The sequence below is a fragment of the Prunus dulcis genome, chromosome 6 (assembly GCF_902201215.1).
Source record: "Prunus dulcis chromosome 6, ALMONDv2, whole genome shotgun sequence".
Lineage (NCBI taxonomy): Eukaryota > Viridiplantae > Streptophyta > Magnoliopsida > Rosales > Rosaceae > Prunus > Prunus dulcis.
Window position 1 is genome coordinate 3393896 of NC_047655.1, and position 139799 is coordinate 3533694.

At 38.3% G+C, this 139799-nt stretch overlaps 20 protein-coding genes and 2 pseudogenes across 26 annotated transcripts in view; 12 read left to right on the forward strand and 10 right to left on the reverse strand.

Annotated features, from left to right (window-relative positions):
• Positions 1-1497: 1497 nt before the first annotated feature.
• On the reverse strand, positions 1498-3546 carry LOC117632007. Its single transcript, XM_034365367.1, has 4 exons — positions 3396-3546; positions 3056-3194; positions 2623-2756; positions 1498-2518 (listed from the first exon to the last, which is right to left on the reverse strand). Exons 1-4 carry the CDS (start codon positions 3533-3535, stop codon positions 1693-1695), a joined length of 1239 nt encoding a protein of 412 aa, XP_034221258.1. The 5' UTR covers positions 3536-3546; the 3' UTR covers positions 1498-1692.
• A 1843-nt stretch (positions 3547-5389) lies between these two features.
• LOC117632966 (E3 ubiquitin-protein ligase listerin) lies at positions 5390-20531 on the forward strand. Of its 2 annotated transcripts, XM_034366618.1 has the most exons (16): positions 5390-5659; positions 5759-5873; positions 10471-10533; positions 10632-10709; positions 10828-10919; positions 11525-11627; positions 11955-12107; positions 12253-12911; positions 13067-13556; positions 14079-14596; positions 14905-15652; positions 16428-17124; positions 17414-18447; positions 18571-19029; positions 19178-19408; positions 19826-20531. In XM_034366618.1, the coding sequence occupies exons 1-16, from the start codon at positions 5604-5606 to the stop codon at positions 20051-20053; spliced, it is 5724 nt and encodes a 1907-aa protein (XP_034222509.1). In that variant the 5' UTR covers positions 5390-5603; the 3' UTR covers positions 20054-20531. The 2 variants fall into 2 exon arrangements, with proteins under 2 accessions (XP_034222509.1, XP_034222510.1); XM_034366619.1 differs by lacking the exons at positions 5390-5659; positions 5759-5873; positions 10471-10533; positions 10632-10709 and having other exon boundaries at positions 10828-10914; positions 19826-20423.
• A 216-nt stretch (positions 20532-20747) lies between these two features.
• On the reverse strand, positions 20748-24033 carry LOC117632968 (28S ribosomal protein S29, mitochondrial). The gene is made up of 7 exons (XM_034366620.1): positions 23639-24033; positions 23394-23560; positions 22827-23038; positions 22239-22496; positions 22037-22123; positions 21634-21806; positions 20748-21215 (listed from the first exon to the last, which is right to left on the reverse strand). The coding sequence occupies exons 1-7, from the start codon at positions 23977-23979 to the stop codon at positions 21080-21082; spliced, it is 1374 nt and encodes a 457-aa protein (XP_034222511.1). The 5' UTR covers positions 23980-24033; the 3' UTR covers positions 20748-21079.
• Positions 24034-28709: 4676 nt separating this feature from the next.
• LOC117629725 (wound-induced protein 1-like) lies at positions 28710-29243 on the reverse strand. Its single transcript, XM_034362304.1, has one exon. It carries the CDS (start codon positions 29241-29243, stop codon positions 28746-28748), a length of 498 nt encoding a protein of 165 aa, XP_034218195.1. The 3' UTR covers positions 28710-28745.
• A 1480-nt stretch (positions 29244-30723) lies between these two features.
• On the reverse strand, positions 30724-39859 carry LOC117632308 (F-box/LRR-repeat protein 3-like). 4 transcript variants are annotated; one of them, XR_004586454.1, is made up of 9 exons: positions 39081-39859; positions 37975-38100; positions 37568-37672; positions 37089-37482; positions 36855-36984; positions 36075-36369; positions 35741-35992; positions 35101-35278; positions 30724-31567 (listed from the first exon to the last, which is right to left on the reverse strand). XR_004586454.1 is itself a non-coding variant. In XM_034365748.1 (8 exons), the coding sequence occupies exons 1-8, from the start codon at positions 39720-39722 to the stop codon at positions 35219-35221; spliced, it is 2004 nt and encodes a 667-aa protein (XP_034221639.1). In that variant the 5' UTR covers positions 39723-39859; the 3' UTR covers positions 34963-35218. The 4 variants fall into 4 exon arrangements, 1 of the variants encoding a protein (XP_034221639.1); XR_004586456.1 differs by lacking the exon at positions 30724-31567 and adding an exon at positions 34140-34785; XR_004586455.1 differs by lacking the exon at positions 30724-31567 and adding an exon at positions 34140-34830.
• On the reverse strand, positions 30727-31787 carry LOC117629729 (annotated as a pseudogene).
• LOC117629730 lies at positions 34262-34789 on the forward strand (annotated as a pseudogene).
• A 1091-nt stretch (positions 39860-40950) lies between the features above and the next one.
• Positions 40951-44129, reverse strand: LOC117631156 (U2 small nuclear ribonucleoprotein B'' 2-like). 2 transcript variants are annotated; one of them, XM_034364146.1, is made up of 5 exons: positions 43977-44129; positions 42825-42997; positions 42247-42340; positions 41557-41636; positions 40951-41388 (listed from the first exon to the last, which is right to left on the reverse strand). In XM_034364146.1, the coding sequence occupies exons 1-5, from the start codon at positions 44047-44049 to the stop codon at positions 41110-41112; spliced, it is 699 nt and encodes a 232-aa protein (XP_034220037.1). In that variant the 5' UTR covers positions 44050-44129; the 3' UTR covers positions 40951-41109. The 2 variants fall into 2 exon arrangements, with proteins under 2 accessions (XP_034220037.1, XP_034220036.1); XM_034364145.1 differs by having other exon boundaries at positions 40951-41391; positions 43977-44128.
• A 2695-nt stretch (positions 44130-46824) lies between these two features.
• Positions 46825-48902, reverse strand: LOC117632427 (phenylalanine N-monooxygenase CYP79D16). The gene is made up of 2 exons (XM_034365895.1): positions 47770-48902; positions 46825-47621 (listed from the first exon to the last, which is right to left on the reverse strand). The coding sequence occupies exons 1-2, from the start codon at positions 48742-48744 to the stop codon at positions 46992-46994; spliced, it is 1605 nt and encodes a 534-aa protein (XP_034221786.1). The 5' UTR covers positions 48745-48902; the 3' UTR covers positions 46825-46991.
• Positions 48903-59903: 11001 nt separating this feature from the next.
• LOC117630791 (WRKY transcription factor WRKY24-like) lies at positions 59904-62987 on the forward strand. The gene is made up of 5 exons (XM_034363570.1): positions 59904-60339; positions 60654-60839; positions 60931-61574; positions 61699-61860; positions 62251-62987. The coding sequence occupies exons 1-5, from the start codon at positions 59998-60000 to the stop codon at positions 62687-62689; spliced, it is 1773 nt and encodes a 590-aa protein (XP_034219461.1). The 5' UTR covers positions 59904-59997; the 3' UTR covers positions 62690-62987.
• Positions 62988-65010: 2023 nt separating this feature from the next.
• LOC117631608 lies at positions 65011-66717 on the forward strand. The gene has a single exon (XM_034364859.1). It carries the CDS (start codon positions 65047-65049, stop codon positions 66520-66522), a length of 1476 nt encoding a protein of 491 aa, XP_034220750.1. The 5' UTR covers positions 65011-65046; the 3' UTR covers positions 66523-66717.
• A 251-nt stretch (positions 66718-66968) lies between these two features.
• LOC117631678 (cation/H(+) antiporter 14-like) lies at positions 66969-70907 on the forward strand. The gene is made up of 3 exons (XM_034364956.1): positions 66969-67586; positions 68421-69425; positions 69546-70907. Exons 1-3 carry the CDS (start codon positions 67368-67370, stop codon positions 70776-70778), a joined length of 2457 nt encoding a protein of 818 aa, XP_034220847.1. The 5' UTR covers positions 66969-67367; the 3' UTR covers positions 70779-70907.
• A 1288-nt stretch (positions 70908-72195) lies between these two features.
• LOC117629732 lies at positions 72196-85997 on the forward strand. Its single transcript, XM_034362308.1, has 5 exons — positions 72196-72339; positions 72616-73632; positions 73798-74901; positions 83565-84581; positions 84879-85997. Exons 1-5 carry the CDS (start codon positions 72196-72198, stop codon positions 85995-85997), a joined length of 4401 nt encoding a protein of 1466 aa, XP_034218199.1.
• Positions 85998-88122: 2125 nt separating this feature from the next.
• Positions 88123-88668, forward strand: LOC117629733. Its single transcript, XM_034362309.1, has one exon. It carries the CDS (start codon positions 88123-88125, stop codon positions 88666-88668), a length of 546 nt encoding a protein of 181 aa, XP_034218200.1.
• Positions 88669-93221: 4553 nt separating this feature from the next.
• Positions 93222-96317, forward strand: LOC117629738 (cation/H(+) antiporter 4-like). Its single transcript, XM_034362329.1, has 3 exons — positions 93222-93365; positions 93615-94631; positions 95205-96317. The coding sequence occupies exons 1-3, from the start codon at positions 93222-93224 to the stop codon at positions 96315-96317; spliced, it is 2274 nt and encodes a 757-aa protein (XP_034218220.1).
• Positions 96318-104176: 7859 nt separating this feature from the next.
• LOC117632178 (cation/H(+) antiporter 15-like) lies at positions 104177-107286 on the forward strand. The gene is made up of 3 exons (XM_034365601.1): positions 104177-104470; positions 104831-105835; positions 105951-107286. Exons 1-3 carry the CDS (start codon positions 104258-104260, stop codon positions 107175-107177), a joined length of 2445 nt encoding a protein of 814 aa, XP_034221492.1. The 5' UTR covers positions 104177-104257; the 3' UTR covers positions 107178-107286.
• Positions 107287-110643: 3357 nt separating this feature from the next.
• LOC117632409 lies at positions 110644-111526 on the reverse strand. The gene has a single exon (XM_034365872.1). It carries the CDS (start codon positions 111437-111439, stop codon positions 110987-110989), a length of 453 nt encoding a protein of 150 aa, XP_034221763.1. The 5' UTR covers positions 111440-111526; the 3' UTR covers positions 110644-110986.
• Positions 111527-118331: 6805 nt separating this feature from the next.
• LOC117632252 (GDSL esterase/lipase At2g30310-like) lies at positions 118332-120033 on the forward strand. Its single transcript, XM_034365689.1, is given in 4 exon segments — positions 118332-118613; positions 118615-119067; positions 119326-119587; positions 119667-120033. Coding segments are annotated over 4 exon segments (1143 nt in total). The 5' UTR covers positions 118332-118433; the 3' UTR covers positions 119915-120033.
• Positions 120034-120958: 925 nt separating this feature from the next.
• On the reverse strand, positions 120959-123615 carry LOC117630993 (exocyst complex component EXO70B1-like). Its single transcript, XM_034363891.1, has one exon. It carries the CDS (start codon positions 123124-123126, stop codon positions 121222-121224), a length of 1905 nt encoding a protein of 634 aa, XP_034219782.1. The 5' UTR covers positions 123127-123615; the 3' UTR covers positions 120959-121221.
• Positions 123616-126529: 2914 nt separating this feature from the next.
• LOC117631311 (PRA1 family protein B1-like) lies at positions 126530-127527 on the forward strand. The gene has a single exon (XM_034364392.1). The coding sequence runs from the start codon at positions 126642-126644 to the stop codon at positions 127287-127289; it is 648 nt and encodes a 215-aa protein (XP_034220283.1). The 5' UTR covers positions 126530-126641; the 3' UTR covers positions 127290-127527.
• A 1098-nt stretch (positions 127528-128625) lies between these two features.
• LOC117631071 (sorting nexin 2B-like) lies at positions 128626-133838 on the reverse strand. Its single transcript, XM_034364016.1, has 5 exons — positions 132259-133838; positions 131958-132167; positions 131516-131776; positions 130144-130230; positions 128626-129276 (listed from the first exon to the last, which is right to left on the reverse strand). Exons 1-5 carry the CDS (start codon positions 133351-133353, stop codon positions 129196-129198), a joined length of 1734 nt encoding a protein of 577 aa, XP_034219907.1. The 5' UTR covers positions 133354-133838; the 3' UTR covers positions 128626-129195.
• Positions 133839-134473: 635 nt separating this feature from the next.
• LOC117630975 (N-terminal acetyltransferase B complex auxiliary subunit NAA25) overlaps positions 134474-139799 on the forward strand; it is a 9683-nt gene continuing 4357 nt past the window's right edge. The window contains exons 1-11 of one of the 2 annotated variants that reach the window (XM_034363861.1): positions 134474-134900; positions 134999-135155; positions 135261-135379; positions 135482-135556; positions 135795-135888; positions 136009-136127; positions 136972-137042; positions 137458-137599; positions 137774-137949; positions 138249-138451; positions 139703-139799. The exon at positions 139703-139799 is cut by the window's right edge and continues 34 nt beyond it. In XM_034363861.1, coding sequence (XP_034219752.1) covers positions 134754-134900; positions 134999-135155; positions 135261-135379; positions 135482-135556; positions 135795-135888; positions 136009-136127; positions 136972-137042; positions 137458-137599; positions 137774-137949; positions 138249-138451; positions 139703-139799 — 1400 coding nt within the window. In that variant the 5' untranslated portion in view covers positions 134474-134753. Of the gene's footprint in view, positions 134901-134998; positions 135156-135260; positions 135380-135481; positions 135557-135794; positions 135889-136008; positions 136128-136971; positions 137043-137457; positions 137600-137773; positions 137950-138248; positions 138452-139702 lie in introns of those variants that run through there. The other variant, XM_034363863.1, reaches the window with a different exon arrangement.

Consider the following 139799-nt stretch of genomic DNA (forward strand, 5'->3'; position numbering starts at 1 on the left):
TTTGGGGGGACCGAACGGTATCTTACCTTGAGTAGTGTGTGATTTGATTGCCGATCAGAGACTTCGGAAATCACCCTGTATGCCGAGAACTGCTGTGAAAATCGCCTGGATTGCCGTTCACTCTCTTCGAAAATCGCCCGCACAGAGCTCTCGCGTCAACTCACAATTGCAAAGTGAGCTTTACGTCCGGAGCAACCTCTATTTATAGGGAGAGAGCTGCAACGGTACGCCTCGGGAGATTAAACGGCTCATTAATGCGCCGTCAGGCGTGCTTTTGCTGGCCACATGTCACCCGACGAATGGCGTCGCTGACTGCACGCCAGGCACGGAAGACGAAGCGTCTCTCTGCCCTCTCGCCTCTTAGCATCGACGACCCCTCGGGTCTCAGGCCAATCTCTCCCGAACGATATCTTCCGAAAGGATCGACACAGGCATCCTTTCCTCCCCCCAAACGAGCCTACCGAACGGCAGGGCAACCTCCGAACCGCCATGGAGAACTAAATTCCCTTCCGAAGGACTTTCGGAAGAGAACTTGGGGGACTACTGTTTATACCGAAAATAAACGGCCTATGACCACCGAACACGTGGACAGGATCGATATTTATCACAGACACCCTTCGGCATGTTGCCTACCGAAGCCGTCCATTTTGACCCTTTTACTACCGGACACGTGTCATGCTCACAATACGCGTCCACAGTCCCACATCGAAAATATGAGCAGTGTGCACACCTCCTAAGGCCTATATAAGAAGACTCCTATCCCCAAAAGGAAAAGAGAGAAACCAACGGTACGCTACCGCTTGATCTGTCAACTAATATTACTAAAACCGTACTTACTAAGGCATCGGAGAGCCTTCGGCCGGTACCACACCGGTACCCTAAGGTCTTACCGAACGTATCCTTTTTGCAGGTACTTACCCTTCCAAGGGCAGATACCTACCGAAGGCATAATATCACTAAGTTGGCGAACCACGTGTCGAACCACTTTTTCGCATCAACACGGGCAACCAATCATTAGCTGACAACAGCTAATGTAACTGATCCAATCGTTAATGGATGAGCTCATATCTGGTATATAAGACATTAATTCTACAAGTGATAGTTGTGGTTGTCTAATTTTCACTGTATGCAATGCAGAGAACTGGGTACTTGTACCACGATTTAGATCGGCCTTAGTTTCTTTAATTGTTTACCTTTTGAGTTACAAAGTGATTCATATCAATGAACTGATTCTATTTGTCCAGTAAATTTACTCTTAATTTGTTAATTTTGACCAAATATTAGAGCTGTTCTCTTGAATTATGCTTGTTAACTTTTTAAATGTTTGGACAAAAAAAAAAAAAAAAGTTCTTTCTAGCTAGTTGTAACTTAAAATCGGTCTAATTAACTTGGAAAGACCAGTATGTCAACAAAGAATTAGCAGCACAGCACATCTTCCAGTCTCATATATAATTCATAGATCAGATGAAATGTGATATACGATAACAGAATGAAATGTAGCGAGTAAAAAAGTTGTTTTATTTCATTCAAACTGTGAGACTTGAATTAGAAGGCCATTACTATTGTGATTACAATGTGCCATCTGGCAAAGATGACAATAAATTCCTCTAAATTATTCGACCAAACCATAAAATCATCAAACATATATAAACTTGTTTGATTGTTGTAGTATACATGTCCAAGTCCAACATTCTATAGTTGGATGAAATTGGGAGACTTAGTCAAGTCAATAATCTGAGGATAAACAGAAGCAACTCTACTCTTCTTGCCACATAAATGGCTTCTGCATAGGGGAGCTGGCGTTGTCAAATCTATTACCTCAGCTCCACAAGGCCGGAGATAGCTTCTGCTGGGCGATTGATCATCGTCTGCAACTATAGTTGTCAATTGTTCCAATTGTTCCATTGCAGGTCGGCCCAATTTAACACTAATGGCATCAGCAGATCCTGTATCTTTAGTTACTTCTGTGTCAAATGAGGTAGTGACATTTGAAGATGGCATTCTCATTGGCGATGCGATAAAACCAAATTGCTCTGTACAATCCTCTCCTACTTCTTGACTGCATCGATATGCTTTGTTAATTGTCTTGCCAGTATTATCCTGCTGATCATCTGCTGAACTTTGAACTATAAGATCTGATAATGTTTCTTCCTGTAACGTACCATCATTCACAGCTTCATCACATTCTCTTCCATTATACCACTCATCTCCTCCTACTTCTTTACTGCATACTTCATTAATTCTTTTGCCACTATCATTCTGCTGATCATCTGTTGAATTATGAGCCATGTGGTCCGACATTATTTCTTCGTGTAGTGTACTGGTATTCATATGTTCATCAAATTCCCTTTCATTACACCACTCATCTTCATTTTCAAAAAGGTCATCAGATATTTTGGTACAGGAAGGAAGCTCATCCATGGAGCAGACTTTGACCTTCATCTGTTCCGGCAGGCGTAGACAACCAGCAGAATGTTTGGTGTACTGGGTTGAAAAGAAGTTTACAGTGATGTTCAAGCTGATGATACATAGAAACAATATCACTTTCCATCAATAACAGCAAAAGCATATGTATATATATTCATCCATTCACAACTCACGAGGAAGAGAATAAGATGATACCTCTGCCAAGGAGGGAGGGTGAGCATGGTGTATGCAAGTTTGATCTTGCTGACAAGCCCTCCCAGGGATTTAAAGCTTGCAGCAGCCTGCCTAACTGCCTTTGATACAGTTGGGTTCTGCCAGGCCCATTCAAACTGCAAAGTTCCAAAGGGAATATTAGAAAGAAGGTCCCAAATTTCCAATTAATATCAATCCTAAAATAATAAACAAAACCTTCAATCCCAATTAATCAAATTTTAACCAGGTCCAAATTGATCCTAGAATTGGTGCCAACTCAAGATGGGTCCCAACCAAGTTGGAAATATCCTCAAATGATACATAATTCTCAAGAAATTTGTATCTAATTTGGTCACAATCAATCAAATTAAGAACATAGACAGATCATACAGAGCAATGCATAGACAAGTAATTGAAAAGAAAGAAATGAAGAGACCTGGAGAGCAGAAACATTAGTTGGGAAACCATAGATGCACAAGACCATCTCCCATGGACGCTTCCGCTTCGTTCTCCAAGCACCTTGAGCTATTTCACCATTGTGCTGTCTTATACGACGCCGTGGGTTCACTGTGAATCTGTATCAGCATCGCCCAAATAAGCACACAAAAAGACAGAGTTAAAATGGGTTCTCTTATTGATCCAAGCTCTAAAAGTAAGTCTCAAACTTTAAAGAAGTTCAGATCAACGATGTTCAAATCAAGATTGATCTGATTATTCTGAACAGATTGAGAACTTGAAAAAAAAAAAAAAAAAAATTGGGGGAAGATGGAAGGTACCCAATATAAGTGTGGCCTTTGTAGCGGGGGCTGCGAGAGCTCAACAGATAGCAGGCGAAGAATCGTCCTTCTTCTGATTCTTTCTCCTCCCCGATTAGGGTTTCTGGGATTTCTGATCCAATCTTTCTTCTCTGCCTCATCTCTCTCGACAGGCGTATCTTATTAAAATGGACTAATGGAGTGAATCCAATTCGACCGTTGGAATATATTAACCCTTATTTCACTGTTTGAACTCTACGCCTCAGATTCCGTTTTCTACGGTCAGGATCTTGCGGTGGTACTTAGAGAGTGACCAATTTTTGCCACGTGGCCGATTGTTTCTTCATCAACCAAGTTTGTGCCACTTAAATATTATTCATTTTCGTTTCATTATTGATTTTATGTTAAGGATTTTTTTTTAATTTTAGTCATCAGATTTATTTGACTTTAGAAACATTTTTAATAGATGACTGAGATTAGAACTCTTAACAAAAATTCTTACTAGAAAAACACCCTATTGATCTATTGTGATGGATCATTTTTATTTATTTATCATAAATATAAGTTAAACATCTATTTAGAAATTGAATGTCAGTGATACTTGGCGGATGGACTACTTAGGCACGTGTCAACAATTTTGTGTCCAACCCGTGGCCAAATGGAGATTGACCATCATACCAAAGTCTACCTTATATTTTCTCTATCATTTTTTCGTTTTGTTCTTTTCACGATTCATTTTCTTGATTACGACCCATTGCCAGCCCTAGTTAATACGCATGACAATTTTTAACTGGAGATGCATGCGGATCCCATTGTCGATTCGTCGAAATCCAACCAATCCATAGCAACTCAGCAAAGCATTCAAGACAAAGTGAGTTACTATAGTCTAATGAGATAATTATAAGGATACAATATCTAGAAAGCACTTGAATTCCATATACATGGATTGTTGCCCACTAAGCCTACTCTTGCAATGTAAATACAAACATCAATATCATGTCAATTATGAGTTTAATGCAACGTCAGAATATAACTTCAATTTGATCATTAGCATTAGGATTTACAGAAACAGAAATCCACGTAAACCAAACCATACCACACTTAGAGCAACTCCACCGAGAAGTCCAAGGGAAAAATCCAATTTCAACGGGTCATTTTTGCCCGGGCTGGATGTGGGATCCACGAAGACAGGCTAGCCCGACGGCAAGTCTTGCCCGACCTACAGCCCGAGGGGGGAGATGATGTCAGCGTGCGCTGATGTTAGCCCTACGCTCCACCAACAGCTAGAAGACATGTGTCGACGTCTGGGTGCTCCAATCGCCTGTTCTCCTCCAATCCAACGATTGGGCTTTTTTTTTTTTTTTGGTTATAAAATTATGAAAAAAATACCAAAAAATTCTAGAACTTTTTTTTTTTTTTTCTATAAATACCTACCAATACTTTTCACTTTCAACACTAAATCCTCATACATTTTCTTCTACTTCTACTATTATTTACTTTTTACTCAACATTTTATTCAATTTTAAATTGTATTTTTATTTATCATCTTATCCAAAAAATTTATCTGATTGAGATATAAATTTTATAATAAATATTGACACATACGAACCCAAAAATCTTATTCAAAAATATTATCAAAATTAATTGTTTAAGTAAATAAATTTGTGAAAAAACACAAAAAAAAAAAAAAAATATTTGTCTTTTGCCATGACAATGGGTGGAAACACACGTTATTTTTTATAAGGACAGCTATCATTCACATGAATAGTAACTGTCCTACCTAATCCCTCTTGCCATGGCAAAGAACAAATTGGTGGAGTAACTCTTATAATAACTGCCAAACTAACCTCAGACTTCAAGTTTGTTTTGTAAAAATTTGTCCGAGATACGACAACGTTTCGACTTCTCCTCCGATTTTTCAGTGCCACGTAGGAGACAGACCGGTCAACCGGTTAAGGGGTTCACAATTGACAAAAGTACGCCCATTTCTACTAGGAATACTATTAGTCCAACAACTCTATTTATTCTATACCTTTCCGTACACGATCTCGAGAATCCTCCCCCTTCCCCTCCACTGATACAGAAATTACAATCACACAAACGACGGTCTTCCTACCCGCGAAGCCACCAGTAAACAGCTCCAAAGCGGCGTCTTTTCATTTCGCTCAATCTATATATATTTTGACCGCACGCCGTCGTTTCAGCTTTGTCATCAAGAAGTGAACAGGAATGGGGAAACAGAAGGGAGAAGCCGCTAGGAGCAAGGCACGCCCTTCAAGTAGCAGGTAATTTTTGTTGTTGAAAATTCTCAAAATTTTAAAGCTTTTTGAATTTTGTATTAATATTCTCATGTGCCCAACTTTTGATTGTATCAATTTTGATAGTCTGGCGGCGTCGCTGGTGCCGTCGGGTTCTACTGTCTCGGTGGGCTTCGGCGGCTATGTTGGCGGTTCTCGCCTCGAGGCTTCTCTTGCAACTGAAGATTCAAAGCCCTATTTGGTGCGTTTTCCAAATTATTGGAAAATTTTCTTTTCGCTTTTTGGTTTAGTTCATGTTTTTATGGTTAGTGCATTTTTTTTAAAAATAGAAACTTAAATATTCAAAAGAGAAACAAGAATAAAACAAGTGGATAAGGAATCCACAAAGAAAGACAAAGGATGCAAATGCATCCACAATAAACAAGCCTAAAAAGAAAACACAGCCAAGAAGAAACAAGCCTAAAAGGAAAACAAAGCCAAGAAGAAACAAGCAATAAAGTCAGAACAAGAGAACATAGGAGCCCATCACTTCACTGCCGCACGCAAATCACGCCCTATAGAAGAGGCAGTCAAATCCTTAAAAACATTAATAACAGACGCCCATAAAGGTGCCCAAAGTTTCACTCTATCCCACAGCTCATCCACCCCCACACCCTTATAGTCCTCAAAGATTCTTCTGTTACTCTCCATCCATAAGTTCCAGAAAATTGCCTGTACTACACAGCCCCAGAGAACTTTAGTCTTCTTCCCCTTACCCAGTGCAGCAAAATTGGAAGAAAGCAGCTGAAAACATCCTTTAGGGGTAACCCAAACGGCTTCAGCTTCCCTCAGCAGTAACCACCACACCTTGATTGAATAAGGGCAATGGATGAACATATGATTCACACTCTCCCCATCCAAATTACAAAACACACACCAATGAGGGGATAAACACATAAAAGGGCGATGCCGCTGCATAAGATCACAAGTTTTAACTTTCCCAATAGCAACTTGCCATACAAGAATTTTAACCTTTGGGGGAGTCTTGCTTTTCCAAATCTGATTGTATGGTGGGATTCCTCCACAGAACCATTATCCTGAATGAAGGAATAGAAAGAATGGCATGTGAACATACCTGGTTGATCTAGCTTCCATCTTCTGTAGTCCATCCTAGAGGGATTAAGTCTAACTTCATCCAGGATATCCAGTAGCCTAGTCACCTCATCAATTTCCCCCACTGTGAGGTTCCTTCTAAACCCAAAATCCCAATTGTGAGGAAACACTCAATTACTCACAATTGAAGAAATGTTGGAATTCTGTTTGCTGGACAGATTGAAAAGTCTAGGAAAAACCTCTTTTCCCCCCAAAAAAAAAAACCAATTGTCCTCCCAAAATCTCACCCTCTCCCCGCCTCCCACCATAAAATTACTCCCAAGAAGAAACACAGGATATCCACTAGAAATATTATTCCATGGATTACGACAAGAACCATGCAACGGATTCCATCCATTGGCGCTCTCTCCATAAATACTACTTATCACCTGTGCCAAAGATAATCGGGTTCTTTGGAGAACTGCCACGGCCATTTGGTACACAAAGCCCTGTTCCTTGATTTTAAAGACCCCACCCCTAAGCCACCATTGCTTTTTGATCTTCCAACAACCTCCCACTTAACCAAATGAGAATTCGTCCCGCTGTCCATACCCTCCCACAAGAAATCTCTCATCAGCTTCTCAACGTACTTCGTGATACAAATTGGCATTTTGAAGAGAGACATGTAATAAATGGGAATACTACTCAAGACGGCCTGAATCAAAGTGAGCCTACAACCTTTGGATAAACAAACCTTCTTCCATTTTGCAGCCTTTTCTTAACCTTCTCCACAACCGGAACCCCAAAACTGAGGACTCTAGGGTTCACACCAAAGGGAAGGGCCACCTACAATATAGGCCAGACTCCCGGCTTGCAGCCCCAAGCCCCAGCCAACCCAGACAGATCTCCTTCGTTGTAGTTGATGCCTACTAACAAACATTTCGCCTTATTAATTCTCATGCCTGAAACGAAACAGAATAAATCAAGCATCGCAAGCAGGTTATGCCAATACTCCGGCTTGTCCCTGATGAAGAACATCGTGTCATCAGCAAATTGGAGGTGGGAGACCTCCACCCGATCATGTCCAACAACAAGACCATGAAACACATGCATTTCCTGAGCTTTCTCAAGAATACGACTCAGCACGTCAATCACCAATGTGCAAAGAAAAGGAGAAAGAGGGTCTCCTTGTCTCAACCCTCTGGATGCCTTAAATTTGCCTCTAGGCCTGCCGTTGATCATAATACAGAAATTTGCTGAATCGAGACAACCTCAAATCCAACTTCTCCACCCGCCCCCAAACCCTTTTCTGACCATAACATCATCCACAAAGTGCCACTCCACATGATCATAAACTGTCTCAAAGTCAATTTTGAAAGCCAATCAAGCTTTATTATGTCTCCTACTCGCCTCCACCACCTCATTAGCGATCAAGGCAGCATCCAATGTCTGCCTATCTCTCACGAAAGCTCCCTGGGAAAGGGAGATAGTGTTCCCATCACCTCCCTCAGTCTCGAAGCTAAAATTTTAGATACCACCTTATACAAGCTTGTCACAAGACTAATAGGCCCAAAATCACTCGCTTTTACGCACTCCCTCTTTTTGGGGACAAGGAAAATAAACGTTTCATTGGTGACAATGTTGATAATACCACTGTAGTAAAACTCCTCCATAACCTTCAAGAGTTCAAATTTCATAGTTTCCCAACAAGATTGGAAAAGAAGCATAGAGAAACCATCAAGCCCGGGAGATTTATCTCTCCCACAATCGAATACAGCCCTTTTGACCTCCTCCTCTTCAAAGGGTCTCTCGAGCCACACCGCTCATCATTACTGATTCGATTCCAATTTAAACCCTCCAAGCCCCAACCTGCCTCTTCATTACTACTATAAAGAATTTTGAAGAAGTTAATAACTTCAAACTCAATCTCGGCTTCATTAACAATCACCCTTGATCCCTCCACCTCCAACCTCTCAATGAACTCTTCCCCCTTCCATTGGCCATTCGGTGGAAGAACTTTGTGTTCCCATCACCATCTCTAGCCCACTCCACTTTTCTCCTTTGTCTCCATCTTATCTCTTCTTTAAGAACCATATCTCCGATCAAGAAAGTGATCAATCCCCAAGATTCCTCTAATTTTAATCGAAGCCGAAAACTCTCCAATTTCTGAATCAGATACCGATATAAACTGAGCGTTCCAAATAATCACAATACCACCAGACCTGCCTGTTGAAGGCACACAGACCCAATCCCTGAATCTAGAACCCCACACACTAGCCACCAATCTCCTGTCAATTGCTTGTTTCTTAGTCTCTTGCAAAATTACGATTTCCGGCCTAAGCCACACCAACTGTTCCTTCAAAACCAGCCTCTTTCTTCTGCTTCCCAGACCTCTTATATTCCAAGAGATAATCTTCATTGATTAAACTGCCTTTGTAACAACTTCTGCTCCAAGCTGTCCACTTCCAACTCTGGAGCATACGAATATCCTTTCCCCTTCTTGCCATGATCACTGCTCGATCTCGATTTGCTTGTTCTGTTGAAACTATCGATGATTAAGTTCTTCTTAATAGGAACAATAGACAGATTCAGCTTTGATAAGATTCGAGCTTTTTTGCCTTTATCCTGCCAGGGACCTTTGCCACGACCTTTTTTTTCCCCCCCCTTCTAAAATGCTTTAAGATCAGACTCTGCTCAGAACTTGCATCCCCAACAATGACCCCAGCCCCTTCCTCTTCAATCCTGACCTCATTTGTAATAGGGATAGATGGTGCCAAACTGCCACTCTTGACCACTAGATGACTTACCCCCACCCCACCTTTGAGCCCATCTCCCAAATCAGCCTCTCCAACAAGAATTGGGACTGAATCGTTAGTTGCAACTCCGTCCAGCGCAGCAGTGTTGAAAATGTCAACACTGTCATGCGCGACCTGGAACTTAGCCCCCCTTTTGATTGCTCGGTCTGGCTTTGTCGGAACAGCTGGCACTCCACAGTCTTCGAGAAGCCCAGCAATGGATTCGTCGTTGCATTCAATGACATCAACCACTTCCTCCGACTCAGAATTAAGATCTCCATCCTTCGAATCCTCTGAACAAATCGATAACCCCTCGAAAGAGTTGCAGGATTCCCCCTCCGAAGCGTCCTTCGATTTATGGGCTTCACCCGTTATGTCGTTTCCTTTCTTTCTTCGCGAAGCAGATCCCCTTCCTTCAGATTTTCCAAACTTAGAGTAAAAGTTGGAATGAGAAAATTCAGACCTGGCACAATCCTCTCTGGGTTGAATAATTGGCCTAGCATCGCTGTTGCATTTTGATCCATTTATTTCTTCAATTGGCCTAGCATCGCTGTTTTTATGGTTAGTGCATTGAGAAGTAGAATAGGAGGACCAAAATTGGATCTTAAATCGTGTACTTAATTTATTTATTTATTCTTAATGCTAAATGCATTGATAGTTTATTTAACTTTCACACTTACAAACTGTGGTCGAATTCAATTTGAAGTTTTTTTTTTCTTACTTTGATTTAGAAATTCTTACAAGAAGCTGTGATAATATCCTTATGTGAAATTCATTTGGTTAATTAGTGAACCCACATGTCACTAATGAGACAAAAGTTCCCATTTTTGTTTAAGGTTTATAAGTAATGGGCCCTACATGAAGGAATTCATTAGTTCAATACTTTTGTTTTTTAATAAGGGAGTTTATGTGCAATTTCATTTCAAGAGTAGTTTCTTCATCTGGTTCCGTGTTGTTTTTTTGGTCATGCAGGATGTAGATAGTGAATTGGCTCTACACTTGAAGAGGCTTGCAAGGAAAGATCCCACCACCAAGGTAAAGCTTGTTCACCTGTGTGTCTTTTTAACCCTCAAGGATTTGATCTCTATTCATGTATGATGATAAGAATTTATTTGACTTGTGCTCTTAAATAGCTTAAAGCTTTGGCATCTCTATCCACGCTGCTCAAGGAAAAGTCCACGAAGGACATAATACCGATCATTCCACAATGGGTATGGTTTCTCATCTCTTCATAATAACATTAGAGTCACTGGAAAGGATATATCTTCCATTTTGGTTTTGAAAACCGTTTTCATAATTTTTAGACTTACGCAGCTCTTTCTTATGTAGGCATTTGAATACAAAAGGCTTGTGGTGGACTACAATAGAGAAGTTCGGCGAGCAACTCATGATACTATGAACAATCTTGTTACTGCTGTTGGGTTTGAACTCTTTTGCGTACTTTTACCTTTTGTGTTTTTTTCCTGCCTTTTGGTTCTGTATAAAACATGCCTTTTGGAAATCTATAAAGTTAAAGAAGAATTATGTGTTGTGCTTTACATCTTGTTGGTTATGTCTTGGAAAATCCATTGCATTGGTTTGCTTATGTTTTGGTTGATTGTAAGCATTTTTTAGCTTGATGGATAAGCTTCTATTGAGGTCAGCAGTGGTTTCGAAAACAGCAGAATAATTTGATTAATCCGCACACTGTGATTAGTTTTATAAACGCAAATTTTGTTCACATAACTACATTGTGACCATATTCATAATTGTACATTGCTCTCTCTCTCTCTCTCTCTCTCTCTCTCTCTCCCCCTCTCTGCCCATATTCCCTCCCCTCTTTATTGCATTCTCAAATTGTCTCCACATCGAACTATTTGTTAAGTTATTACACCCCTTTGTTTTGGATTTCCTTTAATGTTTATGCATAGTGGTTGCTTGTTAAGCTCATCGTATACTGACTATGAGCTTCCACATAGTTGTCTAGAACGTTGGTTATCCTGATTTTTCATAAATGCACTGAGACACTAATGGTTGTTTGTTTTAGGAGAGACTTAGCTCCACAGCTGAAGTCTCTGATGGGACCATGGTGGTTTTCTCAATTTGACCCAGTTTCTGAAGTTTCTCAAGTTGCAAAGCGTTCGTTACAGGTTCTTTTTCCAAGTTTGTCATTTATTGGGGTTTTACATTGCTTAATATACGATACTGTCCCAAAAATGCTAGAGTTTGCATCAATAACAGCATTGAATTTCTACTTGAAATGAAGAATGAAAATCAGTGTTGTGGTTTAGAGATTTGTGATTTCTATCCCTTTCTCAACGAAAAAAAGAAATTTAAGGTTGGGTCTGGTATACAAAATTCAGAATGTATCAAGTATATTGATGGTCCTATGAATTGAAATTCTGTTTGCAGCTTTTGCATTTCATATGTGACTGGTTTGACTTTTGACCTGACTGTCTAATTGTTGCGCACAACAGGGAGCTTTTCCAGCTCAGGAAAAGAGATTAGATGCTTTAATTTTATGCACAGCAGAGGTTTTTATCTATTTGGAAGAAAATCTGAGACTTACACCTCAAAGTATGTCTGATAAAGCAACTGCTTTGGATGAATTAGAAGAGATGCATCAGCAGGTATGCATTCAGAAAATATTTTCTGCATCATAATTGGTAAATTGTCGAGATGGACGCATTAAAAATGTGCATATGTCTTATTAGAAGACTTGAAAGAAGAAAAAATACTTTCAGATTTAATGTCTCCTATCCTGTTGGATTGCAGGTGATATCTTCATCACTTCTGGCATTGGCTACACTTCTTGATGTATTGGTTAGCTTACAAGCAGCAAGACCAGGCACTGAAAACATAACTGCTCAACCAAAACATGCTTTGAAGGCTAGGGAAACTGCTATTTCTTTTGCTGAGAAGTTGTTCACTGCTCATAAATATTTTCTAGACTTCTTGAAATCTCCAATTTCTGCTATCCGTTCAGCCACATATTCTGTATTAAGTAGTTTCATTAGAAACATTCCTCAGGCCTTTAACGAAGGAAATATGAAAGCTCTTGCTGCTGCAATATTTGGTGCATTTCAGGAGAAGGATCCTGCTTGTCATTCATCAATGTGGGATGCAGTTTTGCTATTTTCTAAAAGGTTTCCTGACAGTTGGACTTCCATAAATGTACAGAAAATTGTACTTAATCGATTTTGGAATTTTCTTAGAAATGGTTGCTTTGGATCTCCGAAGATTTCTTATCCAGCCTTGGTTCCATTCTTAGACACTGTGCCATCTAACGCAGTAGTGGGAGATACCTTTTTGCTTGAATTTTTCCAGAACCTATGGGCAGGAAGGAATACATCCCACTCCTCAAATGCAGATAGACTAGCATTTTTTGGGGCATTTAAGGACTGCTTTCTGTGGGGATTGCGTAACGCATCAAGGTGAGTTTTTCCTTATGACACTCTACAATTTTTTTAAATCTGTTTGGTTTTGTTCCTGTGGATTTTCAGTTTATATATTTTTCTTTTTATTTTTTCTTTTAACTTTGATATTTTCTTATATTTTGGATTTTTAATCGTTTTTCTTTTGCTTCCAGATATTGTGATAAGGTGGATTCCGTCTCTCATTTTCAAGTAACTCTTGTTAAAAATGTTCTGGTAAAGCTTTTGTGGCATGACTACCTTTTCTCTAGTAGCTCAAAACTTAAGGAGAAAACCTTCTCCAGTTTATCAGCAGATTCATGTGAAAGTGGCTTAACTTGCTACAAGAAGACAGTTGAAACAATGAATATTATGTACCCAATGAGCTACTTGCAAGAGTTGGGGAACTGCATTGTTGGGATTCTTTCAGGCATTTATTTGCTCGAGCATGATCTGCTCACAGCTTTCTCTGCAGAATTTCAGGAGAGTTGTGTGGGTTTGTTTCATAATGCTGGTAACTTGGAAACAGAAAGTGAGTGTGCTGAACGGGTTAATCAATTTATATCATTACTTGGAGAATTTGCAATGCAGAAAGGTAGAAGTTGGCCCTTGTTTTGTCTAGTTGGACCAATGTTGGCTAAGTCCTTCCCATTGATGAGATCACATGTAAGTAGCTATTGCACAACCCCTCTGATGGTTGAGACATTTATTTTAAGAACTAGATTTATTCTTCTTCTGTGGATAGTGATATCTGGACAGATTAAACTTTGTTCTGGGGTAACGGTGAACATCTGTGGTCCCTTGCCTGGATTTTTATTGGATGACATTAGAGTGGTACCTATGCCTACATGCTAACTTGTTTTTCTCTGAATTGGAGCTTGCGGAGTAGAAAAGTTCAGTGCATCTTTCATGTTTTAGAAAACTCAACCTTTCGTGCCTTTCCATTAAGTCTTTCCCCTGCCTTCCAATTCTAGTCTTGCTGGAAATCTTTCGGTTTAGTAATCTTTTTGAGAATAAAGAAAAGGTCAAAGATAAAGATTGTTCTGGTAATGGACATAAAGAGGAGCAGTGAATTCACCGAATTGAATTATGTTATGCTGAGAATAGATGTAACATAGTTTACATATTATGTTTAATTGTTATGTTCTTTAACTTTTGATATTCGCTCTTCTATCTTCTTGATATCAGGATTCACCAAGTTGTGTGAAGATTCTATCAGTTGCTGTTTCTGTATTTGGATCGCGCAAGATAGTCCAGCAGCTTCTTATCCAACATAATCTTTCTTCTTGTAGTCATTCGACTGATGGGGGGGATAAAGAAATCGAGGCAGATCTATTCATGCAGATGTTCAAGGAAAGTATTGTTCCTTGGTGTTTGCGTGGGAATAGTTGCTCCTTAAGTGCTCGACTTGATATGTTACTTGCATTGCTCGATGATGAATATTTCTCTGAACAGTGGGATACTGTTATCAGATATGCTACTAACGTGGAACACTCTGGATCTGCAACTTCCTCTTTAGACTCTGACCGCATAACCATATTGGCAATGCTCTTAGAGAAAGCAAGAGATAAAATTGCAAACAGGAAGGAAGGAGACGTATCCATGGGCAACCCAGACCACTGGCATCATGAGCTTCTAGAATCAGCTGCTGTTGCCGTTGCTTGTTCCCCTCCTGCTTTCGGAACTTCTAATTCTCAATTTGTGTGGTATGTGTGTAGTATTTGTTCCAACTGATTTTCTTAAGATGGGAATAGCTCTGGATTTTCAGTCCTTGCTTTCCTTGGGTTGACTAATTTTCTATTTCAAGGGAAAGCTATCGATCATCTGAAAATAACGTTTCTGAACTTGATTTCTATATATCTGTGGCTGATATTGTAATTTGAAAATGACCATATGGATCAGTGAAAATGGGAAAGGCTGTTTACTTTTTCATCCCTATAATAGAACAGAATCTGATTATAATTTGAATGTTTTGTTTCACTTTCATGGCCTAAACTTTTTTACTTGCCTGCAGTACTGTTGTTGGTGGTTCAACAAAAGACAATCAAACATCTTTTGTGTCGAGAGATGCATTGGTCCTGATATTTGAGGAGGTTTTCAAGAAGTTGCTTTCTTTTATTCTGGCTTCCTCCTTTACTTGGGTCAGGAATGCAGGTCCTATTTTGAGTCCCAATCTATTGACTTCTGGGGCGAACAATATTGGGCCGGAATTTGAAAGCTCTGTCACGATGTTTGAGATGGCTCAGTTTGCTCTTGAAGTACTTGATGGCACCTTATTTTCCTTGAAGACACTTGGTGAAGAAAGTGGGCTGGTTTCAGTTATCTTGTCTGCAATTTTTTTAATTGATTGGGAGTTTTTGGTATTAGTAACTATAAGAGATGATTCCCCTGATGATGAATCAAAGGAAAAATTGAAGTCCAGGCTGGTATTTAGTGAATTGTTTCATGCTTTTCGATGTAAGATAAGTAATCAGTTTTGGAAAAGCCTCAGCTTACACAATCGGCAGGCATTGGGGAGTAGTTTGATTCAGTGTATGAGATCTGCAATCTTCAATGAAGATAAACTAGACACAGAAAAATTCACATCTTTGTGCTGCTTGTGGATGCTTGAAGTTCTTGATTGTCTCTCTCAGGATCAGTATGAGGAACAAAATCTGTTAGACCAGCTTCTTTGCCAGGGTGAAAGATGGCCTTTGTGGATTGTTCCCGATTTTAGTAGCCCAGAGAGATTAGTTGCAAAAAACTTCTCTGCTGATGTGCATGTGAGTGGGAATTATTAATTTGTACATGTGTTATTGATTCTTCTTGTTAAATTTTTTTTTTACGTGTTACAAATATAATGAGAACTGTTGCACACCTCTCCACTGGTGCAAACTGTTGCACCTATATCTCTTATAAAGCACAATACTCTTTGAAGTTCCATTGTGAGATTGGAAACTTGAAATACAATAGTACCTAGAATGACTTTTCCAGCCCTCAGATGCCCTTGGTGTTACTGATATATTGGTCGCAAATTCTTTTCTGTTAAACATGTGCTCTTGATTGCTCACCTTGTTGAGTTGTAGTATGTTAGCTGGATATCTATTGTCGTTCTTTATTGGTTACATTATCATTTCATCATCCCCCAAACTGTCAGGTTCGCAATAGGTGCTTAGAAAAGAGGAAATATAATTCTACCCCCAAAATAGTATGTATCAATGTATTGAAGTCATTGAGGATTGTTGTAGAGCTTTCTGCACTTCCTCAATCAATTCAGTACCGAATGACAAACTTCAATTAGAACTGTGTTAAATATAATGATCCATCAGCTAAGTTCAAAACAGAATTCACTCAATAACTATGCCAATGATGCTAGTTTATGGTTTTTCTCTCAGAGTAGTAATAGAGCGGGGAACCTGTTTCATCCTGTTTCTACTTGTGCTCATGAAATAGTTTACTTGATTTTATTTTTGGATTTTACTTTTTGTTAAATTGCTTTTGCCGTCCTTTATTGTATGGGATGTAGAGACTTAGATTTTAAATATATGACAAATGCAGGACTTTGGCCATCGAAAGTTTGTTTCATTTATTGTCAAGATCATCTCAGAACTTGGGATTGATAGAGTTGTTGCTGGTTATGTAAAACATAGTCGCCCTCCCTCCCAGGAAACAGCAAATGAAGAGCGTACTCGATCCTGGCTTGCTGCCGAAATATTGTGTACTTGGAAATGGCCAGGAGGATGTGCTGTTGGTTCGTTCTTACCTTCATTGAGTGCATATGCGAAGAGTAGAAATTACTCTTCCCAGGAGAGCTTGTTAGATTTTGTTTTCAACATTTTACTTGACGGTGCACTTATTCATGGAGGATGTGGTGCACAGAATTTTGTCTATCTGGGGCCTGCTTCAAGTGAAGAAGTGGAGGATATTGAAGAACCTTTCTTGAGAGCTCTTGTAGCTTTTCTTTTAACTTTGTTCAAAGATAATATATGGGAAACAGAAAAGGCTATGATGCTATTTGAACTGCTAGTAAATAAAATTTTTGTTGGTGAAGCTATAAATACGAACTGCATGAGGATTCTTCCCCTGATTGTTAATGTTCTTATTCGACCATTAAGTCAAAGAAGCATCAGATCTCATGGCTCTAGTAGAGATACCCAACCTGATTCTTGGGAAAATCGTGTACCTGATATTATTGCAGGCTGGCTCCAGAAAGCTATATCATTTCCGCCTCTGATCACATGGCAAACAGGACAAGGTAAATGCATTTAATTTTCTATAAGTCAATACAAATATTTTTAGTCATTTCAGTTTCAGAATGCAAGTATATAATCATACAGTGTGCTTGAGAGTAAGAATAGATACTATTTGGATTTCATGCATAGAGAATGCCCCACTTCGGAGCATCAAGTGGTGGGCCCTTCCTCCCTCGTCTCTCACTTGTAATGAAGGGCCATGATTGATGGTGCTTGCAGTTCATTTTGTTGATTTACAGTATAATCTGCTAAGAAATGGTATTAATGCCTCATTTTGATTTCTTCTTGTAGATATGGAAGATTGGTTTCAGTTGGTTATATCTTGTTATCCTTTTAGTACACTAGGGGGCTTAGAAACCCCGACCCTGGAGAGAAATATCAGCTCTTATGAGAGCACACTCCTACTTGAATTATTTCGGAAGCAGAGGGGTCCTGGTACATCAACTGTAATCAATCAGCTTCCAGTTGTGCAGACTTTGCTTTCAAGGCTAATCGTTGTTTCAGTTGGTTATTGTTGGAAGGAATTTGATGAAGATGACTGGGAGTTTGTGTTATATCAGTTAAGGCGCTGGATTCAGTCGGCTGTTGTAATGATGGAGGAAATTGCTGAAAATGTTAATGACACCATCACTAGCAGTTTTACTTCTCATAACCTGGATTCTATCCTTAATAAGCTTGGGACAGTTCTTTATATTTCAGATCCCTTTCCTATAAACATTGCCAAGAATGCCCTTTTATCATTTTCTCTGTCTTGTGGACCTTTTGGTCTCCGACAAGCAGAAGATGCAGATAACATAAACCCCTTGAGAATGGAAAGATGGGACCCCATCAAAGATCGAATTTTAGAAGGTATACTTAGGTTGTTCTTCTGCACCGGCATTGCAGAGGCCATTGCAAGTTCCTGTTGTGATGAGGCTGCATCTCTAATTTCGTTGTCTCGATTTGAACATTCTCAGTTTTGGGAATTGGTGGCCTCAAGTGTTGTCAACTCGTCAACAAATGCTAGAGATAGGGCAGTGAAGTCAGTAGAATTTTGGGGGCTGAGCAAAGGACCCATTAGCTCTTTGTATGCAATTCTCTTTTCTTTGAAAACCATTCCTTTGTTGCAGTTCGCCGCTTATTCTATTATTTCTTCAGAACCTGTTTTACACTTGGCAATTGTTGAAGACAAAACTTATTTGGATGGTGTCACTAACAGTGAAGAAGATTCATCCCCTCATAATATGTCGACAGAAACAAGCATCCATTTGAAAGAGGAAATATCTTGCATGATTGAAAAGTTACCGCATCAGGTTCTTGAAATGGATTTGGTGGCAGAGCAAAGGGTAAATGTGCTTTCACTAGTAACCAAATCAATCCTCTGGCCTGTGTTCTATCATTATATCTCTAGTTACTTAGTAATTACTAGCTCTCTTTGTGATGGCATTTTGATTTTTTCAAATTTGCAGGTACATGTCTTCCTTGCATGGTCTTTGTTGCTATCGCATTTGTGGTCGTTACCATCGTCATCACCTGCAAGGGAGAGACTGGTCCAGTATATTCAAGATTCTGCTGATTCAGTGATATTAGATTGCCTTTTCCAGCATATCCCTCTAGGACTGGGCATGGCACATGTTATTAAGAAGAAAGATATAGAGCTTCCTGCTGGTATAGCAGAAGCTGCAGCTGCAGCAACACGTGCCATAACTACTGGTTCATTATTGTTTTCTGTACAATCTCTGTGGCCTGTTGAACCAGTGAAAATGGCTTCGCTTTCTGGAGCAATGTTTGGTTTGATGCTTCGCATTCTTCCTGCTTATGTAAGACAGTGGTTCAGTGATTTACGTGACCGTTCTACATTATTTGGAATTGAATCCTTTACAAGAGCATGGTGCAGTCCACCACTCATTGCAAACGAATTAAGCCTGGTATGTATAGCTTGAGAGAGATTGGTTAATTCTGTATTGCTTAGGACATTTGGATATCTTGACCAAAAATTATATTTCTGTGCTGCTTATGTTTGCACTGTTATTACTGATTACGATTATGTAACTCTGAATTTAAATTCTCATGCAGATTAAAAAGAATGATCTTGCTGATGAGAATTTTTCCATTAGCGTAAGCAAATCAGCAAATGAGGTTGTTGCTACCTATACAAAGGATGAGACTGGAATGGATCTAGTTATCCATCTTCCTTCATCTTACCCATTACGGCCCGTTGATGTTGATTGTATGAGGAGCCTAGGCATTAGTGAAGTGAAGCAGAGAAAGTGGTTAATGTCTATGTCGTCGTTCGTTCGTAATCAGGTAAATTGAATTAATTAACCTTGCCATTTATTGGTGAATTCCATTTCCCACCTAGTAGCAGAAGGTTGAAGACCGAGAAATATTTTTCATGCTATTATGAAATTTGATTTGATCATGAGAATATATGTGGAAAAAGCAGCACACGCTGAAACTGGTTTTTTCTTTTCTTTTCTTTTTTAGGTAGATGAAACTAAGGTAATTTGATTCACTACAAGTTGTGTATTTTTGGCATTTCCTATGGAAGGGAATGTTTGGGAGGGAGGGAGGGGTAATCTCGTTCTATTATGGAGAACAGGTGTAGATCAATAATGAAATTAGGTGAGCGAGATGAAAGGGATGGCTCAAAATTACATGAATAGGTTGTAATAATATGGCAGATGGACCAAATGGATAATTTTCTTTACTTGTGTGATGTAGAATGGAGCTTTAGCAGAAGCTATCAAGATATGGAAGAGCAACTTTGACAAGGAATTTGAAGGCGTGGAGGAATGCCCTATCTGTTACAGTGTCATCCATACTACAAACCATGGCCTTCCTCGCCTTCCATGCAGGACCTGCAAGCACAAGTTCCATTCTGCCTGCCTCTATAAGTGGTTCTCAACTTCTCACAAGTCAACTTGCCCTTTGTGCCAGTCTCCGTTTTGAACTTGGACATCAATCTGAAGCTTGGTCTTTTGCGTATTTGCTAGTCTACTTACACAGAAGATCTTGATACAGTTGATTCTATATATTGAGCTCTCACTACCATGCCTCCATATCTAAGTGCAGACAAGTTATCAATTTTGGAATACTTCATCTTGATCGTGTACGTAAGATCTGTATCAAGGTGAAGGAGTTTGATGCTTGCAGTTTAGCAAAACATCTTCTAATGGGAAGTTCTGAGAAATTATCTCCAAAGTAACTTTATTTTTGAGGTATCTGACTGTTTGAGATTTTTCTTAACCAGATTTGGTCTTGAGATTGTGCTTAGGGCTTTTAGGTGAACATTAGCTATCAATAGTTTTGAATATTAATATTTGTCGAATCTTGCTTCACTTAGGATGCCAACAGTCTACACAAGTCTGTATATTCAAAGTAATCAAACAGTTCATTACACATGGTCCTTTCAGAGTTCTTCATTCAATCTGCCGTCCAGTTTCTTTTATATCTTTGCTGCACCATTTCAGTACTCAGTATACAAATTTGTGCGATAATATAACTCTTTCCGGCTCTCATTATGAATCTGTGCATAGTTTTGATTTTGAAAAGCCAAAAACTAAAAACGTAGCTAAATTCTTTATTTGTAAGCCATTTTCAACAGGTAGTGGAGAAGGACAGCGGTCTGGAGGTACAAGTGAAATTGGCTAAGCAAGAAAAACAAAAATCTTGCATATAAATAGAGTGGCTTTCAACATCAAAACTACAAAATGTGAACTGGTCTACATATGATACAATGTCTTCAGACGCTTATCTCATTTGCCAAAGAAAACTGATCCCACTAAAAGTTTCAGTGATAAAAAACAGGATATTTTGCTACAATCATGAATAATAACTCAATGAAAAACAGTAACATTATGATTGAATAATATCAAAATCAATGGGTAAGGAGGCAAAAGAGCAGTTCTTCCAATTTGTGTCTTCTGTAAATACTGTGATACAAATCTTCTCCCTGCTTTTCCCCGCATCAGAAAACTAACCATCTGCCCGCATACCATCTCCCCGCATCAAAGGAACTAACCATCTAATTTCTGCTCCATTTCCATTAGACAAATAGTATATTTTCTTCCAGTTCTCCTCCGTGAATGCTTCACGGCGTATAAGCCTCTGTCTGCCATATAAAACAGTAGGGAAGGCTGAGGATATAGAAGTTTGCAGGGAAAAAGCATCAGGAAAGCATTAGACATGAAAGAAAGCTCCTGTAGAATTTTAAGTTCTACAGAGCACTGGCTTAAAGACTCTAATGCATTATCATTATGCAGTTGTTGGCCTAACGTGATTCGTTTGAATTTTAAGGACACCATCCATGTCCGCCAACATTAAGAATTATTGCCTTAAGCTGAAAAGTACAGTAAATGATAGGTAATGTGTATTATGTTTTTACTAATTCTCCACCAACATTTGCACGAGACAAGGTAAAACAAATTAAATCAGTATTAATATAATACCCCAATCTAATATGCAAACATGCAATAAATATACAATCAGCAAGATTGCATTGCAAACTTGGCAGGCATTAACGAGCATACCTAAGGTAGTAATGGCAAACAGCTGCTGCTTCATCTAAAGTGTAGCGAGGAAAGTTCACGCGAGCATCTGTAGGCACTTCTGGCAAGTCTTGACGAAGCTTTCCTACTGCTGTTGAATGAGAAAACGCGCCAACCATCATGTCATCATGTCGCATAGATCTAAAAGCCTTCACCTGCAAGAATTTTCACATATGTGTGTGCACATCAGTCTCTGATATACTGCACATAGACCCAAACTTAATGCCCACTTGTACACCCAAATTTATAAGGACAACATCTCAAGGAGAATAAGATTATTTGAAGATGTAATACAAAGCCTAAAAAACATAATTGAATGGACATTCGTATGTTCCTTAGAATTACAAGTATAAACCACCATAATACTGAAGCAGAGGATACCTACCGTAGCAAGTTCTTTAGCATGTATTGGTCGAGTAGAACGAACAGTTACTGGCTCTTCATACTCACTGAACGTAAACCAGCTATTATACTGCAGACAAGGAACATAAAAATAAAGCGAACTATCAACACTTTACAACAAAGCTCTTGAAACACAATTCATTGAAAACAAGTAACGCAATACAATATCAAGTGATCATTCCCACCTGATCAATTGCAATAAGCACGGGGATATCTTTCACAAGAGATAACTCCTTCCTCAAACGAACTACCACTCCAACAGCTGCATGAGTGTGCTTGATTCCTGTATCAACCAGGTCATACAGAGTTGAACCGTCAGGCATTGCCATGGTATCAATTCCATCTTTCATCCATCCAACACCAGCACCCTCTCCCAGTGGAATAGGATCAAATATTTGGCAGAACAATTGTTTTAAACGGGATTCATTAAATTTCAGGAAGTCCTGGAATAAAATGACACAAAAGATGAATATAAGCCATGGAGATGATCAAGAGCATATAATCCAAAAACTCCATAATGGACAGAGGTTTATAGTTTAGATCACATTAATTCTAATACAACCCTGTAGAAAATCATCACTTTTAGGCATGATCACTGATTAGAAGAAGCCTTTGTTTTGGCCAAAATAGAAGAGGCTTATTGACTACTATTAATTAAAGCTACACAGATTACTGATCCCGTTTAAGTTAATAGCACATTGTATAAGTCTTGACATGAATTTTAGCTAATTGAAAAAAAAAAAAAAAAAAAAAAAAGTGGTTCGCAATCTTACCTTCAGAATATTTTCAGCCTGAACAGGTGTGTCCCAAAGATCTGTTTGTGGGTTTTTATAGAAAAAGCCTCCATAAGTCCAGTCCCTGCCTCTTGGGACATATAACACCAACCAACCTTCCCCGCGAGCCCATTGAACTAACATTGAAAGAGCAATACTCTTTCCACAACTTACAGGACCGTCCAACACAATCTGCTTTCTAACTTTTGTACCTGAAAAAACAATACAGGTATAAGGGCATCTTACACGTGATCCATCATTCATATGTTTCTACAATTTTGTTCCTCCAAAGCATGATGCACAAGATGTACAAGTAACTAAGTATGCCTTACAACATTGATTATCTACAAAGGATAATCCAGAAAAAGCTCAATTGAAGTTATCTAAGAATGAGTAACCAAAGAAATTAATACAATTTTTTATATATCAATCATAATAAGCTGAAACCAAAAATGATCATTTTCAAAAATGTGGCCAATGACAGAAATCTCAAACCTCACTAGCTCTGACCAAACAACAAACAAAGCATCAATTAATGTGAGAAACAATGGGACACAAAGCACACACCTTTGGTGGTAGAAGAGTGCAATGGAGGGTCCACAATCCATCGAAAATTATCTCGGAGATCAAGAAAACTCTGGCGAACTAGCACGGCGCTCTGCATTGCGTCCTCGAACTCCTTCACCATCCCCAACGGCAACCCCTCGGGCAACACATTGTTCAATTCCTCCATCCTGCAAATCAAAACAAGCACATCCCAATAAATACATATATACATCAATTTCGTCAGGGATTAGGGTTTAGGGTTTTACTTGAGCTTGAAGTAGGAGCAGGCGTCCTTGCGCGTGAGCTGAGAGAGTGTCGGAATGGCAGTGAACAGAGACCGGCCATTGGGCCCCACATCGAGCGACGGATCATTTTCATCGGCTTGTAGCCGGCGAGCACGAGCCTTTTCGTCGAAGAGAGCCGCGTCGACGTCCGAAACGGCGTCGTCGGCTGCGGCCGCAGGGTCGTTTTTGTCCTTGCCCTTCTTCGCCTTCTTCACCGTCGATTTATTGTCCTTGGACGAGTAGCTCCTCGTCGCCATGAGCCTCCACGGGTCATGCCTTGGGCAACCCGACCCCGTTGCCCGTCGAAGAAGGGTCCGCAACATTTCTCGTTCAAGGTTTTGCAAGGTTTTTGGGAGAAGAAAATGAAGCTGTGTGCTACCGGGAAATTAGCCGCACCAGGTGATGGGCAAATCTGTAATTTCAAAACAAATTGGGCAATATATGTGTTTGGGCTCGAAGCGGGCCTGATAGTCAGATTGTGGGCCCAATTGAATTGGGCTGGGTTTGGGTGTTTGATCCCAATAACGGAGAAGGATCATGCGTTATGATGTACGACGGTGAAGGTTTTTATTTTATTTTTGGTTATAGTGGTTAACCCAAAAAAAGTTTTAATTAATTAGGTTACCGTAATTTCAAACACAACCCAGGTTATAGTTTGTGGTCGAATAGTTTAAGATAATGTAAGATATTGAATAATTATCTCAAATTAAAAAGAATATAATAAAAAAAACTGACCTAAAATTGTTAGTTTCTCTCAATGTCTCATGTCAATTTACATTATTCGTGGATATGAACATAAAAAAAAGATGAATGTGGGGTAGGGGGAGGGGTAGTTGAGGACTACGAGACTCCACTACCATACTCCCTAATTACACTCCCTTGCTATCCATCTTTGCACTTTCGTAAAATGATATAAATAAGAGTCTTATCATTGTTGTTAACTATCATGTTACAATAAGCATACAAATACACATATTGTGAGAAGTTTCACAAATATAGTATGATTAATGGTGAAAGTTTGTGGCATGGACAATAAGAAACCCTCATAAGGTCACAGATTTTTGTGATCCACCTCAGAAGTCAAGTGATACGTCTTCAAATTTTTATATGTTGCTTAATTATTAGCCGAATAATCGTCACACTGAAAAATTTCTCACTAAACATACTCAGTCTTATTCCGAGCAATCGTGAAACTTACAAGAATCCCACAAATTTGAACACCTGGATTTCCAATGGATAATGTTGGATTTAAATAGGAAAATAGCTGTCTGAATGACATATGCGCATTGTCGAAGTGCATATATATATATATATATATATATATATATATATACATATATAGCAAATATTGCTACTGGTTTTTGGCGTTTTGGTGTGGCACCAATGGACGAAGATTAAGTTAGGTATTCGTTTGCATGCGAATTATTATTTAAATTGATCACGTAATTAAACACCCACTAGTGACTTTCAGGTAAATGCAGCAATTATTATCATTTTTTATTGCTAATGCAATTTTGGTGTTCAAAATGATTGCGAGTGTGTGGCCTAAACTTTAAGTTACTTTTAAAAATAAAATAAATATTTTTAAAAAAAAATCCCTTCATATATATGTGGAAGACCATGAAAATTGACAGAAAACAAATGGTGGATTAGAACTTAGAGTAATATTTTGGTTGGTCCATATGTATTATGAGTCATCGATGGTTATTGGTTACCTCTGTTAGATCTTAATTAAACTACTCATGATATAAGAGCCATCGTTATCACGAATGAGTAAGTACATTTTATGACTTTCGGTCTCACATCACATCCATAACCGACTATTAATCATAAATGGCAAAAAGCTGATTAATCTAAATCCATAAATTTTTGTTATTTGAGTTTATATAAGCATAAATAATATCTTCATGCTCTTCAAGGAATGAATTGAGATATCAACTAGTCGTAATTTAATGGTATTTTTTTTTTTTTTGGGTGTTGTTATTTGGACAATATTTACTGATCACATTGTTGACTATCTCTCTAATACAGGTGGATCTCACATACATTGGTGATGCCGATCTCTATTAGAGAGGTGGTCAATAAATGTGGTACTACAAATAGGATTATTGTTCTTTTTATTTCTTTTCATTTTCATTTAATCTAAACTACGGAGAAGGGAATTTGAACTTGGGTGCAAAGTTGTGAGCATATTCGCTCTAACTAACTTGACTAAGCTCATATCTGCCTAATGGTACTTCTTTACAATATAGGGAGAGGTCCAAATTCGAAAAACATGTTGCAGCAAACATTATCACTAATTTAACAAAAGAGATTGAAAATTTTGACACCAGAGAAACTGGCCTTTGGACCTAATGAAATTCTAATTAATGAGAGTTTAGTGGCTTGACCTTGCAGGCCCCAATTAATCCTACGTCGTTTTCCACAATTTTACTTCATGCAATGCAACCGTCCAACTCCCACTCACCAGCTTTTTTGCCCCTATATAATCACCAAATCCCATCGAACTTATTCAAAATTCAAATCCAACATTCCCAGGTGAAACGCACAGCTTCCAGATCCAGTCTCTAGACCTGGCAAACTTTCAACCATGTCTGCAGGAGGGAGAAGATGCAGAAGAAGCACGAAACAAAACGACCGTGAAGGCTCTCTACGGAGCCTTGACCTCCAACGACGTTGATGTCGTCCACCTCCTCCTCGCACCCTATCTCGAGTGGTGGTTCCATGGCCCACCAACCCACCAGCATTTGAACAGCCTGCTCACCGGTGCGTCACCATACGACCCGTCATTCAAGTTCGTCCCGCTCTCCATCGTCGCGTTCGGGTCAATGGTGCTGGTTGAAGGATTCGACGATTGTCGTTCGGTGTCGTGGGTGCATGCATGGACCGTGACGGACGGGATAATTACCCAGGTCAGGGAATATTACAACACGTCCGTCACAGTCACCCGGTTATCGTCACCCGAAATTAGGTCACAGTCAAGCAATTGCCAGAGTGTGTGGCAAAGTAAGTTAGCGGATAATGGGTCTGTGCCTGGCCTCGTTTTGGCACTGTAACTAGCAAAATGCTATAATTATGATCTAATAAGCTCTTTAAAATTTGCTTAAGAAAGAGTTTAAAAAGCCCAAGAACAATAAGTAATTAGCATGCAACAACGTTGGCTTAATTATCTGATGAATTATATGTGTTTTGTGGGTCTTGTCTGTCTAGTTCTTGGAACGTTATTATATGTGCTTGGGAACATTTGGAAAACACACGTATATATATATATATATTTATTATCGTGCGGACGTCATGTATTTTTAATTATCCTTCTATATTTTTTTCTCTGTTTATAATAGAATTCGCACGATAATAATGTTGACATCCAGATGAGAGAATAACTATATATATATATATGCGCGTATGTGAGATATATGTGAAATGATATGACTTAATTTATGTTTGTAAAATAAGTGTTGTGGCCTTTCTTCACTTTATTATTTAGTTTTGGTCTTCTTGGATGTCTCAACTTTGTATTGAATTGATGCACTTGTCTATTTCAAACCCCGAAAAAAATGGATGCACTTATATTTTATACTTGGTATTGAATTGATGCACTTGTCTATTCCAGTATAAAATACAAGTGCATCACTCCTATTCCTTGAATCTAAATCTGATCACCGAAAATATAAAATATAAAAAGAAAATATTTAGAATATTGTAATTAAAGATGACTGGTCATCATCTCATTCAAAAATTGGTCTTTATAACAGTTTAAATGGACAACTTTGAACAACTTTTGGGCTTATCATATATCAATAAAAAATTACAAATGAATAGTCATTTTAAAGCTTGAAGAATCAGCTTTACAAGCATGTAAAATTTGTTAAAAACCGAGTTCTGGAACGAAAGAAATCATGAATTAAAGTAACAGGTACGAGCAAGAAACTTTGCCCAAAATTTTACTCGAGTTTAACAATAGGCCATGTTCATATCTGACTTTAACCCCTCAAATCTCTCCATGAAAATTTTCTTATAAATAGTTGATTTAAAGCTTTTGAAAGCTTCTTCAATGTTGTGGAATTATTTTTCTAAAAGAAGCTTTGTAATGAAATAAAATTGAGTCGGAAGAGAGGTTAAAAAATCTGAAATCTGCACTATAAACCTGCAACTGAAATTCTGTTGATTTTCTTTAAAAACAGAGAATCAAATTGAAAACACAAAAATGATATGAGAAGGTTCTAATTTCAGATCAAAACATGATATAAACTATAAAGTATTGGAATTCAAGTTGAAAACTAAAGAATTTACTAAGGACACCCAAAACCATAAAAGCTCTTACTCTTAGGCCTTCCTTTTACAAAGCTCAAAACGTCTTTCTTTCTTCCTTTTCTCTTTCAGAATCATCCTCTCTCCCTCTCTTTCTTTCTACTTGTAAATTGAGCTAAAACTCATGAAAAATCCTTCTCAAACTCCAACTATTATAGGTGAAAAAATCATGATTAAAGCCTATTACTATGTCTTCCACCTCCTCCTTATGGCTGGGATTAGTCATCCGTATAGATTGCTAACAGAGCAATCTAAGTTCATCACCAACAACCATCTCCTTCTACAGACTCTCCACCTCTTGCCTAGCCTTTCCACCTCCTCCTTCAATCTTGCCGCCACCAACTTATATAGTCTTCACTAACAAGCACCGTAGAGTGCTTACAAAGTATGAAGATATATGTTTAAAAGAAACAAGAAAAGAGAGAAGGAAGAACGAAATAATTGGCTGCAGGATTTTTTAAAAAAGAGTTGATGTACTTCAACTTACATATCTGAATTTCTAAAATAAAAAGAATTCTTTCTGAAAAACAGTTATTTACAGGCAAATAGGCAAGACATATATATCATTCCATTCCAACATATGTCAATGAACTTAACTTAATAATATCCCTTCATAAATAATACAAATCCTAAATTAACATCAAGTTTGATTAGGAAATTTACTTAGTTGGATTCTAGTCCTCGCGCTTTTAACTAAAAAAGTATCATAGCTAAAGGTAAGAGAAATTTGAGTTCAAAGAGAAAATCTCAAATTTCCTAAAACGATTATTATATATGATCATATCGCTAGTACAATATCTGGCAATGAGCGTTGAGACCGCTCCCTAGGATCACTCTGCCACAGCTTCATCATCTCATCCTCAACTTCTGAATTCCCAACAATCACCGTCACCCACGTGTTGAAATACTCACGCAACTGAGTGATCATCCCTTCCTTGACGCTCCACACATGCGCCCAGTACGCCTTCGATCCTTCCCATCCCTCCGCCACCACTCGGTCACCAACGGGCGTGATGCTCCGAGGCCTGAACTTGAACTCCACGTGTCTCGATTCTCCGGTCAGCATCCTCATCATGTGCTGGCAATGCCGCGGTCCATGGAACCACCACTCAAGATCCGGAGCCACGAGCTTTGAGGTGGTACTAGTGTCTTTCAGTGCCAAGGCCTTGTAGAGCGCCTTGACAACTTTTCTGTGTCGGGATCCGATGTTTTCCGCCACTAATAATTCCCCGAGAGTCGTGGTTTCCGTGGAGATTTCATCCTGATCAATCCCCATTTTCAGGAATTTCAGGACGAACTAGGGAAGGCTATAGCTAGCTAAAAGTTGAAGTTTAGTGTTTGTTATATATTTTGGTTGGTGGTGTAACTTGAAGGAGTGCATGGGACATATTTATATATAGGAGCAGCTGGGGTGGGCACTTGGAGGGTTTTGGTACAACTTACACTATGGCCCAGCAATTCAAATAAAATTTGAAATCAAAATGTTTATTTTCATGACCTGGAGATCCAATAGTCTTGATGTTTCAAATATATATATTTATATATATATATATATATTATATAACTAGCTCAATCAGTCAGATACGCGGATGAGTTTGAATCGTTAATTGGTATCGCCGGCTAATTATGATTCTTACACTCATCAACGATTATAGTTAATCAGCTAATTCGCTAACGTTAACATTTCTCTATAAACAAGATGTGCATGAGGTCCTTAAATTAGTAGTTTTATCTAATTATATTGCTAAAGAATATGCTAATCTGGGGAGGTATGTATCTGGTGCCAAATACAAACAAAGCTCAAAATTGAGTTGCAATAGATGAAAAGTTTAATTAATTAATTTAATAAACAACCCTTCGGGAAAGCCAAGAATGCTAGTATGAAAGCAGATATAATTAAAAGAAATAATTCACGTTAGAAATTAGGTGGAATCAAAGGGGGGAAATTTTCTATATATTATTTGTAAAAGCGATTATGTTTTTTTATTATATATTATATATTTTAGCTGGCCCTAAACGAATCACGTGTATTTAGAAGAAAACGAAAGGAAAGTAACAAACAATATGCAAATGCATCATCCATGTTAGGTCAAAACTGATGCAAAATTGATCACAGTTACTAGCTGTGCAGTTAACACCTTGAAGCAAAACTAGTGTTCACAAACGTAATCAATTATGTCCCTAAGCTCATTTCTCATGACTTTAAGTGAAAATATTAGAGAGACGTGTCTTGTCAATTTATTTACTTTTGCGATGTGTCTTGTCAATTTATTTACTTTTGCGATGTGTCTTGTCAATTTATTTACTTTCTTCATAAATACATAAATAAATTTAACTTTCGGTTTATTATAATAATGCTGTAGTGATCGGTTACAATAAATAAAATAATGCTTGGAGAAATTATAGAATACTACGGTAGTATGGTTACATGGTATATTTTGTACACGTGTTATAATATGAGTGGAGAACATTGTTTATTTTCCTTTTTTTTTTAAGGAATAGTATCAATAAATATCTACTTATATTATAACACGTGTACCACGTCCGTTAAAGAAGAACGGCACCATGGCATGAGGCCATGAAGAGAAAGTAAAGAGACAACCAAGCGAACGTAGCATAACATAGACTATAAAGACATGAATCTATATAAAGGCAAGGACTCTTAACAATAAAAATTCATGGCATGTAAAGGTTCAATTGTTGCTTTCTTGTAATATCATATAAATTTCAAGCATTTACTTACAAATTTCAATCGAATATATCCAATTGATCGATCTTTACAAACCCACGCAATTCTTTGAGGTAGAATAACCACCATCTACAACAAGGTTATGACCACTCACATACTTTGATTCATCACTTGCAAGAAAAAGAGCAGCCTCGGCTATATCTTTAGCTTTTAGAGTAGCACCTTTTAGATTGGCCAGGCCTTTCACAAGCTCTTCTATCTTTTCCACATCTTCCTCACAAGGTGACGATCCAAAATCCATGCCTTCGCCATCTTCCTAGTGACCGCTCCGAGCATCGATTAGCATGGAAGTAGCTACCCCAAAAGGAGAAATACAACGAACTCGAATCCCATATTGACCAAGCTCAGAAGCCGTGTTCTTTGTTAGACCTACAATGGCATGCTTTGAGGCTGTATAAGCATGAGGTCCAAGGCCTCCCATGGCACCGGCTACACTAGCTGTGGATATGATGCACCCACTTCTTCTAGGCACCATGAATAGCTGCATGCTTCATCCCCAAGGCAGCTCCTCTAGTATTGACACGCATAATGTGATCAAATTCGCGGGCATCAAAGTTGGTGATGCTCTTGTTTTTCGATTGATTTCCAAGGACTCCGGCATTGTTGAAGAGAATGTCTAATCGGCCATAATGGGAGATGGTTTGTTGATCAAGTTTTTGATGTCGTCTTCTAAGCTTACATCGCAATGTACATATATCGCTGAAGTGTACAATTCGTTCGCTAAAATGGTACCACTTGTATCCTCAATATCTGCAATGGCTACCTTGGCTCCATTTTTTACGAAGAGCCTCACTGTTGCCTCTCCAATTCCTCTCGCACCGCCTGTTACAATTGCTACTTTTCCCTCCAACCTGTACAAGAATAAACCAATAAACATATAATCAAGATACAACACACTAAAGCAAGTTATCCGTGCACTTGAGGTATTGTGTTCGAATCTCCTATCTCTCATATCCCGGTGTCAAAAAAATAAAAAAAAAGATAACGCACTAAAAGTCTTCATCATAATTAGACTTACAGTTTGACAAATTTAAAACAAACATCGATTGCTATTGCCGTTCTGTTCCCCATTAACTAATAATAAATGTTCTATTACTCGGAAGAGCTAGCCAGCCTACATTAATATTTTAAGAGAATAAGAAAAGTTCAAAGACAAAAGGAATATAAGAAAAGAAAATGCGAGAGAAAGATAACCTTCGGTATCGATACATTGCTATGAATATGCTAAACTAAAACACAATTCTAAACATATGTATGTATTATAATTTGAATGTATCTGTAACAATTCATGCATCGCTTGTACACGTGATTATTGGTAAAAGCAAGTTGCAAGTAGGAGGTCTATATGATCATCTAATACCTTTTTTTAAATAAAATAAATAAATTTTATAACCCATATGCATCTTGAAAATTTTACATTTGCATATGAGGTCATGTTTCGCCCTCCAATATTGCTTGTATCACAACAAGATAAAAGAGCTTAATTAAAGTGCATGATTAGATAAAAATAGACCAGAGGAAGTTTTAATGTTCGTACAAGGCCATCGGATACCTTACAAAACCTCTCTAGCTAGCAGTAACAAAATAATAAGAACTTTTGACTGATCACGTGAAAAGATGTATGGTCAACTAAATTATTAACACACACATGTTTTTTTATCATGAAAAAACCAAATAGTCAACCTCAACCGACTCTTAGACAGTAACTGTATGCACCGTAACTAAAGTAAGTGGTTTAAAAAGTTACCAAAAAACCAAAGGTTACTACTTGCCAGTCCTTTTAGTACTTACTAGTAGGGTTTCTATACAAGTCTCAGAAAAACTTGGGTGATCAGCTTTGTTCTCTAAACCACAGTCAGTCGACCGAGGGGTTCACCTTTGTGGTGAGTCCCTCCCCCTTCCCCCCTTTGGTCATCTGTTCGAATCCCAGGATGAATGCCCCCTCTCCAATGCAATGTATCTATCGCTAATTCTCAACAACAACAACAACAACAAAAAAAGCAGAGTCAGTCATGGTTGCCATTGCCTTATTTCCCTCGAAGCTATTCTGCCTCCCCTTCTTGCTTCTTCTCATTACAATCGCCTTCACATATTTGATCAGACAATCCAGGCGTTAAGAAGTTCAAGCAACAGAACCATGTTTTCAGAGAAGTGGCGGTCCGAATCTTATCTGAACTGCGATAATAACTGACTAAGCCGTGCCATAAGGGTCATTCTCCAAACGGGACGGGGCCAAGCCTTTGAGGTTGTTTAAGTAGGTTGGGTGACAGATCGGCTGTGCGTTCGTTCATTCCCAACAACAGCAAAGACAATGTTTACATTTGTCTGTCAAGGATTTAGGAGATCGAAACACAGCCCCTGGGCTATGGGGAAAGATGTAGATCGATCGCCCTAGATAGACCACTACATAGAGGGTCTCTACGAGTCTATATATTCTTTGATTTCGTTCCCCCCGTAAGATCAATATCACATGCTTCCGCCTCGGAAATGTTCATGTATTCCCTGTCACTTGTCCGAAACTCAGCCGCAAGTTCTTGGAGAAACAAGATGCAACTTATGCCGGCCTGTTAGCATTTCCACTCTGCTCAAATACATCTATTCATTGTGTGCATCAGATTACATGCCGAGAGGGCTTGACCTGGGTGGCCATTAGAAGATAAAAAAGGAGGCCATTGAGATTACAAGGAAATACCATGACCCTCTAATTGAAGAGAGGGTTCAACAAGAGAAAGCTGGTTACGGGAAAAAGGACCCAGAGGACTCGCTTGACATTCTAGTCTCATTGAAAGATGCCAGTTCTGGGGAGCCACTACTGTCACTAGAAGAAAGAAGAAATCAAAGCTCAAGTAACGGTGACTCCCTCTCTCTCTCTCCCTCCCTCTAGAAAACAGGGTCTTTTGCCTCAAAATTTGTCACATAAAGCGAGAATCTGTGATGAAGTTTTTCTAATGTCACATATGATGAATCTCATTTTCGTTTCTTTACGATTTCTTTTTTCACCCCTAAAGCCTTAGGCTCCATGTGGATGGAATGATTTCAAATCCATTGATTGAGATGACATTATAATGTATAAACTTGCTTGTTTAGACTAGTACAATTCATACATGCCAAGTTTTGGACAAAAAATGAAGGAATAAGATAAATGAATTTCAAATGATTCCTAGCATGTAGTCATTTCAAATCTATTTCAAATATACTACATCTAGTGATTCTAAATACCTTCAATCTAATATGGTTCTTGTTTCTGTAGCAAATTTAGCTTTATTCTCAAATCCGAATCCCTTCTTTGAAATCCCTCCATCCAAATGGAGCATTGTTTCTTGTAGAGTTTGATTTTCAATATAGGTCAAACCTAATTAGTACCGAATTCTCAGATATATATTTTGAGATATTAGTGTAACATTCATGTGCATATAATTTAATCTCCAATGCGGATGTCCCGTTATATCTTGCTAATTATTGCGTGTGCATGGATTTCTTTTCTTTTTTTCTTTATCATATACGTAAATGAATTTAACAGAAATATTTTGCAACACAAGAATTGGATGGTGGTTGGCAGGGAAAGACTAGTCCAAGAGTCAGACTTGTCACAGCTCAACTATGTCAAGGCTTGTGCTAGAAAGGCCTTTCGCCTCCACCCCATTGCACCCTTTAATGTCCCCCACGTATCCATTCTCCAACACGACAGTTGCCAATTACTTCATCCCCAAGGGAAGCCATGTGCTGCTTAGCCACCCATGACTTGGCCGCAACACTAAAGCCTGGGATGAACCTCTCAAGTTTATGCCCGAACGCCATCACAAGGAAGATGATCGTCTGCGGTCTTGCTCACAGAGACAGAGCTCCGCTTCATATGATTCAGCACTGGAATGTGTGGCTGCGTAACGACTGCACTTGGCACTTCAAAGACTGTCATGTTATTTGCTAGGCTTCTTCATGGGTTTAGTTGGAATGTGCCACCCACTGAGTCCAGAATTGACCTCACCGAGTAAAAGAATGAGCTCAGCCTCGCTAAGCCTCTGCTTGCACTTGCAAAGCCTCATTTGCCTGCTCATGTGTACCCGGCAGACTGAAACAGTCTGCCATGTTATATCCAGTATCGATCTTCTCTTGTCTTGCATGCAAGATTGGATTAATAAAATAAAACTAATGGTGTCTTGTTGGCTCTAACATAAGACTAGATTAGCTAGATAATGTTCTATGTTTGATATGCAGCAGAACTGGAAAGAATAACAAATGCAAGATATAGTCAAGTTTAAGGCGGTCGGTTCATGCAGGTTACAGCATGAAGCCAGCATCTCTAATTGAACAAAACAAATACACATATACTTGTATTTTTGCAGCACCCCTTCAACGTGCCAAACAACAACAGAGGAATGCTAACCTGTTTTGGGGTATTGGGAGAATTGAGCAAATTGGAAGCGTCTTGATATGTCGTTAATGGTCATTGACTCATTGTTATAAGCACTATACATGTGTGGTTTTCACTTTTTCTTCCCAATCTACGCAGCTTCAGGAGACATTCCAGCATGCAGTTGCCATCCATTTGGATCTATTTCCTTCTGAAAACAAGACATAAAACGACAGTTTAACAAATTGGCGTAAGGGAAATCCCTACAATCTTCCAGGTGATCTACTGCCTATCAATCATGATTCTCTGGCAAGCTCAGTTATTCTACCACGTCCAACACAAGACACTTGATAATTACTAAGGAATCAATGCATCAATGACTTCAGCTGATTGCATGCTTTCACCTATCATTTAACCATCATTGATAATAACCAAAGCAGGAAGGGAACTATAAGGAAATCGATATGAGGAAAAACTTGTCAGAGGAAAGATTTCTAAAATTATGACCAGACTTGTTTTTACTTCCATTGTTATTATATATGTCATCCTTATTCAATGCATACCCTGGAAATCATGTGGGAGGCAAGTTTTATTTCTCGCCAACTAAATTTCATAATAATTGATATTAGCATGACATGATGAAGCTGCACTCGGATGGAAAGAATTAAAGTACCTGGAATGCTTTGTCTCTCCAATGAAACACACAACCACGGCCTTCCATGTACCCAAAGATATATTTTGGAAGCAATGGTTTCAAGGATGTGTGAAGCTTGACTTTTGTTAGGCCTCCACATGCCAATAGGGCAGCTGCAAGGCCGTTTGGGGTCAATCCCGTCAAGTGCAAAATAGTCATGTTCTGCAGGCGGTTGGTACTGGCAAGAGATAAGAGCCCAACATCCGTAACTGAACAATATGACAAGTTTATCTGCCACATGAAGAAATGAACCCCTGGTCTTAGTTTGGCATCAACTTTAATGATCCAGACGGAGAGTGGAAAGAGAAATTACCTGTCTGAGGTTTTGGCAAGATTGACCAAGTGCAAGCATTCCATTATCATTGATGTTGACGCACTTTTTTATGTCCAGAACTTCAAGTTGCCTACATGCCCCAGCAATAGCTGAAAGACCCACTGTTGAAACACTAGGACATCCTCTAATTTCAAGTATCTTTAACCTCAAACACTGTGACAATGATATTAATGAAGAATCTGTAATTTTATCATTATAAGCAATGTTAATCATCTCCATGGTAGGACATCCGCAAGCAATTTTTGCAATGCCCACATCAGTTATTCCCAAGCACCTGAAGGGAAAAAAGAGAGGAAAGAAAACCCAATAAGATTGTTATCAGAGGTGAAAGTTATAACAGGTACAATAAGGTTTGATGTAGCATTATTCTTTCAGAGAACTTAGCAGCAGATGCCAAAGTAATTTGGGAGAAACTACTAAACAAATGTAATTTCCACCCAATACTGGTGATATGTAGATCTGCAGCAACTTGCGGAATTGGAGGTGGGAAATAGATATTTGATAATGAGGCCAGCATGAGATCCAGTTTCCTTTTCTTTTAAGTATATCATTATACACTATCTTGTCTCAGAAATTATCAATGCAAGGCCATCCTCCACCCCCTACCTTTCTTTTTCTACATACAGGAATGTAATTTCTAGGTTCTTTAAGTGATCATTGAATTCAACAAATGATAGAACACCCCATACATGTGGCAGTCAATTGATTCAGATGTAAAAGAAATGAACAGAATATCTAGAGATCTCTAAAGCGACCAACCTGTACAAATCAAGCTCCTCAAGCTTTGGACAGCCACTTCCAATGTGGGTAAGTCCATCATCAGTAATATTCAAGCAAATCCCCAGTTTTAGACTACAAAGTTTGGAACATCCTGAGATAGACTTTAAGCCTAAACAAATGAAGGAATATCAATTATTAACAGATAGAAGATTACATGGGAAAAGAAAAGTTAGGTAAGTTACACACAAAAGAGAGGTTAGATTCAAGGTAAACCTTCATTGTTGATTTCGTTATCTGTGACATCCAATTCCTCCAAGAATTGGCAACGCTGTCCAATCAACAGAAAAGCATCTTCAGAAACCAGGCTACACGATTCCATCCTGAGGGAAGTGAGAAAGGTGCATGATTTTGTTATGCAATCTATAGAGGCAGAAGTTATTTTGCGACAGCAGGTGATGTCTAATTTCTGCAACTCTCTATGGGCTTGCACGAGGAAGGAGACACACTCATCTGTAACTCCCAAGCACTTACTTAAACTCAGCTCTCTCAGTGAGGCACACCAACTTCCAATGGATTTTGTCCCAGAACATGTAACTAAACAGCCATCTAAGCTAATCGATTTCAACCTCGAATAATTCAGTAGGCATTTTCCTAGGTCAGTGGTGACCTAAAACAAGATTAAGAGCATCAGAAAAGAGTGTAAGTATAGAGTTCATTGCTTGGGTTATTACGATACTGGGTTTCAGACTCACCAAAGGACCATATGCTAAGACAAGCTGCTTCAGGTGTTCAGCACCATTTGTCAGAGAAGACAAACCCACATGGCTAACATTCTGACATTTTGACAAATTAAGCATCTGCAGAAGAGGAAATTAGTAAAGACACATACGGTTGAAATGAGCCAGCGTCAGCTAAGATTTCTGAATTAGTGAATAACCAGCGGAGATAATTGGAATGTGGCTCTTATGATTTCTGATAGAATTTTGATAAAATATAAGAGTTTTATGAAATGGGCATTCACCATCAAGTCTGAGAAAATTGGGCATGGTGGAAAAATATGATTCCCTTTGGTCAAGTAAAACCCTCGTATATTGCTAAAAATAAGTGTCTTAAAGTTATGGGAACTTATGTAAAACATCAGGAAGCAAATGAAATGTACCTTGAGGGACTTGCAACTATGCTTAAGGGTCACAAGGCCTTCATCATCAATTCCAAGGCATCCTTCAAGAATTAAATCTTCAAGATGTTGTAATTGCAGGATATGTGGGAGGCATTTTTCTGTGATCTACAGAGAAAAGCATAGATTTAATTTCACGTTGATAAAAAAAGAAAAGTAAAATGGAACCGGAAAGAGGTTTGGAACATGTGAAATGCATTTCTACCTAGTTTTATTCATGCTTACATGGGTTAAATATGTCACCCTACACCAACAAATCAAATTCACCAACAAGACAGTGGTCAAGTAATTAGACAGCATAGCCAACAATGTTGACGAAAAGTATCTACAGTTGGTTTTTGTGTTAATGGGTTGGCCTTTCACTGCTAGCAACTTTTTGTTATTAATGATCCAGCAAGAAAATTTTACTCCTTTAAAGAATCATACACTCTCTGGAATATCATTGAAGAAACATATAAAGTTAATCTCAAGGAATGGAAGAAATATGTCATGAGACCTACATAAAAATTGTAATCACATTGTAGGTTGGGATAATGTTTCTTATATTACATAAAGCATCTGAGATGACTTTTCAGGAAACCATATTATGAATCTGATAACGAAAGTGCAAGCTGATACAAGAAAGCAAAACCCTTTACATCCCACCAAGCTATAAATAAATATTTAAAAAAAACACCATAGTGAACAGAACCAATGCACCAAACCAGAAAAACAATAACTTAACATCAACACCTAGAAGAACAGCACAGTTCAGATCACCAAATCCCAAACTTGAGCTTCAACGCCATATCATTTGGGTAGGCATACTGACCAGAGTTGAAAGTGAAAAATTGTAGCAAAAACAATATTAAAATCAAATTTACCCAACTGAAGTCTGGTCAATCAGCATTTAACAGACATAAATCCCAAAATGCTTGGAAAATGTAGGAAAGCACAAGACTTTTTTTTTCTTTTTTTTTTTTGAACCGTTCAATAATAACTAATTTTTAGTCAATCACTAGCTCAATGGAGCTATAAACATCATCAAATGCAAATGAAAATAGCTCCCAGAAAAATGCAGAGAGAGACAGAGACAAAGAAAAACCTACCCGCAAACAAGAGAGATCCAAACTCCGAAGTTCCTTGCATTTCATAGCGATCAACCCAACACCCAAATCAGTGACACGTAAGCACCACCTCAAGCAAAGCAATCTCAGCTTCTTACACCCAACAGCCACACACCCAATCCCAATATCCGTAATCAATTTACACCTCGCCAAAATCAGCCTCTCCAAGCTCTTAGCCTCTGCGATCGCTTTGGCCGCCGAGTCAGTCAACTCAGTGCCGTTGGACAAGTCAATCTCGACCAGAGAAGAGCAGTTGGTGGCCAATCGCAGCAACCCAATGCTGGTAAAGTCTCTGGAGCGCGAGAGATTGATCGAACGGAGCGTCGATTTCCATGAAACAGAGAGTGAGGTGAGTGATGGGTCGTCGACACTTGGACAGAGAGATAGGTCGAGGTGAGAAATTGAAGGGTAGCGATTGAGGGTTTTACATAGGAGCTCAGAGCGAAGGGGCTTGAGGGATTTGCGGTGAAGACGCTCGATGAAGTAGAAGGACTTGCAGACAAGAGAGAAGGACTTTTTGGCAAATGGGTCGTCGTTTAGATGGTCGAGGATGGTGTGGATGATCTCATTGGTGAAGATATCAAATGGGTTGGCCATGTTGCTGCAGTTGTTGAGCTTCTTCATGGATATGGTGGCTATGGTCTGGTGTCCCAAGTTTAGAAGAGTTTTGAGGTAGAGGTAACTAACTGTATAACAGAAAAACGGTGGATTTGGAGGGAGAGAGAGAGAGAGAGAGAGAGGGAAGAAGAGCTGCCTGCGAAATTACAATAGTAACCTCGTGGCACTATTGAATAATCAGTAAGTTCTTTTTTCTCTACAAGAGATAGTGGAAAGGGGGAAATCGAACCTAGGACCTTTGGTACATAGGTAAATATTTTTAACTACTTGGCCTACAATTTCGTTACGAATAATCAGCTTTTAGAAAAACGCATGCATGTTCTAATAATTTTCTCTTTTTTGAGTGTTTTGAAAGGATTAAGGATATGTTTGGAATTGATCATGGGAGAGGAGGGCTAAAATCACTTATGAGGAGAAGTAAAAATGATTATTAGTATATTTAAAATTACTCACAAACGAACCCTAAAAGTATTTCTTAATAACCAAAAGCGCTTCTGATATTATATGGCAAAAAAATGATTTTGAGTCACAAAAGCGTTTTAAGGAGAAGTACGTACTAGCAGCTAGTTGGATTTTCAGTAAAATTTTTGACGAACTTCTAATAAAAGCGCTTTTATAAACAGAAGTGCTTTTATATCTATATAACTTATAAGCACCCTCAAACATGTGGAGAGAAAGGAATGGCTGGGGTCATAGTTGGTACTACGATTCTACGAAATATAGACCGTCGGTTGCTAAATAATAGGTGGGGGCAGGGCAGCAGGGCAGAGTTCTTTTCATTCTTATTTGGGGAAGTAACATATGAGGGAGGGAGGGAGGGAGGACAGGACAGGACAGGGTGAAGTGCACATGGTACTTAACAGGACACATTTCACGCTCCCATGATGTCACATGCAACTGACGCTCCAGAAAGAAAAATGCAAGTGGAATTTGTTCATAGCTGTTGAACTGGTTGAGTCTGATGCATGATCTCAGCTTCAAGTGGCTCTGTGTTTCTTATTGAATGGAGAATATCAACACAACCCAATTTTTCGTCTATTTGGGGGATTTTTCCCGGTTAAATCAACGGGTTCACCGTTCTCTATATTTAACGGAATCACCAATCTCTATCAGGATATAGTGATATTTTCTCTACTAGGGTTGTGTTCGCATTAGACGCAAATTTGTACTGAAGATCACCCGGATTTGGGTTCAAGAGTTTGATTGCGTCTCTGCTCATTTGTTATTTTTCATATGAATCCAAACACATGATAAATTGATTCTGCATTCAGTTTCTTGAGGATCAACAAGAGTACAGTAAGATTATATGCTTTTACTATTACATATCCGCAACACAACGAAAGAAACAAAACAACACTTGACTACAAAAGATAGGAAGGTGAGTTTATTTCGGTTACTTCTTGGCAAAAGAGATGGCCATGGAGTTTTGAGGTGTGATTCTGAAGCCTTGAAGGGCAGTCATGGCCATTGATGAGTGAATGTCATCTTCAAACTCTACAAAGGCGATGCCTGGCTTTGCTTCAATCAACCGGACTTCCCTAAATCCTGGGTATTGTTTGAACAGCAATTCCAGCATAGCACTAGTGGTTTCATGGGGCAAATTCTCAATGAACAGAATGCTGTTTGGAGCTGCTGCTTCATGTGCATTTGGGTTGCCTTGCCGAGATGAGGCCTGCTGATGATACACATACAATTTACATGAATCAATTGGCACTTTGTATATAAAATTTAATTTTTCACACTCAAGAGTGTAAGCAAAAAAGAGTCCATCATTCACAGTGTGAGAGTTGAAAAAGAAGATGATCAAATGGCACAGCATAATAGTGTTAGAAACACTTACTGTTCTGCCTCCATTTTCGGCAGTTGCACCATTTTCCGTAGCAGATTGCTGCCCTTCATCACCTCGCTTCTTTCTTTCAGCTGAATCAACAGATTGATTTCAAAACAGGACTCGCATAAGATATTATAAGAATCTAATTTGAGCGAACATTTTTTTCAATATAAACTAAATTTTTTAGTATTATCTATCAGCCACCTTGTAAATATACCCTACCTAAACCACCCTTTACTTTATTAGACCAGGTCGATCAAGTGTCATTTAAATTTTCCCAAGTCAAAGAAAAAAGGAATGTCTTAAATAATACATTGATGCTCTTGCACATAGCAGGGCAGAGAGACCTACAGGAGTCAAATGCATTCAATCAAATTTTTCTGCACATATGTCCAAACAAACAATGGCCGTACTTTTATACTCAGAATGGCAAACTATTTTGTAATATTAGTACCCACTCACCAAACTCATATGCAAAATCTGTCAGAATTCTTAGCAGTCTTAAGCTCTATTGGTTCAAGTAGAAGCAATGTATTCTCAACATTCTTAGGAACACACCAGACACTTATTCATTGTAATCTTTATATTCTTATGCTATAACAATGGTCCATGCATTTCATAACTAATTTTAATGAAATACATCAAATATTCAATTAAAAAATTCAAGATTATTCAAAATATCTAAGTAATTTCAGTCACCTTTATCATCCTGCTTCTTTTTCTTTTCTTTTGGACCTAAGCTTCCATCTGCATCAGCTATGCAATCTGACTTTGTTTTTGCATATTGAATCCGCTGCACCAAAAAAAATTATGATCATCTTTACATTTTAGAAAAAGAAAATTTAATGGATGTGAACATCACAATATTATAATCAAACATCATCCTTTGAGAAAAACAAAACAACTAAAGAGCAGAGTGTAGTGTAACATTTACAGTGAATGCATCTTTATTCCACAAATAGATTTCTCTTTCAAAACAAACTTCCAGGTATTGGTAACTACATCTTTCAAGGGATGCAATGCCTACATCATAAACTAATTAAAGAAGAGAAACAGAAGGCTAAGCATGCCAGAAATGGTTATGAAGCCCAAACTTTACAAAAACATAGACAGCTCAGAGATACACACAAACATAAGAGTATAGAATTAGAATCTGCGACCTAACAGAAGAATACAGATTAGGAGGAAAGCTTTATATGGTTCCAGAAAGTTGAAATCTTAGCAAACATGTCCCACAAATATGCAATAAGCTACCAACTGGGCTTATTCAGACCTACCATGGGTTTATCATAAAATGGGAAGTTTTGCATCTGACGCACAGCATTACTGGCAGAAGTCACTTCTAGAAATGCAACCCATGCTTGCCCACGAAGCTTGGGTGTCTTCAAAGCTACAACATCCAAAATCTTTCCATATTGCGAGAATAAGCAATACAGGGACCTCTTCAATTCTGCAAAGGAAGCAAAAAGAATGCCACTATTAACATACAAAAGTTTAGCCCTAAAAGTAACATTAATATCTTGTTATGCTAGACAATTCAAAAGTCAACTTCAAAAAGGAAGTAAGATGTCAAGACCACTAAAGCAGAAAATTGTGGTTACTCTCTTGCCTCTACAGTGTCACTTTCTCAATTTTATGATCCAACAAGCACCCAAGTAAACCAGAATCACTTTACAACCACAAAACTCCCCAATGTTGCATTTGGTTTGTGGATTCAGAAGATGAGATTTTGAAGTGATTACTCATTTAAATTGTTTAATGAGACTTTTATAACCATTAACATAAAAGTTACTAACTCCCAACGTGAACTTGATTGTTTGAAATAGGATAAAGTTCAAATACTCAAGACATAAATATAGTGTTGTTCTTGATTTACAACAATAAGTATCAGAATTTTCTTTTCTCCACATTTTTAGCATTTTATGCAAATCATGTAAACTAAATCGTTAAAACAAAACCCATTCTTTTAAATTCACAGCTGCAATGCAACCTTAGTATCCGGTTATACTTCATGAAATTCAACTATTACCTAGGTTTCATATGAGTAAGTTCAAGTACCCAATTCAATATACAACCAACAATAGTCCTTTCAACACTTGCACGAAGATTCACCATTATAGTTTCTGAATCAACTACCATACCGAATTTTCACCAAATTCACCATGCCCTATCTGCTGCGCTTGCACTCGCCAATTCAAACTAAAACCCTAAACCTCAACTTGCGCTAAGAGAAGTTAAAAAATAAACAAAAGAAAATACACTATAATCGATTCAAAGGAGACTAATGCGATTAATTTTGCAGACTAGACATTACTACGGTGAGTTAATTAAAACAAGTGAGAGATTCGGCATTTTGTTTTCTTACAGTTTCCTCAGGTTTCTCGGTAGCCAAACAAAGGGAAGAAAAGATAGAGCATAGATTGAGTTACCTTCTTTTTTGATTTTCTCGTTGAGGTTCTTAATGTATATTGTTTGGTTAGGCGGTATGTCCCCTGAAAGCATGGTCGCTCAGAGAGAGAGAGAGATCGCACAGCTTCAAGTCTCTCTGATTTTTGTGGGAGAGAGAAGCGAGAGACTCGGTGTCCAATCGGACTGAGCCCTAGAAGATGTTCACAGCCGCCATTGGGTTCCAAGAATTCTTTACACATTGGGCCCATTGATTCATTGGGCCTTGTTCTCAAAAACACTAATAAAACGATGGATTGGACTAAATAGTCGTGCCCCATGCTTGGTTGTCTTTTTTTGTTTTTGGTACGGAATCTTCTGACGGTCAACGAAGTTACGTTTACGTAACGGCAGAATTAAGGTTGGAACTTGGAACCGCCCTTAGATTAGGGTTCCATGCAATGTTTTTTTGGTGAAAGTTCCATGCAATGTTACTTGAGCCTGAACGGTTCCTTGTACATAGACATTCAAGTGTCAAAAAATTATATAAGGGACATGAAAAAATGACGACAACAGATCTCGTCCTCATTCAGTCACCTCCACATAAATATATAGAAAGATAAAAAACAATTAAAGCCCATTTTATGGGTAGAAGTAGGTGGCAACAATTTTAAAAGGTGCGGGTATTTAAAAGTTAAAATTGAAAATTCATTGCACTATACTAAAATCAGTCTTTATATTGAATCTGGTCTCTCTCTCTCTTTGAAGTTTTGTAAGGCCTGGTTTAACCAATTTCTCGAGTTGAATTGAAATTGCATTGCTTGTTGTATGATTGCGTACACTTTTTTCAACGAGTGGGCAACTCAATTGTTGAATGATATCATTCTTTATTGTCAATTTGGTTTTATTGCCCCAGTCTCCCAATCCGCGATCATGCACTCATTCTGGACATATAACAATCGCATTCAGGTGTCACATGTGAATTAGTCACCAGTCATCATATGGTGGAGTCTGATTCCCAAGTTGCCATCAAGATGGTGAAGGGAGAAAGGGCGGTGGCCGTGGAAGTAGACAGTATTCTCTTCGACATTCAGATTGTGATTCGAGAATTTCATAAAGTAATTTTTATTTTTGCACCTCACAGTTGCAACAAAGTTGCTCATGAGGTTGCAACTTTTGCGTGTAGGGTAGGTGGTAGTTACTATTGAGATTTTATACCTCCAGATTAGTTATTTAATACCTTAGTCAGAAATGTTCATGTTCATGTTCACCTTTAATAAAAGTATTTGATTCTTGAGAAAGAAAAAAAAAATTCATATCAAATCCCCCCACTGATTCTCTCGCAGGCTTCTGTCTGCCGCATCAACTCAACAATAATTGACAAACTCAAAAATTCAAGGCATTTCACATGGTGTTGTCGAGCAAATCGTACTTGGTTCATTCATTACATGTTAGGAACCATTTTCCTTTGTATACAAATCATAGTCATGAATCCTCTAATTTGTAATGACTTTTTACGTATTTAGAAGAATAACTCCGGACATATAAAAAATAATAATGCTATTTGGACCACTAGTTTAATATAAGTAGGCCCTAGCAGTGAAAGTGGGATTCACTTGTATTATATAGATAGTAATGTGATTCGTAAATATGATACAAATAGCAGTATTCTATAATAAAAAATCAAGTGATGTCCTATATATGAAATAATGTTAATTTTAAGAAAAACACTTAGACTTTGTTTGGGATCCTACTCAAAAAAGTAAAGTGAAAAACTATGATTCTTTTTTAAAACATGAGTTTTCAAACAGTGATTTTCATATCTAAAAACTTGCTTGGTATTGAACTCCAAACTATTTTTAAGATCTAAAAAAAATTGAAATTAAAATTAGAAAATCAAAAACCCTAATCCCCAAATTGAAATTAACAAAAGAAAAGGAAAAAGATGTGAGGCACAAACCCAACCAATTTTGGTGGAGAGAGAGAGAGAGAGAGAGAGAGAGAGAGAGAGAGAGAGAGAGAGAGAGAGAAGAAAAAAAACTATAAAACCTCACTTTTTTTGTTTTTAATAATAGGGGTGTTTTTGAATTTATTTTGGGTTTGGATTTTTAAAAATAGGCCTACCAAAAAGCTTTTTAAGGTAAATCTGTTTTTAAGTTTATAAAATTGAATCCAAGTAGGGTACCAAACGAACCCTTATCTTGCAGCTTATTCTTCTTGTTAATATATGTCTTTCATACTAACTACAAGGCCCCATTTGTTTCATGGGAAAAGAGACTTGGGGATGAGAAATCAATTGATTTCCTATGTTTGATAAGTCTATGCATAAGAAATCGTTACCTGGCCCATGAGAAAGTAGAGCGGAAAGTGAAGTCATCCTCCCAACTTGAGTTTTGTTTTCCCTCTTCATGGGAAAATTTGGGAAAATGAGCCAATATTAAAAAAATATTTTTCATGACTATTTTGTTCCCATTAACAATTTGGAATTACAATATATCAATAAATGCATTCTTTTTTTATTTGATTTAATATGGGTATAATTGAAAATTTATACAAACTTTGTTTTCCATTCCTATATTCAAAATAAAATTGGGAAAGGAAATAAAGTGATATCTCTCGGTTACTTTCCCAGCCTTACCAAACGTGGGAAAGAAATCTTCCATTTCTCATCTATTGAAAAATAATTTCCCCTCAAATTCATTCCATAAACCAAACGGGGCCTAAAATAAAAAAAACATTGAACTGAACTATAGCTCAGTTTGTACATACTATAGGCCCGTCCCTAAATAAAAAGGACCGTAATACCTTTAAAAAAATGGACGTGATTAATTTTTAATGAAAAATATACGTGCCACATTGTTCCATGTAGCATATAATGTAGGTGGCCAAACATTACAAAAAGGCTGGTATTAATGCAAATTCCCATATTACATATCAAACATAAAAATCACATTATTTAACTTAATACAAGATGGTATGAAAATTTGTGCCAAATTATTTATTCAAATCGACTCTTTCCTCCATGCCAAGCAGAAACCCTAGGCCAATTTGCCGCAGTTTTATGTCTGGTACACGTGAGCTGGCAGGCGTGGCTTCGCGAGTGCAAGCAGTGGCTTGGCGAGTAGGAGCTCGCCACCTGCCTCGGTGAGGTCGATTCTCGACTCATTGGGGGGCGCTTCCCAAGTAAACCCATGAAGAAGCCTAGCAAACAGCATCACAGTCATGCTCGTGCCGAGTGTACTCGCGACGCAGCCTCGCATGCCGGTGCTGAACGATATGAATCGGAGCTCTGACTCAGTAAGTACAACACCTGACCCGTCGTCCTTGAGGTGGCGCTCGGGCTTGTACTTGAGGGGCTCGTCCCAAATTTTAGGGTTGCGGCCGAGCCCGATTCGGCTCAGCATCACGTGGCTGCCCTTGGGGATGAAGTAATCGCCCACGGTCGTGTCGGCCATCGACACGTGGGGGACGTTGAATGGCGCCACCGGGTGGAGGCGGAAGGCTTCTCGAGCGCAGGCCTTGACGAAGTTGAGCTGCGACAGATCTGACTCTTGCACTTGTCTTTCTTTGCCAACCACAGCGTCAAGTTCTTGTCTTGCTTTCTCGAACAGGTGGGGTTGGTTTATCATCTCTGCAATTGCCCATTCAGCTGCGTTTGAGGGGTTGTCCACTGCTGCCATTATCATCTCCTGCATTTAGAAAACAATAATTGTTTTTATTTTAAGCACCGCAGAGTTAATCGGTTTGACTTTTGTGTGACCCGAGTTTACAATCCTACAACATAAGCATTTGTCGTAATTTAGTTATTGAGAGAGAGAGAGGGAGGGAGAGACTTACATTTACTTGGCCTTTGATCTCGTCTGGTGAGAGCAAGGGTTGACCACTGGCGTCTTTGAGTGAGATAAGAATGTCAAGCAAGTCTACTGGGACCTTGTTTCCGCCAAGTTTCTGATGTTCACGAATCCTCTCTTCAATGACGGGGTCTTGGCGTTTTCTTGTAAGCTTAATGCAATCCTTTATGATCTTCTCATGGCCGTCCAAATCGAGGCCTCTCAAGCATGAGATGTAATCGGATGCAGAAAATGCATAGATGTACCTGAGCATATCGAACACTGCATTTACATAGTTTTGTTCCTCAACACTAGGACCTCCGTCCTTCATCTCCTCCGTAAAGTACCTCTGGTTGAAAATCATTCTCTTAATCACATTTGCACAATAATGTTGTGTAGCAAGTCTCAAATCCACAATGCCACTGCCCTCCTCATTGTTGCACTGGTTGAACACGTATCGAACAAGGTGGTCGGCCTCCTCAATCCTCTTGTCCGTGAGCCACTTATGTCTCATGGGAGAGAGCAACTCGGATGTGATGACCTTCCTCATTTTCTTCCATTGCTCCCCGAAGGGCACCATAACAGTGGTTATGTACCCTTTGGTGATGAGGAAGGTGGAGATGCTGAGAGGCCTCGTGGCAAAAGTTGCATCTTGTTTCTTCAAGATTTCGCGGCTGAGAATGGGGCAGGAGACGGGGATGACATGAACGTTTGCAAGACGAATGCAAGCGATTTCAGTGTTGCTTTCCTCCATAAGCTTGTGTATCCACCGGAATGTGGGCTTGTTCATGAGCATCTCGGGGAGGTTGCCCACAATAGGCCAAGGCCTTAGGCCCTTGGGAGTGGGAGGAAGTGGGTAATGTTGCTTGATAACTTTGTTGTTGTTGTCGTTAATCTTGCTTTGGTGCCAATAACGCTTCATTAAGAAACGCACCAAAGTGATGGCCAAGCACAATGTGAGGAAGCCAACATTGGCTTCCATGACTGCACGAGTAGAAAGAAGGGTTTGAGAGTTGAGAGAGTTGAGAGAGTTTTGAGACTCTTTTGTCTCTCTCTTTTATGTTTCTTTTGCTTTGTGAAAAAAACTTGGTCGCTAGAAAGAAAGTGTTTAGAACTCTAGGAGAGATGAGATGAGAGAGCTGATGGTTCTAATTTTAAAGCTCTTGGTACCTCTGTATATATAGCCTAGGGATCGAGAATGTGTTGGAGAAATGATTGCACGTGAAACATAAACTTTCTTTTGTTTTTGTTTTTTATTATTTTGATTTGGTGAAACGTGAAACTTAAAATATGGGTATTAGGGCCTAACACGTTCTTTTTTAATTACAATTGGGCACTCTGACACCTTGAATTGTTGGCTTGTTAATGGTCTAAATTTTTGTAGGGCCAAGCTGTTTCTTGTAATCTTCTTTTGCTCGTCCTGCGGCCCGCCACAAATCCAAAAAAGGCCAGATTTGCGATAAATTTTTACAAAAAAGTTCCTAGTATGTGTTTTTCACTTCAACAAATATTACCTTATTGAGTGAACATCCCAGAATCATTTCCATCCATCCATAAATGAGAAAACATTCTAATTTTGTATAAAATACCTATCATAACTTTCTCATGTAAGATTGTAACACATGCATATATAGCATGTATGTATGTCTATAGCCACGAAAAAGCCATAGAGGGTGTGCACATGGTGCCACCGTACATGGCCTCTAATTTTTTAAGACACCTAAATTTTCTCACATGATCCTAACATAGCTGCTTTAGTGGTTTCTTTTTACTTATTTGTCAAAATAACACAAATTTCTCCGTAAAATGGCACTAAGGAGCATTAAACCCACGACCATTTAAACAACTTCACCATGTAATTATGCACATCTTCATGAAAAAGAATTAGGTTCATTACTTTTATTTTTATTTGGAAATTTAATTTAAAACCTTCATTCATTTCTTAACCCTCATATACAGTAGTTGTCAACAACTCCACTTTCATTTTTATATCCTCCATTCTCTGCATATGCTCCTACCTATATACGCACGCATACCACGTGGGTGATGTGCCTGGTTTAAAGAACCGTCCTTATTTAGAAGCAACTTCCTTCTTTAGAAGCTTCAAACAGTGCCTGTCAATGATTATCAACTCCGCCATGTACACCTGGCATATGGGTTTCCTACATACAGCATGTTATGCAACTACATTTAATATATATTATATTTGCTCTCCCATATGTTTCCACAACGCATCGCACACATAGCATGCTTGAAAGCACATGTTATATATGCAGCCTCGCACTAGAAGGAGAAAAAAAACATAAAATCTCCATATGTTTCCTACTGTTTTGCCTGCTCCCATATGTTTCAGAGTTTTGAAATCAAATGCTGTGTGTGTGAAACGAATGGGAACACGTTTCTTCTTTGTGGTGACAGATTTCACATGCCACCCCCATATGTTTGTTTTTAATCGTACCCAAGTAAGGTGGCAGTGCCATTCATTACTAATAAGTACGTAAATAAATTGGGAGCACTTATTTATTCACTGAGACAAATCTTGCACTGATCATTGTCGCATTGTGGCCATGAAACATATGGGAGAGCATGCAATGGACTGAATGTGTGAACCACGGCTAGGTTCATTGTCACTTGTCCATATTCATCAACAATACAAGAAGTTATCGAGCTAAGATTTTCATGGGACGGAACCTCAACTTCCTTCGCTTAGAAACGATCTCAAACATCAAAGCATTTCTATTACTATTATTTCATGAACCTTGTTGTGGCTTAGATGCCCTATGGAGCCACCACCACAAATCCCCATAATTGTCAATGACCTGGCTAGTGGGTGAATATGGACAATTACCCCCTATAGGCTATAGCAATTAGAATATAATACTCATTCCTATTCGTTACACTATAATATAATGGCCATTGTGCACACGTTATTAGACTATATAATAATAATATTGCTTCTTTTATTGATACAATATCACATTCAAACAGTGGAACCTTCCACTTCTGCTGGTATACTTATGCATATTCGCATAAGTTGAAAGAGTTTGACATCGACTAAATGTTGGAAGAAGCTCTCTTTGTGATTTGATCTGGACAATATTGAAGAACCTCTTTCTGTTGGATTTTCAAAATATATGTATATACACAGTTATTTTCTCATCCAGATGTCTACACGTTAGTATATATTGTGTGAATATCATTATAAACAAGAATAAAAATAAAAAAGATAATTAAAAAAACGTGACGTCCAGACGTCCACATAAGAGAATTTTTATATATATATATATATAGTCCCGATCCTTTGGACCATAGGAGTCCAAGAGTTTGAGGTCACTCACCGTTGGATGTAAATTCAACGGTTCACTCAATCTTGCACTCATTTTAAAAAAAAATTTTGAACCATTAGATTAATATCAAACGGTGGGTGATCACAATATCTTGGACTTCTGTGGTCCAAGAGATCAAGACTGTATATATATATATATGTGTGTATGATATATCGTAATTCCCAAGCAATCATTTCTTTGAAACTAGTAAGGATAATTACTGAAAGGACAATGCTTGGCTCTTGATATATCAGGAGCCATTCCTCCTCAATCATGACTTGGGCTACTTAAAAAACCAACACGTATATTTTATTTTTATTTTTTCGCTTCCCCTTCCCCAACGCTTTTAACCCAACCTTTTGGCTGGTTTTAAATGCAGCCTTCTCAAAGCCACCACCACCCTTGTTCCGAATCCACCCTCATCACCAACCTCGCCATGTAAACCTCCGGCCAATTTTGGAGCCCAAGACCCTAGATTAAAATCATTATGTGCTTTCAATTTTTGGTTTTTGAATTTGCAGCTAGAGCAGAGAAGAGAGAGAGAGAAGAAAAAAGAAAGTCGGTGGGCTGCCTTATCGGTTCAGTGGTGAGGTTGGTGATGAGGGTGGATTCGGAACAGGAGTGGTGGGGAGGCTGCAGTTCAAACCAGCCAAAAAGTTGGGGGACAAGGAAAGAGAAAAGAAGAAAAAAAAACACACGTATTAGTTTTTTAAGGAATCCACATCATGGTTGGGGAAGAATGGCTCCTGATATATCAAGAGCCAAGCATTGTCCTCATTGAAATTACTTGATCCCATGTACTGTGTCATCATTTGATCCCATGTACTGTGGCTGTTCCAATTCCATAACTCTTGGTCACTTTTGCCAGAGGCTGTTGTTGGCATTCAGTATATCTGAGTCATCATTTAACGAGACACATGTATCTCAACACAATGGAGCATAACAATTTAAGGCCATAATATTCTGGTTTAATTTCTAACAGTTATCCTTGGAAGAAGATATACCATATGTTTCATGTTCGAGCCTCATAATATCATAATTGTTCGTGTGAGAAATTTCTCTTTTTTATAATTTAAACTATTGTTTGTATTAAAAAAAATTATAAATAAAATAAAATAAAAACCAACTTTGACAGTAGAATATTAGTTGCATGGCCAGTAAAAAAACATCATATCCAAGTTAAATATTAAACTTACAGAGAGAAACAGCTGGCCTATAATCATTTGCTTTCAAATAATTGATTTGATCACATCAAAAGCAGATCTTTGCACCCCATTAAATTAAAGTACTGATTTCTTCTTCTTGTTGGGTGCTTTAAAATATTCGTTTTAATTTTCATATGTTCTTACACTCTTTACCCAAAAAAGAAAAATTAAAAAAAAAAAAACTAATTAGGTCACCCGAATTGTGCTTTTCAACAATATTAATAACAATTGCCAACGGTAACATATGATAACTGAACAACATGCACAAAGCATGGGTTCCAGAGAAAACAGTTTGGTTTTAAAGTTTGAAATACATTTGGTCAGACAAAATTGGTTGACTACCCTCCACGGGTTTTCTAGAAAACATAAGGAAAACGTGGCGGTTTGGCAAAATTAGGAATTTTTCCAAACATTTTGTTTTTCAGTTTCTCAGTTCTCGTACTCTACCTTAAAAATCTATACATACATAAAATAATTACAACGTGGGTGAAATGATGTTGACTTGTCCAAAAGACAATAAGAATTTTGCATGGATTTTCTCGTATTTTGACAGTATATAATTTCAAAAATAATATAATGAAGAAGAAAAAAAACACAGTACCTCAAACTTCATCTTAAACCCCACAAAGAACAAAACTAATCAAGGATAATTAAAGTTAATCAAGGATTTTATTTTACAAATAGATATATGTTTACTTAGATAAGCATAATCTCAAATGAATTTTGGAAATGGCATATTCTCATAATCTTCCAACCATAACTATATAAGTATATATTTAAAACTCCAAAACGGAATATTCTTAGAATATTCTATATCCAAAGCCTGTTTTTATTCTTACAATATTCTATGTTTTTTTTAAAAGTATTTTTTATTTATGTTTTAATCTTCTTTTATTGTATTCTTAGTTTTTGTTGTATTCTGTTTTTATTCTTACAATATTCTGTGCGCTTTATAGATTTTTGTTTCTATCTAAACATGCATAGTAACTTCACATTCTCTTAAGATTTTTTTATTTTATTTTAAAAATAGTTTATATATATGTATGTATATATATTCAATATTAGGGTTAATTTAGAGATCTCATTGAGATATTTTTAATGGTAACTTTCATGATAAAAAAGATTATGAAGTTAAAATTGTGATAGAATAGATGTTATTGGTAAAAAAAGTTAAAAGGAGGATATGAAACGAAATTTTATAATATAAGGTCAAGAATTATATGAAAATTAAATCGGGAACTCTACATTCTGGAGTCCAGTTATTTCCACATGTTTTATGTGTATTAGATGGTACACCAGCTCCGTAGTGTATTCAAAATACACAAAAATTTCTCCAGTTCTTAGTAGTCCCTATATATGAAGTTCTGAAATTGAAACTTCATAAAAAGAAAATTTATTAAAACCATTGATATAAGCATATGCATATATATATATATATATATATATGGGGGCGGATTTGTGGCACTATATTTTTGACACAATTTTTGACACAATTTTTGGGTCATTAGATTACTCCACTTTTAATGAATAAGATTAAATTTGACATGACTTTTTAACATGAAAAATAAATTTAAATGTTTTTCTCTCTCATCTCTCTATTTTCTCGAAAAAGGTAAATTTCTCTCTCATCTCTCTATTTACGTGTGGCTTGATCCCTAAATAAGGGTATGTAGGTAGAACTTTAATTTAGTCGTTTGGATCTAGTCTCACTTTTTTTGCTCTTTGGATGAGTTTGGTTTCGACTTTTTCGATGGTCCTTAAGCTCACTTGAGAATGAGGCTTGATTGATTGATTTTATTTCGGTTTTACCAAGTAATCGTGGTTAAAAGGTGTTTGTGGTCTTGTTGAGTCTGAAATCCGTTGAGATGGGTGTTTGATCCTGGTCTTAGCCTTTTGAATTTCTTTGTTTTCACCCGTACTAGGGTATGATTGTGAGGTCAGAGGCCATCTTTGTAAACTGTATGAAATTATCTTGTGCATGTTACTGCTTGGTGATATTAAATATGTTTTAGCAGGTTGAGAAATTTTAGGAAATGTCCATTTTTCAAGGGAGATTGCCGAAATTTCGGCAGAAAGTCTCATGCCAGTTTTCCTTAATTTTGGAAAAGAGGATATAGTAATTGAAGTGCGTCCAACATCGGTGTGATGTCAGAATTTCCACAGAATTCGTCTCGGGTTCCAAGGAATTCTGGGCGAGTCCTGTGAGCCATCTTAAAGGACAATGAGATGCATCAGAATTTGCAATAATCTTCAGGCTTGATATATTTTTGAACTCCAGGCCAAAAATATCTTGTATATTTTACCCGAAACTCTAGGTTCGGGATCTGAGACATTAAGCCATTTATTAATAGGAATTTCAGGCCCTATAATTGTTTGAGGAACTTCAGGCCCTCATTATTCATGTATATTAACTGAAAATAAAGTGCTATAATTAAATTTGCTAGCATGGACGATAAACCCGCACCATTCTTTAAGTAAATGTGAGATAAAGTAAATTACTTGATGTATGGGGGTTAATTCCGCACCATACTTTAAATAAATATACATGTGCAATAAAGTAAGTTCATAAAGTAAATTACTTGTTGTATGAGGGTTAATTCCGCACCATACTTTAAATAAATGTAAATGTGCGATAAAGTAAATTCATAAAGTCAATTACTTGTTGCATATGGGGGTTAATTCCGCACCATACTTTAAATAAATGTAAATATGCGATAAAGTAAATTACTTGCTGTATGGGGGTTAATTCCGCACCATACTTTAAATAAAAGTAAATGTAGTTGTGTGGACTATAAACTCGCTCCACACTTTTAAATAAATACTATTGTATGGGTAATAAACATACACCATACAGTAAATAAAGTAAATGTGAGGATAAAACCACCACCTAATATATATGAAGTATATAACATATTATATATTGTGGGCAATATAATTGCGCCACTATTCAAGATATAATAAGATGAGTTTTAAGATCACACCATCATGTTTAATACGATAATATGTGTTACAACGAGATGGGCAATGAAAATAACACCACCATAAAATAACATAATAGGGTATAAAAGGCACCATTCCAAATTACAGTATGAAAAAATAAATTAAACAAACATGGATGAAGCAACATAAGAATTGTGAAAATACAAAAAAGAAAGTTTGCATGTTGTCGTAGTAGTAAAGTGAGAGGAGACATATGACAGAGAAGACACAGATAAATAACCACATAGTGTTGAGCTGAGAAAATTTAGAAGTAAAAGGAAGAGACTATCGTGCTGATAACGTGTTATAAAAATAATAATCAAAGTATGAAAAAATACCACTGAATAAAGTAGGATTATATTTACTCTTATGGTTTTTATACTGACGAAACTTTCCCACCCTGATAAAACTCTTCTAAGATAAAGCTTTTACACTCTCAAATTTCTCTCTCTCTATTTTTTCTTTGGATCAGTGGTGTTCTACAAGTGAATGAGGAAGCCTATTTATAGGCAAATTGGATGGCTTCCCCTACATCTCCAAAGTCTTCTTTTCCCAACATCATCATTTTCCCTTTGATTATCATTTTCTTATTTTCTTTGTGTGGGCTCCATCTACTTACAACAATCACATGTTTATTTGTTTTCTTCAAGATAAAGTTTTGTTTGAACCAGAGATGCTCATTGCCTTTATGTTATAATCTGCATGAGCCGACTGTAAACTTTGACCATCTTGACTTCAAATGGCCTGCCCATTTGGGCCTGTGGAGTGGTCAAAAAGGTCAAGCTAGCTTGAGCCATACTTTATTTTGGATACATGGAAGCCCAAGGTCCTAGCAGATATAGGAGCGGCTTGCATAGCTTGCATTGCATGTGCCTTGCTTAATGGCCCCAGGTCATATTGTTAATGGGCCTCCATGGCAGCTTAGAAGCTTTTAGAATAGTTTCTGGTCTTATAAGGCCATGAGCCTCCACTATATGAGCCAGCCCAGAGTGAAATGAATCAATTTATCTTTTAATCGATTTCCTTTTTCTTTTACATTTATCTTTTAACTCCAACTTAGAATTCTATGATCACATGTTAAACTAAGTTGTTGGATTGATGTAGTTATGTAAGCAAACTGACCATAATTCATATTTTCTTCTATTTAACTCTCGGTTAGTAGGGTCTAGACCAGTGAAAAATGACATTAACTTATATACAAGTGGTCTCAGATTCGAACCCTAAAGTCATCTTGATAGTGTGTGTGAAACTCCCTATTATAGTTTATAATATAACTTATATTGAAATAGAAAAACAAAAACTCCGGCCCAGTTTGAAGGCGAAGAGAAGAATCACAACTTGGACCTTTCTTAAATGATCATCATATAGCAATGCATGCAACAAACTTTTGACCCATTTGTCGGGCTTAGACTTTGAGATGGATCCAAAACGATGGGACTTGAATCATTCGGAAGTTGAACTTTTAAAAAAAGAAAAAGAAAAGGAAGAAGGCCTTTTGACCCGTGCGAGAGAAATGGATTGGGAACTGGATGGCCCATTATTTACTCACTCTTAACTTTAAACAATTTTGACTTTTTATGGTTCTCTGAAAAATTTTACACAAAAGAAAAAAGAAAGATTCTAGTGTTTGAATTTGCCTTATCAATTACGAGACGGAATTCAAACTTGAGACCACTTGAAATGTTAAAAATATTTGGACAACAAGTCCTCAAATGCTAGTCGGCAACAGATTAGTAGTGAAGTGAGTTTATTAGACTCTAAAAGTCAAAAGTTAGTAACTACTCTTTAGTTTAACAATTCGTTTCTTTTTAATGTTGGAAGAAATTTCAGATTCGGATTATCTCTCACTTAAAAAGCCTGTGTTCCTAAAAAAATTTATAAAAATTCCTATATTCTCCGTTCACCTACGCAACTTTAATGTTTATCTTCATCTTCATCTTTATCTTTTTTCCAGCTTGATACACACAAGTGCTAAACTTAATTCCAAAATTTCTCTGCCTATAATTTCTAAAATTCAACCCACAACATGCACGTGTACTTAAAACAAAACAAAAAGTAACTAATACTAATACACGAGTGGAGCAAAAAAAAAATTAAACGAGAAACCTTTTAACCAAACAAAGAAAGAAAGAAACCTAATAAGCCCGGATGCGAATATCGAATCAAAATCCTCCGTGCATTTTACACACATGTCTCTTGCGCGTGAAATTCTGGCGGTCGCACGGCAGTGCATGATCAGCGATGCACAGTCAATCCATGCGAAAATGTTGACTTTGACTGCATTTACATTTTTATTATTATTTGTTTCTTTTTCTCTTTTTTGTTTTTGTTTTTGTCAGTTTGATCCCAAACCCCTTCTCTACACAAATGCCTCAACCAACCTTTTCAATTGGGTATTTTTACACCACATATTACGCCGGACTCTCACACGAAAAATGAAGAAATTATTCATTATAATATATCACAAAAGTATTTTGTTTAAAACTCCAAATCTAAATTACTTCCAAATTATCACTAAAATTCACCTTAAATATTGGTTATTTATCCAACAAAGTAGAACTTATACCATATGTTGACATTTTGAGGATATGTTCATGATTGCAATCATACTATAGTTAGTTATCAACCCATTGAAAACTAAAGGGTCAAGTATGATGAAAGTTGAATTAACCACTAATTATAGGTTGATTATTTTGGGTTAAATATCATGGTCAAACCATTTTATTTTATTTTTTACTAATTCAGTGAAATTGCAGCCTTGCACTTTTATGTATGTGTCAATGTCACCTATAAGAAAACTTATATGAACCTGCATGATCGAGGTATTATTATTAGAATATTACTATATTTGAAGTTCTGCCTTGTTTGCTTCCTAACCAAAATCTTAGTGTACCCACTTTCTAGGGTCAGAGCATATATGTATGCAGGATGCTTTTCCTTTTGGATTCTTCAACAAATAGGCACATAGAATTGTATATTTACATAAAAGGATATTAAACTTTCTCCTCGACAGATATGAGCTTAGTCAAATTCACTGCAGCGGAAATAAATAAAATAAAAATGATAAAGTGTTGAGAAAGCACTTGCATATGGGTTAGGTTAGGTAGTAGGAGAATAATTAAGCTGTTATATATGTCTTAGTTTTTTATTTCCACAAAGATTTGGAAGATGCTTTGCTTCTAGATTTGCATGGCTAGTGGACAATGCCCCTTTAACACGGTATACGTCTATGAGATCGATGACTCATGCATCTTCTAGATTGCACGACTTTTGTAAATATCTCAGTACCATCCTTCTCCCACCACTTGTCACATAAATTAAAAGAAAAACCTACCATTAATGCATGTCATGTGTTCCTCAAATTTCACACCATACAAACTTTGTTACTAGAAAATGGCCACTTCCAATTTTTGCATCTATTAAACAAGAAAACACTATCCTTCCTACTTGGTGTGGATAATCCTCAAGAAGAAATTTGGGGTTCCTAACTTCTATTATGAACCGGCTGATATTATATTGGACAAAAACATCATGTTACTTTCAAAGTTTTAAATTTAAATCGTCTAATTTTATTTAGAGTATCTTACAAGTTAATAAGTTATATACTCTTAACTCTTAGCACCTAAGTATCTACTAATGGACCACATTATTATTTTATGCTCTTAATTATGCATTAGCTTAATGTAGTTTATCTAACTCTTCTCTATTCTTTTTAGAAATTATGGAATTACATTTATAATTCAACCAAAAAAGTCACTAACAGCAAATGACCAATACAAACTAGGCATAAAGGGCCAATACAAAACTAGCCACAAAAAGGATATTACAATAACGGAACGATCTAATATCAAAATTGAGACAATCTGGTGTACATGCACTAACGATCACGCATGATCGAAATTTTTTTGATATAAACATCTCAACTAAAATTGCAAACTCAGAACAATTAAATAGAGTTAAAGCTTGAAAAACCAAACCATAACAATACAAATAAAACTCTCATAAAAAAAAAAGGGTAAAAAACTCTCACAAAAGGATAGGTAAAACTCCCCTCTCTTTATTTTGTCATCTTAAATTTTTAATAAACGTAGGTACTTATTGAAAGCGAAAAGGAACCATATAGTTATGAAATATTTAAACCAAAATTTCAAATAATTGCAATAATAATAATAATAATAATACGGAAATTGTTAATTTTTACAATATAAGTATATTCTAATAACTCATCAAATTAACATTTATATAATTGGTGGCGTATAAGAGAGGAGGAGATATTGAATTAGTTGAGGACATCCATATCAACCGTTAGAGTGGATAGATGATTGGATATGTATTTTAAATGGGGATATTAATTATATTGGCTTACATACAATTAATTAATTTAAAATATTTAATTTAGTTATTTTTTAAATCGCCTCCGTTATTAAAACTAGCGTATAAAAATAAATAAATAAAACTATAGCCGCCAACCAGTCAAACCCACGAGCTTTGACCAGAAAAAAATATAAATTAAAAAAAGAAGAAAAAAAAGAAAGAAAATGGCAAAATATTCAACGGTCAAAGCTCCCCTGAGCTTCTGAGAAAGCTCCCCAATACAAAGAAGAGCCTTATGCGATACGTGACCATCTTCTCTTCTCCACAATCTCTTATTATTATTATCCATTTTCAACACACAAAAAAGCTCTCTCTTTCACTAAGCTCAATTCTCTCCCTCTCCTTCTCTTTATGGCCTCCTCTTCTGGGAGCTTAGACACCTCTGCAAATTCACACCCAACCTTCACTTTCTCGACGCACCCGTTCATGACCACCTCCTTCTCTGATCTCTTAGCCTCTGGCACAGATGAAGACCCCAGCACCAACACCACAGCTCGACATGTTGGCCATGGCGGGCTAGCAGATCGAATAGCAGAACGTACTGGGTCTGGTGTGCCCAAATTCAAGTCTCTTCCTCCTCCTTCGCTGCCCATTTCTCCTCCCTCCGTTTCTCCCTCTTCTTACTTCGCAATCCCAGCTGGGTTGAGCCCAGCTGAGCTTCTTGACTCTCCTGTCCTCCTAAGCACTTCAAACGTATGTATATGTTATGTGTATTTTGAATATCTGTTTTCTTGGGTTTTGCAACATGCTCTGTTTGGGTTTCGAGAAAATTGGAATAAAGGGAAAGAAAAGTTAAAAAAGAAGTAGATATTTTTCATTTCCCTTGAGACCAAATGATTGGACTTTGCTAACAAGGTTTTAACTTTGAGTCAAAGTCTTCTGGTTTTTTAGTTGTTCTTTTTGAGTTTGATAATTTTGCTGCTTAATTGTTGGGTTTTGTTTGTTCTTCAATTTTGTTTTGATGTTTTTACTAATGGGTATTTCTTGTTTTGTGTTATTGTTGGCAGATTCTTCCATCTCCAACTACTGGAAGTTTTGCAGCTCAGGCCTTTTGGAAGGCCAATTCTGGAAACAACCAGCAGATTGTTAAACAGGAAAGCAAGAACTACTCAGATTTCTCTTTCCAAACACAAACAAGACCCCTCACTTCATCATCAACAATGTTTCAATCTTCTAACAGCACAATTCAAACTGTATGTGGTGTTTTATTTTTTCAATTTTCACTTGTTTATTTTTCTTTGTAGATATTCTGAATTGTTTACTAATTTGTTGCTTTTCTTTCAGGCACAAGAACAGGCATGGAGTAACAGTTACTTTCAGGCACAAGAACCCCAAAAGCAAGATGATTTTTCCTCAGGGAAGAGTACGGTGAAACCTGAATATGGTTCTGTGCAGAGCTTCTCATCTGGAATGGCCACCAATATCCAAAATAGTAGTCAGGCCAATGGTGGTTTCCAATCTGAGTATAGCAACTACAACCACCAACAATCTCAGACCTTGAGCAGGAAGTCAGATGATGGGTTCAATTGGAGAAAATATGGTCAAAAACAAGTGAAGGGAAGTGAAAATCCAAGGAGCTATTACAAGTGTACTTACCCCAATTGCCCAACTAAGAAGAAAGTAGAGAGGTCTTTGGATGGGCAAATCACTGAGATAGTTTACAAGGGCAACCATAACCATCCCAAGCCACAGAATACTAGAAGATCATCATCAAATTCTTCTCATGCAATTCAGGGTTCTAATCCCAACACCAACGAAATCCCAGATCAGTCTTTTGCCAATCATGGTAATTCACAAATGGATTCCATTGGAACTCCAGAAAATTCATCCATTTCGATGGGAGATGATGATTTTGAACAGAGTTCTCAGAAAAGCAAGTCAGGAGGAGGGGATGAATTTGATGAAGATGAACCTAATGCCAAAAGATGGTAAGTTTGATTTATTAAATGCATGAACAATATTTTGTGTTTGATGAGTTAAGTTGAAGTATTTCCATTGAGTTTTTTGGGTTTTTTGTGTGTGATTAATTAGTGATTTTCCATGATTATGCAGGAAAAAGGAAGTTGATAATGAAGGTATTTCAGCTCCTGGGAGCAGAACAGTGAGAGAGCCTAGAGTTGTAGTTCAAACAACCAGTGATATTGATATTCTAGATGATGGGTACAGATGGAGGAAGTACGGGCAGAAGGTGGTAAAGGGCAATCCAAATCCAAGGTAAAGCTCCTCTTAGTCATGATTTTGATATATACTTTTTCGAACTTTTGAAAGATGGATTGCTTTGATAATTCAATATTATTATTGCCATTGTTCAATCTCTACCTAATTGGACACTTTTCCCGGAAAACATATCACTAAATTAAGTCTCATTTTGTAAAGAAGATATAAAAAAAAGTGCCACACAAAGTGGATTCTTTATATGTACCTTCTTCTAGATAACATCTTAGTTTCTTTTTAAAAAGACACTTTCTTCTAAAGTTTGCTTTTGATGGGTGTGAATGCTGTAAATTTTCACTTCTTCCTTTTGGAAAAAGTGGATTTCCTTTAAGAAACTAGATTCTATAACTTGTTTGCTAATTGGGGTGTGTTTTATTTTTGAAATTGCAGGAGCTACTACAAGTGCACAAATCCAGGATGTCCAGTGAGAAAGCATGTTGAGAGAGCTTCTCATGATCTTAGAGCTGTGATCACAACCTATGAAGGAAAGCACAACCATGATGTTCCGGCAGCTCGTGGCAGCGGCAGCCATGCTTCTGTCAATAGGGCTCTACCAAACAACAACAACATTAACAACAACAATAACAATGTAGCCACAGCAATGAGGCCTGTGGCCCATCAAACTAACAACTTAAGGCAACAAACATCAGAAGGGCAACAAGCACCCTTTACCCTGGAGATGTTGCAGAGCCCCGGGAGTTTCGGATTTGCAGGATTTGATAACTCTATGGCGTCATACATGAACCAAGCGCAGCTCAATGAGAACATGTTTTCTAAAACCAAGGAGGAGCCAAGAGATGATGCATTTTTTGAATCATTGCTATGCTGATAAAAATAAAAACCGATAGTCATTACAATAAGCGCACACACAGTCAGGTTCATTCCATTCATTGCTTCTTTCTTTTTTGGTTTTTTGTGTTTGTACATTCTTTTACAGGGATTGATTGTAAATTCAAAACTTGTATGGGCATAGAAAGAAGTTTCTTAATATATTATTATTATTATTTTAATTGTTTTGGGGCTTTCTTTGCTAGCTCAGTTAGGGAGCCTCAATTCAATTTTTTTTGTACCCCATATGTTTCATTTTAGCTCATAGTGTATGACAATGAATTTGGATTTTATCTTTATGTACTTGCAAATGTTCCTGTTGTTTTCTTTTCTGCTCTCTCTCTCTCTCTCTCTCTCTCCTCAGACCGTATTGCCAATTATCATTCAGCAACATCTGTACAAGTTGTGAGGCCCATTTTTAAACTCTCAGGCCATGGCTTTTAGTTAGATATGCAATTGTCATCAGTTACATCTTAAGCAGAGGTTTGAATGGGTCAAATATGTCGGAGCTGGAGATTACATTACTTAGTGCACAAGTTGGTCAAGGTCAAATTTGTATACTTTCTTTCTTTTTTATATTCACACATGGAGTCTTCTGGGTAGGTCACTTGGTGGGCCCAACTTGTATTATGCCGCGTTCACAGTAATTGGGTCATGGATGGTATAATATAGCCATTCTGGTCTATTCCATGACAATTTGCTTTTATTTAAGTTGCACAAATCCTCTTTCGTAGCTCATATGTCAACGTTGCTCCTATGACAAAAAAAGAAAGTAAATAATAGATAGTAGTGGTTTTATGACCTACAAATTATGTTAAAATTTTGATGAAGAGTAGTGCTTTTCTTTGTTAGAAAATACTTTTAATAATTACAAAGTCATCACAATGTATAGTAATGGTTTTATGATTCATAAACGTTTTTAAATTTTTCTACTTACGAGTAATTTAGTGTCAAAAAATGCTTTTAATTCTTTCAGAAGCAGTTTCAAACAAATTCTTAATCCTAATCGAACTTTTAGAGGTAAAAGAGTCATTTTAAATCTTATGTGTAAACCTACGCAAATAGACTGAAATTGGTAACAAAAAAAGACATAATTAAGAGCGTTCTTCGCTATAAAAGAGTTGGATTCACATACAATCCCACACTTGACAATGACATGGATAATTTGTGCAATTTAACCCTTTTGTTTTTATGTATTTTAAAAAGCATGGGTGTGATGATAAGAGCAAGACACTAGCGTGAGCCACACGGTGCGAAGTTGGGGGGGAATTGGGACCCAGATGCCCGTTCACACATACTCCCGCCGACCGACCAAAGCAATAGATCCCTATCTACATTATGTCAATTTTTAATCCATTTTTATATTCAATTTGTTAATTAATGTTACGGCTCTTTGTTCCCTTTTTTTTATATTAATTATTCTTTAATCCTTTTTTCATTATCTAAAGCCGGTTTTCCATAGATATCCTTAGATTGTCAAATTGTCGTTTTGTGAGTTCTAAAATGGAGCCAAATTAAAGGGGTTTTGTTGTTGGGGTTTTTGCATGATCGTTTAAGAGCACAAGGAGCTCACGTATGTGATCTTGTTTTTACGTGCACAATATTTTTGGAATGTTGACTACTCATAAAAATTGTTCCATTTTATACATGCAAGTGGAATCAAAGACAACTTGGTACGCATTGGTGAAGATGTTGGATCGATAAGAACAAAGATTCGGGAAATAATTAAATGAGTTATTATGATCATAAATTAAGATTAGAAAACGAATTTATGGTATTGGAAATACTATAAGCACTTTAGACAATAATTGATATCACAAATGATCAAAAGTTATTGGGGATCGTCATAAATTACGTGTTGTTATAAAATCTATATATTTTTGTGTATATCTCTCCCTTCACATGATATTAATATACAGTACATTCTAAAAGTGAATGTCAATCAGGTAGTGGTTGAGTTAGTTCAAAAATTTCAACATATTTGGTTTTATTTCTCAATATAACAATAAATACTCCTGTCAGAAAAATAGTCATGAGAGAAGGCTCAGCTATTTTATATATAAATAATAAACCCATTTTAATTCTAATTTCTTCATTTAAAGAAAATACTTCTCCATCTTTCAAGTCAACCCAAAAGAAAAAAAAAAAAAAAATACAAAAAGAAAGGCGGCAGAAAGCATAACGGCTATAATACCATCCGCCGACTCATTCATAAATCAGCCAATACTTAATAGCCACGTGTACAAAAAGATCATTAGTTTTCCGATTGTACCCCTCCAGACTTTCCCTCTATTTTCAAGCCCTCCTCCTGTCCTGCTTTAACAGAATCCTCTTTGATTCTTTAACTTCGTCGTGATCATGGATCCTCCCACACGGAAACCCAACCGCCTATGGAACATCCTCATACGAATCCTCACCTTCGGTGTCCTGGTCCTGGCCATCCGATTCGCTTACGTCATCACACTCGCCGGCGAGTCGTGCGGCTACAACGACTTCTGCTTCTTCCCCGACAACCTCAAACTCCGCTTCGGCGGCGGTGAGGTCTTACGTGTCCGTGGATCCCCCCAGCCACGCGTTCCTGAGCTCTGGACCACCAAGAAGTGGCGCAGAACAGTCGATTACTACTCGGCGATTTTCCAAGGCCTGATCGCCGATGGGTTTCTCTCGCCCAATTTCAAAACCCTCTGCGTCGAAACCCTAGCCGGCCAGGACGTCCTGGCACTTCAAGAAAACGGCTTCGTCGACTCGATTGGAGTCTCTAAGAAGGCTACTCCGCCGTTGGTCGTTGCCGGCGAGGCCCACCGCCAGCCGTTTGATGAAGCCACGTTCGATTTTGAGTTCTCGGGTCTGGGCCGGTCGGGTCGACCCGTGGATTTTTCTGATGAGCTCTGTCGGACTCTGAAACCGGGCGGGTTCTTCGTGGCTCACATTGTGGCTAAAGATTCGTACAGCTTCAATTCTTTTCTCCAATTGTTCAATTGCTGTAGACTCATTCGGTCGCGCGAGATCGACGGCCTGGAAACGACGTCGGTTCGCGAGGTTGTGATGAGGAAAGAGGCTGAATTATCTGGTGGCAATTCTGGTTATAAATGCTCGGTTCCAGGGTATAAGCGGGAAATAGTGAGAAAGGCAGAGGCTTTGATAGAGCAAGAGCCACTGAAACCTTGGATTGCATTGAAAAGGAACTTGAAGAAGGTAAAGTACTTAACTTCAATGGTGGACATTAGCTATAAGCAGAGGTACGTTTATGTTGATGTAGGGGCTCGTAGCTATGGGTCTAGTATAGGAAGTTGGTTCAAGAAACAGTACCCAAAACAGAACATTAGCTTTGAGGTGTATGCAATTGAGGCTGATAAGGCATTTCACGAAGAGTATAGAACAAAGAAAGGGGTGTCTCTTTTGCCTTATGCGGCGTGGGTGAGGAATGAGACCTTGTTCTTTGAGATCACAAGAGACCCAAGTAAGAAAAATGTGGAAAAAGGTAGAGGAATGGGGAGGGTTCAACTGGTGAGGCCTTCGTCGAATTATGGGGATAATGTGGATAAGATTGAGGGGTTTGATTTCGCGGATTGGTTGAAGAACACGTTTTCGGAGAGAGATTTTGTGGTGGTGAAGATGGATGTGGAAGGGACTGAGTTTCATTTGATTCCCAGGTTGATTGAGACTGGTGCCATTTGTTTGATTGATGAGATTTTTCTTGAGTGCCATTACAATAGATGGCAGAGATGTTGTCCGGGTCAGAGGAGCCCCAAGTTCAAGAGGACGTATGGTCAATGCTTGGACCTGTTCAATAAGCTCAGAGACACTGGAGTTCTTGTACATCAATGGTGGTGACCGGTGACCTGTGTATGGTAATTGACTAATAGTTGACTTGTAGTCTTGCAGGAAACATACTAGTTAGAGTTCTTTCTGTTAGGTGTTGCTTGATTCTTTGTAGTGTGTAGGTCGGATTCTTGTTTCTTTGTTTCTCGATTCTTTTATTAGTTCAAATGAAAAATATTCAATGAGATGGTTCATTCTTTTCCCTGATTTGGCGTCTCAGGTTTTTGCTTAAATTTTGTACTGATGCAGTATTTATTTTGCAACATAATGCTTATGTGATATAAGATGAGAACAGATTTGGGTATTTCTGGCTCAGAAACTAGTTAAATATGATTACACATTGAAGGACAAGAGTGGAAACTCTCTTTCTGCTCTCTCTCTCTCTCTCTCTCTCTCTCTCTCTCTCTCTCTCTCTCTCTCTCTCCGTGTTTGGCATGGTTCAGATTCCCTTGATAATTCGTAATTATCACGAGAATCTGATGGTTCAAATCACTTCTAAAATGTAACCACTAAGAGACGTTGATCACATAGTTGGTAAGTATATGACTCTACTGTTGGATGCCGATATGTCAGCTGGGGATCACATCTTAGCTTAAATTGAGGAAAGCCTGATTGAGTGGAGAGGGGCCATTCTCCCGAATATTATGGAAGGTCTCTGTATTCGCATGGCTAACTTTGATAGTTACATTATATTCTATTAATAGGTTTGATGATCTCTCTCTTTCTCTCAGCATCTGGTCTCATTTTCTTTTCATTCATCTCTTTCTTTTTCTTTATTTTTCCCTCTCCCTATTCCGTTTGTTGTTTCTTTTTCCTTATGTTGTATGAGAAGTTATCGTTTTCTGTAAGCCACAACAATGAGTATGGGAACCGTCACTGGGCCATACACCGAAGAATTTTTGGTGTGCCAATCTATCCACAAAATATGCCCCAGAAGTTTATGGCATGACATCCATATTTTTGATTATGCCTTACCTGTTCTATTGGTCCAGACCATTCTAATTTTCTTTGTTTCAAGATTTATCTACTTTGTATTGAGGCCTGTTCAACAAAGTATGATGATGGCACAACTTTTGGTGAGCTCTTCCCGTTCTCTCTCTCTCTCTCTCTCTCTCTCTCAACCAATAGTATAAACCAACATGTATTGCATGACACAAAATTTATCAAGGGGCGGGGTCAAATTGCTTTAAATCAAAGGAGAAAGAGAAAGATAGGAAAGACGCCAAGTCAAGCCATGTACTACTGTTATGCATCCAAGTTTGAGTGAATTTCATTTAGTTCTTAATGTTTCAATTTGATCAGTTTATACCCCCTATTGTTTGCACATTGTGGCAATGTTAATTGTTAACCTCTGTTTAAATGGTGGTCACCGATCTATCTTACTTAAATTAGAATTTAAAAGGAGTGTGGATTTTGCTACAACGTAAGAGTAAATTGATCAAATTATAATATTACAGACCAAAAGTGAAGTTCAGTCAAAATATATCGATGCAAACTTGTAATTGACTTCATATATTAATTACTTCACAAGTTTCTCATGCTGGGGTAATGCAAGGGTAGACAGCTTCATGTAAACTTGCTACAACAGTAAGACAATTGCAAGAGACATAGTATTCATCTATCTCAAGATAGGAATGCCTACAAAGTATGATAGTAGCAATTAACTCTTCCGCCAGATCGATTGCCCAGAAGGCGAATGATTAAACAGTTTTCAGCCTTGTAAATAGATGATTGCGAACTTATCAAAAGCTTGAGGCTGTTTTGCTAATCCTCTTTTTTAAACTAGGAATACAAGATACCCATTTTGCACAACTAGAATGATCCAAATTGCTTTGCCTGCGATTGTTCTTGTTCTTTTGCTCTGCTGTATATGTCTTGATTGTAGTGATGTGATGATTTACTTCAACCAGGCTGGTATTATAATAGGTCCCACCATTCTAGGGCGGTATGTGACGTTTATGCGTTACTTGTTCCCTCCAGAAGGCAGAGTGACTCTTCAAATATTTGCAAATTTGGGTTTCATGCTTCACTTCTTCATACTAGGAGTTCAGTTAAATGCAAACTTACTGAAAAAGGTAGGAACTAATGCTGCACTAATAGGGAGCCTGGCTTTTGCTATGCCTTATGTTATTGGTGGCTTGTCCTACTTGACCATGCGCTCCCTAATGCCTATGGACCAGACATTAAGAACTGGCCTTGTAGTGGTAGTGACAGCGAATTCCCTTTCTTCCTTTCCTGTTATTATCAGCCTCCTTTCTGAGTTAAATATTCTCAATTCGGAACTGGGACACTTAGCCATCTACACCTCGATGGTCAGTGATTTGTGCTGCGTGTGTATGGCTACAACTTTGACAACAGTTGGTGCGTTCCGCGAACACTCCAAATGGAATTCGTTATCATCTATGTTCTGGATGGTCTTCTTTTTTGTTGTTGTTCTTTTTGTTTTGCGGCCTTTCATACTATGGTTAACCAAAAAAACCCCAGAAGGACAACAGTTGGAGGAGTTTCACTTCTTTGTCATTCTTGTACTTGTCTTTGGGTGTGCCTTCTGTAGCCAGTATCTTGGCCGGCAATCTGCATTTGGCCCTTTATTGTTGGGCATTGTCTTGCCTGAAGGACCACCGATAGCGACAACCGTGGTAAAGAAGCTCGACACCATCACAAATGGGCTGTTCATTCCCGTTTTCTTTGCGATTAGTGGCTTGACTACAGACTTGATGGCCTTCCGAGGACGGAGAGCTTTGGCCATAACCGAGTTAGTCATCATTATGGGATATGTAGGGAAGTTCGTGGGCACACTTCTGCCTGCACTTTATTTCGGAGTTCCTTTCCGGGATGCTACATCTCTTGCTCTAATCATGTGTTGCAAAGGCATCACCGATGTTGCTATATATAATGCATGGAGGGACGGCAAGGTGATTCGATAACCCCCTGCCCCTATCTTGTTCTGTACATTTGTTTCTTCCAATTGGCAAAGTTTGTGGGCTTTTCATTATTTTGCTAATTTATGTACCTGCTTATTCAATCTTGCACAGATCATGGATGACCTTTGTTTTGGCCTTCTCTTAATTACAATGCTGATTGTAACCGGCATTGCCAGAATTATGGTAGGTCGTCTCTACGATCCATCGAGGAGGTACACAGCCTACGGGAGAAGGACCATTCTCAACTCTAGCAACAACAGCAGGCTCCGGATTTTGGTCTGTATCCAAAACGAAGAACATGTCCCGAGCCTCATAAACCTCCTTGAAGCCTCTAATCCCACGAGGTTCAATCCCATTACAGTCTTCGTTCTACAATTGAGTGAACTCACTGGCCATGCAGTCGCTTCGCTTGTTCCCCACTACCATCTGAAGAAAGTTACATCTCAGGCCACCAGTTCTGAACACATTGTCAACGCCTTCAACAGATATGAGCAGCGCCAACAAGGGAGTGCTCTGGTGCAGCACTTCAACGCAATTGCGCCGTATTCAAGTATGCATGACGACGTATGCAGTTTGGCACTGGACAAGAGTACCACCATTGTAATCCTTCCTTACCACAAGCAATGGACAATATTTGGATCAGTGGGAGCAACAAACCGTTCTATTAAATATGTCAACGGCAAGATCATGAACAAGGCTCCTTGCTCTGTTGGCTTCCTGATTGACCGTGGCCAACTACGTGGTAACCCCTCTGTCGTAATAGGGAAGACATTTTATCGAATCGCCTTACTCTTCTTTGGCGGTGTGGATGATTTGGAGGCACTTGCCTATGGCAGACGCATGGCTGAGCATCCGAATATCAGCTTCACACTGGTTCGATTCAAACACGAAAAAGTGCCCACCAAAAAGGGGGAGGTTAATCCTGAACACGAACTGTTACGTGAGTACACGATCCGAGCAGCAATGAGCAAGGAGAAAAACCAGTACAGAGAGGAGACTGTGAAAGACGGGTCTGAAACTACGCAGATAATACGTTCTATGGAGGATGGTTTTGATTTGGTGATTGTGGGTTGCCACCATGATCCAGAGTCACCACTTTTATTAGGCCTAATGAATGCAGATTGGGTGGAGTGCCCTGAGCTTGGGGTCATCGGAGACATTCTAGCCGCTACAGATTTTACATTTTCAGTTTTGGTGGTGCAGCAACAGCCACCAACATCCACTTGCAGCAGATCAGTACAATCGCGTGTCTTTCCTGCTTCCTTTGATGATGAAGGAGATTGTCCACCACCTCACTCTACAAATCCAATAAGTAGTGATGAGTCAAAAAGATGCCCAGTCTAGCATGTCCTTCACTTTCAGAGTAGTGTTTTTCTGTAGAAATAGGAGGTCTGCTTTTGTTTTTATCAAGCAAAGTGTATATTGTTTTAGCGCCAAGAGTTCTTCTATGTACAGAATGATGAAGAAGAGACACGTGAGAAAATCTTATTTATACTCAATTTTCTGAAGTTTCTGATTCCATTTATTGACATAGTCAATTGTTTAGGGTGTAAAAGGTTTTATTCTCAGATTCGTTAATCGCTCCGATTTTAGGTTTTAAATGAACACGATGGAAATGACATATCTTTCTACAACATGGTGGACTTTTGATAGTTAAAGAAATCCAAATCGAGATAATTATGAAGTTAAAGTTTGTCACAAATGCCTCCATCTTCGACTTTTTTTTCCATTAGTAAGACCTCAATCTCCTCTAATAGACTTAACAGAAAATGCAATCTTTCATATGAACCTAAATTAGATTTCCTATGCAAAGGACCCACTAGTGTAGTGGTTTGGAGTATTTACTCCTTCAGGCAAGGTCCTGGGTTCAAGTCCTAGCATTCGTGTTGTGTGTGTGAGTTTAATATGCTATCGCCCCTTTCAATAGGAAAGGACCTCAAAAAAAATAAAAATAAAAATAAAAAATAGATTTCCTATCAAAGGCAGACATTCAAACTTAATGTGTGTTTGAAGGCGGAGAATAAGTTTATAATTTACACAAAATTCAGGATTTATGGAATGCCATATAATGTAGATTTTTCTATAAAATTGATGTAAGTTTACGAATGAAAATAACCATACGTTACGAAGTGATTCATTTTCGAGTTCTAGAATGTCTCTTTTCTCGGACAGTCTCTACATCAAAATAATTTTGGCCAACTCATTCTTTCTGTATAACCATTTTCTCTAGAAAACCAATGCCATTCTTTCTGTATAACCCTTTTCTCTAGAAAACCAATGCCAGTCAGTTAACCTTAATGAATCCGACAAATAAATTATTGTAGAGTACTGGCATACAGTCATGTGGCATAGAAAAGAATTAAAAAAAGCATTCAAACACAAACAAATTATCAACTACTTAATCAGACTTTTTTTCAATCAACTCAGACTGTTTTCATAATATTTGTACCAAACCCAATAACGAGAGCCTGCATAACTGACTTCGGTTGCCTTGGCAAATTCCGTTTTTCTACTCATCTGTCACATTATACCCTTTGAATGTAAACGAACTTTGGTTTCTAGAAATTCAAAGTCTATGCTGGAAGGTTAATAAACACATTACTGTTACATATGCCTTACACATTTTCTCAAGGCAAAACATATTTATATATTGGGTTTAACTTTGCAGAAGGGAAAACAAAACTTACATCGCCACCTTTGCCTTTTAAAAAAAAAAATCGAGAGAGAGAGAGAGAGAGAGGAGTCTGCCAGGCACGGAACCATGGCGTCGGGCAACCTAACTTTAACGCTCAAGAACATGACTCAGTGTGTTGAGTTCCCTCCTCACGTACATTCGGCGGGCATTTTCAGCTACAAAACATCTGCCGGGATACCGTATACCCTTCCTAATCTGGAGATGCAGATGGTCTTAATCTTTTGCATGACACAAGCCTTTTATTTCGTTTTGAGATATTTTGGAGTTCCAAGATTCAGCACCCAAGTTATTGTACGTGCTTCTTTCTATCTCTCTTATTTTAAAAGAATTATTGTTTGTATTATATTTACTGACCAGTGACCACAAATTATTGTACGTTGTTAAATGACTTTTTGAGTTCCATTGTCATGAACCAGTTATTCTTTTGTCCTTGGATTATTTAATTGTATTGACACTGAATCAATGAGATGATTTCTTGTTGAGCAGACAGGCATAATCCTCGGCCCTACACTGCTTGGACACTTCAAATTTTTCGGGCAATACCTGTTTAATGTAAACAGTCAAGAAATACTTGGTGTGCTGGCTGAGTTTGGTTATGGATTCTTTATGTTTGTCATTGGGGTGAAAATGGATTTGGGAATGATCAACAGGACAGGGCAAAAGGCCATGTGCGTCGGTGTGGCATGCGTTGTGGTGCCTTTGGTAGTCGGTATGCTTGTTCAAACCAAGCTCACCTCTTCTTTCTTCAACCTAACCGAACAAGAAATGTTCAGGCTTCCATTTGTGAATGTGATAAATTGTATGACTCCGTTTCCGGTTGTTGCTCTTCTCCTTGAGGAGCTGAAGATCTTGAATTCGGAGATAGGGAGATTAGGCATGTCTGCAGCACTGGTCAGTGACATATTTAGTGGGTTCCTGCAATTTGTGGGCAAGATGGTTAAAATGATAAAAGAGAACAGTAGAGAGGATACTATAACGATGGTGGGGGCAAGCATTGGCTATATCATCGTTGTTGTGGCCTTACTCAGACCGGCAATGTATTGGGTGATCAAGCAGACTCCAGAAAACAGGCCTGTCAAGAAAACCTATGTCAACATCATCATCATGCTTATGCTTACATCCGGGGTGCTTTCGCATATGTATGGTCAAGGTTTTCATTTTGGTCCCTATATATTTGGTTTGGCTGTCCCAGCCGGACCACCATTGGGATCAGCTATTGAAGAGAAGCTCAATTTGTTCGTTTCGGATGTGCTTCTGCCCATCTTCGTGACTGCATGTTCCATGAGGACAGATTTTTGGTCACTGAAATATTTAAGCACCGACGCTTACACCCAAGTCAATGGAATCCTCTTTGTCGTCGTTCTTGTGACCAAATTCTTTGCCTCCATTGTTCCTCCATTGTATTGCCGCATGCCCTTCAGTGATGCATTATCAATTGCTCTCATTTTGAGTTGCAAAGGCATCGTCAACCTTTCCGCCTATACTGACTACAGAGACAATCTGGTACCTGCTCCTTTTCTCTATCGAACATTTTAGTGACTGTCTCTAAAACTTAGTAAAAGAGTAATTCATGATAGAAGAACGTATTCTCTGATCACATTGCATTAGCGAACCACTTTCTTATTAACAACTGTCTCTAATTTTTTTTTTTTTTTTTTTCTTAAACAGACCATCTCAGATCCATCATTTGCTTTGGCAATTACTAGCGTTTTAGTGACTGCAACTTTTGTACCGATTGCGGTGAAGTACCTCTATGATCCTTCAAGGAAATATGCAGGCTACCAGAGAAGGAATATGATGCATTTGAAACCCAATGCTGAGCTCAAAATTCTTTCATGCATTCATAGGTCAGCCAACATGCCTGCAGTCATCAATCTACTTGATGCAGCGTGTCCATCTAGAGAGAACCCCATTGCTGTCTATGTTCTTCACCTCATTGAATTAGTTGGCAGAGCCTCCCCTGTTTTTATCTCCCATCAAATGCAGAGAAAATCTTCTTCCAATGTTTCATACTCAGACAATGTCATTCTCTACTTCAATCACTTTGTTAGAGAAAATCTAGGGGCTGTATCTCTAAGCACCTTCACATCAATCTCTGCCCCAAAATACATGCATGAAGACATATGCACCGTTGCATTGGACAAGCTTGTGTCCCTAATCGTGCTCCCATTTCACCGGAGATGGTCTGTTGACGGTTCTGTGGAGTCAGAAGACAACAACACCAGGATCCTAAATTGTAGTGTCCTAGATAGAGCCCCATGCTCTGTTGGAATCCTTGTTGACCGCGGCCATTTAGGCCAGTCCTCCATTGTAGCACCCGGGTCATCCTTCTCTGTGGCTATAATCTTCTTGGGAGGTAAAGATGATAGGGAGGCACTAGCATTTGTGAAAAGAATGACCAACGACTCGACGATTAGCCTAACTGTGATCCGGCTTGTTGCCTCGGCTGATGAAGTTGATGGTTCGAAATGGGATAATGTACTTGATGCAGAGGAATTAAAGGGTTTTCGATATAATGATGTGCGGGAGGGGTTTGTGATATACTTGGAGGAAGTTGTAGAAGATGGACCTCAGACGGCTTTATTTCTTCGGTCTATTGTGGATGACTATGACCTAATTATAGTAGGGAGAAGGTTTAATGTGAATTCTCCTCAGACATCAGGGCTTTCAGAATGGAGTGAATTTCCAGAGCTAGGGACTATAGGGGACTTGCTTGCCTCACCAGATATCACTTGCAGAGCTTCTATTCTAGTGGTACAGCAGCAAAAGATGGTGACACAATAACATGGCTGCCTGCCCCTGCCTGGCTTAAGTTCAAGACTTTTAATTTATTAAGTATTTTAGCCTCACTGCCCAAGTACAAAGATGTTCATCACCATGAGGATGATTATGTGAGCGATTGAATCCTTAGCATTTAGGAAAAATTTCATTGACATTCTTTTTTCATGTATCAAGACTAAGAAATGTTCTCTCCTATTGACCTGATTTATTTGCATCAAATTTCCAAGTTTCAAAGCTTTCAAAAAGAGAAAATATGTAGGCAATATAACAGTTCAGAACAGAGAAAACGCCTATGGATGATATTAATTATCTCTAAATAATATTAGGACGAACGAATTCAAAATGTAAAAAATTGTTTAAGAGAAGTGATCCATAGCCATAGCACCTTCGCCTTGGTCCCAGGCTAGATGATGGTGGCGGTTTCGGGTGTATCTTCTGAAAATATGGGGGTTTTTCTCTTTTTTTTCCACTTTTACACGATGGGTGGGTAAGGCTTGCAAAGTATGTCTCCAGTTTTTTCACGTTCATTCTTTTACGTTTTGTTGTTGTTGAGGAAAATAGAAGTTCATTGAATCAGACAGAAATTGTACATCAAGGAAATCCCTAATCAAGGAGGGTATTTTGGAAGGTAGTAAGGGAAAAAAGGGATGTGAATCGGATCAATTACTCCCCCTAGTTGATCTGATTTCTGATTTCTAATTTTGAGTGCATGTGATTATGGATTTTGAGGTAGATTGGGTAAATATCACAAGCCGTCCCCACACATGAAGGGTGTGATTAATCTCAACTCGGGGTTCGGCTTGTCTCTGGCCACAAAGTGCTTTCAATGAGTTTTGAACCCCTGCTAATGAGGCACCAAATAGCTCGCCAGCTGGAGGTGGCAATTTGAATATAATATTTAAAGAGAATATTCGGGCGCCTAGGAGCTAAGTGGGGTTTTTTTTTTTTTTAATTAATAATATTTTTAATAACCTTATTTACCAAGTATAGCCGTGCGGCTATACTGAAGTCCTTTTATAAATTTTAAATATAAAAAAAATCCATGATTTCTTTTATCTATAGGAATAGTTTAGAGCATTGTCCATTATTGTTAGGTAATTACCTGAGTCTCTATTGTCCGTTATTTATTTTTTTACTTTTCCATAGTCATTACCTATATAAAGAATTTAGCATTTTGGGGTTTAATACTTGTATTAAACGTGTACATACGTATTATTTTTATTCAATAATATGTGAAAATTATGTGTATAATATGTGAATTTTGTTTGTATTATTGAAAATTTTGTAAAAAAACTATGTGTATTAACATTACAAATACATACGTACATGTACAATATGTGTGTATTGTGTGTTTGCTTTTAAAAAAACATGTATTTTATGAAGTTTTTAAAACCTGTATAGAAAATGGAAGTATTATTGAAAAATACATATTTAAAAAATTTTAAAAATTAAATATTGGCCAAACTTTTCATTTGTAACTTCCCAAAATTTTGCTAAATAAAACACGTACGTGTTTTATTCGTATTTTTTCTGTTCGTATTTTACTAAATGTGAGAGGCTAAGATTATTTCTTACTTGTTGTAACAAAAATGCAAGATTGTGATTTTGCAATCTCTTTTCCAACTAGAACAACAATTTCAAACAAAGATTTACGAGTATAATAGTAAGAGGTGGTAGTATTCTTTGATTTTGCAATCTCTTTTCCAACTAGAACAACAATTTCAAACAAAGATTTACGAGTATAATAGTAAGAGGTGGTAGTATTCTTCATGTAAAGTGAAGCAATTACCAAGACCACTCCAACTCAGGATGCAATTCTCTACGACAAAGAATGCAGCCATAGAATTTAGTAACACTCGAGAGAACAAGGTAGATCAAAGGCAAACATTCCCACAGAAAAAATATAAAAAATTGAACTTTCAGATTGAAGTTAGATTTGTAGATGGAAAGAGGCGGTGGAATTACGCTAGGGAAAAGAGAAGATTCGGGTGCCTAATCGCTAGGCTAGTCCCTTTTTTTAAAATTTTTTAAAGAAATAATATAGCCGTGTGGCTATAATTTTTAAATTTAATATTTAAAGAAAATATCCGGGCACCTAGGAGCTAAGAGAATCCCTTTAAAATAAATAAATAGTATAGCCGAGTGGCTATACTGGGGGAGTTCTTTTTTTTTTTTTTTTTATTTATTTATAATAAATAGTATTGCCACGCGGCTATACTATTTGAATTTAATATTTAAAGAGAATATTGGGGCGCCTAGGCCCTAGGCGGTTTTTTATTATATAAAATAAATAGTATAGCCAGGCGGCTATACTCTTTAACCCTATCTAAATTGGCTATACTCTTTAACCCTATCTAAACAGTATAGCCGCGCGGCTGTATTGATGTTTTTTTTTTTTTTTTAAAAGTAATAAATTTTTTTGTCCCTGATTTTCTTTTATCTATAGGAGTAGTTTAGAACATTATCCATTACTATTAGGCAATTACCTGAGTCTCCATTGTGCCTTTTTGATTTTTTACATTTCTACATTTATTACCCATATAACGAATTTAACATTTTGGCTTTTAATACTCGTATTATACATGTACATACATATTTTTCAATAATACTTTCGTTTTCCGTACACGTCTTAAAGACTTCATAAAATACACGATTTTTTAAAAAGCAAACATACAATACACGTACGTAGGTATTTATCATGTTTAATACACGTAGTTTTTTACAAAATTTTCAATAATACACACAAAATTCATGTATACACATAATTTTCACATATTATTGAAGAAAAATAATATATATTAAAATATTATATAGTGGCCGAACTTTTTAGTTATATTCTAACTTCCCAAAATTTTGCAGAATATACGTGTTTTATTTGTATTTTTCCGGTTTCGTATTTTACTAACTATGAAAGAAAGTGAGAGGCTAAGATTATTTCTTACTTGTTGTAACAAAAATGCAAGATGATGAGAGGCTAAGATTATTTCTTAAGTGGGCCCAAGCCACATACATGTCTGGGCCTTGCTGAGCGGGTTGTGGTGTGGATGGGTACGAGGGTCCTTAAGGCCCATTGATAGTTCAAAAGGTGGAGGTTTTGAGGTTCTTGGGTGCACCAAAACCCAAGCCCACTTTCTTAAGCCCAACACATGGGTAATCAACCGAGAAATTCCAGCACCCTTTCGCTTGAGATCGAACCAGGATCACCCAATTCAAATTGAAACGTTTACCTTTCATAAGCCTTCCAGCACCCTTTCGCTTGAGATCGAACCAGGATCACCCAATTCAAATTGAAACCTTTACCTTTCATAAGCCTTAACCTTTCTGTTTGACCAATGCCTTTACCCAGCTTTACCCATATGAGCGCACATAGGAAAAGAGAAAGGAAAACCGAGCCAGAGCGTTGCCTGAAAATGAAGCCTCTGCAAGGTCTAACTGCAAGAAGGTTTTGGGGCACCAGAATGTTTTGTCTCAATAACCATGGGCTGAGCTTGTTTTAGGGAATTTCGCTCGAAAGGGCTAAGTGTGAGAAAGAGATAAGAAAATGGAGGAAATGACTTGGCCAAAAAGGGATAACCCAACTAGGTTTTTTGGGGAGAAGAGGGTTTCCAGCACCTATGAAAGAAGGCCACGAGTTAACTAGCAGAACCAACTCAAGAAGAGCGAGCAAGCCTCTCCTCCAATTACTGGAAACATCAAGCCCAAGCACCATCATTTCCACTTTGCTCTTCTCTCTCTCTCTCTCTCTCTCTCTCTCTCTCTCTCTCTCTCATAAAGCTCTATTCCAGATCTGAAACACTCCAAGCTCTCATGCCAAGCTCATACAATCTTTGTTCAACATAAGCAAATCATCTCCAAATATTTTCAGAGCTGTCGAAAACGTCAACACAAAACACGCATCCGCTCGAAGAACAACAAAGTACTCCCCTAGGACTTGTTTCTCCTTCGGAATGATTTGGACCTAGTTCTCGCTAACTTAGGAAAAAAAAGGCAACAAAGGCTTGATTCACCACTCTATGACGGTCTAAGAATCAACAAGCTCAGCCAAGCCTTCCAACGGAAAAAGACCCCAACACAATGATAAAAGACCTATTTAAAGACTTCTATCATAACCTTTTAACCCACGCTCGCATCTTAATACTTCCTAATAATTAAAGACTCTTCATCAACCCATACTAATATATAAAACTGAACTGATAATTTATTCAATTCACTAATACATGAACTTATTAAATCAGAGAATAAGAAAAGACTCAACATAATAGCATATTGAAACTTCTTGAATGCATATTTGGTTTAGTTCTCCAACACTCCCTCCCGACATTTAAGAAAGTATCCAAGCACAATCTCTTCTCCACCAGGTCACCAGCACCAAAAATCAAAGATATCCAGTGAGTTGAATGACTTCACCTCCAGCTAAGCCTTAGAGAAGATGAACCTAATAGAGAAACAAAACCTTGCACAAGGCAAGGAGAAACAAAAGCCAACAAAAAAGCTGGAAGGGAAAACTCTCCACAACATATCGGGGGGAGAGAGATCCTGGAATCAAAGATTCCTTGTTTTGACTATGAGAATCTGGGAGTCCAAAAAGGAAATCAGGTGGTAAAGGATCTTTGGGTTGCTGGGTTTCTAGAGAGAGAGAGGAACATTTGAGAAAATTATTTTTTGGTGAAGATTGTGATCGTGAAGAGCCTGGCTTTTTCTACTTAAATCCAGCATTTGTCTTCACCTTGCATTTTAAATACACTCTATTTTTTTTTTTTTCCAATACAAGTGATAGTCTAAACTACAAAGGGGAGGAAGACTTCTCACATACACACACTATCAAGACATCATGGGAGTTCGAACATGAGATCACTGATATGCAAGTCTAGACCTTTTCCCACTAGTCTAAGTTCACCTTGCATTTTAAATACACCCCACATTTTAATTAACGTTCTCATCATTTTTAAGAAAACACAACATGCCTTCAAAACATTTCCCCTATACCAACACTAGCAAAGCCAACATGCATGTTTACGAATCAATAATGAGGGAAATAAGGAATTTAGGAATTTAGGAATGTAGGAAGTAAGGAATTGGTATAGAAAATATGGAAGTAGCACAAGAATAGAAATTGCAAAGTTGTATAAGGTTATCTTTGGAAGACAGTAAGAGAGAGCATGAATGAGAATTAGATCACTTATCCTTCCACCTAGTTGATATGATTACTGATTTTAAGGGTATGTGATTACGGTTTTTAAGGTGGGACCAGTATTTTTTTCTCATCCTTATGTGTTAGTAAACATATATGTGAAAGTCTAAAATTGGAATCATTCATTTTCTTCCTATACTCATTAATGATAAATAAACATGAATGATTCCAATTTTAATTGCTTTCCCATGTTTGGTAAGTCCAGGCATAGGAAATCGTTTCCTGACCCATGGGAAAATAGAAGGGAAAGTGAAGCCATCCTCCCAACTTGAGTTTTGTTTTCCCTCATCATGTAAAAGTTTGGGAAAATGAGCCAATATTAAATAAACATTTTTCATGACAATTTTGTCCCCATTAATAATTTAGAATTACAATAAATCATTAAATGCATTCTTTTTTTATTTGATTTAATATGGATATAATTGAAAATTTATACAAACTTTGTTTTCCATTCCTACTCAAAACAAACATGGAAAATGAAATAAAGTGATATCTCTCGGTACTTTCCCAGCGTTACCAAACGTAGAAAAAGAATCTTCAATTTCCCATCCATTGAGAAATGACATGGGAAATGATTTCCCCTCAAATTCATTCCGTGAACCAAACAGGGCTTAGGTTAAGGAGTTTTTGCAACATGCTCTTGAGTTTTTACAAGCCTTCTTCATTGGAAAATTGAACAACTTTTTAATACTGCACAAATCAAACATGAGAATAATATATGACCTTTTATGGTCCTCATATCAAATATGGGATTTGACATCCTCCATTCCCATCTCGTGGTATTAGACACATGAGAAGTTCATTCTCAAGAAGTCAATGAACCACCAAACAGACCCTAAGGTTGGCGGTGATTGTGTAATTTCTTTGTGCAAATTTTCACACTGGGAATATTCGCATGTAGATTTTTCTCCCTTCGAGCTTCATTTTCTCTCTTTCTCGATTCCTGAAAAATTAGCAGGAATAAATAAACCACACTTAGGGGGTGTTAACCAAAGGCCCTCCAATGCCTAAGTTAGTTCGATTGGATCTTGATAAATATACGACAATAGCTAAAGTGGATGAAGGTATTCTCTCACGGGGAGAGCCGAGTGGCAGGAGTTGTGTGTGAGGATGGCCGGAGCCGTGAGGGAGAGAGAGCCAAGAGTGACGTGAGAGAAACATAGCTTTGGCTAGGGTTTTAGAATTACCTTGAATGCTTGGTGTAGTCATGTATTTATAGCTAGGCTCCTTATGTGCTAGGGTTTTGCAAAGAATATTTTCCTATTAGGAAGGAAAATATTATTTTCCTTAAATGGAGAGATTGATTCAATTAGGAATTTCACATAGCATTTAGGAGATATTCTTCTTGTCCACGTAGCGCCTTGCGATTAGACCGCCAAGATATTTGCTCCCACATAATTCACATTCAATTTAGAGCCATACTTTGATATATTTGTACAATTAATCATATTATAAGAAACTTGGCAACCAAAAAAATCATATTATAAGAAACATAATTTCCACTTCAAAAAAGTGCAACGCATCATGCTCATCATGCTCTATCCATCACCTCCATACTTCACTTCCTCCAAGCTTTTACGTAGGGTGTCTCATCCATCCATGCATACAACTAGCTATCTCTAAATGCCCCTGCATATCTGTCTAAAAACTTGAAGCCTCTACAAGACTTAACAGAAAAGGGCAAACTTTCATATGAACCTAATCCAGATCTCCTAGCAAAAGAATTGTCTAGACAAGCAAATTCATGTTTTTGAATGCAGAAATATATATATATTTTTTTTTTGGGGGGGCTAAATGAAAGGGTGATTGCATTCATAAATCACACCATAAGGGCATGAGAAATACAAATACGATAGCCATAAGGGTCAGTAACTACCCACAAAGAGTTAAAACCAATACGGAAGAATCCAACGACAACATTAAACTCATATGGTACACATCCACTCAAAGCCACATCAGCATAAGCACCTCAAATCTAGAAAAGCCAAATATAACACTAATAAATGCGAACTCTCCACCACAAACGTGCATCAAACTCGAACAGAGTTGATGCACTTATTACAGCACAAACAACTCACACACAACAAAGCCAACTCAAGCCCACAACTAAGGCTTGGTAGAAGGCAGACCTGAAAAGAAAACTGTGGAGAAGAGGACAATAACACCATCGAAATTGTTGTCACTCAAGAACCTAAAACCAAAAAAAACAAAAACAAAAACAAAAAGAACCAACCGATAAACCCTAGATGAGATCCAAGGAGATATGTGCACAAAAATCCAAGATCCACGCAAATCTGGGCACAAAAAACCATCCACGCAGATCTGGTACAATGAGCCTCCCCACAACCAAAACCCCAAGTAGTAAATGAGGAAGGGAGAAAGGAGGGAAGGGGAGAGAGAGAGAGAGAGAAGAAGGAGGAGGAGCAATGGCCTCCTCTCCCTCCCTCTCCCTATAACTGAGACGCTTTGAGGTAGGGTTGAGAGAGAGGTGTGATAATGTAGAAAATAAACTTGAAATTTACACCAAATTCAGAATTTATTGAAGGAAATGTCAAATTGCGCGGGAGAAAAACCGTATTATGTGAAGAAAAAAAAAATCTTGGAATTTGGGGTCATAAATCCCAAAAAGAAACCTTGAAAGTTGAGATCATAAATCCCAACTTCAAATTATCATAAATAATTTTATCAAAAATCTAGAGAGAATATTGTTAGGGAAAAAAAACAACTAACGCCACCACCCATTTAAACAAATGTGCTTTCTAATATATGCTGGAAGGTTAATGAAACCGCATTACTGTTACATATGCCCTACATATTCTCAAGGCAAACATATTGAGTTCAACATTGCAAGGGAAAACCCAACTTGCATATCCCTACCTTTGCCTTTTTGATCAAAAGAGAGAGAGAGAGACCCAGAGAGAAAGGCTGCCAGGCACGAAACCATGTCGTCCCGCAACCTAATAACATTACCCCAAGAGAATATTACTGAGTGTATTGAGTTCCCTCCTAACATACATTCGCCGGGCCTTTTCAAATACAAAACAGCTGCTGGGATACCATATACCCTTCCCAATCTGGAGCTGCAGATGGTCTTAGTTTTTTTCATGACGAAAGGCTTCTATTCCGTTTTGCGCTATCTTGGAGTTCCAAGATTCACCACCCAAATTATCGTACGGGCTTCTTCTTTCTATCTCTCTTATTTTTATAGAATTATTTGTAACACAATGAATAGATAGCAATGTAGTTGGTAAATATAACATTACTCTTTTGACATATATATATTTTATATACTAACCAAATCGTCTAGTGAATAACAACTATTGAATAACAAAAAATATTGAATAACAAAATCGGTCTCCATTTCGTTGAACTATATGTTTTAAATTCAAATCTCTTGATGTACAACAACTATTGAATAACAAAAAATATATCTGAATGCTTGAGATGATTTCTTGTTAAGCAGACAGGCCTAATCCTCGGCCCTACATTCATTGGGAAACTACCAGTATTGAAGCAATACCTGTTTAATCTACAGAGCCAAGAAATACTTGGTGTGCTTTCGGAGTTTGGCTATGGACTCTTTATGTTTCTCATTGGAGTGAAAATGGATTTGGGAATGATAAACAGGACAGGGCAAAAGGCCCTGTGCAGCGGTATTGCATGCGTCCTCGTTCCTTTGGTAGTCGGTTTGCTTGTCCAAACCAAGCTCACCTCTTCTTACTTTAAACTAACCGCCGACGAAATGTTCAAGCTTCCATTTATGACTGCAACACATTGTTTGACTCCGTTTCCAGTTGTTGCTTGCCTTCTTGAGGACCTCAAGATCTTGAATTCAGAGATTGGGAGATTAGGCATGTCTGCAGCATTGGTCAGTGACATGTTTAGTGTGTTTCTGCTATTTCTTGGCACATTAGCTAAAATGGTAGAAGAGAGTTCTGCACGGAGGTCTATGTTGGGCATAGGATCCAGCATTGGCTATATCATCGTTGTTGTGGCCATACTCAGACCGGCAATGTATTGGGTGATTAGGCAGACCCCTGAAAACAGGCCTGTCAAGAAAACCTATCTCAATATCATCATCATCGTTGTGCTTTCATCTGGGGTGCTTTCGCATATGTATGGCCAAGGTTTTCATTTTGGTCCCTTTATACTTGGTTTGGCCGTCCCAGCCGGACCACCATTGGGATCAGCCATTGAAGCCAACCTCGGTTTGTTCGTCTCTGATGTGCTTCTGCCCATCTTTGTGACTATAAGTTCCATAAGGACAGACTTTTTGTCGCTTAAATATTTTAAAACTGACGCATTCACGCAAGTCAATGGAATCCTCATCCTCGTCGCTCTTGTGGCCAAATTCTTAGCCTCCATTGCTGCTCCATTGTACTGCAACATGGCCTTCAGTGATGCATTGGCAATTGCTTTCATTTTGAGTTGCAAAGGCATTGTCAACCTTGCCGCCTATACCAATTTCAGAGACAATCAGGTACCCCTCTTTTCTCTATCCAACATTAAGGAACCCCTTTGTCTGTAGAACTTGGTAAAAGTTGAGTAATTAATGATCGATGGATGTATTTTCTGATCACGTTAGCTACATTATGTGACAATTGTTGTATCTATTAATAATCAAACACAACAATTGTTGTAACAAGTGTCACGTGGAATATCCCACCCGTGATAATATCATGTGGTAAGAAAATATGTATGATTCCTCTCCGAGCAAAATCATACTTTGGTTTGGTAAGAAAATAATACTTTTTTTTTTTTTTTTAATTTTACACAGACCATCAATGACCCAACATTTGTTTTGGCAATTACTAGCGTATTAGTGACTGCAACTGTTGCACCGATCGCGGTGAATTTCCTATATGACCCTTCAAGGAAGTACGCAGGCTACCAGAGAAGGAATATGATGCATTTGAAACCCAATGCTGAACTCAAAATACTTGCCTGCATTCATAGGTCCACTAACATGCCTGCAGTCATCAATCTACTTGATGCAGCATGTCCATCTATAGAGCACCCCATTGGTGTTTATGTTCTTCACCTTATTGAATTAGTTGGCAGGGCCTCCCCTATTTTCATCTCCCACGAATTGCAGAAAAAAACTGTCTCCAATGTTTCATACTCAGACAATGTCATTCTTTACTTCAATCAGTTTGTAAGGGAAAATCTAGGGGCTGTTTCTCTAAGCCTGTTCACAACAATCTCTGCACCAAAATACATGCATGAAGACATATGCACCCTTGCATTGGACAAGGTTGTATCCTTAGTCGTGCTCCCATTTCACCGGACATGGTCTATTGACGGGTCAGTGGAGTCAGAAGACAACAACATCAGGACCCTAAATTGTAGTGTCCTAGATAGAGCCCCATGCTCTGTTGGAATTCTTGTAGACCGCGGCTATTTAGGCCGGTCCACCTCCATTGTAGCACCTCAGTCATCATTTTATGTGGCTATAGTCTTCTTGGGAGGTAAAGATGACAGGGAGGCATTAGCATTTGCCAAAAGAATGGCCAAGGACCCAACGATTAGCCTAACTGTGATTCGGCTTGTTTCCACGACTAATGAAGGTGTTGACTCGGATTGGGATAGTGTACTTGATGCAGAGGAGTTGAAGTGTTTTAGATATAATGATGTGGATGAGCGGTATCTGCTGTACATGGAGGAAGCTGTGAAAGATGGGCCTCAGACAACTTTTTTACTGCGGTCTATTGCGGATAAGTATGACCTTATTATAGTAGGGAGAAGGTATGAGGTACAGTCCTCTCAGACAGTAGGGCTTTCAGAATGGAGTCAATTTCCAGAGCTAGGGACTATAGGGGATTTGCTTGCATCTCCAGATTTCAATTGTAGAGCTTCTATTCTGGTGGTACAACAGCAAAGGATGATGAGACAATAAAGTCTCCTTGCTGCCCAAGTGCAAGAGTTCTCAGCCTTTTAGCCTCACTGGGTACAAAGTTATATTTACGGATATTCAAGTCAATACTCATCATCATGAGCATGTCTTTGGACGATTAAGTGATGGCTTGAATTCAAGTGAGGATTTTGGGTATGTGACTTATGAGTAAGAGTGATGACGATGCTGAAGATTTCTACTAACTAATGTTCTCAAGGACGATGAGAAACCAACACATTTATTAATTGTAGTTTGTGATATGAAGAAATTGGTGTTAGAATGTAGATTGGGTGAGTTTTCGGGGTGAAATTGAGCCTCTGGTTGGTTTCAACTTCTATGTCTACCCCACCGTCTCTCACTCTTCAGTTAGAAATAAAGAGCTGTAGATTCGTAGAATTTAAGACTTAAAACTTCTTTAGGCTCCATAGAATGTAAGACTAAATTTTGAATTTCAATACAAGATAGATTTTCGCTTTCTTGATTTCAGAGAATTATTTTGAATTGCAATACTAGACGCCTTCTTGGTTTAATAAGGTGTTTTTGCAACATGGATCCCAAGTCTCTGCATTTAGAATTTAAGTATTTATCCGTGCAATGCTTGTGTACCACCTCTCTAATAGAAGTGGAGCCCACCAATACAATGGGGGTCATTCTCTTAGTCATTGTAGTAATCTAATGATTTGCTAGTCGTGACACTTCAACTACCATAAATTTAGTTTAGTTTAACAGTCTAAAAATCTAATTTTACCTTTCCAATAAAATTAAGAAGAAGAAAAAACCAAGAAACAAAATCCACCCCGTTCTGGCAGTACCATTGTCGCACTGCCACTCCACTGATCAAAAAACTTTGATGTGTACTCAGATTACTATGGAAGCAAAATATCTATGGATCCTAGGTCAAATAATTAAGCCAAAAAATTTGGAAATTATTTGATTCTTACCCTAATTGGGGATTTGATTTTAATCAAATCCCTAATTAAATCAATCTCTCCAAATTGGGGAAGAATAATTCATTTCTATCTGTTGAATTATTCTTCCAAAATCCTAGCCTCCGAAGCTCCTATAAATACATGACTACACCAAGGCTTAAGGTACGTCTAAACTTCTGTCTGAAACTCTGCAAAAATCCCCTCACAAACCCTAGCAGCCACACTCTTTCTCTCTCTCACACAAAGCTCTGGCCACCACACACTGCTTCGGCCATCCGGTTCTCCCCGAGAGAAATCTCTGTACCCTTTGTTGGCAATTTTTTTTCCTATAAACACCCCACCTAACTTAGGCATCAGAGGGTCTTTGGCCAACATCCCCCGGTTGTGGTCTTTTACTCTATATTGTTTTGTATGGAGAAAGAGAAGCGAAAAGCAAGAAGGGATCTTTAGACGAAAATTCGCCTCCACAAATTGGGCTTTCATTGAGAGCACGAAAAAAATACTCAAAGGGTGCTCTAAATTCATTTTCCACACTTTGTTTCAATCAACCATGATTGATACAAGACGTACGAAAAGTAACACCACCACGACGGGCCTGTCTCATGGTTTCATGGTGGAAACCTCATTGCAACCGCATGGAACCGCAAATGCTAACACTTTGAAGCAGCCTCCCATGGCTACCAACACTTTCCAGCCGCCTCCTAGCACCTTGCAACCACCTTTAGCTGTTGTCTGCACATTCCAGCATCTCACAACCACTTCTTGGAGCCCGGCAAATGGTGCAAATAGTTGCTGGAATTGCAAAACAGCCGTCACATTCTATATATCTCTCTCACACACACAAGGCTCCAGCCACCTGGTTCTCACCCTAGAAAAATCTATGTACCTTTTGTTAGCTATTGCTTTCCTACAAACACTCTACCTAACTTAAGCATCGGAGGGCCTTTGGCCAACATACACTGGTGTGGTCTTTTACTCCGCATTGTTTTGCGATGAGAAAAAAAAGCGAAGAGGAAGACAAAATCTTCAGACGAATATTCTTCGCAGACGAAAATCGCTCGCACAACTTGGCAGAACAACCAATGGGATCGACCATTGGAAGCTGAGGAGGAAGTTAGTCGGCGACACTCTAGGCACCGAAGACACCAACCCGAACCACTGGCCATGCAAGCATAAGATGTCGAGAGGAAGCCCAACGCATGGAATTTGATCGAGTCAACTCATCGCCCTTTACTAAAGAGGTGGAGCAGGCTACACCTCAGAAGCAGTTCACGACGCCATCCATCACATCATTCAATGGGGACTCTGACCCCAAGAGCCATTGGAAGTACTTCAAGAGCACCATGATCTTGTACAAGGCAAACGACGCCGTGATGTGCAAGGTATTCCTAATGACCATGCATGGAGCAGCTCATGACTGGTTTCATACTCTATCGTCCACATCGATCAGCAGTTTCAAGGAATTTGCCCTCATTTTCACAAAGAAGTACACTTCCTACTGGACGGTCAGAAAACACCCAAACCACATCTTTAACCTACACAAGAAACCAAACGAGTCTATTCAAGACTACCTCAAAAGATTCAAGGCTCAAAAGCCGAACATTGTAGGATGCGATGATAGAATTGGATCCTTGACTTTCAAGAAGGGCTTGCTAGCCGAGTACGAGCTATACCGTGAGCAAACAATCACTCTGAGCCAAACCCTGATAGAAGTCTTCATGACGGCAGGGCACTACGCATTCTAGGACAACGACTGTATCACCACGAAGAAAGCAAGCAAGCACAGTTCACCCTTATAGGTCAAGCAGATCTGAAGATAGCAGAACAAACGGAGAAAGAAGTATATCTTATTCCTAATAGTTGAGTAGACTAGGAAAGAAAGGGAATAACTACTCCGTAATAAAAATCAAGGAGCCAAGATCAAGGTGAAGGAATCCGCCCGGAAGACTCCCCTAAAAAGGGTTGGAAGCCTGAGAATGACGTTGAGTTAGTACCCCCTGATCCTGGCCTGCAAGACAAACAAGCGCAGATCGGCTCTTGCTTGAACCTAAATAAGAAGGATTGAGACTAGGGAATTCGCTTGGAAGGCTCCCCTGAAGAAGGTTGGAAGCCTGATGAAGACGTTGAGTTAGTGCCCTTTGATCCTTACCAGCCAAACAAAAAAGCTTAGATCGGCTCGCGAATAAGCCCAAACGAGAAGGTGGAGCTAACCATTTTCCTCCAGAACAACAAAGACATGTTCGTATGGTCGCCATCTGACATGTCTAGCATCGATCCGAACATCATTTATCACCGGCTTCATGGCAATCCTGCCAATAAGCTAATGGCATAGAAGAGACGCAACTTCGCCCCCGAGCGAGTCGCGATCATTGAAGTCGAGATCGACAAGCTCTTAGTTGCCGGCCTCATTGAAGAGGTCTTCTACTCATAATGGCTAGCCAACATTGTTCTAGTTGTGAAACAAGAAAATGACAAATGGAGAGTTTGCATCGATCACACCGACAAAGCATGCCCTAAGGATAACTTCCAATTGCGGAGAATCGACTAGCTTGTGGATACAACTTCCGGCAATCAGCTGCTCAGCTTCATGAACACCTACTCCAGCTATAATCAAATCTTGATGCACGAGGATGACAAGACGAAGACCTTTTTCATCATCGAGAGAGGGACTTACTGCTACAAGGTAATGCCCTTTAGACTGAAGAACGTCGGAGCAACCTACCAAAGGCTCGTGAATAAAATTTTCAATTAGCAAATCGGCAAAACTATGGAAGTCTAAGTAGACAACATGTTGGTTAAACCCTGAGCACGCAGACCACATCAAGAACCTAACTGAGGAATTTAGCCTGCTCCGCCAATGTAGCATGAAGCTGAATCCAAGTAAATGCACGTTCTGTGTATCGTCCGGCCAATTCCTGGGATACCTAGTCACTCAATGAGGTATCGAGGCACACCCGTGCTAAATCAAGGCCATTCTTGAGATGAAGTCACCTTCAACAGTGAAGGAAATACAAAGTCTGAAGGGCAGAGCAGCGGCCCTCAACCGATTCCTCCCGAGATCTACAGACAAGTGCAGACCATTCTTCAAAGCTTTGAAGGAGGGACAAAAAGACAAGTGGGATGAGGAGTGCGAAGTAGCTTTCCAGAATCTGAAGACTTAACTTACTTTACCTCTCCTGCTCTCAAAGTCAGTTCCTGGTGAAGACTTCTTCGTATATCTGGTAGTGTACAACTCGGCCGTCAGATCAGCTCTCATCCTAGAAGAACGGGGGGCCTAACATCCGGTATTTTACAAGTCAAAAGCTCTCCTCGATGCATAGATTCGCTACCTGAAATTGGAAAATATTATTTTGGCCCTCGTAGTTTCCACGAGAAAGCTGTGACCCTACTACTATGCTCTCCGAGTCATCATCACGATCGACTTTTCTTTGAAATCAATCCTCTACAGCCCTAATGCTTTTCAACGACTCATGAAGTGGGCTATAGAGCTAAGCTAATACGACCTCCTCTACCAGCTGAAGATTGCAATAAAAGCCCAGACTTTAGCAGACTTTATTGCAGAATTCACTCCATCGGCTGAAGAAGAGAAGCTGGTCAATAAAAAGAAGGAAAATTCGAGAGCAGACAGGACCTCCTCCACCGAACCCGACCAATCCAGAGACATGTGGCAGTTGCGCATAGACGAAGTGTCAAACCAAAAAGGAGCTGGAGTAGGTGTCGTCATCATCACCCCGGATGGAACCCTATTGGAGCAAGCTATTACGCTTGGCATCCCAGCCTCAAACAACGAGGCAGAGTATGAGGCATTGCTCGCTGGCTTACGCTTGACAAAAAAGCTATCAATTAAGAAGCTGGTCATCTACTCAGATTCCCAGTGGATCACAAATCAAGCCTCAGGAGAATATATGGCTAAGCACCCAAGGATGATCTTGTACGTTGACAAAGTCTAAGAAACCGTTAAAGGGATTTCCTACCTTCACCATCCAATAGGTGCCCCAGGCAAAGAACGCATATGCAGACGCGCTGGCAAGCCTGAGATCAACTCTAAATACCTATTCAGAAGCTTCATCCCAGTTGAGCACCTTGACCAACCAAGCATTGAAAAGGCTGAGCAGCCGAACTTGATGCAAATTGACGAGGATCCATATGGCAATGGCCAAGCAGAGGCATCCAACAAGATCGTGCTGGACTACCAGAAAAAAAAAATGGAAGGCACATAAAGAAAATGGGTCGAAGAGCTACCAGGAGTCCTATGGGCCGCACAACCAAAAGGAGATCGACCTGCGAGACACCATTTTCCCTGGCTTATGGGACCGAAGCAATCATCGCCTCACACATCATAGTTCCATCCATGAGCATTGAGGTGGGCAGTCTTGACCAAAACTGCAAGCAAATGAAAGTCAACCTTGGTATGCTTGAAAAAGAACGAGAGAAGGCTATTGTTTGAGTTGCAGCTTACCAGCTTGGTTCCAAGCAGGATACAAGCCTTACCTTCTTTGAAGACAACTTACTTTCGAGTACTTCTTCAACAGAGTATTTTTTGAGCGCTATGTCCCTGACATACACATACAGGTGATGAGCCTTTCCTTCGTTGAAGACAAATTACTTTCAAGTGCTTCTTCAACAGAGTATTTTTCAAGCACTATGTCTCAGACATACACATACAGGCGATGAGCCTTACCTCTATTGAAGGCATGCTACTTTCGAGTGCAAACTCAATTGAGTCTTTTTCAAGCGCTATGTCCCCGACATTCCCATGCAGGGGACGAGCCTTACCTCTATTGAAGGCAAGTTGTGGATGGAATGAGATGAATGATACATGATAGGTGTAAAGTGTTTTTCTAAAGCATATGTGGAAGCGTTTGTGGTGATTTTGTATAGATGGATTAGGTTAGGTTTTAAGTATATTATGTCCTTTATCGTATTTTTTGTTTTCTTTTGTTTTTTGTTTAATACAAGCTAATATTAAGAGAGAGGGTATTTGAACACAAGATCTCAAATGCATGAATAATTACTAATAACCACTCAAACTACAAATCTCTTGCCTTTATCACCTTTTTAATTATGCTATATGTAGAAAAGTCGATGGTGACTGTGTAACCATTCATAGTCAGTTGGAGTTATACATATACGTGTGTGTACAATTAATCATATTATTGGAAATCTTTTTTGCTTTAAAAGAGCAACGCTCAAAGAGTCAACTTAAAAGGAGGTTTTGGGCTTAAGCAAGCAAAGGTGGCCGCCAACGCCCACCAAAAGGGCCTCTAATTTTAACAAACTCTCTCTCTCTCTCTCTCTCTCTCTATATATATATATATATATCCATATATATATATATATATATATATACTATTTTTTTTATTAAAAAAAATTTTATGCTGAATATTTATAATAAAAAAAGTCAAGTTATTCATTGAACGAACAGTCTAAGCCAATTAACCTAGTTGAATATATTTAAGAAATAAAACACATTTAAGCTAATTTCACGTATATGAACTCTGAAAAGTAAGACTCTCCAACAATAAAGCCAATTTTTTCTCAATGATTCAACGAAGAGGGAAGTCCTTGTTTAACAGGTATGGTGGTTGACAATTTCTCTAATTATGAATTTGAACTTTTTAAAAAAAATTCCCTTTTGTTAACAATTTCGTGGTATAAAGAATAAGTTTGGGAAATAATTTTAGAATTTAGAAATTTTTACATAAGATTCTCAATTTTGAAGTAGTGTTACTAATACTACATAATAGAAACTGATATTTCATAAAGAATTGGACGAAATTTGTTCCCCCTTTCTTGTTTTGGAAATGCCATGGATATTTGCAATATCAACCTAACTTTACCAACAAATTTGGATATTTTAAAAAAAAAAAAATTAAAAAAAAGTGAGAAACAAATTAAAATGAGTCATCCAGTTAAGTTTTTCCTGGACTTAATTTGTCACATGAAATGAGTCATATGGTTTTACAATGGACCTCATATTTTTTTGTAGGAAATGATATAAAGAAAGTTGAGGAAAAAGAAGTTAGGATGTTTCCATATGCACTACCAGTAATACCAGATTCGCGAGCCAACCCGATACAACTGACTCTGGTTGCCTTTGATTTCCGTGTTTCTACTCCTCTCTGTCACATTAGTTCAAACCCTTTGAATTTAAACAAATTTGCTTTCTGTATATGCTGGAACGTTAAACAAACCTCATCACTGTTACATATGCCTACATATTCTCAAGGCATTACATATTGACTTTACATCCCCACCTTTGCCTTTTGGATCAAAAGAGGCTGCCAGGCACGAAACCATGGCGACGGGCAACCTGACATTAGCCCCCAAGAATATTACTGAGTGTCTTGATTTCCCTGCTAACGTACATTCGGAGGGCATTTTAAACTACAATACAGCTGCTGGGATGCCACATACCCTTCCCAATCTGGAGATGCAGATGGTCTTAATTTTTCTCGTGACGAAAGCCTTCTATTCCATTTTGCGCTATCTCGGAGTTCCAAGATTCACCACCCAAATTATCGTACGTGCTTTTTTCTACAAGATAGCAATGTAGTTGGTAAATATAACATTACTCTTTTGACACACACACACATATATGCATTATTATTCTTTTGTCCTTTGATTTGAGCAGTATTACTACCTTAGTTGTATTGTTACTGAATGCTTGAGATGAATTTTTGTTGAGCAGACAGGCCTAATCCTCGGTCCTACATTCCTTGGGAAATTACCAATGTTGAAGCAATACCTTTTTAATCTACAAAGCCAAGAAATAATTGGTGTGCTGAGCGAGTTTGGCTATGGGCTCTTTATGTTTCTCATTGGAGTGAAAATGGATTTGGGAATGATAATGAGGACAGGGCAAAAGGCCTTGTGCACGGGTGTTGCCTGTGTCGTGGTGCCTTTAGTAGTCGGTATTCTTGTCCAAACACAGCTCACCTCTTCTTACTTTAACCTAACTGAACAAGAAATATTCAAGCTTTCATTTGTGACTGCATCACATTGTTTGACTCCGTTTCCGGTTGTTGCTTGCCTTCTTGAGGACCTCAAGATCTTGAATTCGGAGATAGGGAGATTAGGCATGTCTGCAGCATTGGTCAGTGACATTTGTAGTGTGTTCCTGCAATTTGTGGGCACAACAGCTAGAATGGTAAAACAGGAATGGTCAAGATTTACTATATTGGGCATAGGATCAAGCATTGGCTATATCATTGTTGTCGCGTCCATACTCAGACCGGCAATGTACTGGGTGATCAGGCACACCCCTAAAAACAGGCCTGTCAAAAAAGCCTATCTCAATATCATCATCGTCGTTGTGCTTTCATCTGGGGTGCTTTCGCATATGTATGGCCAAAGTTTTCATTTTGGTCCGTTTATACTTGGTTTGGCTGTCCCAGCGGGACCACCATTGGGATCAGCCATTGAAGCCAACCTCGGTTTGTTCGTCTCTGATGTGCTTCTTCCAATATTTGTGACTACATGTTCCATGAGGGTAGACTTTTCGTGGCTTAGTTATTTTAAAACTGACGCATTCACGCAAATCAATGGAATCCTTATCGTCCTCGTTCTTGTGACCAAATTCTTAGCCTCCATTGTTCCTCCGTTGTATTGCAACCTGCCCTTCAGTGATGCATTGACAGTTGCTCTCATTTTGAGTTGCAAAGGCATTGTCAACCTTGCCGCCTATACCGATTTCAGGGACAATCAGGTACCCCTCCCTCTTTTCTCTATCCAACGTTGTCTCTAGAACTTAGTAAAAGGGTAATTAATGATTAAACACATTAGCTACATTATGTGACAAAAGTTGTATCTATATTTATATATATAAAGCAAAAGGCAGAGAATGGTAAAACATTCAAAATATCAGAAAATGTTCTTGATTAATGCAAACATTAAGAATTGAAATTATTAATTAAATGAGGATAATATGGTAAATTCACACATTTTCATATTTAAAAAATTAAAAAAATTAAAGAAAAATCATATAATGGATCCTCTTTTTATGGAACAAAACTACCCCCATTATCTTTTTTAATTCTAAAATAAATTTGAAATTTTAAAAATAAAAAAAAAAGCCTCTCACAAGCGCAACGCTTGCGGAGAGGCTAATTAATAATTAAACACAACAATTGTTGTAAATATGTATGATGTAACGAGCTAATGTGGTAAGAAAATATTTATGATTCCTCTCCCAGCAAAATCATACTTGTTTTGTTTTTTCCCTTTCATTATTAACCACTGTCTCTAATACTTTTTTCTTTTAAAAAAAAAAAACGCACAGATCATCAATGACCCAAGCTATGTTTTGGCAATTACTAGCATTTTAGTGACTGCAACTCTTGTACCGATCGCAGTGAATTTCCTCTATGATCCTTCAAGGAAATACGCAGGCTACCAGAAAAGAAATATGATGCATTTGAAACCCAATGCTGAGCTCAAAATACTTGCCTGCATTCATAGGTCCGCTAATATGCCTGCAGTCATCAATCTACTTGATGCAGCATGTCCATCTAAAGAGAACCCCATTGGTGTTTATGTTCTTCACCTTATTGAATTAGTTGGCAGGGCCTCCCCTATTTTCATCTCCCACGAATTGCACAAAAACTCTGTCTCCAATGTTTCATACTCAGACGATATCCTTCTTTACTTCAATCAGTTTGTAAGGGAAAATCTAGGGGCTGTTTCTCTAAGCCTCTTCACAGCAATCTCTGCACCAAAATACATGTATGAAGACATATGCCACCTTGCATTGGACAAGCTTGTGTCCCTAATCGTGCTCCCATTTCACCGGAGATGGTCCATTGACGGGTCTGTGGAGTCAGAAGACATCAACATCAGGACCCTAAATTGCAGTGTCCTAGATAGAGCCCCATGCTCTGTTGGAATCCTTGTAGACCGCAGCCATTTAGGCCGATCCACCTCCACTGTATCACCTCAGTCATCCTTCTCGGTGGCAATAATCTTCTTGGGTGGTAAAGATGACAGGGAGGCAATAGCATTTTCCAAAAGAATGGCCAAGGACTCGACGATTAGCCTAACTGTGATCCGGCTTGTTCCCAGGACTAATGAAGCTGTTGGCTCGGATTGGGATCTTGATACAGAGGGGTTGAAGTATTTTAGAGATGATGATGTAGATGAGCGGTTTGTGATGTACTTGGAGGAGGCTGTGAAAGATGGGCCTCAGACAGCTTTATTACTTCGGTCTATTGTGGATCAGTATGACCTAATTATAGTAGGGAGAAGGTATAATGTACAGTCCCCTCAGACGGCAGGGCTTTCAGAATGGACTGAATTTCGAGAGCTGGGGACTGTAGGGGACTTGCTTGCATCTCCAGATATCAATTGTAGAGCTTCTATTCTTGTGGTACAGCAGCAAAGGATGGTGACAAAATAAAATCTGACCCTGGCTGCCCAAGTGCAAGAGTTCTTGGCCTTCTAGCCTTCTCACTCGGCACAAATTTAAGTTATATGTAGAGATGTTCAAGTGCAATATTCATCACCTTGACCATTGTCTTTGGATGATTAAGTGAGGGCTTGAATATTCAAGTTTTCCTCATTTTTGGGATTTTTTTCCCTTACTCAATTTTTTTTTTAAACCTAGGTTTAACGATCAAATGTTTTTTGGTGTAAAGTTCACAGGGGATTGTTCGCTTTAATTACCACAATTTTGAAAGTCCGAACTCTCTGCTAATATTATTTTTTTAATGTCGATACATTGGTTTTATTTTAAAAAGACATTGGACATTAAGCAACAACAGAAACAGATAACCACGCTGAAGATTTTAATAATTAGGGCTCTTTAGTTTTAACCCATAAAAAACTTAACTAATTTGGAAGAAAGATAATTAATTTTGCTTAATTAATATAAAACCAAAGCCACCTAATTTTACCAAAAGGACATCCAACAACCCTAAAATTACTACATGTGCCATTGTAGAATTGTACCAGAAGGGTAGAATTGTCTTATCAGAAGGGTAGAATTGTCTTATCAGTTGTTATTTTTTACCTGGCCCAACGAATCTGGGCCTCTCTTTGGGCTAATCCAAAATAGTAGTTTTTTCCTAGGTATTAAAACTAAAACCAAAATATCCAATATCTTACAAATTAATTAATAAAGTTAATTATGTCTAAAACCTAATTTTTCTTAATAATTATATTAGTTAGTTGTGACTTACACTTTATTTTATGGGTTAACTACAGTAAACTCCCAACCTATAAGGTCATTTATGAGTCCATATTTGATTTTGGGGACATTTATCAGTATATACTCAACGTCACGGAAAACCTACAAATTGTCTTTTTTATTAGCCAAACTGTTAGTCAGTCTATTAAATGCTAACGTGTCAAAAATAGGACCCCCTTTTTTTGATGACGTTGACTAAAAATTAATAAAAACATTATTCTACTGTTTAAATCATTTTAAAATTATTTAAAAAAACTCTCTCTCTCTCTCTCCACAGCCTCTACCACCAAACCCTCCATCCGTCTGACCTCCTCTACCAAAAAGTAAAGAAACAACCCAGCTCGCTCCCCCCGACCACCCACAAAATTTCATTGTCCCCGACCCCATCCTTATTCCCCCACCCCCATATCATCATCCCACTTCCAGAGCCGTGGTTGGGTGGACACAAAACCCATATGAACTTAAACTCTGGACCAGGTTCAAACCCAAACCTTTCAGCCTCACAATATCCATCATCCCCAGACCCTCTGCAAAATTAGAACTAAGCCAAACCCTAGAATCGGAAGAAAATTTGCAGCGGAATTGCTAGAAGTGGGAAAGAAGACTGACCAGAATGAAATTAGGGAGTGAATTGACGGGGTTGGAGCTCTCTTCGGTAGAAAGAGGCTCGAGCCTGAGGTGGCCACTGCGGCCTGAGAACTCGTCTCGGAACGAGAGCCCATTTGCTGCAATAATCGGATCCATTTTTCGGGCTCTTGAGTGTTTTTGGGGTTCAAAGCACTCTGCTTCTGGTTCTGATTCCGAAGGGGGTTTGATTTTTCGCGGGTTTTGGGTGCCGTCATTATCACCACTTCACTCTGGTTAGTATCAATTGGGATTTTGTGATGAACCAGTCCGTGGCTCTGTTTAATTCCCAAATTCCCAACTTCAAATTTGCTTGCTTTTGCTCACTTTCTATTTCAAATAGATCTGAATCTGGGTTGGGAGTTGGTTTTGTCGTTGATTTTGTCGTTGGCTGTTGAGGAGCGTAAAATCCCAACTAAATCAACGTGATTGATTCTGAGTATTAATCATTGATCTGTACAGATATTTAGTTTATTTCCTTCTTTTTATGTAGACGTGTATATTAAGGAATGATCCTTTTAGGCTAGTTACCAGCACCCTCATTGGCTATTGTATTTGTATAAAGGTTCTGTACCTCATTCTATTTTTATTCTGAATATATACGAATTATCAATCTTTTCATGGTATCAGAGCTTAAGGTTACCTACACAAAACAAACCCTAACCTGTCCTCTCGCTAACCTCCATGGCGATCAACGACAGCGAATCACCTCAAGCCTCAGCCAAGCCCGAGCAACCCAAAATTGATTCCCAAGCCTCAGCCCAGCCTGCGCAACCCAAATATGATGATCCTAATGATCCTCTCTACCTCCATCACTCTGATCAACCAGGGGTTGTCCTTGTCACACAACTCCTGAATGACGAAAATTATCCAACCTGGAGTCGCTCCATGCTCATGGCGCTCAACACCAAAAACAAAGAAGGTTTCGTCGATGGCACCCTCAAGAAGCCTCTACATGGTTCTTCCACAACTCTCCAACAGTGGACACGGTGTAACAATCTTGTCAAGAGCTGGCTCCTCAATTCCATCTCCCCGGATATTGGTGCGAGCATCATTTATAACGATGTTGCGTCCGACATATGGAATGATCTAAAGGAACGATTCTCTCACGCTAATAGTGTCCATCTTTTCCACATTGAGCAAGAAATTCATGACTGCGTTCAAGGAAGCATGACCATCGGTGCCTATTACACCAAGTTGAAGGGCTTATGGGATGCGAGAGATGCACTTTGCTCCCTTCCATCTTGCCACTGCGGAGCAGCCAAAGAGATGTTCCAATTCCACCAGCACCAAAAGACCATGAAATTTCTTATGGGATTAAATGACGCATACGCTGGAGTTCGAGGACAAATCCTACTGATGGACCCATTTCCTGCAGTCAACAAAGCTTTTTCCCTTATCACCCAAGATGAAAAGCAACGAGCAATTTCTACTCATGCCCTCGGGAAAACACCAGTCACTGACGCCGCAGCCTTCACCGTTCATGGTCCTCGAAATTCTGGTAGAAATTTCTCACCTAAAAACCCTCATCTTAAGTGTGAACGTTGTGATGCCACAGGACACACTTCTGATACATGTCGAGAACATCTTAAATGTGATTATTGTGGTTGGCGTCGGCACACTATTGACCAATGCCGCAAATTGAAGAAGGCTCAATCCACTGGCGGCAACAGTGACTCTCAAGGTCGTCGGGGGTCATTTTCTCCTTCGGTCCATCATGTTGATGCCACTCCTGTGGCAACTGCAGCTCCTCCAACATACAACCTCACCGCAGCACAATACCAGAGCTTCCTTGCTCTCCTCAATCAAAACAAGCCCACAGCTTTGGCTAATCATGTTAGCACTGCTTCCAGCACCAGCGATCTCTCAGGTAACACCTTATGTGCCTCTGCTTTCGTTGGTGGACTCAACTGGATTTTTGACACTGGTGCCACCGATCACATGGTTTGTTCGCCTAAGTTGTTGACTACATGCACTCCAGTCTCTAATCGTCAAGTGTACCTTCCTGATCATGCCCTTGTCAATGTCACCCACATCGGCACTATCCGTTTCTCGGATGATTTTATTCTTCATAATGTGCTTTGTGTTCCCTCATTTAGATTAAATTTAATCTCTGTGAGCAAGCTCACCAAAAGCCCCTCTTGTCTTGCCATGTTCACTAATGAATCTTGTATTGTTCAGGACCGACGTTCGGGGAAGATGATTGGGACGGGAACTGAGAGGGAAGGTCTCTACTATCTTGATACTGCGAAGACAGCTGGGTGCAATTCCGTTTCAGCCCTTGTTCCTTCTTCTTCTCAACTTTGGCATCAACGCCTTGGTCATCTTTCAAATAAAAGCCTACGTGCTCTTTCTCTTTCTGTTAAAAACATGAAATTTTGTGACATTGATGATTGTTTGGTTTGTCCTTTAGCTAAACAAACTCGCCATCCTTTTCCTTTGAGTTCTATTAATTCACTTGCGCCATTTGAATTAATTCATGTTGATATTTGGGGTGGTTATCATGTTCCTTCCATCACTAAGGCACAATACTTCTTAACCATTGTAGATGATTACTCCAGATGTACATGGGTTTATTTAATGCACCACAAATCAGATGCACGCCAAAAGCTCACTACCTTTATCAATCTTGTTGAAACACAATTCTCTTCCCATGTTAAAATTGTTCGCAGTGATAATGGACCTGAGTTTCTAATGACACAATTTTTTTCTGATAAAGGGATTTTACATCACACTAGTTGTGTCTCCACTCCACAGCAAAATGGAGTAGTCGAAAGAAAACACCGACATCTTCTCAATGTTGCCCGAGCTTTACTCTTCCAAGCCAAACTTCCTAAGAAATTTTGGGGGGATGCCATACTCACTGCCACATATCTTATCAACCGCACTCCTACACAAGTTCTTAAAGGAAAAACTCCCTACGAAGTCCTTTTTCGAAAACCCCCAGTCTATGACCACTTAAGGGTTTTTGGTTGTTTGTGCTTTGCCTCTACTCATCATCTACGTCCAACCAAATTTGATGCTAGGGCCACACGTTGCATTTTTCTTGGTTACCCATATGGCACAAAGGGCTATCGGGTTTATGATCTCACTACGGGTAAAATTTTTATTTCTCGGGATGTCATCTTTCATGAAACTACTTTCCCTTTTCCATCTTCCGCCACCGACTCTTCTCTTGTCTTCCCACTTTCTCATCCCACCCATTTTGATGATGCCCCAACTCCTGGACTTCCTTCTCCTAGTTCACAGTTTCCAGCGCCTGACCTTGCGCTGGAACCACTTCCAGCACCTGCCGCGCTGGAAACACTTCCAGCACCTGCTCTTGCACTTCCAGCACCTGATCTCGTGCTTCCAGCACCTCCATCTCCTCTCGCACCGGTATCTCCACCCCTGCCCCGGCGTACCACCATGCCCAGTTATCTTCAGCAGTATCATGTCAACATAAAATTACCTGCCCGGTCTCTCCCATCATCTAACTCGGCGTCGATTGAACCCCAAGGTACCAAACATCCTCTCTCTCATGTCCTTACATATGACCGTTTGTCCCCACACCATCGTGTTTTTAGTGCTTCTCTTTCAGCGGTCAAAGAACCCACCTCTTATGTTCAAGCAGCTCATGATCCTCAATGGCGTCATGCCATGACCCAAGAATTGGCTGCCCTCGAAGCTAATGGCACATGGACTCTTCAATCTTTGCCCCCCGGCAAGAAACCCATTGGTTGTAAGTGGGTTTACAAGGTCAAACTTCATCCTGATGGTTCTCTTGATCGGTATAAAGCACGTTTGGTGGCAAAAGGCTACAGTCAGGTTGAGGGTTTGGACTACCGGGAAACTTTTGCCCCTGTTGCAAAGCTTGTCACCGTTCGCCTCCTTCTCGCCGTTGCTTCCACGCGTCGTTGGCATCTTCATCAGCTTGATGTCAATAATGCTTTCCTCAATGGTGATCTTGATGAAGATGTTTATATGCATCTCCCTCCTGGATTCGGACGAAAAGGGGAGACTCGTGTATGCAAGCTTCATAAATCCTTGTATGGACTCAAGCAAGCTTCACGTCAATGGTTTATTAAACTTTCCACAGCCCTTACGCAAGCGGGCTATCGTCAATCGAAGGCAGATTATTCATTGTTCGTCCGAACCCGAGGTGCCACATTCACTGCCTTACTCATCTATGTGGATGATATCATTTTGACAGGGAATAGTTTACAAGACATTGAAGCAACCAAGTCATACTTGCTGCAACAATTCAAATTGAAAGACCTTGGTCAACTAAAATATTTTCTTGGCATCGAGATTGCTCATTCCAGCAAAGGCATCGCCCTTTCACAACGCAAGTATGCACTTGAAATACTAGAGGATGCAGGACAGCTTGGTGCAAAACCAGCCGATTCACCCATGGAGCAGAATTTGTCCCTTAGCAAACATGATGGCGACTACATTGATGATCCATCTTCGTATCGAAGGCTTGTGGGGAGGCTGATCTATTTGACAATTACCCGGCCTGACTTGGTGTATGCCGTTCACACTCTAAGCCAGTTCATGGATAAGCCACGAACACCACACCTAGATGCAGCTTATCGGGTTTTGCGCTATGTCAAACGTGCACCAGGGCAAGGTATTTTTCTTTCTGCCAACAGTCCAATTCAATTAAATGCTTTTTGTGATGCGGATTGGGCTCGATGTCGTGATACTCGACGTTCTACTACCGGGTATTGTGTATTTCTTGGCAATTCTTTGGTTTCTTGGAAGACCAAGAAGCAAACCACAGTATCCCGATCTAGTGCCGAAGCTGAATATCGTTCCATGGCTGCCGCTTGCTGCGAAATTACTTGGTTACGATATATTTTGCAAGATTTAGGCATTAAGCATTCACATGCAGTCAAGTTATATTGTGACAACCAAGCAGCGCTCCACATTGCTTCGAATCCAGTATTTCATGAACGGACTAAACACATTGAAATTGATTGCCATTTGGTAAGAGAAAAGGTTCAAAGTGGAATGATCAAAACGGCTCATATTTCCACCTTACAACAACCAGCAGACATATTCACAAAGGCCGTGAGTCTTCCACAATTTGCGATTTTACTCAGCAAGTTAGGAATCATCAACATACATTCCAACTTGAATGGGAGTGTTGAGGAGCGTAAAATCCCAACTAAATCAACGTGATTGATTCTGAGTATTAATCATTGATCTGTACAGATATTTAGTTTATTTCCTTCCTTTTATGTAGACGTGTATATTAAGGAATGATCCTTTTAGGCTAGTTACCAGCACCCTAATTGGCTATTGTATTTGTATAAAGGTTCTGTACCTCATTCTATTTTTATTCTGAATATATAAGAATTATCAATCTTTTCATTGGCAACTCGTGGTAAGCAGAGGGAGGTGGAGTTTGGTTGTATTGGGGAGAGAGAGAGAGAGAGAACGGCATTGGAGGTGGGTTTGGGGTGGATCGATGAAGGGTTAAGTCGGAGGAAGGGAGGGTGGGGGTTGGCTGGGTGGGATGATGGGAGGTTGCTGGTGGGTCGTCAGGCAATGGTGGAAGTTCCAGAGAGAGAGAGAGAGAGAGATGCCAGGGGGTGGGAAGAGAAAGAGACGAAGATAAAAAAAAATTTCTTTTGATTTTTGCCAGATTTTTAATTTTAATTTTTAAATTTAATTTAACAATAATAAATAATTTAAACAGTAAAATATTTTTTTATTAATTTTTGGTCCACGTGGAAGTCCACGTCATCAAAAAAGGGTCCCACTTTTGACACATTAGCATTTAACAGATTGACTAACAGTTTGGTTAACGGAGATGACAATTTGTAGACTTTCCGTGACTTTGAGTATGTACTGGCAAATATCCCGAAAATCGAGTATGAACTCGTAAATGACCCTATAAGTTGGAGGTTTACTGTAGTTTACCCTTATTTTATCAATGAAGAGGAATGATTCAAACTTGTGGACTCTTTCAATATTCAAAAGAAATATGTCACTAAATTGAAAACTAGTTGGTGTAACTTATGATTATTAAGATAGATATTATTGTTCAGATTCAAAATTTGAGCATTTTTATAATACCTGCCTCTAAGGAAAAACTCTCTTTTACTGGTATAATTTATCATGTAACTTACAGAACTACGATTTGAGTGTGTATATATATATATATATATATATTCATATTCAATTGTTGTCACCCTTGACATATATTATGCACAATCATATTATTCGAAACGTTTTCCACCTCTAACGCCCAATGCTACTTGAACCAAACCTGTGGTGAACAGTCTTTTTGACCTTCAAATAAAGGGCAACGCTCAAAGAGCCAACTTAAAAGGTTGACCAGCCCGCATCATCCTCCTATCCATCACCTCCATACTTTGCTTCCTCCAAGCTTTTACGCACTCTGTGTGTCTCTCATCCATGCATGCATGTGCGCCTACATCTCTCCCTCCCTCTCTCTCTCTCTCTCTCTCTCTCTCTCTGGATAACATTTTGGTGAGGATGCAAGCTGCCTTGAGCTTCTGAATAATTCGATAGCAATGAATAATAAAACACAAGCATTGTCTAATGGCACCTGGGTATGCCACGCCCAGAAAGGGTCAAGATCAAAGGGTTTCTTTTTTGGTGATAACCCTTTGGACTTCCCGACTACGATTCTCTATGTACAGCTTTCTATATCTGCCTTACTCACCTCTTTCTTGCAATTCATTCTCAACCCTCTTGGTGAGAGTACTTTCACCTCACAAATGCTCGTACGTTCCTATCCTACTTACATTTCAAAATCAATGTTTTGGTTTTTTTTTTTTTCCATTTTAAAGTACGTGATACACACAGGGAATGAAAAAATGGTGGCACTACCATTTTCCCAAATACTAATCTACAATACCTGGTAGATTTTCGATATTTGGTCAATTGATATTTCAAAATATCTACGTACCAAATGTCAATATAATATATCCATAATATACAGGATAATGTAAATTGATATGTGTTTTAAAACACCCTTTTCTCTTAACCAATTTTATATGTGATGACTGATGATATATATATATATATATATATTCTTAACCAATTTTATATGTGATATATATATATATATATATATATATCAGGTAGGTATCATATTGGGGCCATCAGTCTTAGGAGGAGGCAATGTGTTTGCAGATACTGTTTTCCCAATGAAAAGTTTTTACATCAGCGAAACCTTTGCCTTCTTTGGCGTCATGTTGTTCTTATTCCTAGTTGGAGTCAAAATGGATATAAGCGTGGTCAAACAAACAGGGAGGAAAGCCCTGGTCATAGGCATCTCTGCTTTCTTTGTGCCTCTGATACTCAACATGGGGTTTGCTTTAGTTCTTCAGCGAACGGTCACGATGGAACCAAAATTACACAAGTCCATAATCATCATAGCTGTGTTTCAATCCATGAGCTCCTTCCACGTCATCGCGTGCCTCTTGGCCGATTTGAAGCTCCTCAACTCAGAGATTGGCAGATTGGCTGTGTCTTCTTCAATGGTCAGTGGGGTGCTCTCTTTTGCTTGCCTCAGTTTGGCCTTCGCAACAAGGCAAAGCTTAATTGGGAGAAATAAATTTAGCCTACCCTTTATGGGGATAAGTATGTTTTGCATGTTTATTCTCATAGTCTACATTATGAGGCCCATCATGTTATGGATGGTTGCACAAACACGTAAAGGAAAACCATTTAAAGAAGGTTACATTTGCTACATCTTTGTCATGGTTATGTCCTGTTCTCTTATTGGAGAGGTTATGGGCCTGCATTTCATGCTGGGCCCAATGATTTTGGGCCTGGCAGTACCAGAAGGCCCACCGTTGGGATCAGCTTTGGTGGAGAAACTTGACTCATATATCTCCTTGATTCTATTGCCAAGCTACTTTGTGTTCGGTGCTGCAAGGATCAATTTCTCTTTGATAAAGATGAAGACTGTTTGGGTTGTGGAGCTCTTGACTGTGAGTAGCTTTTGTGGTAAGCTCATAGGAACTGTGGTGCCTTCACTCTATTGCAAAATGCCTGCTGTTGATGCATTCTCATTAGGCCTCATCATGAGTGCTCAAGGCATCATTGACGTTATAACTTTGCAACATGGAATGTTCCTCAAAGTAATTATATCTCCACTCCACCTTTTTAACTATAATTTACATGTGTGTGTGTGTGTGTATATATATATATATATATATGCTTGTTCATTTGTGCTTAATAATTATTTGTTTCCAGTTGATTGACGAAGAATCCTTTAGTATCATGGCTCTATCAGCACTTGTCTCAACTGCAATCATAACCCCGGTGGTGAAATTCCTATACGATCCATCCAAGAGATACATGTCCACCATGCGAAGGAGGACAATTGAACATGCCTTGCCCAACGCCGAGCTTCGAATGCTGGCCTGCATATACCAAGAAGACAGCACCCCTCCCATCATCAACCTTCTTGAGGTCTCAAATCCAACCCCCAAAACCCCCATTTTCTTTTATGTCGTTCACCTCATCAGACTCTCTGGCAGAACTGCCCCAGTCCTCATCACACATAGGCCAGGGAAAAGGAGTGCCAGAACTTTTGAGTCCCATGACTCGGATCGTATAGTGAATGCCTTCAGATTATATGAGGAACATAGCTCTGGTGGTCTCATAATGAATGCCTTGACAGCCATTTCTCCCTATGCCACAATGCATGATGATGTTTGCACCTTGGCATTGGAGAAGAGGACTTCCATGGTCCTAATCCCATTCCACAAGCAATTCAACGAGCTAAGTGGCGCAGGGGTATTGGACAATAATCCTATTAGGTCTGTGAATCAAAACATTCTTCGAAATTCCCCATGCTCGGTTGGGATTCTTCTCGATCGTGGTACCTTGAACACCAACGTTACTATTTCATGCAAAAATTTGTACAATTTCGGGATGATCTTTGTAGAAGGACCTGACGACCGTGAGGCATTGGCATATGCTATGCGCATGGCGGAGCACCCTAATGTCAGCCTCACGGTCATTAGACTGGTAGACCATAATATGAAACACAGTGTGCATAGAGATCACGATATGGTCCTAATCAGCAAGTGTAAGACAGCAATTGCTGGGAGAAAACAACATGTTTATAAGGAGGAACATGTTAAAGATAGTGTGGATATGATCAATGTGATCAGGTCAAATTCAATGGAAAAATTGTATGACCTAATTTTGGTTGGGAGACGTCACGATAGCAATTCACCGTTGTTCATGGGACTCACAGAATGGAATGAGTTTCCGGAACTTGGGTTCATCGGAGACATGCTGGCATCTTCAGATTCCAATTGTGATGTCTCAGTGTTGGTGGTGCAGCAACAAATGCTTGGAAGTGATCGACTGATGGTATCTGACAGCAGCTTTAAGTCCAAAGGGAAAGAAGGATCGTTTTCTGTTGTGGATATGCCTCGCGATGATAGAGTGCACCCAGTTGATTATTAGGGACAAACATGTACAGTAGAGAAGGAAAGGGAAATTTGCTGTTGCTTTCACTTTTTTGCTTAACTAGGATAGCTTTGTACAACAATTCTGGTTATATAGGGTTATTGAATATGAGCTAGCTTAGCTATAGAGATCATGTTTCTTGTAAGTTTTATTTGCTCTTTTTCTCAAATTGTATAAACCTTGTACATTATACTTTTGTAGAAACTGAAATGAAACATATTGAAGTACAGAATAGCTTCTACTGCAATATATATCAACCTAATTTTTCTACCTAGATTTCTTATTCATTATACACACATGGAAAATTTTGTTTGATTTTATATCTTTGGAAAGCATACGAAAATTATGAGTACTGTTATATGTACCATTCATCTAATTGAGGTAGATCTCCACTTTGAGATCAACAATATGAAATCTGGGAAATCATTTTTATGTGTACTCTTGTCATTTGAATATGCAAGTGGACTAAAAGTTTATTGTGTGTTATATTCCCCATCCTCTTTCACCCCATATTTCAATTCTTGACCAATATCTTTCTCCCTTCCAATAGATTATAGACTAAAATTCGAAGGTTAAATAAGTTTCATATATATTTATTAGACGTTTACACAGCACAAATTACAATTTAAAATTGGGATCTTAGACCATTGATATCCTAAACAACTTTGTGCCCGACAATAAAATGGTACAAAGATGAATTAAAGAACCTCTATACCACAAGACAAGATCGAGGAAAAGGCCAATTGAGAGATGATTGTCAAGTATCTGTAGGGCAACAAAGGCAGGAATTGAGGACTAGGACCCACCAATTCCTATCCCACCACCAAAAGAAGCAAATAAAAGGCACACATTGCTATCCAAAAAGCAAAGAAGAGAAAAAGTTTTTATATATATAGGAAAAATCCAATATCAGTTGTGACAAAATGATAAACATTATGGGGTAATAAGAAAATAGGGCCAAGCAATTAGCAAATAAACCACTGGCCCTCAACTTTTGGATGTTGAGTTCTTAACAACTCATGGGGACAGGACAGATAGGATGCGCTACTAGTGCTAGCTATATTCCCAAAACCATGTAAATTAAAAATGTTTTGGAATACCAAGGAATTAATCTCTGTATTAATTAGTTAATTGGTTGTTTACTGCTCTCACAGCTGATTGCATAAAGTCTCTTTGGAAGATTCTACTCATGAATATGAGTTTAAATCTCTCTCTCTCTCTCTCGAAGTAGCAAAGGACCCACTGATCTAGTAGTTTGTAGTAATTACTCCCCCAAGCAAGGTATCTTTGTTGCATTTTCTAGATTCTCTTAAGTTGTTTTCTATAAGATGAGTAATCCTCAATGACAAAAACAAAGTTCAAAATTTTGAATCCCTAATCAGTTTTATTCTTCATTGTTTCATAATAATTTAGGCCTACTTTTGAATTTCATGTATTTCAACGGATGAGATATTGCCAAATCTCGATTTATTTTCATTTAGAAGAATGAAACAACAAGAATCAAAATTTTATTTTTTAATCAACAAATAATATTTCAACTTGAAACTTCTTTCAATATTAAGAAAAGATACAACTACATCACGAGTTAGTTACAACTTCTTATTGAAATTGAGATAATGTAAGGTCAATTAATTTAAGATTCTTACGGTGTGAAAGAAGAATAATTAAGGTTTGGGACAATATAAAGTTAGACTCACCATCCCCAAAAACGCATAGAGAAAGCCATTTTCAGTTTTTTAACTGACTAGATGTCTCCCATCCAGAGAGATTCACCCAACTTCTCCTCCGGGAACTGGCGACTGGACCCGTGAACTTGTCCAAAACAATGCTACAATTAATCTCTTGGCTCAATGCCTATATGTTCCTTGGGATCTCATCTCATTTTTTCTATTTTAATCCATTATGTGTTTAATTAAAATTAAATGCCTGGCGAGGTCTCGTTGGTCCAAACCCACATCTCACATGCTTCCCCATGATTAATTTCGCTAAAAATATTTACAAACTCAACTGGTTAAACTGAAATCTTTGATCTAAAAGAGCTAGAAACTGATGCAGTACTTTTGTGGTCCAAAACATTAATATATAAATATCATTTATGTAATATTTTATGGGAATCCATGTGATGTGAGGACTGAATTATACGAAATAGGTTTAGCTAAGAAGATTTGCCAGGTTGGTTTTGCATTTAAATTTAGGTAGCTTCAAGATGTAGCCATTCAAAACTTTTGGATTTATGCTAATAAGATAATATGCTCATAATAATATAAGGGTTGGAGCTCATGTCCTGCATATCAAACACCTCTCTCTCTCTCTCTCTCTCTCTCTCTTCTAGGAGTTTTCCAGCATTTCACGCAAACTGTTTTAATAAATAAAAGAACATACCATCTTTCTTTTTTTTACATGTATTGTGATTTAAGCTTTTGTTGTTTCAATATCAGTATTCATTGTTTTTTTTAAGTATATGTAACTAATTTGGTCAACTAAGATGATGAAGAAGAAGAAGAAGAGATTAATTCCATGATATATACTATAATCATTTGTTGATTAATCAATTTGTTAAGCCAATGGGTTAGGTTTAATTAGGAATAAATTTAGAGCTCACAATCATTAACCCTAATGAAGACATATATAATTTATTATTCATATGTATTTTCACAAGTTGTTACCCCGATATATTCCCTCCATTTGTTGGCTAATTAAATGCGTTTACAGGACTAGCATGCACATTACGCACAAATATTATTATGGAGGTTTGAACCCACAACTATTTGGAAGCACACTAAAAGCCTGAGCATATTTCACTAAACATCAACTTTCTTTTCCTTTCCTTTTTCTTTTTTTAACTAAATTCTACAATCAATTATTTCAAATAATAGTATAGTATATAATAATGCATGTATACATAGCTGCACTACAATACCGCGTAGATGAACTGATATGCATGCCAACTATTCTCTGCTGAAGTCAAGTCACATATGATATATATATATATATATATAGGATTAAAGTAAAATAATGAATCTTGCAATACTGGCCAATGACTTTGGTATTGTATTTAAAAAAAAGAATAAGAAAAATATTAAGAAGTTAAAAGTATATATAACATAATAACAACAATAATGGAATATATATAGGAAATTACGAGTCAGTCATGGAAATGGATCTGACTAAAACACAATCAAATTTCTAGCAATATTATTTTTTCTTTTTATATAAATTTCCAGAGAAATTAATTTTTCATTTGGACAAATTATGAGAACAGATCAATTTTCAGCTGGCCTTCAATGAAAGTAAATGGAATTATGGACTGCAAGAAAGCAACTATTTTTTATTATTTTATACATGTATATAAATTTATTTATTTGAAATGCCAAAAAGCTCAAATTAAACACACACTTCAATTCAACTATAATGGAAATTTCTCTCTGTTTTTTTTGTTTTGGCAATAGGCTGCCCAGTTATTTGCTTCTGCACACACAACATGAGATCGATGAGAAAAGAGAGAAATAGAAGAAGAAACATATCTACTTACAAACTTGAAGGTGTACATACAATTGTTTTCGTACAAACGCACATTTCTTTTCTATCTCTCTCCCTCTGTCAAGACTGCCAGTATGCCATGATTTTTCAGTTTTCTCGAGAACCAAACAGATCATGACCTCATGAACACTAAATTTAATTCCGAATCTGCCATTATTATACGCAGACCCAAAAAAAAAAACAAAAACAAAAACCAGCAAAACCACATTTTATCCACAAGAGAAAATACCAAACCCCCCCCCATCCATCACCGGAAAAAAAATTTGTTAGTCTTCGGTGATGCTTTCGAGATGAGGCCGCCATACTGTGGCCCGGCCGGCCCGGCGATCCCGCCGTGACGAAGACTTCTTTTCAGTGACAATCTCCATTAAGTAGCGGTCGGTACTTTCGCTGTGGTTTTTAGTGCTCTTTTTCGACGGCTTCTTAACTCCGCTAGTCTTACTCTTCTTCTTCTTCTCCGGTATAGAAGAAGTCGGGATCAAGAAATAGATGCTGCCCCGCTTGAGTTCCGTCTCCGGTGAGAGTATCAAAATACGACGAACGACGCCTTGGGAGCTGGGTTTGCTCAGAACGTGATTTGGGTTCGCTTCGAGGATCTCACCGGCTGTGACAGAATGTGAGATTTCTTCTACGTAGCCATTCAAATGGACGATCCGGATCAAGTCAAGAGCTCCACAGGGTAGCACACAAGCCAAACAGCACCTTAGACTGTTGCCCATTTTAGATATTTTGACCTCTCACTCTGTTTTCTGGGTTGCTCTGTTTTTTGGGTTGCTCTGTTTTTTCTTTGGGGTTGGTTTGGAAGGTTGAATTGAATGCTATGGAGGGGTGGACTGGCTGTGTGTTATATATAGAAATATTGACATCTAATAAGAACAGAACAGAGCTAATTGGGTTAGAAAATGACCAAATTGGCCTCTTGGTGATTTTTATTTTATTTTTTGGGTTTTGGTCTTCTTCTTGTGTGGGATTGGGTTTGGGTGGCCCTTGCTTCCGTGAGCTAATTAACTTAAGCCGCCTTCTAAACAATTGATGATGTGAGATTACTTGCATTCACCTTTGGGAAGTGCTTAAGAATTAATGAACCTTTTGGGAAGTGCTGAAGCTAGCTAGGGTTTCTTTGTTTCAAAGTGGAAGCCAAAGTTGGTCAAATTAGGCGTTTTTTCTTCTTTTGTTAACTGAGGTGTAATTGACAATCAAATATTAACTGAATTTAGTATTTTATGGACAAATTTGTAAATGTCTTCAAAAGCTAATTCGATCATTTGTTTATATGCGACTCAAGCGTTATAGTTCTGACAGTGGCTCTACGATTGTGAGAAAAAAAAAATCATAAATTGTCTCTTGTGCTACATGTAATACGTGAATTAGCTTTTGCGCTACATGTAAAATGTGAATAGTCTCTTGTGTTGCATATAACATGTGATTCTGATCTAGTTATATGTTAGTGCCTCTAAAAGAAGGATAAAAAGTTCCTGAAATTCTGCTTCATTTTTAGAATGTTAAAAAGATAACTTAGAAAAGTGACATTCAATATGAGGAAGAATATACAAAATTGAAAATAATAGTTATTTAAATCATTTTATTTTTATCTTATTTTTTGAGAAACTAGTTTTTATTTCTTTTCCCTTTTTATTCTTCACCTCTATCCCCTCACGTCTTTCTCTTCAATCAAAAGACAAATAAAATAATAAAATATTTCTTAAAAATTCGTTAAAATCTCATAAATGCGGTGATTTGTTTATCATAACAAATGAAACACTAGCCATGATAAAAGAGAATAAGCAAACCAATCTTAGCTAACAAGATTAACGCTTAATTAGGGTCTTAAGTACCCCCTATCCTTACCTCTACCTCTTATATAATGTTGAAGCAAAAAAACAGTATAAAGACCTCCAAGGGTGTATTTGGAAATATAAGAAATACGAAGAGGAGTTGTGTATGTGGCTCCCACAACATGACCCAATGACGAGTCGATCGCGAATATAGGCATTAAGATTGGAAACGACAGATTTAAATAATGGCTTTGGCTTATGCTCAAATTATAAGTGATTAGGTACGGAATGGAAATTGTAGAGTACAAGCTTTTATTTTTTGAGAAAATGATTATCCTACCCTTACGTGAGCTGACCAATTTCACAGGCTCATATGATTGGTCCCGTCTGGCCTCAGTAGAAAGCATAACAGCCACTTGTCTCGAGTTTTTTTTTAATCTCTGAGACTTCATTGGTCTGTGACATTGTTAGCTGCACTGCCGGTGAGGAAGTTCTTATAACTCTGGACCCTCTGTTAAGAAAAGGCCAGAGAATCTAGCTGTCTTCTTAGAACAGGTGTCTTTTATATATATATTTTTTTTCTTAGCCAAATATGTGAATGCATAACCTAAATACTAGAATACCCCTTTCCAAATATGTGAATTAATAGTATAAACTAGGTAATTATGAAATGTAAAGAAATATGTACAACTTGAGAGATCACTTGCAATATACATTACCCTCCTCAAAATCATATCAATTGTATGATGAAATGTAAGGAAATATGTTAGAATTTATGATCAGTTAAAGGATTCGATTTCTTTTAATCCCTAACAAATGATTAAGTCTTGAGCTTGTGATTAACTCTCCATATCCATGACTTGAGCATTAGGGTTGTTGAGCTCGTCCTTCATCAGAGTCGTCAGGTTATGTAATTATTCACAAGGAATTTGTAGTTCATTAAGTAGTTAAAAGCAATTACTCTTGTATTACATTGTTTAATTCTTTCCTCTCTCGAATCAGTTGTATAAAATAAAATATAAAATATAAAAAATCATGCTACTATTCAACCATGTTCATCAATTAGGTGAAAACATCCTTCAAATTAGTGATGAAAATTTGTCATATAGGGCTCCGGACAATGAGGTTCAGTGCACTTACTTTATATAACTGAAATCAAACCCTAAACCTCAACCGGCCAAATTAAAGTATAGCTGAACACAAACTCGCACAATACATGCAAACTTGAAGTATCACAACATTCTAGATATATCAATCTTTTTAGTATTCTTTGTCACCTAGTGCAATTGTTGCTCGAGTATCTCGCAGTAATTTTATATTTGAACTCTGCAAAGACCATCATATGTTACAAATAATATTATATCATTACTAATGCGAACAAACTACATGTTCTTTTCCTTGATCTCCAAAATAATAATTAACAAGTCCCCATGGGTTTTTTAATTAACTAGCTAGTTAATTAGTTGTCTTTTCGCACATATATATATACTAGCTTTCAATAACGATTTTGTAGACGGAGTTGACGAAAAATGGTAAAGTGGGATAGTGAATACGGTTCTGAAGGGTTTAGTGTGCAAATTTAAGTTTCATAGGGTAAATGAGATGAGACCAACATTCGAGTCTAAGGAGGAAAACAGTGATTAAGTTATTTTAATAATTGAAAATGGACTAGGCACTCCTAGTATGATCTCAAAACATCAAATATTTTGTTGGTAGCTGCAGATGGGTATGGCAAGTACAAGACTAAATAATCTAGTCAATAAGGTACTTCGAACCCTAGCTAGCCAGTATATATGACAAGACAAGTGATTAGAGTATGTGTCTTTGCTCGTGTGGATGGTTTGTAATTTTGCATCTTATCTTATGCCACATCAAACAGCTTGGACTAGGAAGCTTCATGGCACTGACGTTTCAGGCACCGACCTTAACAGAAACGAAACTTTACAATAATCGATTGCTAACAAGGGACGCACGAGGCATGCCATAAGATTCCCGATCGATGTGGGATTCAATCTAAAATTGTAATTATCCTCAAACCTCAACATGTACACAACAAGACTGAAGGAGGAATTAGAAGAAGCCATCCATAATTGAACAACGTGAGGCAAGTCTGTCTTTACACTGAAGCCAAGGTGGAAGCACAATTTATTAATCAAAGACTAGTTTTTTTAATTATTGGGTTTAAGTTAATCATTTTATTAATCGCATAGTTGATGAATAATCATCATTGGTTTTAGAGTACGATTGAAGAAAGCCACTGCCCCTAACAGCTGCCGTAGTACTTTACTATCCAAACTCTTCCCTTTGTATTACTTGCTCTCACCACCACCTCTTCAGCAACAAAACTTATATGAAACGGGATAACATTATTTTGTTATCATCAGCCAATTATCACGTATGACATAACATGATTGACCGAAATAGCAAAATAATAATGTTATTCCCATTGTACACAAGCTTTCCAAGACATAGAGCCAAAAGTTATTTATATAATTAATGCTTCATATACTTTTGAGAGACTTTTAATTAGTGGTTGCTATCCCTAGGTGCATATTTGATAGCTGGCATTGTTGCTCAAAGCTATACAATATTTGATGGATTATACAAATCTTTTGGATTGGTAGAATTCAAGTTCAGTTCATTGTATCCAGGTCTCGATCGCCCAATTAGAAGTACATAGAATCTAAAAAGTGATTCTTTTCAATTCCCTATTGGTGTTAATGGATTAATTGGGATTACTGTATTGAAATTTGTTGGGTTTTAAAAACAACACATTGCAAAGCCCGATAGTACAAGAGAAGTAAATCGAAGTTAGTTTTTATAATCATTGATGTGTATATATATAAAGGGGCATACATTTTATGTACATATAAGTACTACAGATAACTGAAAAATGATATTTTTTACGAGACAATCTAGCATGTTAATTATATTATTGTTTTATTAATTTGAGTCGTTAATCATATAAAATTACATTGGTCGTCTGACAAAATCATAAGATGTCAAATTATATGACAAATAGCATTTCCTAGCTATTACTTCTTTGGGTTTGGTTCCTTTAAATCTTATGTCTACTTGAAAACTATAACCCCAGCCAATGGATTGTCAATAAGTTAGGCATGTAATAATTTCAAAGGAGAATTGGTCCAAGCAAGTAGCTCCAATTTTGGAACCGTCTAAATCATGAAGGATTTGTTAGAAAATGTATCGCAACATGATCTCTGAGTGCTAGCCAAGGCTACCACTATATGGCTCATATTTCTCATGGACCCATCTTCATATTCGTGGTCTTAGGCTTCTAGCAAGAATTTCAGGTTTAATGAATTATAACAATAATATCTGTATTGAGACGCATCAGCCAGAAGGAAAAAAAAAAAAAAAAAATAGATGGGTCCGTTTAGATTTTTATTTGGACTTAAATTTCAAGGTTTTTAAACACCTCTCAATTCGAAGCAATTCGAAGCACGCAAAACTCAAGGAGCTGTCCACTTCAGTTTTTTGTCGAATCATGCACAAAATGACATATTATGGAAAATTCCAAATCGAACTAACATGATTTTGTTGGAGAGAGGGGACGACATGACATGCACGGCCACTAGTTTGTGTAGCAGTAACACCAAATTACACAGGTCTAAATTAGCACAACATTTAAAATGACAATAGAGTAGTGAGAAAATATAAAACGTCTTCTTTGACTTTGTCTTTTCTTTTCATTTTGATCAATAATTGTTATAGAATCAAAATTGATTTGTAATAGCTTGTTATAGTTACTTCTACAATTCTATTTACCAATTAAATGAGTTCAGATTCTCTGTTTATATTATCGTATCGATGCTATACTCGCATTCAAAACTACATCGATTTATACTTGTATTTAGTTTCTTTGCCCAACGTCAACACTAAACGAAACCCTAGAAGCTTAACTTAATTCCCAAAAGGACATTGTTTTGAATAAGAGTAATGCAATATTAACATTCCTATTTTCAAAATGACCTCCTAATTAACTTGGTGTCATTTTCTTTCTTATTAGAAAAACCTGCTAGATCTCTTAGGCATACACCTTGAGATTTTTCTCACCAACCAAAACTTTTTGAACCAGCGAATATCTGTTAGTTGAAATTTCTGCGGATGAAGTTGTTCACTTCGTCAAGAGGTATATATATATACTTTAGATTTTGAAGATTTCGTCTGCAAAATCCTAATAAAAAAATTTTATTGAAGGAATCCACAGTAGGTGAGATATATATATACGGTCTCATATGCATGCATGTAAAAAATAGTTTATAATATAAAATGCACGGATGCATGCGGAAATTTTATTTGAGTTTAAATTGATTGACTACCACTGCCAATATATTCTCTGCTTCATATTTCCGGATACTGACTATTGAGCAATAAAAATTGTACTAGATTAATTTGGTGGTTGGCAGCATTTCCCATAAAAGATCTTCAACGATTGACTGCAAATGCAATGAAAATAGAAAACACACTTGTAAGCTCGCAGATAATGGGGCAGGTGCAATTTTCACTTCTGATAAGACCCTTTTTGTTTTTTTTGTTTTTTTGTTTTTTTTTTCGAAGTTGTAATTCATTGCAAACTCTCAAAGAGGTAGAGAACAGTACAAATAAAGTCAAGTAAAAGCACCAGCCATAAAACTAACAAAAAACAAACATGAACAAATCTAGCTAAACTAGTACAGTATAGAATGAAGATCATATTCCCGAGCCAAAAATTAAAATATCAAAAGCCAACAAAAAGACATTTAGCCCACAAAGCTGATAAGACCTTCTCTCTCGCGAAAAGCTTGTAACTCTATTAATGGACTATGGAGCCCTTTTGGACTTTAACCCGATCTCATCCTATGGACTATATGGAGCAGATCTTTCAGTCCTAAATCAAATCAAACCCATATAACTTCCAAGTTTTGTGGCCAATCGAACCCAAGTTTGTGAGGTGATTTGTTGAACTGGGCTACTTTCATTTGTGTATGCCATAACTGTAGCCCAGCTATTGAGTCTAATTGGTAAGCAAGGTCAGGTCAGACTAAGCCTCTTGTTCCGTTGGATCAAATTAATTAGCCGTTAGATCAAATTAGTTAGCATGATCCAACAATTAAGAGATAGGACATCATCTAAGGGTCCTATATAAGGCCCTCACTATAGAATGACTCCTTCACATATTTGTAGACGCGGGTTAAGTGAGTTGGCCAGAGGAGTGAGTCCGCCCTTTGCACATAAGTTCGAATTCTCTTTTCCGTTGATTAAATTATCACATGTATTTAAAAGAAGGAAAAAACAATCTTGACATAACTAATTTCCCTTATCCTTTTCTCTTTTCTCTTTTTGAGTAATCCATTTAGATATACCTTGGATATTTCATTTTCTTATTATAGATGGGAAAATTCTACAATGTGCCTGGTGCATGGATGCGCCACTTATTATGGATCATTGGATGAGTAGTTGGGGCACGTGGGGTAATCCACACCTTTGATTGTTGGTTATCGGTTAAATGGACAAAAGAAAGAAAGAAAGAAGTTCTAAATTCTATGTTGTTGTGTCCCTTCAAACAAAAGAGAACCTATGCCTCGACTACACGAAGGGTAGACGTAGCAGAGCATCACAAAATGAGTGGAAAATGTCATTCACAAACGAAAACAACCCATACCTAACCCCAAAATACAGAAGAAAAAAAAACCAAAAGCATAATCCTGCAACAAATTACTGACAAATTAATCAACCGGCACCACACTGTAAGTCTATATATCCTTCCTTTCCACTAATGTTTCAAGAAACTTACATATATAACTTGGCCTCCATGTCACGTTTCTATCTTCATCTTCATTTTCTGTGGCCAAATTAATTCTTCATGGTTCCATGGTTCCATGTTTCTCAATACAACACTTTGATTTGATGACCTTTAACTCTATAAATCCAAAAGATGCTGCAAAAACAAGTGAAAAAAATGGCACCCACAACACTTTTTCTCATGCACATTTGGTTTTGGATCACATGCAGTGTCAATGCCACAAGGCCTTCACCAAAATTCCCAGCCATTCTAGTCTTTGGTGATTCAACAGTGGACACTGGCAACAACAATTACCTCAAAACAGTGGCCAAGGGGTAACCATTTCCCCTATGGCAAAGACTTTCCTGGTAAAGTTCCAACAGGCAGGTTTTCTAATGGAAAACTTGTCCCTGACTTCATTGCCTCCCTCTTAAAGATCAAAGAAGCCGTTCCTCCTTTTCTTGATCCAAGCCTTTCAAACAACGACCTTGTCACCGGTGTCAGCTTTGCGTCAGGGGGATCTGGATACGATGATATAACTGCTGCCGTTGTCGGGATCATACCATTTTCAGAGCAGATAGAGTTGTTCAAGAAATACATTGTGAGAGTTGAGGGGATTTTGGGGGAAAAGGAGGCTGACAAGTTAATTAATCGTGCACTTGTTATAATAAGTGCAGGTACCAATGACTTTGGTTTTAATATCTATGACATACCCACAAGAAGATTAGAGTTCAACATTACTGGGTACCAAGATTTTCTGCAGAAAAAGCTACAAATGTTCATTAAGGTAAAGTATGATAAATTCCTATCCCTTTCACATGCAATTTTTATTTTTATTTTTTGCATGTGATTCTGTTTTTTTTGTCAAAGCTGTAATTTGGAGCTTTCAGAAAGATCTTAAACATGTGAAGCATCTCATCACAAGCACATATGTGTAACATCAAGCCTTTTTCAGAAATATATATTGTATTCAACATGTACTTATTATTAATTTACAATAATTTTTCATGTCTATTTATATATATATATATATATATGTATGTAGGAACTATATGAGCTTGGATGCAGAAAAATCGTAATAACAGGGCTTCCTCCAATAGGCTGCCTGCCCATACAAATAACTGCAAAATCTGGAAATCCAAAGAATAGAATATGTGTAGACAATGAGAATTCAGATGCCCAAATTTACAACCAAAAGCTTGTAAAACTATTGCCCAAGATACAGTCACTCTTTCCAGGGAGCAAAATTGTCTATGCAGATGTCTATGAGCCATTAACTGACATGATCAACAATCCACAAAAATTTGGTGAGCAAAAGTTATTTTAAATTATTAATCTGAGTTTAAATATGATTATTAAATTATTGGTTCTTTCTTGTGCATAAAGGTTTTGTGGAAACAAAGAGAGGCTGCTGTGGTACAGGGCTTGTGGAAGCAGGGCCTCTGTGCAATGCATTGACACCACTATGTGCCAATGACTTGGAGTACTTATTTTGGGACAGCATACATCCCAGTGAAGCTGCCTACCACTACATTTCTAAGTACTTGGAGAAGGAAGTCCTTCCAAAGCTTGCTTATGATCATCAATCACAGCAGTTGATTAGTCTATCCGATCTAACAGATGATCGATACTGATAATGAACTTCTCCGTTCGAGTTCCATATACATCTGGTTTGTAAAGTCATTTACTTGATTTCTATGCAACTATCAAGGGAAAATGGAAATCGCCAATATTAATGCAGCCCAATTAAATCTATAAATTTCTGTGTTATGTTGATTTCTTGAAGTATGAATATGTAAATGTGGGTACTTATAATGACACCAAGAAAGCTGTCATAAAAGTATTTCTTCTAACTGGTTTTCTATGCCAAAATATATCTTCCATAAACCATTGTCGGGTTTTGGCAAGTGGGTTGCTGATGAAAGTTGCAGACACTGATGAAAGTTGCAGACAAGACCTACCACCCCCACCCCCATCACCGTCAGGAACCACCATTTTTCTTTTGAATTTGAAGGGTTTTAACAAGTTGCCAAGTCAGTGAACCGAACAGTCTGCGAGCACAAGCAAAACCTGGCGTTGTCATTTCTTGCACAACTTATTGAGATTACGCACACCTAGAAAGCAAATTTTTATAGTTATTAGAGCATCTACAATGGACTCTAAATCATCATTTCAGACAAATTTTAGGTAGGAATTGGAAAAATACAACTCCAAACATACTCCCTAAAATAGAGAGACCTCTAATGGCTCCATATAATTTAATAAGTATTTCAAACCCTTAATTAATGCTAACTATTTTTTATATTATTTTTAATAAAGATTGACCAATTAAAAAAAAGATATAACATTTATGACTCTCTAAATAGAGAGCATAATTGGAGTTTAAATGTTATAGAGAGCTCCTAAAATAATTTTTATATATTTTAAACTAAAATTTAACTGAAAAATAAAGAGCAAGATTGTGAATGCTCTTAGTACTTCCTATCCGATAATTATGACATATTTACTTATGAATCAAACTTTCTCTTCGCTTACTAATAGATGGTTTTCAAACCCGAAAAATACTATGGGTCATGTAAATTAGTTGCAGGAAAACTATGGGTCATGTAAATTAGTTGCAGGAATGTGTTTAATCAGCAGAGACAGCAAAACAGCAATTGCTATGCAACAAAAGAAAATTACGAGGACACCAAAACCTATGATTTCCAATGAAAATAGTAAAACCAAAACTTATGAGATTGATAACAGCACCAATCTATGGCATTCACAAATAAGAGGGGAGGGGGAAAAAGAAAAACTGTACTACACACAAGCAAACATCTAGGGTACAAGGTGGTCACAAGTTCTTTCGGACCATTCAATAATACATAAACAAAATTTTTGTTGTAAACTTCCTTTTTTGAGTACATACAGACAGCCATCACTAGCAGCTTAAGCTTCTTCACTTCCGGCCAGCGCCGGCGGATCCTCGACTGCCCCAAAACAAGTCGTTAATCTTAGCCTCGATGTCCTCATTAGCATACTTAATGTACTTGTCATGCCTCCCGATTTCTGGCACATTCTGAAACATTCCGATAAAGTTCTGATACGCCGGCAACAAGATTTTCGCTAGGGCAATTCTCAATTCGTCCCTGAGCTGATCATCGAAAACGACCCAATTGGATTGAGTTTTACAGATCTCATCGAAGTATATGTTGAACAATTTGAGCTTCTCTTTCATGGACTTCACAGCAACATTGGGTGCCAATGAGCCACTCTCAAGCTTCAACACCCCCAACACCTTACTCCATGAGCTTCTCTGGTAATTCACATGGTACTGCCGGACTTTCGCAGTGTGTTTTCGGATCCAATCGTCTCCCAAAAGTGATCCTAATTCGCTGTCTCTCACTTTCTGTACAATGTACCTCGAGTTGTTCATCATGAAAACATAGCACAAAGCAGGGTCCCTGTAAATCTTCGACTTGGCCTCTAAATTGCTCTCCAAAAGCTCCATAATCCATGCCATTTGGACTGACATCGAAGAAGACGAGGATCGATCATCGACCTTGGGTTGATGAGAGACCGCAGTGCTGTCCTCGAAAACTTGCTCGAGCGTCTGGCGCGATCGGCAAGCTGCTCGGAGATAATTCATCACGTATCGAGTGATAGGATGAAGTCCGCCACCAGGAACTGGGGTTTTGGCGGGATCGCGACTGATCAGATTCTCTAACTCCATGAAAATGCCTCTGATAGCTTCGCCTAACCTTTTCCAAATCGTCATCGCTTCGTTCCTGAGAAACAAACAGTACTGATCCGAAAACACGGACTCGAACTCACACATCAAATCCCGCAAGCTCTCGAACACGTCTAGAATCTTGAACAAACGCTCCGGCGATCGGCTTCCGATGGCTACGGCGTCGGCGAAGTTGAGAATCTGAATCGTCGAGCCTCGACAAACCTCCATGAACGAGAGGTCGGCAGCAGAGGAGAGGCCGTAGAAGACGCGATCGCAGAGTCTACGTTCGCTCGGGAACAGAATCCGAAGCGCTACGTTGGCGGATTTGATCCATCGCTCGATTTCGTCTTCGAGGTCTTGCCATGGCGTCTTCTGAACCTCTTCGATGCTCAGCTTCTGCAACCCTAGCCTCGATAAGCTCTCCTCCAAGAACTCCCTCCGGCAGCTGCTGTACACGTGCGAGCACTCTTTCCCGAACCCCGCGGTCACCATGCGCTTCGCGATCTCGTGGAGGTCGTTGATGGTTCCAGAAGGAAGCGCATCGATCACGATGTCGTAGTCCCCAATCGGCTGCGCCGTAGGGATCTGGTGGTCCTCGCCGTTTCCGATCATCTCCTCTTCCTCTTCGTCGTCCCCCGAGTCAAACGACAAGTTGCCGTTCGACTCGCTCCGGTACGCGCGACTGAGTTCGAGTGACTCGCCGCCGCGTTCGACCAGGGACCTAAACTCGTCCTCGAGGCGGAACATGGCCTGCTGCATGAGGTCCTCGGCGCGCGCGAGGCAAACGCCGACGGACTTGTCGACGGCCAGCGGCGTCCAGTCCCTGATTGTGGCGATGAGCTCGTCGATCGAGTCCAGGAAGGCCGAGGAATCGGCCGAGTCGGACCAAATCGGATGGTCGGCGGCGACGTACTGGGAGATCTGACGGTCCAGGGACTTGAGCGTCAGTTCGAGAGCGGCGCAGCTCCGAGGGCGGTCCTCGTCCTCGGAAGCCAATTTCTCGCGAGAGAACCTGCCGTCGAAGTTGGAGAAAATCTGCAAAATATCGTCGGCCATGTTGTCGTTGTGGCCCAGTGTCTTGGCTATGTGTCGGGCCACGGCTAGCAATTTCTCCTCGCCGTTCTCAGCCATTTTTGGATGTTGAAACAAAATCGGTCGTCTTGTGTAAAGAGTTAGTGTTAGAGAGTCCTGTAGGTGTTTGATTTTAGGTCAGTGTAGGGAGATTTTAGGGTTACGATATTGAGAGCAAAAATAGGAGGATGGTTTTGATTCTCAGAGATTTCATAATTTCATTTTGTTGTAATTAATAACCAAAAAGCCAAAAGCCGTGAAATGGGGGTTGCCGAAGTTGAAATTGAATAGTATTATTTAGAGGTTCGTGGAAGGTGATTGGAAAACACGCGGTTTGGTGGTGGGGGGAAGAAGAAGAAGAGGGAAAAGATATTTGTGGGCAATTTTTGCTTGGTGGATTCTCTTGGGGCCCCTTTGGATTGGACTTTTGAATTTCTTGGATTTTTTTAATTTTCTGGACTGCTTTTTTAAAAATTTGAGTGAATGGAATGGATAAGAAAGAGTGAGAAGTGGGGATGTTTGTAAATGTAAATTCAGTTGATTAAAGTAGTGTGTATGTTATTGATTTCAAACACCTTTTTATCAGGTTCAAATATTTTTTGTCGTATATTAGAATAGTTTTAAAAAAAATTTCTTGTAACTATAAATATATATATATACAGAGAGCTTCTACTGAGAGATTCTTCAAATTAGCTTATTTAAGGGATATCATTGTAGGGCTCACTCTGTATTGTATTTTACTAATTCAAACTATCTCTTTTGTAGATACTCATTCAAATATCATCTCTACAAAAAATCACTTGAATTCGATATCATTTGACCACTCAATTGAATTATTGAAATTTTAGTACTTTTTTGAAGTATCATGTTCATTGATTTTGTAAGACACAATTGAATATCGAAACAGTTTCTAATTTGTCTAATTTTTTTCAAGGATGATCTATGAATATAGACTTAAAAAATAGATGATTTCGATCGTTGAAAAAAAAATCGTAGAAGATCCTAAAAGATGTCTCTCAAATAAAATTATTTGAATAATTTTTCAATAAAAATGGACTCTACATATATATATATGTGGTGGAATTTTAAAGTGGAGAAGGTTGAACGGGTTTGGAGCTTTAGACTTTATTTGGATTAGGACAAGTGAAGTAAAGTAAAAGTAAAGGGGTTTTTGTTGTTTTGGGCTTGGTCTAAAGCATTTTATTTTATGGATGACTGGAATTTAAAAGACGTGGAGACCGACACTTGAAAAATCTGGACGGCAGGGTGTTGCTTTACTGTGAGCTTATCGGGTTTATTTAGAAATAAAATAAAATGCCACGTGGTGGTGGGTAGAGTGTCTCAGCTACGAATACAGTGGACTGTCTCAGGTTACGCGTTTAGCATTTAGTTTTAGACCAGCTTTGGAAGTGCACGCTTAAAGAAAACCAATAAAAATGGCGTCCATTCTCTCACTGTATATTTATTAATTAATGCAGAGTGGTTGGGAGTTGAGGTTTTTATTCACTGTGCACTTATGTTTCGGCTGCATCGTCTTCTTTCCCAATTAATGTCATTAGTAACTGCTCGTGCACTCGCTCGTCGGGCCTAGAACTCTTGTTCTGGGTCTATCAAGTAATGAACAGTTATAACTAAAGATTTAAATATAAAAATACGGAAAAGTAAATTATTGGAAAGTAAGATACAAAAAAGATAAATGGCAGAAATATAAAGTGCGATTAAGATAAATTATAGAGATAATAAAGTTTCAGAAGCTGAAGATTTTTTTATCCAACTCCAACATAATAACAAGTTAAAATAAAAGCTAAATATTTCTCCATTTAGCTATTTTTTAAAGAACAAGTTACAATATTGAAGAAATTGGAGATTTCTCTTATCCAATTTGTACAAGTCTCATATATTTAGAAGGAAACTAGACTGACTATTTAAACAAGAATCATACCATAAAGATGGCATAGCAGATAAACGCATGAGTTGTCAACTGGGTATCTGAGCAGCAAGTTGGCTATTTGAAAATCTTGAAGTTTATTTAAGTGTTCACAAGACGTTGCGTCTGATTTTGGAGAGAGAGTCTTTGAGTGTTGTTGTAGAGCCTCTATATTTATAGGCAGAAAATCTTTAACGATGACATTGAAGACTGGATTATAACACTTCAGTGTTGTTCAAAGTCAGATGCCGATTTGTCATCATGAGTCAATCCACATGTAGGAGAAAAAATATCTCAGATGAAAACACTGGTTTCAAGGGATATCCCTATTATTTGTCATCTTTTCGCAGCTAGAAAACCAGTCGAAAGACAATTCCTCGGGGTTTTGGCGTCAGTTATCTAGCCCGCTTTCTTGCTGAAAGAGATAGCTATGAAGTCATTCTTAATGGTGAGAACCATCTTTAGACCGCCACATAGGTCAATTGGTAACAGTTACCAATTTTCTAACTTTATGGTGTGTTTACTAATCAGAAATTGAATTCCACCTATAGAAGATTATTACGTTTACTTCACATCAAGGAATTGAAAAGTAAATAGGGCTTACACAAAATTAGGAATTGAATTCCTGATTTTGGAGAAATTGAATTCTTGAATGGGAGGTGGTATTCTAATTCATGGAGAACAAATCTATTAGGAATTCATTTTTTTTTACCCATTATCCTCACATAATTTTAAAATTCCAAACTTGTCATCTACTTTAACCTAACAAAGAGGATATTTGAATAATTAGTACCATTCTTACCTAAATTCCATATGATTTAGTAAACAACTTCAATAGGAATCCGGAATCTAACTCCCCTCAATCCATATGGTTTAGTAAACAATTTCAATAGGAATCCGGAATCTAATTCTCCTCAATCCAACTCCTCCTCAATTCAATTCATCATAATTCAATTACAGATTAGTAAACATGCTATTAGTGTGGGTTAAGATTGAGGTCTTTTCGCAATCTGGACTTTTGAGTGGATTTTACCAATTACTGGCCCAAATCCAAAAAGACCCTTTTCGTTGGTTTTGAAAGGAAGAAATTGAACTTAGGTCTAACGTAATTTTATTTGAAAAACAAATCAACTTTGGTCCATTTTCCAAATATGGTATCAACATGAAGTCTCCTGATTATCAAGAAAATCTTGACACTATCAGATGAATCTTAGAGATATCAAGTAAATCTCGGAGATAGAGGGCAAGAAATTGTTTCATCCCTATTTTTTCAGGACAATGGGTTGTCTTGAAGAAGAGACATATGCGACACACTGCTGATGAGGCACTATTTATGGCCAAGACCTGATCTGTCCACGTGATATAATCCATAAGAAAATAAAAAATAAAAAGATCGCCCATCCCACGTGATTGGCCAAGCAACGCAAACCAAATGCTTCGCAACACACAAAACTCCACAATATAATAATCACCGTCCATCCCTTTATCGACGGCTACAGATTCTCCAACCCCAAAATAATCCTATATAACCTCTCTTTTTAGTTTTTACCATTCGACCCAAATAAAATCCAAATCTCTGAAAAAGCCTCGCCAGTCTTCTTCAGTCTTCTTCCAATCGTGCGCCCAAATTTCTCTCGTAGTTACACCAATGTCCTCGCCTCCCCCGATCCCAATCTCATCCCAACAATCCTCCCACAACCCCCAATCCTCCTTCACCATCCCGATCCCATCCCTCCGACCCATCCTCACGCGCCTCTCCGGCCTCTCCCGCCACGCGCTCTCCAACAGCCGCCCCTGGACCGAGCTCATCGACCGCACCGCCTTCTCCAGACCGGGCTCGCTCTCCGAGGCCGCCTCGCGGGTGCGCAAGAACGCCGCCTACTTCCGCGTCAACTACCTAATCGTAGTCGCGGTCGTACTCGCCTACTCCCTCATCTCCCACCCCTTCTCTCTCCTCACCCTAGTAACCCTCTCAGGCGCATGGATCTTCCTCTACGTGCTTCGACCGTCCGATCAGCCTTTAGTGATCTTCGGCCGCACGTTCTCGGACACCCAGGCCTTGTTCGGGTTGGGCCTCGCGACGCTGATCGCTATCTTGCTTACGAGCGTATTGTCGCTGATTCTGACGGCGGTGATGGTGGGGGTAGTGATCGTGTGCGCTCACGGTGCATTTAGAGATCCCGAGGATCTGTTCCTCGACGATCAGCAGCCGTTGGCTTCCGGGTTCACTTCAATATTCGGCGGTGGGGACCCTTCGTTTGGTTCTGCGAGTGCCAGTGTGATGTCACGTGTCTAGGTTGTGATGGTTTATGGTCGGGACTCGGAAGACGTACATACTGCTTAGCTACACAGTATCACACTCCCGTGGGTCGGGTCATAGGTGCTTAGATCTGGTTATAATAGGGATATTCATTACTTAAAGATAATTTCTTTTGTTCTCTCAAGTTTGCATTTTTCTTTGTTTAATTGATGGCAATTTTAATTGTATCTGATTTTATTAATTCTAATACCATAGCCTTTTTTCTTTTAACATACATTAAGGTCTTTTCTTCTTATGTGTATAGATAATAAATTTGCTTATTTATGAAGATGATTAAATGAGTATACTCTTTGACCTAAGTACATCTAAATATTTTAATCAAAATGTAAAATTAATTAAGTACACTTTATTTAATTACCAAAAATACCTCTTGTACACTCTAATACACTCTATCACACAACACTTTAGTGTCAATCATAAATCAGGTTTCACTTTTAACATGAATTCTTGCCATTTTTTCAAATTTTGGGTTCGCATCAAAATCTTTAATTTCATAAGTTATTGTGGAAGTAGATTTACTAGCTCCTTCATTTCAAAGCTTGATTCTTGCAAATCCTTGTGATTTTCTTCGAAATATGTGGAGGAGACTCAAACATCTATATCAAATTATTAGTGAAATGCATCATCACCAATCCGAAAATCGGTGAGAATTTTGGATGCTTCCAAGTTAGAAGAAAAGTTTAAACCCTGGGATCTTAAGGTCATCCACTTCAACTTTATTGTATGGATGATGTTGAATCAAGTATATGGAAAAACACCAACACTTGTCTTTCACCGTATTTGTAAGGATGCTCTAAGCCTTTGAAATATCAAAGACCCTTAAAATTATACGAAAACTTCTCTACATTTGATTAGGGTTGAATATGACGAGCATTGTGTACTTATTAAAATTATATTTGTTTCACAATTTCATATATCCTTTTTGATCATTTTATATTATGATAAATTAGTAATTCAATAAATATTTTGATAATAGAGTATACTCAGTTAATTTTAAGGTTCGATTAACAACACTCTACAGGATACTATAACCCCCAATCTCACATCACAACATCAACTTACAACATATACAATGAATGAAATACACACGGTTACTACTATTATTGGTGCAGCAAAGTTATCGAATAACACTACTACTATAACAAATAGTGTCATTACACATCGATTTGATCTCGATATCGTCAGTATTGTCCCATTATCTCAATAACAATCAGTTCTATATGGTATTATTATGAACTAGACAAAGTATCAATTTGCTACAATAAAAGTGTTATTTAAGAAATTTGTTCAGTGATGGTACTATTTGAAAGCATTTCCCATGAATGAGTGTAAATAAATTTTCTTCCAAAGAAACCACAGATATAAGCATGTCAAACAAATAAAGCGCGTCATCATGTTCACTTTTAAACAAGTATTTGAATAACCAAGCTTAATTACATGACGAAGAACTTTATCAGTGAACAGAAGGATGTAAAGCACATCTCCCATTTGAATGCATTAGGGCTTTTGGGCAAATAAGCAACCAAAAATCAGCAAACAATTGAAGCCAAACAGTTCAGAGCAGAGCACCCAGCAAGCAAAGCCATCCGACCATCTCTCCCACCCAACACCAACAACTCAGATGCAGAAACTCATGGATTAAAATGCTCCAGATATCAAACAAGTAGCAAGCAATTTACACTTTCAAATCTAAAATCGTGTGATCATCTATATCTAACAGATACAACTTTGGGAAAGTTAAATTTATAAACTACCAAGTGCTCCATTTTTCTCTTTTAGTTTATTCTTATGCATGTAAGGCAATTTCCTTTGAAGTGGGTATCAATTGGGTTGAAGGAAAAATAAATAAAAGGCGAAAATTTCATTTACAGCAACACACGGTTCAAGTGCTCTCTCTAGAATACGAACTGGTCTCTTCAGCAACCTTTGACCACACATTTGAAATTTTTTCAGCATATCCCACCTGTTTCATTATACAACAGAACAATATGCGTTACATGGGAGTGAGAACAACAATAAAGGATCTAAATGGAAATAGTAAATATTCAAAGAATGACTTGCATATGACAAGCCACTATAATACACACGTTAGAGGTCACGGATACATGTTAAAGCCAGGGGTAATTACATTTAACTTGTCTTTGGCTCAAAATAAGAAATATAGCATGCACCCTATGTCCTAAATAAGGCAAGGGGGAAATCAAAGCCGATAACAGAGTAAGTGCAAAGAAAACAAGTACTGTCAACTCAGTCTCAGTAAGGAATTGTTGCAAATATTAAGATTTAACAAGAAAAAGAAAAGGCAAACACCAACCAAAGATGTTAAATCATAACTGAAGTGGGAGGAAAGTCAGTTATTCCTGCTATTGATCCATTAATTCTGTTAAACAACCTTGCCTTTTAAGTGGGGTACTGATTAATCAACAGTTATTACTGAACAGAATGCAATGGTGCCAAAATAATTTATATTTAGCTGTCAGTCCCAGCTACAAATCAACTCTTGGCTAAGCTACCTACTAGATATACTAGCCTCTCTTCCACTTGCATGCAGTCATTTACTCAAAGCATCCCTTTTGGCAGATTAACTCATAATTGACTAAAGGACTAAAGCATCTCAACAATCCTATGCTTTGGCTAAATCACTACAGCATTTCTTTCACTTCCATAACTACGGCTTACATTTTTATCTAGAAGGGCCTGCCAGATTATTCATCTCATATAACACAGATGAACTCATGGGAGACCAAAATTCGTTTACATGCAGATTCTTGAAGGGTAAAAGACAAATTTTCTACATAGCTATGTGAACAGGAACGCAATCGGTAAGTACCTGATTAAGCACAAATCCCTTCAACATGTTCAAGAAGTCAGCATGCCTCTCGTTGTCAAGCCTTTCAAGTTCACTCTTGTTATTTTCCTGCATTTCATCATAATCATTTCTAAGTTCTGGGTAGGATATATATTGAGACAATTGAACGGGGAGCTATAGCAACTATGCAAATAGAAAATAAATATATACAATCAGAAAATTTCCAATATCAAGATCAAGTAAATGTCAAATATACAAATAGATCCGTACTGCATCTGCTGAAAAGGCATCCCAATTCACCAGAACAGAAAGAAATTTTAAAAGGTAATAATTTAGATAGCCTTAATCGCAGAGGGAGAAAATAAAGCAGTTATAAGAGACCAAAAAGATGCAATAATTTGTCATCAGAAACTGAACAGACACACCAAAACCAACTGTAACTTTATGTATATGCAGATTTCTTAGCATCAAGACATGCAAGGATGGTTTGCAAAAGCACAAGATCAATTTCAGTTACCCTAAAATAGTTCTTAAATAAAAAGAAACTTGGGCTTCCAGAAGCATATACTTCTTCATCCTCTGCATGCACCAACAAATAACATCCAAGAGCTAGACTATTTAAGATCAAACTTTGCATAATTCCCATCCCTCACTGTGAAGAACAGCCAAGCCTTTCACCTCATACACTCAGTTGACTGCCACAACTCGTAAGCTTTGATGGATTAACTAATACCCTCATACAGGTGCAATTTGCTGGGCTCTTCCTAGACCTCATATCAGCAGAGCGGAGATAGAAGACACAAGATACAAAGACGAAGTAGTTGTCAAATCCCATCTCAACAACCACGTATCAAAGAACAGCATGGCCAAATACCATCATTTCCTAGCACTAAGTGAATCAAGCTACATGTGTGCCTCAATGCTATGAGATTATCATATAACCAGAGTGAGGAAATTCCTTTGAGGGAGTGAGGCTAGACACAATTTTAGGACAAGAAGGCTAGGCATACAAAATAAATCAAATGAAAGCATCTGTGAAAGCTAGGCATAACAGCAGATGAAAATTGATGAGGAAAGTATGTGCGGCAAAAACCAATGCCTGTACCAATTAAGAGAGAACAATGCTAGCACTACAAGGGCAAAAGGGACAGCTATACATAATGAGGAAGAAACACTAGGAAACAAACATAACAACCTAGGATTTAACAAAAGTAGAACTGAAACAGGGGCAGGACAAAACACTGAAGCATTTGGGATGCAAAACCTTCACATACAAGTTTAGATAAAGTTTGCAAGGTTTCTGATTTATTAATGCATATTTTAAGTACCAAGTATTGGAAAGATTATCCTAAGTATCAGTACATTAAAAATAATTTCAGGGATACAGTGGTACCTTGATCCGCTCATATTCTCTGATTGCCACATTTTTAGCATCCTCAGTGACTCTTATGGTTTCATTTAACTCCTCTAGCTTGCGAATCCTTGATTTGTCGCCACCAAATATTTTATTTGATTGAACTTCAAGTTTTTCAGCTCTTGATTGCAGCATATCCAGTTCTGATAGTAGAGTCTGCACTGTTAATAAAGCACTTGACCGATCTGAGAACGCACTGTTGACAGCTAACATAAGCCCAAGATATTCATGGAACGTGTCCTGCAATACAAATCGTATGAAAATCATTATTAGAATTGTTGGTTTCCTTCTAACGTAACATTGAAAATCAGTTGAAGAGAATATGAACTGAAAGAGAATATGCTATATATGCACACATTAATAACCAAATTAACCTTATAGTTGGAAACATAATGAATAACAAAAAGGGCTGCAAAATTACCAAATGTTTGACAGTCTGAGCATTTAACTCTCGATAGAATCTGCTAGCTTTGACTGCAGCAGTTGCCACATTCTTCATGTCAGCTGCTCGCACTCTTTGAGAGTTGAACAATGCCTCCTCATTCTCAAACTTGGTCAGTTTTATAAACGCCAGTCCTAACTCTCCCATTGTCTCTCCCATGTCTTGTTGGGCTTTCACAAGTGATTCAGCCTATTAAGTTATAACAAAAACATGAGTATTCAATGCAAGCAAACTAATCACTCAAAAAACTCTCAATATATTCAATTTCAGTATTCATTACCTGCTGAGACGCATTGCTGAGCTGTTCCTCCAGCTCCTGCATCTTCTGTTTCTTCTCCAAAAACTCCTTGTCCTCCTCCCCCACCGGCGGCTTCGAAGCTCCCCAGTCATTAGACATAGACTGCTTCAACTCCTTGAACAACCTCAACAAATCCCTCCCGCCCTTCGCCGGCTGAACCACCTCTTGTGGCGCCAGTACCGCCCCGCTCTCCCCGAACAGCTGCTTTGGAAGCTTCACTGCCCCATCAAGCATCCTCGACGCCACATCAGTGGTCAACGGCAGCGGAAGCCTCCCCTGAACCTGCAAAAAGACCTTCAATTCGTCGCTTCTCTTGATCACTGGGTGTGAAGCCAATCGCCTCAAGTACTTTTCCAATGCCACTCTTCTCTGCTCCACAAACTCCTGTTTCTGCATCACCTGACTCTCCACCACGCTCTTGTCCGGCCTCGGCGGTATAAAGAACCCTCTGTACGACTCGGCCAACCGGTCCGATAACGTCACCACGTCTCGGAACCGTCGTCGGACTCCGAATTCCGATCCGCCGAAATCCGGAATGTTCGTCCGAGTCGTGATCAGGTACGTGACATAGGTGTTACCTCCCGGAACGATCGAATTCGTGGTCTCCTGCTCTTTCTGAGGATTCGAGACCGTGATTTTAATGTACTCGGAGGTGGAAGACGGAGATCGCGAGAGAGAGTACGAGCTCGAATTGTCGGAGCTCTTGCTGGGGCTCTCGATGCCGTTGATTTCGGCGATGGTGTCGGCATCGAAGGGACTGAATATCACGTCGGCGTAAGCAGGCGGGTCGAGGTATGTGGAGTTATCGGGGGCAGAGTTAGGGTTTCGGAGATCGCGGTACGGTAGGGGCGATATTAGGGGATCGGCGTCGGCTGGGGCAGCGGCGGTGGTGGCGGAGACGAGCGGGGACGACGAGGAGAGAGGGTGGTGCGTATCGGAGAGCGACGACATGGTGCTGCGATAACTCGAGTACGATTTATTGCCGTTCAAAGGGTCGTCGAGCACGAGATTTTCCATTTCTTCCTTGGACGCGTAGAGCTGGGCTTCTTCAATGCCCTGTTTTTCAGAGCCCATCATCTCCTTCACCAAAATGAAATCAATAAAGAAGAAGGAAAAAGAAAGAGCAGGAGCAAAGCAAGCAATTCCAATTAATCTAAAAACTGAAGCAAAGCTTGATTTGAGGTGGTGAGGGGCATTTTAGGGTTTTGAGGGATTTTGGGGTCAGAGAGACATGCAGAAGTGTGACTGGTGTGCCAGAGGTGGGTTGGAGAAGACGATCGATCGGACTGAGCGAGCGGAAGAGGGTGGAAGAGAGAGAAGGTCACATGGATTTTTGGGTGGGCTGAGAAACGATAAAACCGTGAGAGAAAACGACGGGTTTAGTTCGTTGGATCTTCGGGTTCACGACGGGATATTTTTGCCATTGGAGTGTTGTACTTGCTTTTACTTGGATTGGTACTTCCCATATTTCGAACTCGGTTGACATGATGACAAGTATTGGATACGCTAAGTTCCCATGAGATCACTTGATAGTGTTTGAGTACACATAATGTTTCAAGTATATAAATTTATAAACTTTCATAATTTGATTCTACACTTGTAACTAATGTTATTATCATATTTAATATCCTAAAATGAGCACTAACAGTCAATTATTCCATCAGATAGGTGAGGTATATGTTTAGCTTTTCCAAGGCTTGCGGTTTTTTTTTTTTCGGAATTTCTTAGATCATGTATAAATGTGAGTATTGATTATATTAATATTCATCATTGTGACTGATGATCTTTAGGTATACATTTGTGAATGCAATCTATAATCTTTTTCTCCAACAAAATAAGCCATAATGTCAAAGACAACTCAATTATACAACATGGAAGAGTCATCTACTTTATTCATTTCAAATGTTAAATAAATGGTAATGATCATTTGGTCTAGTATAATCCATCTCCACTTTATTGGAAGAGTCATTAAATACGAATGCATTGGGTAGGTATTATGTACATAACATGTATGAATCAGTTGCATAGTGTTACAAGTAACATTATCTGTATTCATCTTTTTTTTTTTTTTTGGGGGGGTCAAGTATCTGTATTCATCTATATTATACATTAAGTATGCCTTTTATTAAAATATATTATATATAAGAATTATTTGAGGATGCGTGACTCAATTGGAATATCTACAATACGTTTTTATCAACCCAAACCAAACGTCCAAACGGAGTCATGGTAAACCGGTACTCGGACGAGGTGCACGATCCGGATCATTTTCTAACCGGAGATTTGATTAACACCGCATCCAAACACTCAGATTAGGTTTTCTTTTTTCCACTTCTTTACTTCAGTTGCTTCTTCCTCATTATCGTGGCTTTCCGAAGCTTCAAGTAGCGCAAGTGATCTCCAACCAAACTAATCGAAACTCGACAAACTTCTGTAATCGACGAGCCTTGCTAAACCTAATAAACCAGACCTCTCCAATGGCGTCCAAGTTCGGGTTGGCTGGTGGAATTCCGGAGCGGCGGGTCCGACCCATTTGGGACGCCATCGATTCTCGCCAATTCAAGAACGCTCTCAAGCACGTCTCCACGCTCCTCTCCAAGCATCCCAATTCGCCCTACTGTCTGGTAAATGCCTTAATCCGCCGTCGTTTTGCTTCTTGCTCTGCCATAAACCGCTGACTTAGTTGGCGTGTTCTGTTCTTTCGCTTTTAAATGTTTCCTAGGCGCTTAAAGCTCTCATCTTGGAAAGGATGGGGAAATCCGACGAAGCATTTGCTGTTTGCCTCAATGCCAAGGAGCTTCTGCACTCAAACGACTCCGTTTTGATGGACGATCTCACTCTAAGCACATTGCAAATCGTTTTCCAACGGCTCGATCATTGTCAGTATATACATATATATATATATATATAAATCTTTGTAGCGTCTTGTAGCAAGAACAGAACGCACACATTGCCAAATGCCTTATTGTTTTCTTTGTAACCAGTGGACATGGCTACGAGCTGTTACGAATATGCTTGCGGGAGATTTGCCAACAATTTGGAGCTCATGATGGGGCTTTTCAACTGCTATGTTCGTGAATACTCATTCGTAAAGCAGCAACAGGTTGCTTTGTCTATTCTTTTATACGAAATCTGTGTCTCCGTGCCTATTGTTTTTGTATGATTTGATGCTATATATATTTTTATTTTATTGTATCTATGGCAGACAGCTATAAAAATGTACAAACTTGTTGGAGAGGAAAGGTTCTTGCTATGGGCAGTGTGTAGCATCCAGTTACAGGTAACACCGTCTTTCTTTGCGCCCTTATTTTTGTGTATTGGAGAAAGAATTCTCACTGGACAAATCTTTCAAACAAGGGCCATAATTTGTTTTGTTCCCTTTAAGACTACGGCCATTTTCTACTGGAATTCTCATCATGTGTGCTTCGTGTTGATTCTTGTTCTAACAAATGGGAAGAACAAAAAGGTAAAAACATGTTATACACTTGCTGATATTACATGGCTTCAAATTCTGTTAGGTCTTTTGTGGTAATGGTGGAGAGAAGCTATTAGTCTTAGCTGAAGGTTTAATTAAGAAGCATGTTGCCTCCCATAGCTTGCATGAGCCTGAAGGTATACATTGTTGTGTTTTTCGGCCTTTTTCTCACTATTTATCATTGCCTATCTCAAATATAAATTTTCTTTCGTTGGACGCTGTTTATTTCTGCACTAAAAGCTTGTAATTTGCTTCAGCTCTTATGGTCTATGTTTCCATATTGGAACAACAAGCCAAATATGGGGATGCTTTGGAAATTCTTTCTGGAAAATTGGGGTCACTTTTGATGGTTGAAGTTGATAAGCTACGAATACAGGTACTTTCTAACGCTTTCATTTCTTAATGCTGGACATTAATGATTATCTATTTCTCAAATTTGAATCTAAATGTCTATGGAGTATGTATCTACAAATGTTTCCACATGTCCTTGCCCTTTTTTTAAAAAGAAAATTTCATTTAGGAAAAGAATTGTAATGAGATAAAAAAAAAACATGGATATGTGCCAAAAAAACACATAAAAATGTATAAAACTCAATTTGAGTGATAACTTGTACTGGAAGAGGGCTTTTGGAAGCATGCTGTTCGTTTGATGCAATAAGTATTAGTCATATTATTGTTTGCTAATGTTGAAACTGCTATTGAAATCTATATATTTTATTTCCTTATTCTTTGTTTATTTTCAATGAAGAGTTCTATAGGAAACGAGTTTTATGCAGCAAATTTTCATATTTCAGTTACTAGAGTGACACTTTTGTCATAGAAAAGTACGTTGAACTTGCATAGAATTAGCATGAATTTAAAATAATTCAATGCTTGTGAAAATTGGAATGCCTTACAGGTTTAGCTTTTGATAAGATTTAGCTAGTTTAATGAGGTGATGAATAGCTGAATTATTCATTTACTGTAAAGAAATAACTCCTTCAAATACAAAAGAAGCCTACATTATAGCTTTTAGAAGTTTTGATAGTCTTACTTTCCCATGATGTTGTGTCCCACGATACACCTATGAGGCACTTTATAGGATTGCATATAACCCATTTACTCTGTTTGAGATTCTTTTGTCGGTCAAAACTTTTAAATCTTGTAGCTACTGGCTGGAATGGATCTTTCACTTGTTTGCTTTTCTTACCAACTTGTCCACTTTGACTTTAAGTTGACAGGGGAGGCTTATTGCTCGGGCAGGTGACTACGCTGCTGCTGCCATCATATTTCAAAAGATCCTAGAATTATGGTATGATTGTGGAATCTTTTTTGCATGCCTTCATATGTTGCCTATGTGATTATTTGCTGGTTGGCTACGTTCATTTTGATTTTGGCTTTATTAAAAAGGCTTAATGGGGTTTCTATGCACTCCTTTCAAGTTAGTGATGCTAAATTTTCCTTCGCTGCATGCAAGTTCCCCTGTTCTTCTTCTTTTTCTACTTTCTAGATTCATGCCTTGTCCATATGTGTTCACCACAATACTGAAATTTGGTACTGTATCAGTGATTCAGCATATTGAACTTGTATATCTACTGAAAAAAAAGTTATTCAGATATTGATTCCCTGTTCCTATCCAGGGCTTTGATATGATGTTTTTCTCTTTCTGGTCACTTTATTTTCATTTACTGATTTTGAACTTTAATATTGTTTTTTTCATCTGGCAGTCCTGATGATTGGGAGTGTTTCCTACATTACTTAGGCTGTTTGCTGGAGGATGACAGCAATTGGTGTAATAGGGACAACACTGATCCAATTCATCCTCCGAAATTTGTTGAGTGCAAGATTTCAAGCTTGGCAGACGAAATGGTACAAATTACGCTTCTTTTTGTTTTTTCTTTTTGTGTTGGATCTGCTAATAAACAGTTAAATGGCGCTGGTGCATCTTTACCTCCGTGTTTTCATTGTCTGATATGCATATTTCTAGCAGAGCTTTGCTGCAATCTTTTGTACAGAATTTGATTATTGCAAATTGAAATGCAGTTTGATTCTCGTATGTCAAATGCATCGGAATTTGTGCTAAAGTTACTAGAAAACATTGGCAATAACTTTGTAAGGTGTCCATACTTGGCAAATATTGAAATTGAAAGGAGGAGGCACTTACATGGCAAGGGGGATGATGAGAAGTTTTTAGATGCTCTAATCCAATACTTTGTCAGGTATATTACAGCTTTCCTATATTCTCCATAGTTTTCACTTGGAATTGCCCAACTTACTTATATGCTTTCCTTGTGTTGTTCATTGTGGCTGTTAGAATGATCAAGTTGATGCACTTTACACAAATCATTAACTTAATTATATGATTTATAATACTGCAGTCATTTTGTTTTCAAAACTAGGCTGGTTTATCGTGATATGTACTTTTGCTTATTGTAACAACAATTTGTTCGTCTATTTTAGAAAATCATGCACATACACTGCTGATTCATTTTTGCCATTTGATTTATGTCCATCACAGGTTTGGTCACTTGGCCTGCTTCACTTCTGATGTTGAGATGTTTCTTGAAGTCTTAACCCCTGATAAGAAGGCAGAACTCCTGGGGAAGTTAAAGGAAAGCTCTAGCTCCCTTTCAACTGAGCCAACAAAAGTGCTTGGGCAGTCAATAACACTCTTTAAAATTCAAGAATTGATCGGAAACATGTTCAAGCTTCCTGTGGGTGGTGTGTCTCTTGATTTTGCATCTGTTGTATTTCTTCCACTGCACCTTATGGTATTTGCTTAGAAAATACCTCTAATATATGGAAGGGGTGGATTATTTTCTCTAACTTGATTTTCTTGGAGGAGTGTCCTCTGAGGGTTCTTTTTCCCAAAATTTCATATCGCGCATAATTGTGGGTGCACAGATTGCAGATTATCTGACATGGTGTTTTAGGCACATTAAATGGTGTCTTATTTTGTGAGAGCTGTGCAAGAGAGAATTGTTGTCAGAGATGTCTCTAATGGATTTGCTTTAATCTGTCAAGGTTAGAAGAGATGCAGCAGATAGGATGGGATGGTTGATGAATTGTAGTTGTAAGTTTGACGTTAAATCTTAATGTCTACTCTTAGAGGAGGGCAGGGTGTAGGCTTTCCATGGGGTCCGTTTGGCGTTGTAAAGCCCTTTACAAGCGGATGTTTGTTGTGGGATGCGTTTTATTTGGGAAGATTTCAACAGCTCATAATCTTCAGGGGCACTAAGAATATCATAATTATTTTGGATTGGCGTTGTTTGTCTAAAGGCAGTGATGAAACAGTAGATCATCTCTGCTTGCACTGTTCTGTTAGGGAGTCCCAATTTTTTTTTTTCAATTGTTTGTTGATGCCCAAGTCAGTTGTGGCTCTTCTTGGCTGTTGGCTGGGTGGTTTTGGTGGGCATCATAATATTGCAATGCTGGGAGCTATTCTTCATGATGTTATGCAGTATTTGTGGAGGGAGAGGAATGGAATGGCCTTTTCAGGATTATGAGAGTCATATTCTCCATTCAAGTCCATTTTGGTTTCATACTCTAGTCGATGCCAGTTTCGCTGTTTCTTGGTCTTCCATTGAGGACTTTGTCTCTGTTGATTTTATCTCCTAATTTTTCTTTAAGTGATTTTTTCTTTAGCATAAGAGAAAGACTAATGCCTTTGATATATGGCAACTTAGAGATGCCGAATAGGGTAACTAGTTGACACGTAATAACTCCTAGTCATGAACATTGATAAACCTGGTTGGTGGTGTTGAGTTTTCATTTTGGTGTCCTATTTCGTCAATTCTATTTCATGTTCAATATTTTTCAATTGAATTTTCATTTCCCCTGGTCGTTTCTTAATTTTGTCTTGAGTTTGGTATACTTGACTGATTGTTTTAACTATGTGTTCGACAATAAGAATTCTGTTATTGAGTTATCCATTTAAGTCATAGAGTATTAACTTTAGCCATTCTTCCTCAGAACTTGAGGGATCTGCTGTGCAGATGGTGGATATGTATTGCAAAAACCTTCCACTTTCGAAGGACTTGGATTCACAAGAGAGCATGCATGGGGAGGA

Coding starts and splice junctions, on each gene's coding strand:
- LOC117632007 (XM_034365367.1), bottom strand. CDS start 3,535: ATGAGGCAGAGAAGAAAGATTGGATCAGAAATCCCAGAAACCCTAATC. Junction 2,757..3,055: donor CTAATGTTTCTGCTCTCCAG/GTCTCTTCATTT, acceptor GGAACTTTGCAG/TTTGAATGGGCCTGGCAGAA. Junction 2,519..2,622: donor ACCCTCCCTCCTTGGCAGAG/GTATCATCTTAT, acceptor ATGTATCATCAG/CTTGAACATCACTGTAAACT.
- LOC117632966 (XM_034366618.1), top strand. CDS start 5,604: ATGGGGAAACAGAAGGGAGAAGCCGCTAGGAGCAAGGCACGCCCTTCA. Junction 5,874..10,470: donor AAGATTCAAAGCCCTATTTG/GTGCGTTTTCCA, acceptor TTGGTCATGCAG/GATGTAGATAGTGAATTGGC. Junction 12,912..13,066: donor GGATTGCGTAACGCATCAAG/GTGAGTTTTTCC, acceptor TTTTGCTTCCAG/ATATTGTGATAAGGTGGATT.
- LOC117632968 (XM_034366620.1), bottom strand. CDS start 23,979: ATGTTGCGGACCCTTCTTCGACGGGCAACGGGGTCGGGTTGCCCAAGG. Junction 23,561..23,638: donor TGCTCCTACTTCAAGCTCAA/GTAAAACCCTAA, acceptor TTTGATTTGCAG/GATGGAGGAATTGAACAATG. Junction 22,497..22,826: donor AGGCTGAAAATATTCTGAAG/GTAAGATTGCGA, acceptor ATTTTATTCCAG/GACTTCCTGAAATTTAATGA.
- LOC117629725 (XM_034362304.1), bottom strand. CDS start 29,243: ATGGGGATTGATCAGGATGAAATCTCCACGGAAACCACGACTCTCGGG.
- LOC117632308 (XM_034365748.1), bottom strand. CDS start 39,722: ATGAAGAAGCTCAACAACTGCAGCAACATGGCCAACCCATTTGATATC. Junction 38,101..39,080: donor TGGATCTCTCTTGTTTGCGG/GTAGGTTTTTCT, acceptor TTTTCTCTGTAG/ATCACAGAAAAATGCCTCCC. Junction 35,279..35,740: donor GGAGAGACAAAGCATTCCAG/GTACTTTAATTC, acceptor TCTTGTTTTCAG/AAGGAAATAGATCCAAATGG.
- LOC117631156 (XM_034364145.1), bottom strand. CDS start 44,049: ATGCTTTCAGGGGACATACCGCCTAACCAAACAATATACATTAAGAAC. Junction 41,637..42,246: donor AAAGAAGCAGGATGATAAAG/GTGACTGAAATT, acceptor CTGTTGATTCAG/CTGAAAGAAAGAAGCGAGGT. Junction 41,392..41,556: donor CCGAAAATGGAGGCAGAACA/GTAAGTGTTTCT, acceptor GTGTATCATCAG/CAGGCCTCATCTCGGCAAGG.
- LOC117632427 (XM_034365895.1), bottom strand. CDS start 48,744: ATGGAAGCCAATGTTGGCTTCCTCACATTGTGCTTGGCCATCACTTTG. Junction 47,622..47,769: donor AGATCAAAGGCCAAGTAAAT/GTAAGTCTCTCC, acceptor TTCTAAATGCAG/GAGATGATAATGGCAGCAGT.
- LOC117630791 (XM_034363570.1), top strand. CDS start 59,998: ATGGCCTCCTCTTCTGGGAGCTTAGACACCTCTGCAAATTCACACCCA. Junction 60,840..60,930: donor CTAACAGCACAATTCAAACT/GTATGTGGTGTT, acceptor CTTTTCTTTCAG/GCACAAGAACAGGCATGGAG. Junction 61,861..62,250: donor AAGGGCAATCCAAATCCAAG/GTAAAGCTCCTC, acceptor TTGAAATTGCAG/GAGCTACTACAAGTGCACAA.
- LOC117631608 (XM_034364859.1), top strand. CDS start 65,047: ATGGATCCTCCCACACGGAAACCCAACCGCCTATGGAACATCCTCATA.
- LOC117631678 (XM_034364956.1), top strand. CDS start 67,368: ATGAGTATGGGAACCGTCACTGGGCCATACACCGAAGAATTTTTGGTG. Junction 67,587..68,420: donor TGATGATGGCACAACTTTTG/GTGAGCTCTTCC, acceptor TACTTCAACCAG/GCTGGTATTATAATAGGTCC. Junction 69,426..69,545: donor ATGCATGGAGGGACGGCAAG/GTGATTCGATAA, acceptor AATCTTGCACAG/ATCATGGATGACCTTTGTTT.
- LOC117629732 (XM_034362308.1), top strand. CDS start 72,196: ATGGCGTCGGGCAACCTAACTTTAACGCTCAAGAACATGACTCAGTGT. Junction 73,633..73,797: donor CTGACTACAGAGACAATCTG/GTACCTGCTCCT, acceptor TTTCTTAAACAG/ACCATCTCAGATCCATCATT. Junction 84,582..84,878: donor CCAATTTCAGAGACAATCAG/GTACCCCTCTTT, acceptor AATTTTACACAG/ACCATCAATGACCCAACATT.
- LOC117629733 (XM_034362309.1), top strand. CDS start 88,123: ATGGAATTTGATCGAGTCAACTCATCGCCCTTTACTAAAGAGGTGGAG.
- LOC117629738 (XM_034362329.1), top strand. CDS start 93,222: ATGGCGACGGGCAACCTGACATTAGCCCCCAAGAATATTACTGAGTGT. Junction 93,366..93,614: donor CCAATCTGGAGATGCAGATG/GTCTTAATTTTT, acceptor TTTGTTGAGCAG/ACAGGCCTAATCCTCGGTCC. Junction 94,632..95,204: donor CCGATTTCAGGGACAATCAG/GTACCCCTCCCT, acceptor AAAAACGCACAG/ATCATCAATGACCCAAGCTA.
- LOC117632178 (XM_034365601.1), top strand. CDS start 104,258: ATGAATAATAAAACACAAGCATTGTCTAATGGCACCTGGGTATGCCAC. Junction 104,471..104,830: donor CTTTCACCTCACAAATGCTC/GTACGTTCCTAT, acceptor TATATATATCAG/GTAGGTATCATATTGGGGCC. Junction 105,836..105,950: donor AACATGGAATGTTCCTCAAA/GTAATTATATCT, acceptor ATTTGTTTCCAG/TTGATTGACGAAGAATCCTT.
- LOC117632409 (XM_034365872.1), bottom strand. CDS start 111,439: ATGGGCAACAGTCTAAGGTGCTGTTTGGCTTGTGTGCTACCCTGTGGA.
- LOC117630993 (XM_034363891.1), bottom strand. CDS start 123,126: ATGGCTGAGAACGGCGAGGAGAAATTGCTAGCCGTGGCCCGACACATA.
- LOC117631311 (XM_034364392.1), top strand. CDS start 126,642: ATGTCCTCGCCTCCCCCGATCCCAATCTCATCCCAACAATCCTCCCAC.
- LOC117631071 (XM_034364016.1), bottom strand. CDS start 133,353: ATGATGGGCTCTGAAAAACAGGGCATTGAAGAAGCCCAGCTCTACGCG. Junction 131,777..131,957: donor CTCAGACTGTCAAACATTTG/GTAATTTTGCAG, acceptor TTTGTATTGCAG/GACACGTTCCATGAATATCT. Junction 130,231..131,515: donor GAGAATATGAGCGGATCAAG/GTACCACTGTAT, acceptor GATGAAATGCAG/GAAAATAACAAGAGTGAACT.